The sequence below is a fragment of the Cydia fagiglandana genome, chromosome Z (genome assembly GCF_963556715.1).
Source record: "Cydia fagiglandana chromosome Z, ilCydFagi1.1, whole genome shotgun sequence".
NCBI lineage: Eukaryota > Metazoa > Arthropoda > Insecta > Lepidoptera > Tortricidae > Cydia > Cydia fagiglandana.
The window spans coordinates 1161380-1305558 of record NC_085959.1 but is presented as its reverse complement, the minus strand read 5'-3'; the positions used below and the strand labels follow the sequence as shown (position 1 = coordinate 1305558).

Below are 144179 nucleotides of genomic sequence, written 5' to 3'. Positions count from 1 at the left end.
ATGTGTGCACACGCAATCAATAGCCATGTCAACGTGTGCACACGCAACACAACAGCCATGGCAACGTGTGCACACGCAACACAACAGCCATGTCAACGTGTGCACACGCAATAATTTGTGTTATTTCAGTAGCCAGATTCTATTATCATGTAACAAGAGCGCGATTTTGAAATTAACTGACATGTCAACGTGTGCACACGCAATCAACAGCCATGTCAACGTGTAGACACGCAATCAACAGCCATGTCAATGTGTGCAAACGCAACACAACAGCCATGTCAATGTGTGCACACGCAACACAACAGCCATGGCAATGTGTGCACACGCAACACAACAGCCATGTCAACGTGTGCACACGCAATAATTTGTGTTATTTCAGTAGCCAGATTCTATTATCATGTAACAAGAGCGCGATTTTGAAATTAACTGACATGTCAACGTGTGCACACGCAATCAACAGCCATGTCAACGTGTAGACACGCAATCAACAGCCATGTCAATGTGTGCAAACGCAACACAACAGCCATGTCAATGTGTGCACACGCAACACAACAGCCATGGCAACGTGTGCACACGCAACACAACAGCCATGTCAACGTGTGCACACGCAATCAACAGCCATGTCAACGTGTAGACACGCAAACAACAGCCATGTCAATGTGTGCAAACGCAACACAACAGCCATGTCAATGTGTGCACACGCAATCAATAGCCATGTCAACGTGTGCACACGCAACACAACAGCCATGGCAACGTGTGCACACGCAATCAACAGCCATGTCAACGTGTAGACACGCAAACAACAGCCATGTCAATGTGTGCAAACGCAACACAACAGCCATGTCAATGTGTGCACACGCAATCAACAGCCATGTCAACGTGTGCACACGCAACACAACAGCCATGTCAACGTGTGCACACGCAATCAACAGCCATGTCGACGTGTAGACACGCAATCAACAGCTATGTCAATGTGTGCAAACGCAACACAACAGCCATGTCAATGTGTGCACACGCAATCAACAGCCATGTCAATGTGTGCACACGCAACACAACAGCCATGTCAACGTGAGCACACGCAATTCCTCATTATGGCCGACAGCTAAAAGCCGTCGCAGAATAATGTTTGCAGTGCCGAGTTTAGTTGAAAATTCATGAAGATTTCGCAGAAAAAAATCCAAATGTACTAAAATTCACTTTTCTCAAAACTATTAAAATTACTGTGTAATTTTTTCCCTTTTTATAAGCTTAGTAAAATAGGTCTGTATTAGGTAATATGTTTATAAAATTTAACCCAATTAACCCATCAAACTAATATGTCTGACAGAACTAATGCTTATTTAGAAATTAGATTAAGTAAAAGTTAAAAAAGACACTATATTCTCTAACCTTTATTTGATTAAGCTTAAGAAAATGATAAAATAATAATATATTAAAGTTTAAAAGTTTTAGAGATAAGTCATATTTTCTCACAGCAGTGCCTCAAGTATGGAGAGTCGAACCTGTCCGCGATAGAACGTAGGCCGCGGTTGGGGCTGGCCCGCGCCCGGCGCACCAGGGATGAGCATCGCTTGCGTATGGTCAGGCAATCCATGCGCGCCTCCGCAAACATCCCAGATGCGCTACAGAAGCGGGGCAGCCCCACCAGCACCCGGAACGCGTTGTAATATTGGATCCGGACTATCCGGAGGGCTCCATACGCTCTCTGCGTATAATCCTACCATAAGCTTTTTTTTTTTATTATTATGAATGGGCTTACTCATGGCCACAGACTAGCCGAGTCGTAGACGTAAGCTGCACGTGTATAAGGATGTACAAAAGGCTCTAAACAATGTGACTTTCACTTCTCTTGTATGTTATGCTAATATGTCCCTTCGTTTTTTTTTTGGATTTTAAAATTATGTTTTAAAAACTTGTATGGAACCATAAGAGTCTAAGTGCAAAAGTTAATTAGAGATGCAACGGATAGTTGTTTGGCCGGATACCGAATACCGGATATTCGGCTTAACATCGGCCGAACTATACCTACGTTTCGGTTTTTCAGGTGCGCATTGTGCATGTGTGCATATTCTGACCTGTACCGACTCCCAAAACGCGAGGCCGAAGGCCGATCTGCGTGAATGCGGTGCCTCCAAGCGTTCTACAAAGTCAACTGTCTTGATAAGCGGAGCCGGCGGGCCGAAGGCCCGACGGCGGAGCGTCGAGGCTTGCGAAGGCCGAAGGCCGAGCTCCGCGTAGGGCCGAAGGCCCGGAGGGTCCCTTACGCATGCGCTAGCACGCGAGGCCGAAGGCCGAGCTGCGTGAATGAAGTGCTCTGAAGCGTTCTACCAAGTTAATTGTCTTGATAAGCGGAGCCGCGGAAGCTAGCGAAGGCCGAAGGCCGAGCTCCGCGTAGGGCCGAAGGCCCGAAGCGTCACACGAGAGGGGGAAGTTGGAGCTTAAACACGACCCAATAGGAAAAGTGTCTTAGACAAGCGAAACGGCGGGCCGAAGGCCGAAGGCCGTAGGCCCGACGTGAGCTTGTCAAGACACTTTTACTATTGGGTCGTGTTTAAGCTTCAACTTCCCGCTTACGCCCCGAAGCAAAACCAACCCTCCAAGTGTTTTAATAAGCGAAGCGGCGGGCCGAAGGCCCGACGCTGAGCTTCGAAACCCAGCGAAGGCCGAAGGCCGAGCTCCGCGTAGGGCCGAAGGCCCGGAGCGTCCTTTACCATTTCCCAAGCACGCGAGGCCGAAGGCCGAGCTGCGGTAATGAAGTGCTCGCATGCGCTTTTCTTTCAAGCAAAAGTACAACTTCATTACTTTTTCTCTTTGGAAAACAAAACTACAGCACAAACAACAACACCAACAACAACATTACCAAAAACAACAGCACCAACAACAACAACAATACCAACATCAAAACAACAACAAGAAGACCGCGGGGCCCTCGGGCCCCGCGCACAACGCACAAAACTAGTAAATGTAACATATATACCTATACTCGTACGTACAAGGTATTTACTCAATTTGTCACAATTCGTGTTATCTGTAGGTATTCTTACGATTTCGAGTGTCATGCTAGCACGGCCGCCATATGCACGACAAGTAAAAGTTAACGATGTTGAGTTATTACCCTCTCACTCTTACGTTTCACCCCGAGACGTGCCCCGAACACTAACATTATACAGGCTGGCTTTGTTTTGTCTGACCTTAGGTACTCCGAGGGATAAATATCACACTGTACCTACATATTTTACTATGAAGCTTATTCTTCTTCCTCGCGTTGTCCCGGCATTTTGCCACGGCTCCTGGGAGCCTGGGGTCCGCTTGGCAACTAATCCCAATAGTTGACTTAGGCACTAGTTTTTACGAAAACGACTGCCATCTGACCTTCCGACCCGGAGGGGAAACTAGGCCATATTGGGATTAGTCCGGTTTCCTCAAGATATTTCCGTCACCGAAAAGCAAATGGTAAATATTTTAATATTTCGTACATAAGTTTCGTAAACTCAGTACAAGCCGGGATATGAACGAGCGACCTCTAGATTGAAAGTCGCACGCTCTTACCGCTAATAGGCAGAGAGCGCAACTTTGGTGCCGATGACAGACGTATGACGTGAAGCTAAATACAGAGTGTTGTTATCTAGATTATAGATACTTAAACAAATAACAACTTATTAGCCTCTTTAGTTTACTGATATTGAAACTTGAGTTGAGAGTTTTTATACGGCTTGGCCACGTATAAAAACATAACTGTCTTTGTCATGTTAAAAATAAGATTGTTGGAAATGAGAACCAATTACTGTTTACTTATTTTTTTATTAGTAAAATATAACCGAAATATTATTGTTTGAAGTCGCTATGGAGTCTTTGCAGCCGTATTTGCAGAAATTTCATTTTCTGATTGTAAAATATAAAAAAATGTGACCAAAATTTAACAGCAAAAGCAAGCAATATTGAAAAACATTTGAAAACAACAAAGCATATTGAATGAGAAGGAGATCGTTTCGTATCGTTTTTTAATGTTTACATTATTTTTTGTGTAAATTACCAAGCATTTTTATAAATAAACAATTATATAGTATATATTATCATTATTAAGAATCATTGAGGTGTTACAACGTTGTTTTAAAAAAAACATCCTATATGCGACTTAACGTCATAATGACGTCATCGGCACCAAAGTTGCGCTCTCTGCTAATAGGCCACCAGTCCAGCGCTATATTTTACTATGAGGCTAACCCCGAAAAATTACTTGTTTCAGCGCAGGCTAACGCAAAATCGTAGTTTTTATATCGAGTACCTTTAAACGAGCAATTCTTGTAGGTATATTGATTTGTTTAAATATATTTCGGGGATCTCGGAAACGGCTCTAACGATTTCGATGAAATTTGACATACGGGGTTTTTCGGGGGCGAAAAATCAATCTAGCTAGGTCTTATCTCTGGGAAAACGCGCATTTTTGCTTTTTTATATGTTTTCCGAGCAAAGCTCAGTCTCCCAGATATTTCATATTTGCACGTAATCAAATAACAAACAAACATTAATTTATTTGCAAAAAAGGGTAACAATTACCTGCAGGTCTTAATGTAAGTAAACAGTAATAGCATTTATGCTATGAAAATAAAACGCTCGGAAACTTGACTAAATCGGGGGGACAAATATTTGCTTGCTTTTGCAAGCTACACTAAGCAAAAAAGACTAAATAAAAAAAAGCTAAAAGGTTAAAGTTTAGGTACTTAGTATACTGAGGTTACGCAACCACTATCGCAACCACATCGCAGGCACAACGCAGCCACAAAGTGAATACAAATGATACCTAATAAGGGTCGGTGCCCATATATGTATATATGTATATGCATACTGACCGTGAGTTTATGTGTGTTGGGTGCCGCCACGTCGGCTGCCGGCGCGGTGAGCTGCACACGCCTTGCCCACTGCCACATGCTCAGCTCAGGCTACCCTGAGAAAAAAATAATACGCAACTTTACAGGCTGCCTTTCTAGGCGTATCTGCCGTGATGAGAGACGGGCGGGGCGGGGATCCGGAGTCAACCAAATGCTATTGGTTGTCTCCAGCGGAGTGGAGAAGAGATGTGGATTGCCAACTATTCAATGCTATATCGGTTGATTCCCTTCTCTTCTCTTGTGCACTCATCTCCGCCTCAGAAGAAAGGCGGCCTTAAAGTGAAGGTATAGAGACAGGCAAAATAGAAGTTAGAAATACGAGTACATAATTATTACCTAGTTAACTTCATTTCACAAAAAAACCGGGCGAGTGCGAGTCGGACTGGCGCACGAAGGGTTCCATAAAGCAAAAAAAAACGGAAAAAACTGCAAAAAGAAAACGGTCACCCATCCAAGTACTGACCATGCCCGACGTTGCTTAACTTTTGTCAAAAATCACGTTTGCTGTATGGGAGCCCCACTTAAGTCTTTATTTTATTCTATTTTTAGATGGTTTTTAGTATTTGTTGTTATAGCGGCAACAGAAAAACATCATCTGTGAAAATTTCAACTGTCTAGCTATCACGGTTCGTGAGATACAGCCTGGTGACAGACAGACGGACAGACGGACAGACGGACAGACGGACGACCGGACGGACGGACGGACAGCGAAGTCTTAGTAATAGGGTCCAGTTTTACCCTTTGGGTACGGAACCCTAAAAATACAAACAATAAGGGTCGATACACGACACAAACGAAGCGTTTTTTTTACTATTTGTCTACGTTACTTTTCTTAAATTTGGTTTGTTGGTAAAAACTAGCCTAGACAAATCGTTTATATTTTCAGGATTTTCTACGCAGCACAGAACTTGGCACCCATATAGATCTCAATTCTTTTGTCTGCGAGTCAACCACGACACATAATTATTCTTAATATTGAACTTGGCTCTATGGCTCTCATTTCACATTAATGTTTTTCTTGGAATTATTATTACTGAATTATTTTTGAGTTTATAGACTTGGCTTTTATTTACACTTATAAAATAATGAATCAATATAATTAAATGTTGTATAAAAACTTATGAACTAAAATTATACTAAATTAATAAAAATAAAACCTAAACTACAATAAAAAATCGCCCCTCGGCAGGGTACCGTAGACGCTGGCAGCATTACCTCGCTGAATTGCAATGCTTATGCGTTGTGCGAGGAAGCTGCCAGCCCTACGGTCCCCAGTTACATCCACCAGCCTAAAATAATTAAATAAAATACATAAATCCACATAAAAACCACTCGCGTCCCCACTCCCAGTCAGGAACACTCCATACAAGTGGCTGGTGCAAAAACCCGAATTACAAAACCGAAGTGATCGCACAAGTGCTACGTGCCGTGGACATAGTTTTGTACGAAGCGCTAAGAATGTTAGGTAATCTTAATCTAAGGTTAGAGCCTACAAATTACTTAGTTCGCGTAAGTTGTTAAAAATGTTCAACGCCATTGCCCAACTCCTTGGGGGTTGAATTGAAAAAAAAAAACATTTCTTAATGCACCTCTTCAATTGAAGAACATATTTTAAGAAGATCTTACTCTTCAAGCAACACGGAAGGGAGGCGGCATCCGCACTATTTCCCCTCTGCCGAGGTACAAGATTAGCGCGTCAATCTAATCTAGCGCGGGTAATAAAACTAGTTGCACTTGGATTTTTCACTAGACCGAGTCCAGACGCGCGCGTGAACACTGCTGCACAAAAATGCCTGTTTGCTCGGTTTTTTGTTATAAAAAGAGGTCGGGGACATCAAATTTACAAAAAGAAAGTGTTACATTTCACATGTAATATTTTTTTTTACATATCATACGTTTAATTACATTTAAATACAATTATTATATTTTAGTCTCGAGTAATTGTTGGATTTATCGATTTTGCTCGCTCAGTACAAATTGCGGATCGGTCGAGCGACAAATCCGACTTCTCATCTCTCAGAATACAATGACATACTTCAACGAAAATGTGTTAGTGTGCGTGTTGTGACACTAGTCACTCGTCCGTACACAAAAAGAGATCGAGGTTTGCAAGATTTGTCTTTGACGTGTGTCATTTTCTATGTATTTGTGTCATCATTACAGATTGGATTTTGTATATAAGTGTGTGAGAAGTGCGACTGTGTGCACCTTCCCCCCGCGAAAAATGGCAGAAAGATTTGTACGGTGAGATATCGCTTGGGCCCCTTCCCTTCCGACGTGTCGGAAGCCGGTGTTGCTCGAAGATCTTACTATTTTTATGGTTATGTAACAACAATATACAGTAGAAGTAAGTATACACGATGATTTTTAATCGGTGATCAGGAACATTTTTTTCTAACTCACTAATTGATGTAGATCACGTTGAAGCCGTAATTACATTAAACAAACTTGTTTTTTTATCATAATTATAATTTTGAGATTATTAATAATTAATCTTTATCCTAAAATCCTTGTCACTCTACTAATCGGTACCTATCTATGAGTTATAGCCTCTTTACAAACTTAATGGCAATTGATAAATTTAGAGCAAACTTGTCATTGTCATAATATGCATAAACAAAGTCATAGATCCGTCAAATTTCCCGCCATATCGTAGTTACTTCATGTAGGATAACCATGTATTTAGTGGTTATTAGTTTTAATTATGTTTTAACTTTTAATTAATTAAACAATGAGATATTTGCGTGAGACCTAGCCTAATAAGTTTAATTTAGTCTGGATATTAATATTTTTCTACTCCTGATCAGCTGACCTCCGATCATCATCATCATCGTGTATATCAACTGAACAAAAAATCATTTGAAGTAAACAATTATAACTTAAAATGTGTTTCACATTTAGAGGTTATGCGTAACCTAGCCTAAAGGGGCCCACTGATTAACAGTCCGCTGGACGGTATCGACCTGTCAGTTAGAACAAAATTTTGACAGTGCCGAACGACTGACAGGCCGATACCGTCCGGCGAACTGTTAATTGTCCCCTGAAATAAGATTAGGTAAATTTATTTGGAAAGGACATGGGAAAAAGAAAGGTTTCTCAACTAAAGTAGTTATTACCTTGATAACTAGCACTCTTAACCCTACTTGCTACACATATCAAATGTGACGCTAGTATCATGTATCATCCTCGACATAGTATGTACTAGAAATGTTTTCAATAAGCAAATTTATAAGCGTTTGTTTGCGTTACTCGTAGTCTTGTAGAGTACCTAGAAGCTAAATACAGACAATAGAAACAATAGAAAAATACATACTTTACTGAGAAAATTTAACCCTTTAACCGCCAGAGTCTTATATATAATACATTACATATCCAGCTCATTTCGCCACAGTCTGATAAATAAGACAAAGATCTAATTTGGTTTTTACAGCACATTTATAACTCCCGTAACTATGCCAACCTTACTCTGCGTGGTACTATTACTCTCGGTGGCGACACGAGCACGCTCGACCAAAAATTGCTGGCGGTTAAAAGGCAATCTATATAACGGTTCTTGAGATAGACGTTGCTGACAGATATACGGACAGCGTAAGCCTTTTCTAGGTACTTACGCAACCTTAATCTATGTCCTAGCCATGTAACTAGGTACCTATACAGAGAGCGCCAGGGAACTAAATATACAGTCTCTACTCTAACTAATATATTATAGGTAAACTAGTGACTTGCCCCGGCTTCGCACGGGTTGACAAATGATACACTTAAACCTTCCTCAAGAATCCCTTTATCGATAGGTGAAAACCGCATTAAAATACTTTCAGAAGTTTCTGAGTTTATCGCGAACATACATACACAGAAACAGGAAGACGCGGCCGGGGGCTTTGTTTTAAATAAGCTGTAGTGATGTTTTTAGTCCTTTATCCGCATTTATGTTGTATACGACAGTGACCTCGGACAGTGACTGTATTATTTATGAGGAGGTCCTAAACTAATAAATACAAGAATTGTATAGGTACTAGCAATTAATAAACCTTAGAGAACCGAGTTAAATTCCACTAATTGCCAGTTAAGTGTGTAGCTGCTAGTACAGTTGGCAGCAATAATTGAACGTATATAAGTATAATGACACATTTTACCATTTTCTACAGTATTTAATTTCAGGTGTATGCCTCTCTTAAACATGTATTCTGTCCCTTTCAACACGGTTTTCTTAAACAAAGATCTACTGATTCCAACCTTATATTATTTAATGATTACCTGTCAAACAGCCTGGATAGTGGAGACCAAGTCGATGCTGTGTACACAGATTACAGTAAGGCGTTCGATCGCATCGACCATAATTTGCTATTACAAAAACTTTTATCAGTAGGTATAAGAGGTGACCTCTTTCGATGGTTCTCCTCTTATGTATTGAACAGATCTCAAGCGGTTGTCTTGAACGGATTCTCATCATCGTGGGTGGAAATCCCTTCAGGAGTGCCCCAGGGATCTCTTCTTGGACCATTATTATTCACCATCTTTATACATGATATTTCCCAATGCTTTAAACACTCAAATATTCTTTTATTTGCGGATGATATGAAAGTCTTCCGAGTAGTCAATAACACCCTTGACGCTACTTACCTTCAAGAAGATCTTTGTAGACTAGATAATTATTGCGCTATCAATAAACTAGATATAAATGTGTCCAAATGTTTCACCATCTCCTTTACTCGGAAGCGTAATGTTTTCAATTCTAACTATATGTTAAAAAATGAGGTTATTTCCAAGTGTAGTGAAATAAGAGACTTAGGTGTCGTAATGGACAATAAGTTGATCTTTGATCGGCACGTTGATTCAATAGTGAATAAAGCATTTAAGGCACTTGGTTTTATCTTAAGATCGTGCAAGAACCTCAAAAGATTAAAATCAATTAAAATTGTCTACTGTGCATTTGTAAGAAGCCATCTAGAATATGCCTCTCAGGTTTGGAACCCCTGTTATGACATCTATACTTCAAAAATTGAAAGAATCCAAAAAAAGTTTATTCGTTTTCTGAGATTTAAATTCAAAATTCCAAAACAAAGTTATAATCAGCATTGTACCAAACTTCATCTTCTACCTCTCTATATCCGGCGTAATATATCTGACGTAATCTACATTATGAAAATTGCTCAGAACTATGTAGACTGTCCTGATCTATTAGCGAAATTGATGCTCTCAGTCCCCTCACGCATACCTTGTCGCACCAAAAAAACGTTCCATATTCCCTTTGTTCGTAGTAAATACAGGAAAAACTCCTTTCTTCTAAGAGCTTCTAGGTCTTTCAATCAGCTTTGCAAACATCATGATTTCATCGATCTGTTCTGTGACAGCTTTAGTTCTATACGCAAACTAATGAGCCAAGACTTCTCCCACTGTTAACACTTATGTACCTACTTCTGTCGTTTTTTTTTTTTTTAATATATTAGTATTTCTCTCTTGTTCTTCTCGTCCACTGTGTAAGTCTATTCTCCATGTTAAGCAAAATATAATTGTAAGTAAGTATTATTTATTAAATTTGTAAGTTCGCACGCTATATACTTTATACAGTTTCTACCTGTGGAAACTTGTAATTGGCTTACTGTTTCTATGTTATTACCTGTAGCGATGCTACATAATTTCCTATACCAAACATGTACTTTCTCATACAATGTGACCTGTACAACATTAGTGTCGCATTTTGGACAAAATAACATACACCAGAGTATGACACTTATGTAAAACTGTAATGTACCTTCCTAGCTGCAGGTTGATTAACATATCCTGCCTCCTGGCTAACTGGTTTCGAAGAAACAAGTCCAAAGAGCATGCCACTCGAACGGAACTTGTCACCCAGATTGTACAGAGATTGTTGAACCAAACCTGGCTTCACGTATATCAAAATTATCCTCGTGATCCGCTTTAACTGCCCAAGTAGGTCACATCCTAATTTAATTTGTATTTTAGAATCATTTATGAAATTATATAAAAAACATAAAAAAGACTTTCGTTGGGTAGTCGTAAGCGTGACAGCCCGGTGACAGCTAAGAATATAGGCGTTTTGTTCAGGCATAAGCAAGGATATATTCCAAAGGAAACAAAGTAGAAACGTACGATAAAAATATAATTATTAGTAATTATTATTAACCACTTAAAATATTACAAGTATTAATGAGCATTGACATTTTTCGAGAATCATTTGATTTAAAAAAGATTTAAGTTGGTTTGACGTTTAATGTGTTGATGTGAATCGAAACGCGACGTGACAGGTAGGATTTTATTTCGAACTGTCACGGGCACTTCACTTGGACTTGGAATGGGAATACGCTAGGATGTAGATGGTTTCTAATTAAAGATTAAGAGGAACGGCCTCGTCTCCTTCCGCCGCCTGGTCCGGCTGGCGGGAGACCGATTTGTAAAGTGCGTATATTGCTGTGCGTGAATTGTGTGCGTGATTTACTTGGTGCGTCCGGTGTCGCCGATCGACATGAGCACGGTTGGTAATCGTGTTCCCTGGCGCGCTGTTGCGCGTCCCCGATTTTGCTGAGCGTCATGCTGACGCTGCTTCTACGCCGTAGGACGCGGCCTCGATCTGCAGGCCGTGTGTCGGATGGCTATGCTGCCGTCCGACGACTCCAAGGTGTCTTCGTGCGGGTCCTTCCCGTGAAAGTCCGAACGCCGCGGATTGTTCTCGCCTTAGCTTGTCACAGCTGGGGCTCGATGAACGCCCGCCGCTGATCTACGTCGATCTGTCTGCTACGCTAAGTTCCAGGATGAAAGCTACACCCGGTATCAGTGAGTGCACTAGACTTTCGTTTTAGGTTTTGGCCAAAACTCCGCGTTTCGCCCGTCTCGCGATCGTAGATTAAGGTTTACTATGGTGTCGCCCCATAACCGCCAACGGTTTATAAAAACAGATTGTATTTTGAGTAGCGCCCGCCCTAAAGCGGAGTGCCTTGTAATTATCTAGCGGGGTATATTAAATTGCATGTCAGATATTTGGTGTTATCTTTTCAATATCCTACCAAGTTCCCGTTAACCAGGTTAGAATAACAAGAGGACCCTTGTACTCCAATAGTCCAATGTTTTACTGCGGATCTTATCCGAGGCATTTTTCCCATTAATTATTTAAACATTTAAAATCCTTATTATTTTTTATTCACTACAACACACTTTAGAATCTAATTATTTTTTATTCACTACAATGGCGCCCGAAGAAAGCTTAAATTCAATATATAGCCTGGTTACTGTGAGCTTGGGAGAGTGATAACATAAATTTATAAAATTTTTGTCATTTAAAAAAACTTAATATTTAAAAAATTGAGTGAAATTGTTTGTTTTAAAAATACAATATTAATTAATTTGTAAGTTTACTTGTGACAGGGTAGCAAATTCATCAATTATTACAATTATTATTAGGCTACACTATGACTAGTTAGCATAGCGCTCAGCCACATATTATTTTTTTTCACCATGCTCCATTTGAGAGGTAGGTAATTTATTTTAACACTTCCTGTATAAAGTGAAGTGTTACCAATTTATTATACTTTATTACATACCCTGACACAAGCAAACCATTTTTTTCTACCGACATGCCGGACGGGGAAGGAGAGGAATTTCATGAAGTAGGAGGGGGGGGATACCTTATCTACCCATCCCTACCCATGCCTAATGCCTCATTGTTTAATACGCGACCATGGGGTGCCGCGTTAGACAACCACCCGCCCGACCCACCCATTTCAAAAGTATTAAAATATTTATTCATTTTTATTTCTCAAACCAACTCAAACTTTTCATTCCGGTGACTTAGTATGATAGACGAGACACTCTAAATTTCTTTGTTTTTGACTTATTCGGTTCTAAATAGAACTATTTTATAGAACTTAAATGTTCATATTATTTGTTTTTGTTTTTTTGAAATTTGAGGAAGTTGGTCTTAGAATCAACCTCAATTTCAGCTATCTTAGCATAGCATTTTTTAAAGTTCTGCTGAAACATGCACCATTTGTATTCGCTAAAGGTAGGGACATGTTGTTGAACGGCATGCTGCATTCCATTTGGAGTAGTATTCCTGATTCGTCACATAACCTCCGAATTTCCGACTGCTAGAGCAAACCGCTTTGTAGTTAAGGTAATCTGAAAAAAATCAGTTACCATTTAATTTCAAAGCATTGGTTCAGTGACATTATGCTCAATATTATATTTTACAAGGTGTATTTTCAAGTTAGTAACTTATTTTTTATTTGGGTGAACTCAGGTAACAACCCATTTTTTTGAGTACGCGTACCTCCTTGACTCATTTGGTCAAGATTTTTTTTTTCAAGCGTTTCCAGGGAAACCAAATTTTTTTGTGACTACACACCCTAAGGGTCCAGGGTGATGTAATTATATTGGATATAATTCACTGACTTAGACATGAAAAATAAAACTAAGTTTTTTTTTCATTTAGTGTAAGCCCGCTGGCTACACATTGGGATTTGACTTGAGTGTGAGCTACAAGTTAGCCTCCACTATTGTATTGTATAATCTGTAGATATAAATTAGCAACTAGTTCCCACATTACACTAAGGTACTAGTAATTTAATTTTGTAGTCATAGGCATGCACATAGTAGGGCATGCCATATTAAAACTTAATTCTTAGTATTCCATTATGTATATGATTACTTGTAATATACTAAATAGTAAGAATTTATAAATATAGTTGAAAATACTTAATATTTAAATTGGATTTAAATACTTTAGTGAATCTTAGAATAGGGAGTTAGTTTATTATTATTTATGTCAAATGGTGACTAGACCAGTCAATTTAGGATTACTTGAATTGAAAAAGTATTTTTTAGTTAGGTTGCAGAAACCACAGTGTAGTGGCCACGCACTGTGATTTCTAATAGAGTTAATATTTAGAAATAAAATTTACAGTCCCAGAGATGGACATAGGTAAATTAAGTTTTAATGACGGTTAGCATGCTCAGTAAATACGGTTCTAAGCTTAATGTTAAACGAATATGTATAATTAACGTCCTAACGGACTTGTTGATTAGGTATTCGGTTAATTTTTTTTTCTCCGGTTACCCCGGCTGCCTCGGTTAACCGGTGCTTAACCTCTTTGCCGAGAGAGGGGATATTGTAGCGATGCTACATAATTTCCTATACCAAACATGTACTTTCTCATACAATGTGACCTGTACAACATTAGTGTCGCATTTTGGACAAAATAACATACACCAGAGTATGACACTTATGTAAAACTGTAATGTACCTTCCTAGCTGCAGGTTGATTAACATATCCTGCCTCCTGGCTAACTGGTTTCGAAGAAACAAGTCCAAAGAGCATGCCACTCGAACGGAACTTGTCACCCAGATTGTACAGAGATTGTTGAACCAAACCTGGCTTCACGTATATCAAAATTATCCTCGTGATCCGCTTTAACTGCCCAAGTAGGTCACATCCTAATTTAATTTGTATTTTAGAATCATTTATGAAATTATATAAAAAACATAAAAAAGACTTTCGTTGGGTAGTCGTAAGCGTGACAGCCCGGTGACAGCTAAGAATATAGGCGTTTTGTTCAGGCATAAGCAAGGATATATTCCAAAGGAAACAAAGTAGAAACGTACGATAAAAATATAATTATTAGTAATTATTATTAACCACTTAAAATATTACAAGTATTAATGAGCATTGACATTTTTCGAGAATCATTTGATTTAAAAAAGATTTAAGTTGGTTTGACGTTTAATGTGTTGATGTGAATCGAAACGCGACGTGACAGGTAGGATTTTATTTCGAACTGTCACGGGCACTTCACTTGGACTTGGAATGGGAATACGCTAGGATGTAGATGGTTTCTAATTAAAGATTAAGAGGAACGGCCTCGTCTCCTTCCGCCGCCTGGTCCGGCTGGCGGGAGACCGATTTGTAAAGTGCGTATATTGCTGTGCGTGAATTGTGTGCGTGATTTACTTGGTGCGTCCGGTGTCGCCGATCGACATGAGCACGGTTGGTAATCGTGTTCCCTGGCGCGCTGTTGCGCGTCCCCGATTTTGCTGAGCGTCATGCTGACGCTGCTTCTACGCCGTAGGACGCGGCCTCGATCTGCAGGCCGTGTGTCGGATGGCTATGCTGCCGTCCGACGACTCCAAGGTGTCTTCGTGCGGGTCCTTCCCGTGAAAGTCCGAACGCCGCGGATTGTTCTCGCCTTAGCTTGTCACAGCTGGGGCTCGATGAACGCCCGCCGCTGATCTACGTCGATCTGTCTGCTACGCTAAGTTCCAGGATGAAAGCTACACCCGGTATCAGTGAGTGCACTAGACTTTCGTTTTAGGTTTTGGCCAAAACTCCGCGTTTCGCCCGTCTCGCGATCGTAGATTAAGGTTTACTATGGTGTCGCCCCATAACCGCCAACGGTTTATAAAAACAGATTGTATTTTGAGTAGCGCCCGCCCTAAAGCGGAGTGCCTTGTAATTATCTAGCGGGGTATATTAAATTGCATGTCAGATATTTGGTGTTATCTTTTCAATATCCTACCAAGTTCCCGTTAACCAGGTTAGAATAACAAGAGGACCCTTGTACTCCAATAGTCCAATGTTTTACTGCGGATCTTATCCGAGGCATTTTTCCCATTAATTATTTAAACATTTAAAATCCTTATTATTTTTTATTCACTACAATGCACCGCTACTTCTAATTATTTTTTATTCACGACATACCTAACTTGTTACTCAAGCTGTAAGTTTTCCTAATAAATAAAATAAATAAAATAAATAAAAATTAATTACACAAACGGGTCTACAGCGATGTAATTTGATTGTTTTTACCTTAAACGGGTCGCGGTAGACCCGTTTGTGTAATTAATTATGTGTGATATTCTATTCTATACCTACTAAACGCGAGAGTTCAAAGACTTTAAAGTGTTAATTTTTCTACAGTAATCCATAGGTTCATAAGCAGACATCTAATTATAATTTTAGTGATAATGTGAGTTTATTTTCAGTTTCAGGTTTTAGTGATAATTGCTTACTTAATTTTATGCAGAATTGCATATAGCACCACTCAAATATATGTAGGTACCAGTGGCGACGCGTCAAACATATCCATAGGCAAGCCGGGGCTAATTTGGTTTACATATTTCCTTTACAACACTGCCTGAACGTCCAAAGACAGGCAAGCCGGTGGGAATCGGTTTTTATGGACGCGCCGCCACTGGTAGGTTATACTAGTTGTTCAGCATTTTCCCCGAATACGAACATTGAAAAAATTGCCGATTGGGTGTATCAAATATCGAATATTCGGTCCATCTATAATTAGCTGGTTTATTGTTAGTGCACGACACCTTGCACTTTGTGACTATGCGCTGAAACTTGGCACAGTTGGTTTTTAGCTAGTCTTGAGCAGACCTGATACAAACCGGGAGCCGTCGAGAGCCACGTCTCATTTAGTGGCGGGGAGAGGGGAAGTTAGACGCTGCCGCGCTTCACTTGGACCAACATTTCTCTAAAACTATACCTATTAGGGCATGTAAGTAATATATCATTTTCGAATAAATTGAGGATGAAGAATCTAGTTTCGGAACAAAAACAATGCACTTCATACACAGCGCATCAACCCCTGATCCATGTACCCCTCGGCCCTGAACCAGCAGCCCTTCAACCACCATTACCCGACCCCTTAACTCCTAACCCTAACCCCCGATCAGTAGCCTTACCAGCTTACCAAGAGTTTGACATTGATTTATTCGCTAGCGTGTGTGTAACTTACTTTCTTTGCGTCTCGCTCTTACTGGCGTATTAGTGCGAGCGAGATGCATAAAAAGTAAGTTACGAAGACTTCAGCGTCGCTAACTTAGCGAATATGTCAATGTCAAACTCGTGGTAAGGCTACACTTGCACTACATCAAATTGGCGGTGTTCGGAAGCAATTGTTCGAGTTACTTTAGAAAACACCGAAATCACTTTACACGTGCCTTTAAAAACTGAGGAGTTCCCTCATTTCCTCATGGATTCCATCATCAGACCAGAACCAAAAATAATACGGAAACACCTTGGAGGCAACTCCTTCCAAACAAAAAAAGAATTACTCAAATCGGATCACAGGTGCCGGAGTAATCGCTGAACATACTACATTTAAAATAAGTGTTCCGTGAACAAAGTTTTGTACGGAACACTAAAAATCATCATCATAATCATCAAAACAATCATCATCATCAGGTCTACTTCATCAAAGTGGTGGTTTTCGGGAGAAAATGCTCGAGTTGCTTAAGAAAACACCCAAACCACCATGCATGTGCCTTTAAAAATTGAGGAGTTCCCTCAGTTACTTATGGATCCCATCATCAGAACAGAACCAAATTAAAATGGAACCAATTCGAAGGTAGCTCCTTTCAAACAAAAAAAGAATTACTCAAATCGGACTACGGATGTCGGAGTAATCGGTGAACGTAACATAGTAAAAAAAAAAACATAGCCACAACCGAATACAGAACCTCCTCCTTCTACCTATCTACTTCTTCTCCTTTTACCAAAAAAAATCAATGTAATCTTGATGACCCTAGGGAGAGGGGCACCATGGTCTAGAAATGCTTAGGGCATCAAAATATCTTAATCCGGCACTGGGCTGCAGAGGAAGAGGGGTGTCGGTGTTACGATGTGCCGTTCTCCCTGTCCTCTGCAGCCGAGTTGTGGTTTTGCGGCAGAACCACAGACCTGATCTGCCGCCGGGCGCCGGAGAACTTTCTGGCGCCCGTGGCTTCCATGTGATGGGTTTGGGGGGGGGGGTACGCTACAGTGCAGAACGGAGGCCGAGGAGAAAGGCGCGTCGAACCATCTGGCGCGCCTAGCGCGCATTCACGAAGGAGCCGCTTGTAGGTGGGTGCCGCCGGTGGAGTCGCGGTTGAGTACGCAAGCGTTCCTGGAACCACACCAACAGGGCGGCGAAGGCGGAATATGGGGGGTTTTTAGTGCGTATACCGTGGGCCTCATTAGACTAGACGGGAGTCCCACATAACCACACGGGTCACCGGGTTTCCGGAACGCATTTTCCCCTCCTACAAAAAAGGTAACCAAGGCTGCTGTAAGTATTTATAAATGTTGGTATCTGGTACAAAATCTAGGCATGTATTTTCATGTCACTATATGGCGTGAATCACGTCACTGTAAATATATTGAATGAATGAAAATCTCTATATTCAGGCAACTATTGGCCCAAAAATACCTTAAAACTAACATACATAATTTTTATACAATATACTTATCTTGTGAAAGAGCCCTTGAGGCCTACTAACGTGGTCTGTATGTATGTATGTTCGCGATAAACTCAAAAACTACAAAGGATTTTCATGCGGTTTTCACCTATCAATAGAGTGATTCTTAAGCAAGGTTTAGGTATAGTTTGTTAAGGTTTAGGTGCGAAGCCGAGGCGGGTTTATGGTAAATTAATGAATTTTGAATTTCGTTACTGCGGATGAGTATACTGTACGTATCATTATCTATTCCACCTATCGGTACACAGGTACAGCTGGGCGCGGGCCCATTAACCGATGAGCGATAGCGTCATACTAATTTGATTACTTTCAACTTGTTGATAGTAACCATGAACTTACCAAAAGCTCTCGCATTTTTAATTGACTTGAAAAATGAGGTTTCGTCCGTAAAGATGCCCGCTTTGTTTTTTTCAGAAACCTGTAAGTATTATAGATTAAGTATTAAGCCTCAAGTGGGATAAGAAGACGTTTGTAAGTTGCGACATAGTGCTAGTTACAAACACAATGTCGCTGTGGGGGCACGACCTTTAATTGGCGTAATTACGCGAAGTGGTACAGATGAGGCTTCCTTGATGATTAAGTGGCACTCCCACGCGCTGCTAGCCGAGAAGGCCGGGATGCGGCATTACCTACACACTTTTTTACGGTGAAGGAATTTTTCAGGACCATTTCGTACCTTTCGTACTTGTCACAGTGACAATAGTATGGAGTCCTTAGCAACTTTCATATTGATTGTCACAGTGACAAGGTACCTACGAGTCCGAAATGGTAGGTACTGATTTGGGGCTTAATCATCCGTATGGCAAACTTCTGCATCTAGAATGCGAAATTAAATTGATTGACAGAATGTTAAAATTCTCAAAAGTGATGTACATAGGGTAGGACCAAGCTAAAGGATGAGTCACGCTAGACCGGGCGGGGGCCGGGTCGGAGCTTCTGTGCTTCTGGCGCTTCATTTTCTATGGAAATCACCACGTAATCAGCGATCGACCAGCCTCGGTCCGGCCTTGGCATTAGCAATCACAAAGTGTGGCGATGTCATCATTAATGAAACATTTCAATGAAAATATGAAGTTTATAGTGACCCCCCCCCCTCCCTCTCCCACATACACACACACTTTGTTCTATTCTAGTAGGCAAAGTTAGCTTTTAATGACTCTTGGGATGGAAGTCAAGTGTTAAAATTACATTGCCAATATTGTGGTCCTTAAAAAGATACATTTTTTGCTGAATTATACAATGATTAATTCCATCATTTACAATTGCTCCGACATTGTTCGTTTTCTTAAATACCTACCTTAAATACTGATATTATGAAAAATATTGTAGGTATACACAATCTGTATAATAATTTATTAACCATAGTTATGAAACTTATGAATTATATAAGAGTTACACGCGAAACTAAAATTAAAAACATATTTTTGGAAGCTCTTAACTCGTTTCATAGGTATTTAATAAAAAATTACATTGTTTAAAAATATTTTATAGTACACCAGTTCGTAAACTCCGGGTACTCTTCAAGAACTCATGAGAAAGTTGAATTTTATCCACCAGTGTGGCAAAGTAATTTGCTGCTTGAATTGTTTCCTCGTGTTGGCTGGTCCAGTGGACTCCATTTATAATAAGCCTAAGAGAAATGATGAATAAAGAAAAAATAATAAATAATTTTCCTCGCGCTGTTGTGGTAAAAAAGATTTGGTTTCAGGCGGTGACAAAGTTTATTTAACCTTCGTGCCTTCAAACCCTCGCAAAGTGTAATATGTGTTTGTCTGGACCGAAAGAGCTTGACAAGTGTTTTAGGAAATGGACGGTGAAAACAGTTAACCGCATCCAAAATCCAAATTTCCCAACTTCAAGTAGACGACGTGTTCAGCCCCGTGCCTTTTTCATCTCACACTACTACTTATAGCCATTGAACCTTACTGCCTTCATAACAAGGTCTCCATTACCGCAGCAAGCAATCTTCGAGTCGCAGCAATGAACCTCCTATCTTTACAGCGTTTTCACATTGCCCGATTCGATATCGGATGTCGGATGAAAGTAAAATGTGTATTTCTGTATTTATTTATCCATTTAATAAATCATTATTACTAAAACACGTCATAATTGGCCTTTGCGTCTATTGCAGACGATTTATGGTGTTACACCAGAGAGACACCGTTTTAGGTGGCTGAATAGACCGATGCGAGACAGACACGGCACTGAAACACCTTGTTGTTGTTTTTGCCTTTTGTCAGAACACGATAGATCCGCAAAAAGGTGGACTTGATGCCATATGACACTCTCCTGCAGCTGTTTTCCTAACCCCATTCCTTATCGGTCGGTGCTTCCGATAAATTCAGCCATGTCGGAGCCCCCGTCAGGTGTCGGACCGATAATATTTGTTACTGGGTGTGTATGTCACGCATACTAGTCTATAGTATGCGTGACGCCCCCGCAGCCTCACTACATGGATGTACTCGTAGGATCCGACATATCCGATGAAACCATGTGAAAATGCTCTAAAAAGGTCGAGATTACTGTAGATTACTGTAACAGGGGGTCAAGTAAACTAATTTAGTCGAGGTCATATAATGAACGTCACGAGGGTAGCGGGTGATAGTTTTGACAGATTCGAATGTTTAGATAAAGGACACTTTGAAGAAACCTTAAAACCCTTCAATCGATGTCGTGGACAGATCATAGAATTGATCTATTTATGATGTGGCAATAACCTCATATCATATTATCATGAAAAAGTCAAAGTCAACCTAACCATATCAAAGTTAGAAGCGATAATTTTGAAGAGCGGACCCATGCAGATTTGATGTACCTACATAACGAGAGCGGACCACGCAGACTTGATGTACCTACATAACGAGAGCGGACCCACGCAGACTTGATGTACCTACATAACGAGAGCGGACCACGCAGACTTGATGTACCTACATGAGAGCGGACCCACGCAGACTTGATGTACCTACATAACGAGAGCGGACCCACGCAGACTTGATGTACCTACATAACGAGAGCGGACCACGCAGACTTGATGTACCTACATAACGAGAATGGACCCACGCAGACTTGATGTACCTACATAACGAGAGCGGACCACGCAGACTTGATGTATCTACATAACGAGAATGGACCCACGCAGACTTGATGTACCTACATAACGAGAGCGGACCACGCAGACTTGATGTACCTACATAACGAGAGCGGACCACGCAGACTTGCCTACATTATGAGAGCGGACCCTTGCAGACTTGATGTACCGACATAACGAGAGCGGACCACGCAGACTTGATGTATTACCTACATAACGAGAGCAGACCACGCAGACTTGATGTACCTACATAACGAGAGCGGACGACGCAGACTTGATGTACCTACATAACGAGAGCGGACCACGCAGACTTGATGTACCTACATAACGAGAGCGGACCACGCAGACTTGATGTACCTACACAACGAGAGCGGACCACGCGGACTTGATGTACCTACATAACGAGAGCGGACCACGCAGACTTGATGTATTACCTACATAACGAGAGCAGACCACGCAGACTTGATGTACCGACATAACGAGAGCGGACCACGCAGACTTGATGTATTACCTACATAACGAGAGCAGACCACGCAGACTTGATGTACCTACATAACGAGAGCGGACGACGCAGACTTGATGTACCTACATAACGAGAGCGGACCACGCAGACTTGATGTACCGACATAACGAGAGCGGACGACGCAGACTTGATGTACCTACATAACGAGAGCAGACCACGCAGACTTGATGTACCTACATAACGAGAGCGGACCACGCAGACTTGATGTACCGACATAACGAGAGCGGACCACGCAGACTTGATGTACCGACATAACGAGAGCAGACCACGCAGACTTGATGTACCTACATAACGAGAGCGGACGACGCAGACTTGATGTACCTACATAACGAGAGCGGACCACGCAGACTTGATGTATTACCTACATAACGAGAGCAGACCACGCAGACTTGATGTACCGACATAACGAGAGCGGACCACGCAGACTTGATGTATTACCTACATAACGAGAGCAGACCACGCAGACTTGATGTACCTACATAACGAGAGCGGACGACGCAGACTTGATGTACCTACATAACGAGAGCGGACCACGCAGACTTGATGTACCGACATAACGAGAGCGGACCACGCAGACTTGATGTATTACCTACATAACGAGAGCAGACCACGCAGACTTGATGTACCTACATAACGAGAGCGGACGACGCAGACTTGATGTACCTACATAACGAGAGCGGACCACGCAGACTTGATGTACCTACATAACGAGAGCGGACCACGCAGACTTGATGTACCTACACAACGAGAGCGGACCACGCGGACTTGATGTACCTACATAACGAGAGCGGACCCACGCAGACTTGATGTACCTACATAACGAGAGCGGACCACGCAGACTTGATGTACCTACATAACGAGAGCGGACCACGCAGACTTGATGTACCTACACAACGAGAGCGGACGCGGACCCACGCAGACTTGATGTACCTACATAACGAGAGCGGACCACGCAGACTTGATGTACCTACACAACGAGAGCGGACCCACGCAGACTTGATGTACCTACACAACGAGAGCGGACGACGCAGACTTGATGTACCTACACAACGAGAGCGGACCCACGCAGACTTGATGTACCTACATAACGAGAGCGGACCACGCAGACTTGATGTACCTACACAACGAGAGCGGACCCACGCAGACTTGATGTACCTACATAACGAGAGCGGACCACGCAGACTTGATGTACCTACATAACGAGAGCGGACCACGCAGACTTGATGTACCTACATAACGAGAGCGGACCACGCAGACTTGATGTACCTACATAACGAGAGCGGACCACGCAGACTTGATGTACCTACATAACGAGAGCGGACCACGCAGACTTGATGTACCTACATAACGAGAGCGGACCACGCAGACTTGATGTACAGGTTGGCCCAAAAATTCATTCATGATTTTTATTGAGGCATTTTTAGGGTTCCGTATCCAAAGGGTAAAACGGGACCCTATTACTAAGACTCTGCTGTCCGTCCGTCCGTCCGTCCGTCTGTCACCAGGCTGTATCTCACGAACCGTGATAGCTAGACAGTTGAAATTTTCACAGATGATGTATTTCTGTTGCCGCTATAACAACAAACACTAAAAACAGAATAAAATAAAGATTTAAGTGGGGCTCCCATACAACAAACGTGATTTTTGACCGAAGTTAAGCAACGTCGGGCGGGGTCAGTACTTGGATGGGTGACCGTTTTTTTTTGCCTTTGTGGTACGGAACCCTTCGTACGCGAGTCCGACTCGCATGTGCCCGGTTTTTTTGTTTCTGCTGGAACGACCGAATCGCCTTCGTAATCGCTTCATGATGCGGTGTCTGCGTAAAGTTATCTGTGGCTTCACAGTCTTTACACAGAACTGACGATTTAATCTTTGTGTACAACTTGTTAAGTTATATTAAACAAGCACTATATTTAATTAGCTGGGACGACGGCCATTTAATGGTTGTAGTCAATTGATCTGTTAGCATCAGGTAATTTTGTAGGCGTAGAGATATAAAAAGTAGGTAAGTAGTTTTCTTACTTAAAAGTTAATAAGAATAGTAAAACTATTTAATAACTTTAAAAAGCTTAAATAAATTTAGTCAAGGTCGGCTAAAATTTATTGTAAAATGGGTTTCTATCAATGTATGGAGTGTATGGGTTTCTATCAATGTATGGAGTGTATGGGTTTCTATCAATGTATGGAGTGTATGGGTTTCTATCAATGTATGGAGTGTATGGGTTTTTTCTATCAATGTATGGAGTGAGCACTGTATACTTACTTATTACTCTATGGTAGTGGTTGTAAATATGTACAGTCAAACCCACATAAAGAGGTTCTGAAGCAACGAATCAGAAAAAATAGAATTTCGTAAAAGTGTCCGATATTCAATAAATACGAGTAGGTAGCATTCTTGTATGTCTAACCTAGGGTTTGCAATCCGGATCCGAAATGTATGAAATTATCCGGATCTGGATCCGGATCCGCGGATCTTCCCATACATTTCGGATCCGTCGTGCAAACCCTTGTCTAACCTAAACATTAACGGGTTCGAGTAAATGGTTTTAGTTATTTAACATGATGTGTAGCACAGTCACCTGCAATAATATGTTACTCTTCGAAGGCCGCAAAAATATCTGACAGGGTCTTATTTGTAGAGCCATAAGAGCGTGTCACATATTTTTGCGGCCTTCAAACAGTAACATAATATATTATTGCAGGTGACTGTACATACTATATATATATGTATTTCATTTCCTCGCTTCATGCACGATTCTGAATGTATTCTTTGTTTAAATTCTGACGTGGGTCGAAAATAGATCATGGGAAAATGGAACATGTGGCCTAGATTAGATACCAGAACATTTTATCTTCATACACATACGAGCAGTCAACAACAGACCTATGAATACAGGCAAAGTGCCAAAAATATGTATACACGACCTTAATGTACAGGCAATAAAGTACTGTATACATATTTTTGACACTTTGCCTGTATTCATAGCTCTGTTGTTGACTGTACCTAGTACCTAGTGCATATTAATTCAAAGATAAACGAGTGACTAATCATCCGGCAGGCTAGGAGGCCGTGAGGCAGCCACTTACCCCACCTACAAAGCAAGGCCCAGGTTTTGAATCCTTTTTCTATTATTTACCATTTAAATATGCATTTATTATATGTATAAATAGGTACCTACGGTGTGTAAATTCAATACGGGCAATAAATCATATATAGAATTTATCCGTCCAATCAATAATTTATTTTTGTTTTAAGTAACTAGGTAACACTTACTAGTTCTGCCCTGCTTATTGTATGTGCAGTACTTGCATGAAAATCATCGTTTAAATAAAGAACTTATTCAAAGAGAACAAGGTAGACAATTGAATAACTTTTCAACCGCGATTACTGCATATGTTGTTAGCACGGCAGAGTTTACATAATTAATTTATTATGACCCCGTATTTTTTTTAATTTACCGAGCATCAATGCAAACATTAAGAGACATAAGATGACATGACATTACGGGATAGATAGGAGCTTTTAATAGTAACTGCCAACAAGCGTTGACAAATAAATATTCTTTATTGTTGTAAATATTCTTTAATGTGCACCATTAAAACGATTGTGTTTCTAAGCAAAATTTATCTAAATACAATTCTAAGCCCTCTCGCGCTCGAGAGGAGGCCTGTGCCCAGCAGTGGGACGTTTATAGGCTGAGATGATGATGATGATGATAATTCTAAGGTCCTACGCTCATCCCCGTATAAATATTCACCCGTATATATCCTCGTCTAGGACTAGCACTTCCATTTTAGGGCTCCGTGCCTCAAAAGGAAAAAACAGAACCCTTAATAGGATCACTCGTGCGTCGTGCGTCTGTTGGTCCGTCTGTGACAGCCCATGTTCTCCAAAATTACTGGACCAATTAAGTTGAAATTTGGTACACATATGTAAATTCGTGACAGAAGACCGACATCTTACGTCAATAAATGAATTTTAAACATGGAGGCCACTTTTGGGGGGTAAAAGAAAAAATAAAAAATAATGTTTTTTGAACTATATGGTGTTACATATCAAATGAAAGTGCTCATTTTGAGAATCTCAACCATCCATCAAAGTCAGAAATGTCTCCAAGACAGGTATTTATTGAAGTGAAAACTTCTTTAGCGGCGCTGAGCACTTTTTGAGGTGGGGCAAAAATTATAAACTCGATTCAGCGTAACGCGTAACGTAACGCTGACGTCATGCGTCACGGACAATCTTATTCACCAAAGAACTTTAGTCATAACGTATCATAATCAGGTCAATTATTTAAATTTTATATTTTAAGCAATAAAGCTCAATGTTCTAATCTTGTACGGGCTGAAATACGAGGATCTCACTGTTACATTCTAACGTTATATCACTCAAATATAATTCAATAAAGCTACATCTTGATGAAATTGCTAATAAAAGTGAACTCTAGTACTGGTGAATAAAACTCAAAATATCATGACATTCATGACCATTATATATTTAGATGTGAGGTCTGCAAGGTAACAATTTCTATTCGAATTTTAAACAATTAACGCTACAAATTTAAGCTCACTGGCCAGCAATATAAGAACTAAAGTTTTTCAATAGAAAGGAGGATGGGTCAATTATAGGTACATAGTGCTGCAGACATTTTGGACTAGTCATTGAGTTTTCACTTCAGTCGGCACTCCCGGAGTGCAACCCGTTGTTTTTTTGGTTTAACAAAATACTACATACGCAATAAACAACAGTACATACCTATATATATTATAGTTTTTTTTGTGTATTGTATTATGTAATAGATTTTAAGTTGTTTGCAATAAAATAGTTCAAAATAGATGTTTTCTTACTTACAATATTTTTAGGTCTCTATTTGCCCTATGGTTAACTGGTAGAGTAGAGAATGCCATACGGCATTAAGCCCACCATTTGTACGTACGTACCTATTCTGTGCAATAGGTAACGTTAAAAAACTGGAAATAAACTTTATCCGCCTAGACGACTTTATTGAAGTTGAATTTCAAAAAATCCTTTTTTTGTGGAGCTGGGTAAATTTTAAGTATATCAGGCGTACTATGATTAGCTAGCTATTATGATTTTAATACGAGGTTATGAATTTGTTTTCGATTAGTGAAGGATCTTAATTGACCTGTTAGCTATTAAAATCAGGATACGCCTGATTTCAAATTTTAAGGTCCTATTTTTACCGAGGTATATTAGAAATATCCAATCACCCACAACGTCGCCAAATATAACACAGAACCGTAAAGAAATAAAAGCAAGCGAGTGTACAGTCAGCATCTTATTACAGCCAAATAGTTACAATACAACACAACAAAAACAATTTCAATTAAAAGGGGTCGTCCAGAAATCATGTGATCGTTTAGGGGGAGGTGGGGGTAAGAAAAATATCAAGAATGATCACGATGGGGGATGGGGGTCAGGGAAGATATCACGTGTCATTTTTTTTCAAAGAGGGAAAATCAAAAACAAGGATATTACTCAAAAATTTTGGCAGATTAAAAATCTGCTCTATTTAAATGCGTATTTATTAGGGGCATCATAATTATCACGTGATCTTGTGGCAGGGGGAGGGGGTTGCGTTATAATCCCCAAATATCACCAGGACAAGGGGGTCACAACTACGCCAAATATGATCACATGATTTTGGAGGTGACGTGACATGTTTGGACGGGTTTACTAACGAATGGGCCAAAAACGTTTCCCAAAGTATCACATCCCAAACTATGTTTCCGAAATTATCATTTCCCAAAAAAATTTTTGGCAAAACAACTTATCGCAAATGTTCAGTTAGCAATAGTCTTTTTTGGCAAGTTATTGTTTAGCAAATAATTACTTGGACAAGTTTCATTTTACCAAATATTATTTGGTCAAATGTATCATTAAGCATAACTTACATGTCCCAAAATATTGCATGGTATACAATTTACATACCAATAGAGAGCTTACGAGGCTGCAGAAAATGTAACGTCAAAAAAAAAACCTTCTCACTGCCAAAAATATGTAGTAAACGATCACTAAAATTAAAACTCCATTTTTATGTAAAATGATAACCAAATTTGTGACATCTTGCTATTCTATTAAAGCAAATAACCACCAAAGTAATAATTGTAACCCAAAAATAGTAAATAACCACCAATATTTAAACCACATTTTAGTTTAAAATGTCATGCAAATTTTTTACATCTCGTTATTCTATTAAATTAATTAATCCACTTCTATGACCCTTTTCTGGTACATAGTATTTCGTTTCTGTAAGGATCGCAGTTCTTACCTAACCTTTCTAATAGCACTTTTCTAATAGCATTTCGATTCTGTGAGGGTCACAGTTCTAACCTAACCTAACCCACTTTTCTGATAGCGGTTCCGTTTTGTGAGAATCGCAATTCAAACCTAACCCAACCCACCCAAATTACGTAGAATTTAACGTACCTATATTAACATAACAAAAAGTACAAATTTAAATAGTGATGCCTATTTGTCAAATTTGCGAAGTGACAATTTTGACCAAACATCTTTTTGGAATATAATATTAGACAATAAAAAACGTTTGCTAAATAAGTTTTTGTCCTAATAACATTTGACAAAGTAAAATCATGCCAAATGATAATTTGACCAAATAAATTATATGCGAAGTGTGACTTTGCTAAAGGATCCTTTGGGAAATGAAACTATTGCGACAAGTTTGTTGGGAAGTGAGAGTGAAATGTATTTGGCCCAAACGAAAGTACACCGTTTGGACGACCCCAAATAGGCACAACGGGCAACGGTTGTCGATCTGCGGAAAATGCCCAGCAAAAGTAACTAAGCCCCAAACTACTCTAGCCTCACTACTCAGCCTTCTGCTTCATATCCAACCGTACTTACCAGGGCCGGGTCGGCATGCAGTTCGACGGTGTGGTGACACTTTTATGACTAGGCTTGGAACCGACTTCAAACATAACTTCATACAGGCTAGCGCATTTAAAAGGAATATTTTATTTTAGGTATCCTTTTCAAAGCTGGTTTTTCTTTTCTTTATAAATCTATTAGGGAATAGAAGATAGGTATTTTATTTTTGGCACATTGTGTGTTGTGAGAGATATAGCCGATATAGGTATCTAACTATCTATCATGTACCTATCAGTCGATATCCGCGCGTCTCCTCTCGTCTCCACTCATCTCAGCCTCAGTGGAAAAGCAGAACGATACTCGTATACCTATGTGTATGTGGATATGTATATACAGGGTGATTCAGGAGACGTGAGCAGGACTAACACTGCGCATTTAGCCAATTATAAGCAACTGTTTCGTATCAGTATTAGTGAAGTTAACGTTAATTTTCTAGTCGTGTTGAAAAAAAAAAGTTATTAATTTATTTACGACATGCATGGTCATCCTACTAATATTAGAATACTAAACTACCGATATTCTGTGTCAAATTGAATGTCATCACAGTCTGGTTACTTTTGAAAACTCGTATCTCACTCAAGTTTGACAGTTTATTTTCTTCATAATCATAATGCTGTCATTACGGTTAAAGAGGTTTTATGTTTATTAATTAGGTCTCGTAGGGTGACCATGATTGTAGAGTGAAAGTGAAAATAGGAAAAAGTGTGGTTGTTTCACCTAAATACGAGGGTGATCGATCAATTATCAGTTACTGAGTGTGCAGGATTAGTTCTGCTCATGTCTCATGAATCACCCTGTATATAGTCATGTCATGTATGTCAACTCAAAACTACGCCACCGATACCGGTGAAGATTCATTTGAAGCGTGACATATGCAATGAATAATATTGAATACATTTCAAACATTTCGCTTTTTTTATAACGGAAGCAAACGAGCATTCGAATCGCCAGTTGGTAAGCAATTACCATGGCCCATGGGTAACTGCAACACCAGAGGGAATGCAAGTGCGTTGCCGGCTCTTAGAGTAGGTATAGGTACTGTACAGAGTTGTTATGCCAACTGTACGGTATAATGGCGGGCAGAGTGGCTGCCAGCGCGCTCGCTGCGCTCATTCCTCACCCGAGCTTGCTTTGCATGCGAAAATAACTTCGTGATATATACATTTTCTAGATTCTACTTACAAGAAAAAAACATTATATACCTCAGAAGAGCCTCAGAACGTCATTTCTGAACCGATTTGAAAAATATATATTTTGTTTGAATGTCCCAAATTGAAGCCGTTTTTGTCATAATCGTTATCATGGCAAATGTCGGCTTCTTAGCTTTGTCAGAGGTGTTCATATAAAGGACGACTCACGCTAATAGGCCGGGCCGAAGCCGAAGCATGCCATTTTCTGTCATGTGTGGTCCTTTCCATTGAAAATGACGTGCCGGAAGATCCGGCCCGGCCCCGCCCCGGTCTAGTGTGAGTCAACCTTAAAGACGTACCCGATACTTTTCCGGAATGCCCCATAAACTGCATTGTTTTCTCTTTGGTCTCAAATTATATTCAATACCAAAGTTTATCTAACTTGGTTCAGCCGTTTAAGCGTGAAGAGATAATTAACAGACAGACATACTTTCGCAGTTTATATTAGGTATAATAATTATCATTAAGTAGGGATTACATTCCCAGCCCATTTGAGCGCTTACGATAAAAACTCATAAAACGTATCTGATGTACTAATAAAGTAGTATTACTGAATCGCAATTAAAAAGGGATTGAGATAGCTGTCAATCCATATTGATTTTGACGTAAGTGTATGGAAATCTGTTATTTCTAATCCCTTTCTGATCGCGGCATGATAATAACAACCGCCTACAATCATAATTAAATACATAAGTATTTTGGTATGAAATTAGGAAAAAAATATGTAGGATGCTCTAATGTATTGTATTAGTTTTAAGCAATACTGTAAGCGTCCTGAATAAATTTATTTTCTTTCTTTCTTCTTTCTTTCTTTCTAATGCTTTTGAATTTTCATAGTTATTAGCTTCATAGCCATGTGGTAAATATTATTTGATTTGACTGTACAAGTGTACATAGTAGGTAGGTAGGTACTTTAAATCGAAAAAAAGTGGGACCATGATAATAATGGCAATGTCATCATCACCGAGAAAAGTCTGCAGCGATTTTGATAGTCCACGTAGTGCAAGTATTATTTTAAACGTCAAACTTTTATGATGCTATTATTCTTTTAACTCTATCACATTTCTAAGATAATACATATGACGACTAATGACACCTCGTCACACCAAATCGGTGCAAACTTAGCTTAGGTGGACTCCAGTAAATATTTCACTGTCCCAATTTTTAGGATTTCGTAGTCATCTAGAAACTCTTGATTATAGTTTCGCCATGTATGTCTGTCCGAATCTTTGCCCCGTGATCGTTAGTGCTAGAAAGCCATTTTTAGGGTTCCGTACCTCAAAAGGAAAAAACGGTACCCTTATAGGATCACTCGTGCGTCTTTCTGTCCGTCCGTCTGTCCGTCTTTCACAGCCGATTTTCTCCGGAACTACTGGACCAATTAAGTTGAAATTTGGTACACATATGTAAGATTGTGACCCGAATACGAACATCTAACGTAAACAAATGAATTTTAAACATGGGGGCCACTTTTGGGGGGTAAATGAGAAAATTAAAAATTAAAGTTTTTCAAACTATATCATGTTACATATCAAATGAAAGAGCTTATTGTAAGGATCTCAAATTTCTCAAATATCAAAAAAAAATGGTCATGGGTCTAAAATTAGGAAAAAAATACATCAAATAGGTCTATAACTATAGATGACAGGAAAACCTATTAGAAATGTACAATCAAGCGTGAGCCGGACTTAAGTACTTAGTTTTTGATCCGACCCCTACGGATTTTTTAAAGAGATTGTTAATCTTACCGGTATTTTCTGAAAAGCCAGAAATTTGTCCGGTTTAGACGCTATCTGTTTACATAGATAGAACCAAATTGTTACGTCACAATCACGAATCTCTCTTCGTGAGTCTAAAAAAACCTCATAAACCAGTAACTTCACAAACGATAAGTCGTTGGATTCGTTTGACTTTAGGAGAATGCGGCATAGATATCACAACGTTTACCGCACATAGTACGCGACATGCAGCGACCTCTAAAGCGCATAGTCTGGGAGTAAACTTGGATATAATAAGAAAAACCGCTGGATGGAGCGGGTCTTCAGTTATATTCGGTAAATTTTATAACAGATGTATTAAAGAGACCGATAATTCAACATTTTCCTAATGTATTATAGTTAATTGGGTTAATACTTTGGTAACCATTCAATGTTTACAGACAATTTGTTTTGGTTAAAATATTAAATTTATTTTCACCTCAGCAGCTCGAACAAGGGTACTTTGCTTCTTAAAAACAGTGAGCAAAATGCGATTTTGCTCACTGAGTGAGACAAAATGTCATTCAAGTGACCTTTATAGTCAAATGTCATTTCAACATGCGGGGTCTAATACAAGTTCGATATACTTGGGTTCTATTATCTCTGTCCCTCTAGGTATGTTCTCACTGCTTAGGGTGAAATATTTTGTGTACTACACGAGATCAAAGTTATTTACATCTCGTGCGCTTTTGAATCCCTTACTACGCTCAAGATTCTAAATTAGATTATTATAGAATCTTTCGCTTGCACGGGACCCCAAATAAGCACTCGAAGAAATATCAAACTTTGATCTCTTGTTGTACAAATAACTATTGTTCATTATTAACTTGGTTTATTTATTTTATTCGATATTTCACTATTTCTCTCAAGGTCTAGTCTTCTTTATTTCTAATCTAGAAGACGAAGCAAAGAGGATAAATATAGATTAAACGAACTTACCAATCTTACCATAAGTGAAGTTCTATCATAATTATCCGAGTTTCTTCGTCGAATAGATTAGAATCCCGCCCTCCCTTTTATACTTGACCCTATTGTGAAATATCTTCATTAAATAAACATAAATAGTGATAGGTATTAACTACCTATATGCATACAAAGACGTATGCACATAGGTATATTAAAATCTCTTGTATCTCTGAACTAAATGATGGTAATGTCAGATGTCAATACGTTTTTAAATTTTTTACTTTTTCTATTGTCTCAACTTCAGTATTACAGGCCAAGCATTACGTGAAAAGACTTTTAGTAGTGCCTACGTCAAATCATGGGATTAGTTGTCAAGCGGACCCCAGGCTCTCATAAACCGTGGCGAAATGCCGGGATAATGCGAGGAAGAAGAAGTTCATATTTTCGTAAATATGTGCTCCGAAAGAAAAAAAATGTGCCCCCCCCCCCCACTAACTATTTAACCACGGGTCCAAAAAATAAGAAAAAAACAACGGGTTGCAATCCGGGAGTGCCGACAGAAGTGAAAACTCAATGACAAGTCCAAAATGTCTGTAGCACTATGTATCAATTGACCCATCCTCCTTTCTATTGAAAAACTTTAGTTCCGAAATTGCTCACTGGTCAGCAATTAAATTTGTAGCTTTAATTGTTTAAAATTAGAATAGAAATTGTAAAGTTACCTTGCAGACCTTGCATCTAAATATCATGAGTCATGATATTTTGAGTTTTATTCACCAGTACTAGAGTTCACTTTTATTAGCTTAAAGATGTAGCTTTATTGAATTATATTTGAGTGATATAAAGTTAGAATGTAACTGTGAGATCCTCGTATTTCAGCCCGTACAAGATTAGAACATTGAGCTTTATTGCTTAATATAAAAGTCCAGTTTTAAATAATTGACCTGATTATGATACGTTATGACTAAAGTTCTTTAGTGAATAGCATTGTCCGTGACACATGACGTCAGCGTTACGCTGAATTGAGTTTATAATTTTTTCCCCACTTCAAAAAGTGCTCAGCGCCGTTAAAGAAGTTTTCACTTCAAAAATCGTGAAACTAAAGCTTAATAAATACTTCCAATGAAACTATAGCGAACATGATCGGTCCAGCCGTTTATAAGTTATTGCAATAAACCTTCTTTTCTCAGAAAAAAGACGTAAGTACAAAGTGCTGCAAAGGTACTCCCTTATGATAGGTACTTACCTACTAATAGCCCCCGTTTGGCCTATTTGGACAGAATGGTAACTACGAAACCCTACACTGAGCATGGCCCGACATGCTCTTGGCCGATTTTATTTAGTTTTAATGTAATACATACACACATAATGTAGGTAGCTACTTAAAAAGTGTAGACATGAGTATATGGTTATAATTTAAACTCGATACCTCCACGTATTCACGAGATAAAGGGTCTTGACAGACTGATGGACGGACGGATAACAAAGTGACCCTATAATGTTCTATAATCTTCTGTTTTTGCTTTTTGAGGTACGGAACCCTAAAAAAGTTAACAATGTAAAACATACTAACTTATTTAATTAAGTTTTACTAACCTACTTGTTACTTTTTTTTATACCGGGTGTGGCCTGTAATATGAGCAAAAAATTAAACTGTAGGCTGTACTCCTCATACTGACCAACATTTGTTCAGCGACTGTTAAAAATAACTTGTGGTTTGATTTTTAATACACTTTAAAGTTTATTCTAAGACGCAATGTATTGCGAATTTCGTTATGTTTAAGGCGTGACAAGCAAAGTCAATCACAATGATATGGCGTGGCGATGGCGTCCATTGAAGATAATATTTATTTTGTATGAAAAATAGAGAGTCAAAATACTTTAAAATTTTTAAAAGTTGTAGAACAAAAGTGTCACCGTTTGAGGAGTACAATCTATGTTTTAATTATTTGCTCATGTTACGGGGCCACACCCGGTATATTATAGGACATTTTTTTTACACAAATTGACTAAGCCCAAGCCCTTGTGTTGTGGGTACTCAGACAACGATATATTATTATGTAATATATAAATACTTAAATACATAGAAAACAACCATGACTCAGGAACAATTATCTGTATCATCATACAAATATATGCCCTTACCAGGATTCGAACCCGGGACCATCGGCTTCATAGGCAGTAGGGTTACTACCCACTAGGCCAGACTGGTCGTCGTTATGCCGACTTACTACAAAACTCACTTCAAATAAAAACTCACCTCAAATTGAATCATGAGAGCGGCAATAAAACAAAAGGTCGGTGCGTTCGGAAACCGATGTAACACACACGAGCGCGAGACGCGGCGAGAGGGTGCCCACTGGCTGGACACGCGGCGGCCCAGATCACTAGCCGCGTGTGCTAGATGTAACACACACGAGCGCGGGACACGGCGAGGGGGTGCCCACTGGCTGGACACGCGGCGGCCCAGATCACTAGCCGCGTGTGCTAGATGTAACACACACGAGCGCGGGACACGGCGAGGGGGTGCCCACTGGCTGGACACGCGGCGGCCCAGATCACTAGCCGCGTGTGCTAGATGTAACACACACGAGCGCGGGACACGGCGAGAGGGTGCCCACTGGCTGGACACGCGGCGGCCCAGATCACTAGCCGCGTGTGCTAGATGTAACACACACGAGCGCGGGACACGGCGAGGGGATGCCCACTGGCTGGACACGCGGCGGCCCAGATCACTAGCCGCGTGTGCTAGATGTAACACACACGAGCGCGGGACACGGCGAGAGGGTGCCCACTGGCTGGACACGCGGCGGCCCAGATCACTAGCCGCGTGTGCTAGATGTAACACACACGAGCGCGGGACACGGCGAGGGGGTGCCCACTGGCTGGACACGCGGCGGCCCAGATCACTAGCCGCGTGTGCTAGATGTAACACACACGAGCGCGGGACACGGCGAGGGGGTGCCCACTGGCTGGACACGCGGCGGCCCAGATCACTAGCCGCGTGTGCTAGATGTAACACACACGAGCGCGGGACACGGCGAGGGGGTGCCCACTGGCTGGACACGCGGCGGCCCAGATCACTAGCCGCGTGTGCTAGATGTAACACACACGAGCGCGGGACACGGCGAGGGGGTGCCCACTGGCTGGACACGCGGCGGCCCAGATCACTAGCCGCGTGTGCTAGATGTAACACACACGAGCGCGGGACACGGCGAGGGGGTGCCCACTGGCTGGACACGCGGCGGCCCAGATCACTAGCCGCGTGTGCTAGATGTAACACACACGAGCGCGGGACACGGCGAGGGGGTGCCCACTGGCTGGACACGCGGCGGCCCAGATCACTAGCCGCGTGTACTAGATGTAACACACACGAGCGCGGGACACGGCGAGAGGGTGCCCACTGGCTGGACACGCGGCGGCCCAGATCACTAGCCGCGTGTGCTAGATGTAACACACACGAGCGCGGGACACGGCGAGGGGGTGCCCACTGGCTGGACACGCGGCGGCCCAGATCACTAGCCGCGTGTGCTAGATGTAACACACACGAGCGCGGGACACGGCGAGGGGGTGCCCACTGGCTGGACACGCGGCGGCCCAGATCACTAGCCGCGTGTACTAGATGTAACACACACGAGCGCGGGACACGGCGAGAGGGTGCCCACTGGCTGGACACGCGGCGGCCCAGATCACTAGCCGCGTGTGCTAGATGTAACACACACGAGCGCGGGACACGGCGAGGGGGTGCCCACTGGCTGGACACGCGGCGGCCCAGATCACTAGCCGCGTGTGCTAGATGTAACACACACGAGCGCGGGACACGGCGAGGGGGTGCCCACTGGCTGGACACGCGGCGGCCCAGATCACTAGCCGCGTGTACTAGATGTAACACACACGAGCGCGGGACACGGCGAGAGGGTGCCCACTGGCTGGACACGCGGCGGCCCAGATCACTAGCCGCGTGTGCTAGATGTAACACACACGAGTGCGGGACACGGCGAGGGGGTGCCCATGCACTGGCTGGACACGCGGCGGCCCAGATCACTAGCCGCGTGTACTAGATGTAACACACACGAGTGCGGGACACGGCGAGAGGGTGCCCACTGGCTGGACACGCGGCGGCCCAGATCACTAGCCGCGTGTGCTAGATGTAACACACACGAGCGCGGGACACGGCGAGAGGGTGCCCACTGGCTGGACACGCGGCGGCCCAGATCACTAGCCGCGTGTGTTAGATGTAACACACACGAGCGCGGGTCACGGCGAGGGGGTGCCCACTGGCTGGACACGCGGCGGCCCAGATCACTAGCCGCGTGTGCTAGGTGTAACACACACGAGCGCGGGACACGGCGAGGGGGTGCCCACTGGCTGGACACGCGGCGGCCCAGATCACTAGCCGCGTGTACTAGATGTAACACACACGAGTGCGGGACACGGCGAGGGGGTGCCCATGCACTGGCTGGACACGCGGCGGCCCAGATCACTAGCCGCTTGTACTAGATGCAGCATCACACCCTTACAGATTTCCTTGACAACCTGCCTGGCCTAGTGACCTTGCCTATGAAGCCGGGCCCCGGGTTCAAATCTTGGTAAAGAGGCCCATTGAGTAACAGTCCGCCGGACGATATCGGCCTGACAGAACAAAATTTTGACAGTTCCGCACAACGGCCATGCCGATTCCGTCCGGCGGACTGTTAATCATGGGTGTTTTCTATGTATTCAATAATTTATAAATGTTATATAATATATATCGTTGTCTGATTGGATCCACAACACAAGCCTCATTGAGCTTATTGCGGGACTTAGTTTGTGTAATAATTTATTAACGCTAATAATGTCCTACATGTAATATTTATTGTTTATTTATTTTCATTTTTCTATTTCTTAGCAGCGGTATGATTAATTTATGTATTTATTTAACCTTGCCTGTGTCAACGTACGTGGCTACGTGCGAAGGGCATGCGGGGGGAGGTAAGTAAAGCGATGGCAGCACACTCATACGTAGTGATGAAAATTGGAACTAACAAAGGATTACTTGTTTTGGCTCCTTCGGCGTTGGCCCAGCGCCGGCCACTCCACGGGACGCATTTATGCGTAAGAGGGAGCAAATGACCCAACTAGCAAAATCACGCTAACAACAGTCTCTAGACTACAATTTTGTCGCTCTTATATTGATTTTATATCATCGTATAAGCCCGGGTTTGGGCACAAAGCATAAGCGTATTTATTTTAATATCGTTCTAATATCAGTCTAATTGAATGTTGTTTGCATTCACAGTAATCTTTTTCAAAACTATATTAAGCTGCTTTAGGCTAATATCGCTTTTACGTAAGTATCTTGTAAGCCTACATAGGCTTATATTGGTCGAACGTAAGTATCTTGTAAGCCTACATAGGCTTATATTGGTCGAACGTAAGTATCTTGTAAGCCTACATAGGCTTATATTGGTCGAACGTTAGAATCTTGTAAGCCTAAACAAGCTTATTTTGGTTTGAAACATTCTATTTGTGAAGTATAAATATACGGGTGAAATTAACTGCAACGTGACAAAAACATATTAGTGTAAGTGTTTATCAAACTTTTTATGAATTATGTTTAAATATAATAACGTGCTGTTTATCATCGTCTGTTTATGTTTCAGGGTAAGTATTCACATGGGAAAATATTATTTATTGTAAAGTAGACCCTGTTTTACACTTCAAACTTTATGCGCCTACTCAAATATGGTATTTGAATATTTTTATAATTATTTTATTTCTTTATTTTGTATTGATAGTCAGCCATTGATGTAGGTGCATTTTTCAAGCGCACTATTAGAGTATTTTAAGCATTCTGAATACAAATGATGTGGCCATGTTGAATTACTTATACTAACAATAGTGTTCCCAAAAACGATTTAAGATCAAACCATCTGATATTGATCTTCTCTATTGTGATATAAGTGTCTTGATCTTATATCACTCTAATATCTTACTAAAGTGCTGCTGTTGATCTTATTATAGCTTTAGTAAGATCAGAAAAGTACGTACTTACAGTGTTCTTATGCGATGTTAATATTAGTCTTACATTCTTACAATAGCATTTAGAAATCTAATATAAAATCAAATGAACTAAGAGAATGAGGATATAAGACCAGGTACTCTCAAGTTCAATGAGACTTCGTAAATGTTGTTGTAAGAGCAAGAGGCTTATAATAGTATTATGCTATGTTGATATTAGTCTTACATTCTTATAATAGCATTTAGAAAGTCTAATATAAGATCAAATGAACTAAGAGAATGTGGATCTAAGACCAGGTACTCTCAAGTTCAATGAGACTTCGTAAATGTTGTTGTAAGAGCAAGAGGCTTATAATAGTATTATGCTATGTTGATATTAGTCTTACATTCTTATAATAGCATTTATAAAGTCTAATATAAGATCAAATGAACTTAGAGAATGTGGATATAAGACCACGTACTCTCAAGTTCAATGAGACTTCGTAAATGTTGTTGTAAGAGCAAGAGGCTTATAATAGTATTATGCCATGTTGATATTAGTCTTACATTCTTATAATAGCATTTAGAAAGTCTATTATAAGATCAAATGAACTTAGAGAATGTGGATATAAGACCAGGTACTCTCAAGTTCAATGAGACTTAGTAAATGTTATTGTAAGAGCGAGAGGCTTATAATGGTATTATAAAATGCTCTTATATACATATATAAGACTAGGTAATAAGACTAAACTTACTAAAGTGCGTATTAGCTTGTCTAAGACTAATATAAGAGCGATGACAAGTTCAAAACAAAAATAAGAGCGCTATAAGCTCACTACTCTTATAAAGTGCGCAATCTGAGACTTTTTTGCTAGTTGGGGATATTGCTATCTCATTCTAACGCATGGTTGTGTCCCTTGGAGTGGCCGGCGCTGGGCCATCGTGTAGAGGAGCCATTATGTGGCTCGAAATGTAACTTTAATTTACGATTACTCCAGAGATATTCATTTAAATTGTATGGTGTCCCTTAGACCATTGTAATCTGTATGAAATGCTTAATATAACTAACGTGTTTAATTTGATAATGATTTGATATTTATACTGTATCTGTGTAAATAGCTTTGCAAATGCCACATATTATGTGATCTTTTACTTGAAGTTAAGAATGGGTATAGTAGATAAGCTGTTATATCCTTTAAAGATAGATATTATACACCATCGCCGATTAAAGCTCCTAGCCACCGTGATATTTTCCGACATCATTAGCAAACACATCATTCATTTTTCAACTAAGTAATTTAAACAAAACCTTAAGGGGCTACCCAAAGGTTTTCATCTATTTTTGACAAGTTTTGAATCGTATCTTCTTTTTTTGCACTACAGATAGAATTATAAGACAAACGGTTATCGGTTCTTCAATCTTTTATCTCGAAATTTTTTTTTGAAAAAAAATAATACTTATTTTTTTATGATTTTTTTAAACATTGTCTAAAAAACACTTATTTCGTATCTAGTTTGCAGTGAAGGATCTTACATGTACGAAGTCTACATATTTGGGTTCGTCTTTGAAGTCTCGAAAATCGTGTCCAAGGTTTTAATTTTAAACTAATTAACACAAAAGTTATGGCCATAAAACCAGTTTTTTAGCCTAAAATTATTCAACTTTGATGCCAAATATCTCGAAGACAATGAACTTTAAAGTAAATATAGGATACTAGGCGAGCCCGCGGCTCCGCTCGCGTAAATGAAATAAAGAGTTTGTCTTATGTTTAGTTAAATATCGACATTAAATATTATGTATTCAACCCTGCCAGGGTTCATAACTCTGTGATAGGGACTTCTTATTTGTAACCGTTATTTGGATAACTTAATTCGCATATTTCTCAATAAATAATGTCATTTGAAAAAAGGCAAGATTGTATTTATTTAAATTATTATTTATTTTTATGAGCTTATATCAGTCCAGTCAGCAAAAACGTTCATTAGATTAATTTCCGCCTTAAGATGAATGTGGACGACCACCGCCCATAAATCGCCTTTTCATACAAACGTAGGTAGTCCCCATTTTCCTTTCCGGATATTAATAATACTTACTACGCTACGGTGACGCAACGACCCAAAAAGAGTCCTGGCCTCTGACACCAGATCACGCCATGTTTCTCGGTCTTGCAATAGCTCTCGCCAGTCGCTATGGCCGAGGTTGAGCAGGTCTTGAGCAACGACATCGTTTCTGCGGTACCTAGGACGTCCAATCGGGTGTCTCTCATTTCGTTGTCCCAAGTACGCTCTCTTCACGGCACGATCCTCTCCCATTCTCTCTGTGTCCGAGCCACGGAAGCTCAGCCGCTTTGGTCTCTCCAATACCCAAATATATCGCCAAATATATCGGAACACATCCTTATTTCTATGGCAACAAAGTTATATTACGATATATTTGGCTACTTTAGCCATCACTATCTATTTCATACTGACTGTACATTTGCTTTATGAATGTGTAGTCGCCATTAGATACATATCGTAGCCACCAAGGTCGCTCAAAAATATCTGAACATACACTTTAATTACATTATACATAATTTACATGGTTCAGATATTTGTGAATACCTCATCCGCTGCGATATATCTTATGGTGACTTTCAGCAAGAAGAAAAATCTTACCTGGTCGAGTCGTATCGTATTACGCGAGAAAACAGTCCCCGAATTGATTATATCTATCTCTAAAGTCATCCCTTGAACTGATGGACTTCATATTAACGTATCAACTTTTTATTTTTTGGGCTTTCTCGGCAGCCCGTTCCCCGGACGAATGGCAATGGTTGCCGCAGCCGTAAAAGTCAATCTGAATAATATAACTCGAAAAGAAATTTAAAACAACGAAATGCAAATTATTAGTAATATATTAATACAAATATGAAAAGTCATAAATATGACAGAAGTCACTCGTATGGAGGCATACATATACCAAGGTTGACATTGACAGCACTTTTTATTTTACTTCGAGTAAAAAAAGCCGAAATCACTGCATACCAACATAACAAACATAATTTTGGTTATTTGAAGTTCGAAACGAAACCAACCGAGAGTTTCCGAAAATGGCCGATAGTCGTAAAATGAAGAATGTTATGAAAATTTCTTTTGCTTATTGTAAATTAAATACGCATCGAAAGCGATAGTTTTTATGCTCTAGTTATATTCTATTATTTAGATAATAGATTAGAACAGTTTTTTCTTATCATGATGATGATGATGATGCATTCCTGTTATCCCTCATTAGGGACATAGGGCTCGCAGAAGAATCCTCCATTTGTCACGATCTTGGGCGGCTTCTTCCAGCTCTTTCCAGCCGAGTCCAGTTGAGCCAGCCTCTTTCTCAACTGATCGCCTCCATGTAGTTTTCTTATCATACGTGCGTCTTATTCGTGAAACGTGTCAAAAACTTTTTTAGAAATTTGTAAGGCGCCATCTCTCTTCTTCCCTCGTTTTTTATCCCGTTCTGGTTTTTCGATTTTATATAAGTATATGATGATGATGATGATTATATTGCTTAAAGCCGATGCTGTTAATATGATAAGCTACAAAAAACATTAGAAAACTAAGGGATTCAGATCGAAGGTCATTGACGTGGGGAGCCCCTTAAAACAAGCTATACCTTTAAAAAAAACGTGTGCGTACGTACTGGGACCCCATAGTTCATTTCATTTCAACGCTAAATTTTTAAACATTGTTAGCAACTATTGCTGCTGACTGTACGGAACACGTGGTAATTTGTGGTAAAGCATCTCTGGCCCCTGTTTCACCAACGTGACAGGTGCGACAATTCGACAAGTCGCATTATTGCTGACGTCACAGGCATCCATGGGCTATGGTTATCGCTTACCATCGAGCGGGCCGTATACCTGTTTGCCACCATCATTGTATTATTTTAAAAAACATTATTATATCGGCAAAAAACAGGTATTTCTCTTGCGATGTTTATGATGATAATGATGACAATTGTCACAAGATTTCAAAGAACTTTCGGTAATTCTTGAGAGCAAATGAGTTCTGTGTCGGAATTTCGTGACAATTGTCGTATTTCTTGTGACAATTGTCATTAGCTTCGCAAAATAAATACTTATTAACTGGCGATATAGTGGAGTTTTTTTTAGTTAACATGTTGGTGACAAACAACCGCACCGCCCGTCTAATAGTAAGCGGTTACTGTAGCCTATGGAGGCCTGTGACGTCAGTAACAGTGATGTCGACAAATGTCGCACCTGTCACGTTGGTGAAATAGGGCCAGGTCATAATATATGCGTATCTGGTAATTTGCGGAAAAGTATCAGTACGGTTACCATCAGTTTGTCACTGACATAAACGCCGTCGAGAACGTAATTTACTGTCTATACATCCCGTTTGCACTAATATGCGAGTGCGAGCGAGAGGTATAGAAAGTAAATTACGTTCTCGACGGCGTTTATGTCAGTGACAAACTGATGGTAACCGTACTGGTCATCCGCGTATAAGGTACTCGTCATTTGCGTTTCTAGCACTATGCGTCTGAATGACGTGAACAAGAGATTTCCTTTGGCAGGATTGTTCCTTACGCTACGTCTTACGTAGGCGAACAACGCGCGAACGCGGCGCGGCGCGCCGCCTGACATTCGCGTGCAAATCGCGCCGCACCGCGTTCGCAACGAGATCGCTTACGTAGGACACTTCTATGGGCATCAAAGGATTGATTTCGCCGCGCCGCGCCGCGCCGCGTTCGCGCGTTGTTCGCCTACGTAAGACGTAGCGTTAGGACCCTAGGATGGATATAACACATTCGCTGCGTTACGGGAAGCATTTAGCCGTATTTGACTTTCCGCCGGTGCGGCAACTATCTGCGCTTGTCTTACCCCCGGTGCGGCGTGGTTTTTCTGTTAGAGTGTGAGTAAGAAAAAGATGAGTATACTCCCGATATTCTTACTTCAAGTATATTCTATGAAAAAATGTACGGGAAGTATTTTTGCGTAACACACTAACAGGTATTTTTTTTCTTTAGCGCGGCACGGGTACTATTTGCCGTACTCCATCACCCCGTACGGGGCTGTCCATAAATTACGTCATCGATTTTTGACGATTTTTGACCCCCCCCCCCCCTATAATCATCCAAAAATCATGCTTCAAATGACCCCATTTCCTCCTACTTCATTCTACCGTCATCCGATGTCCAGACCCCCCCCCCCCCCCCTAATTTGAAATGACGTAATTTATGAATAGCCCCTACCGCACCGAAAGGCGGGTAGGCAGCGCTCAGATTGGTCATGCTGCGCATTGTTCACGTTTCCGCGTCGATACGACATTTTGTTAATGCGAAAATTCAAGATGTTATAATCTTCTATTGTCTGTCTATATTGAAAATTACCTACTCTAAATGTCCGACCCCTTTTTATAATTATATGAGGATGAATAATATTTAGTTTGAACACGTACAGACACAATGGCTATAATAAATATTTTATTTATTTATTTACGAGTATTTATTTATACTTTTTTGCAGAAAAGAAATAACTTGTGTACAAAAGGCGAACTTAATGCCACGAGGCATTCTCTACCAGTCAACCTCAGAATATTTTGTCGATTATAAAAGTCGTTATCGATACATTATAGTATCTCATCACTAGTATATACGGCCTTTGCGGCAAGGGAATATTTTCGTAAAATTAAGGGTTTAGAAAAACGCCTGTATCTTAAGGAATTTTATACAGATCCGAAGGCGACGGCAGCTGTATATACACAAAGATATAGTCTATTGATCAGAATGACTTTTAGTTTAAATCGATAACATTCCAGGTCTGTAGGGACCTTTAAAGTCAGGATATGGTACGGGAAAATGTAGGTCGTGCCGCAAATTTGGTTTTCTCAATTCGGGAAGTATATGACTCGTAACGCACCGGCAGTAAGTTTGAGTTTTGCGCTACTGCACCGAATGTGTTAAGAAGTAGAGCCACCGAGATTTTTGATCTAAATTTTAGGGGAATCTCTCAACTTGATCTTGATATCTATATCATTTAAGCTAGTAGGCCAAGTTTGGTATCGTTTTCGTATATCTATCACGGTTCACGGTTCGTGAGATACAGCCTGGTGACAGACGGACGGACGGACGGACGGGCGGACGGACGGACAGCGAAGTCTTAGTAATAGGGTCCCGTTTTACCCTTTGGGTACGGAACCCTAAAAACAAACCCCCCCACCCCTCCTTTTTTTATTTAAGGGCGTCCTTTTCAAAATTTATATAGCCTTTGTCACTACCGCAATTCTGACGAATTCAACCACACCTCACATGTCAAAAACCGTCCAGCCGTTTGGGCTGTAGGGCGTGTCAAGTAAATAGACATATAGGTATACATAGTAGTAAAACGTTACCCTCCTTCTATATACGTTATCTTTAATACGTTTCCAGTAACAAAATAGTATCAAATAGTACATATTTTTATACACGGTGTAACATGAGTAAACCGAATAATTTTAATAGAGTATTCCTGGTCATATTTAGAGACAAAAATGTCCTATAAACTTTTTTGAAATTCGCCTAGTTTCAGAGATATTATTAATAAAATAAAAAAAACAAGTTTTTATTGTTACATAGTATAAAAGGCCATTTTGATGGTGATGTTGCTGCTATGGGACGTAGTCTAAATATCCTTATTGATAGATGTCAAAAAGTGACAAGTAACACTTTGCAAAAAGTAGGTTCTACGAAAAAAAAATGTAACAATCAATTTTAAGTGACAAGTTTACCAATAACATTTATTATTTATGTGCAAATACATTCAAAAAATTGAAAAAAAAAAAAACAAAAAATAATTCTTTTATGTCGATGGTTAAAATTATTCGGTTTACTCATGTTACACCGTGTGTACCCGACTGCATCAGAAGGAGATATATCCGAGACGACATGAGCGAAAACTAACCTAAAGCCTGTGCTAAAAGTAAGTAAGTAGGTACTTACTACATACGTGGATTTTTTTTTTAAATACGTGGATTTTTTTTAATAAAAAACAATAAACATTGACTATGCCATTCAGTTTCCATTAAACGAATATGGCTAGTTAACCATACTCCGAAGATAACGGAGTTTTAAAAAAACATCAATAATCTATTCTGATCAAGCCAAACTCCCAGGTGGGAGAGTAGTTGACTGTGGTGTAGGTTGTAGGGTAGGGCAGACGTTTATGACTGATGTGAGTGATGGGCTTTTACTGAAATTGTTGCGCAACTAAGCCCTAGGATTTATCCAGTCTAGATAAGATAGCCTTTCCTAGATTACCTAGTATTCATCCGCTACTAGATACTTTAATGCATACACAGACTTTGTTTTATAGGTATCTCATGGTTTTTTTCAAGTTTTTTGTTTTTACCATGAGCCGGTGACCCTACTTACCAAGCTAGAGGCCCGGGTTCGAATCCCGTGATTTCTTTGTGTGCTGAGCACGGATACAGGGTGGCCCAATAACATAAGTACGTTGACAAATATTTTTATTGCGGCATATAGGGTCATTGCGCCAGTTCACCGTCCAGTGCCTGTTTCCGTCCACTTGGTGTAGTTGCCACAAATAATTGTGTATTATTTAATATATAATATACCTGGGTCAATTTTCAAATAGGCATTTTTTGCTGTCCCACGGCTAAAACTCGAAGTCCATAGGACTAAAAGACTGGGTATGTATGTATATTAGTCGAGGGTGGAAGCCCTAAACCACGGCGTTGCATGAACAAGAGATTTCCTTTGGCAGGATTGGTTCTTAGGACCCAAGGTCATCCTTGGATTATATTTAAGTAATGGAGCCACCGAGATTTTTGATGTAAATTTTTAGGGGGGGGGGGCTCTCAACTTTATCTTGATATCTGTATCATTTAAGCTACTAGGTCAAGTTTGGTATCGTTTCCGTATAAATCGGGGGTGCCGAATTCATTTCTGATATCATAATGACACCATTCCGAAGTAAAAACACATCAATTATGAAACAAATACTTTTTTTTATTCCTCTTCAGTTTAGTTTTAATTTATTTATTTCAGTTTATTTAGTTTTAATTTTGCTTGCAGGCGGCGAGTATAGGTAAAATTTTATACCTAAATGTGACTTTTGCGAAGGAGTACATTTTCTGTACGTTAGTACTATTAGTTATTCTGTGGTTTGACCATCAGCATCACTGTTCGATGCTGACTGTATGCTTCGTTTAGCTCGAGGCTAGGTGATCTGCGGACGGTTGTCCCCAAATATATATATTTCTTCTAAATCGATATGTTGCGAACTCGGAGTGTTGCGAACGGTTTAGGGGTTAGGGGTCCCATTTCAACGGTCTTCTGTTTTCTATGTTATGCTTGTTAACGCGGTTATTAGGCGTTAACTATATTCTTGTCATTTGTAGAATTATGAAAACTAGTTATATTATATTCGTCGAGTGACAAGCAAAAGTCACTAAGTAATATCAAAAAATTAAAGTAACAATGCACTTTATTACACTTTTAACACGGTTTATTGTCCAATAATTTCAATGATGTTAGTTAGTGACTTTTGCTTGTCACCCGACGTATTAACAAATTAGCAATATTTTATTGTAATTTTACGTTAAGATGTTGACATTAATTGTATGGTTTTTCATGTGATTGACATATTCAAATGTATTTTGAAATGTATTCAAATGTATTTCAAAATGTATCAAATTTTTTTTTTTTTTCAAAATTAGAATCTGCGTTGCATCATATTTTCTTCTGGCGGCGCTAATGCATAAAGGTTGGATCATTGACAATGCTATTCTGATTGTTTTAACAATAAGTAATCACTAATCAGTTACAGTATAGTACGTCGATTCCTCACTCTGCGGCCCTGACCACCGGCAGCTTGGGCCCTGCCCCGCTGCCGGCGGCACCCTAGGTTAGGTTTTTTATAATGTGTTTATAATTTTTTAATTGTTTTGTGAGTGTTTTTATATTTTACTTTTATATTCATATTATAATTAACCTAACTTAAGAAGAAAAATACTTAAATAAAGAGTAATCACTAATCAGTTATACAATTTATGTTTTTAGATCATTCTACTAACCAGAATGTTGCTTCCCTAACGGTGGTACCGAAGCCTAGGGCTAGCCTAGCCCAAGGTAAAATACCGGACAATGATAATAATTTAAACAATAAGTAACTCTCTGAAAAACTTACTTGAAATAAATTATTTATTTATTTCTTCTCCCCCCCTTGTTCCTCGCGTTATCCCGGCATTTTGCCACGGCTCATGAGAGCCTGGGGTCCGCTTGACAACTAATCCCATGATTTGACGTAGGCACTAGTTTTTACGAAAGCGCCTGCCATCTGACCTTCCAAGAGGGGAAACTAGGCCTTATTGGGATTAGTCCGGTTTCCTCACGATGTTTTCCTTCACCGAAAAGCGAAATGATTTATTTATTTATTATTATTTATACTTAATTTGACTTTAGGGGACGTAAAACGAGTTATTTCTCCGAAAACAACATAAACTGATACTATACGATATTACCTACTTAGTAATTACTTGATAAATCTGACAAGAAGAGGTCACATCGTTCCAGTCTACCGAATAAATCCGCAGGCCATATCATAATACTAACGTAATCGAATTATGATTTATATCAAGGATAATTTATGGAGCTACGGTAATTTAGTTCTCTTTAGTTGAAACAGGTCCTCTACCGGTCAGTGGCATTAAATAGTGAGAGCCAAAGTGGCCAAGTATATACACCTTTTGTTACCATAGAAATAAGGATGTAAGTACCTACTCCGATATTTTGCCCACAAATTTCAAGTAAAAATTACAATCGTTTAATAAAACGTAATTACTTTCAAATTATTCTGATTTGGCTTTAACACAAACAACAATAATTGAACAGTGAAACGAAATTTTGTCAAATTGTTTTTGGGCCATCCTGTTTTGTAGGGATAAAGGTGGCCACTGACGAGCCTTCCAACAGTCCAAATAGCGTGGCTGCAATCCAAAATCGGTCCGTGAATGTCAAAAACGTACAATGTTTAATATTAGGATGCCGGCCATTTGGATGAATCCATTGTAACGGCATCCATTTGTAAGGCTCGTCAGTGGCCTGCTTAAGATGCTCGGTTTTTTATCATCTGTCACGTTCTAACAGGAACGTATTAAGTGCGAAAGAGAAGCATGACATGACAAGAGGTAAATGCGATTATGATACCGCCGCAGACCTGGATAAATGAAAATAATAAATAAGTTTACCTACCATGATGAGATCATGAGAAAAACAAGTAAAAAATACCGCCCAAACTAGCCACAAACAAACCACACAGAAAACAGGAAAATCACTAGCTTGATTGTTTAGAAAGAAACACTGCTCGCGGCGATTGGTAAACGAATCGGCTGGCTTTCCTAATTCAATCATTATGTAAGTATGTTTACCGACGCCATGGCTAGAGGACACGGCGTCCAGCTGCGCCAGAAATATCTTAAACGGCGGGATCAACTACGCACAATATAACCTAGCAGCTGAAATAGGTCAGTTTGCATACGCTGAAAACAACTAGCCGAACTGATTAAGTTATTCATTAAATGACTGAACTTAGCTCTTTTTAAGGCGCAGTAAGACTACCTGAAACGATATGATTATGATTAGGTACTTAGATGTGAATAACTAGATGACAACCAAATTTTATGATCGCTTTTCAATATTAGTTACCAACTTATTATTTTAGACGCCAACTTATCACTTCAAGTTTCCTATAAATTATTTGGGTGGCTTGATTTTGCTGCCAGTTTTTTAATAATATGATGCTTATATTTGAGGCTAATATAAATTTATTGATGCTAAAATATTAATGCACAGCCAAATTATATTATTATATGCCCAATGAAAGTTCCTGTTTAACATTTTAGTTGCCCGGTTAATAGTAATAGTACCGATTTTGCTGTTGTGATTGGCCGGTGCGGTGGAACACAAATTTAGTTCCCAAGTCCCAATTTTAACTAAACATAGGAAGTTAACATGATATTTCAAAGCAATCATTTCTTTCAGTGATTAAGAATAACAAAAGACAACCCACGGCAAGCAGTTAAGGCACTGGTCCCACCGCGAGCTAGTAAGCTATGAGCTATCGGCTATAAACACGAACAAAAGATAAGCACTCCCGTGTAAATAAAAGAGACACGGCGATATTTATAGCTCAACGCTGGGCGAGTAACTATAAATATCGCCGTGTCTCTTTTATTTACACGGGAGTGCTTATCTTTTGTTCGTGTTTATAGCCGATAGCTCATAGCTTACTAGCTCGCGGTGGGACCAGTGCCTAATTTCAATGATTTTATGTTTAGTACAGTCATTATAGATTTTGACCCGTGAATAATTAGTTCTTGGATTTTTTTTTCGTAGGTCCCTCGGGGGGGTCACTGGGAGTGTTAATTCAAATAGTAGACTGAATCAGGCTCCTGCGTATATTGGAAAAATGTTTTTTTCCAAAAAACGGTTTTTCTTGAATAACTCGGACATTTTTGATTTTACAGCAAAACTGTGAGGACAAAAATTGTAGGAATTTTGATTCTCTACTAGTTAGTCCAGTCATTATATCTAAAAGACCCTACCCGTGAATAATCAGTTCTTGGATTTTTTTTCGTAGGTCCCTCGGGGAGGTCACTGGGAGTGTAAATTAAAAAAGTAGACTGAATCAGGCTCCTGTGTATATTCGATAAACGGTTTTTCTTGAATAACTCGGCCATTTTTGAATTCACAGTAAAATCGTTAGGACAAAAATTGTTCAGAATTTGATTCTCTACAACTTTGTTTCTCTTCATTTATGCCGTAAAGCGTGTAACATAGGTGATAATGATAATATTTTTAATTTGTCGCGTTTTTAGGTTTAATTTCTAAAATATCGATTTTGGGGGAAAAAAGGTGGGAACCAAAATTGGGTAGGTAAACTTTTTTGAAGATAGGCAAAGTATATTTTTTTCCGATAGTATTCATTATAGCGATCACGGAAATGCAGCTCTTTTATTTTTATTTAATTTTATTGATTAAATATATTTTTTTAAATGATTGATATGACGTTTGTGAGGTGAAATGGCAGATCCGAGTAATTCCTTTGCGCGTAGTAAATGGGACGAGATAGAAAAAAAAACGATGTCAACTGTCAGTGTCACTTAGCTGTCATTCCCGAAAAATAACGGACAAGCCTCATTTTCTGTCACCTTGCGAATTGCTATTAATGTTATCATTGAGATTTTCGACGACCTCAGCACGACCTAGAGATGTCCGCCGATGGCAAAATCATCGGCGGCGGCGTCTGAAGGTTTTTTGATCGGTGGCGGCGGCGTGATCGGCGTGAAATCGGCGTGGCATAATTTTTGATACTGCATGAGAACGTGGCTGTAGAAACTCTACATTAAAGCCTTCTGAGTATTTACTAGGCTATCCAAAGTATATTATGTGTGTTTTCTAAATTATTACCGAAAATTATACCCCGACATGTCACTTGGCAACCATTTATTACCAATACCAACCTAACGGTTACCAACGGTTTGTTATGTTTAAATATTTTTACTCACTTTTTAAGCGAAATACAAATAAAACACAAAAAAAAGTTGCCTTCAATCTATATTGACTTTTCCCAGCCGCTGTCGCCTCACCTAGGAATTGTTACGTTATTATAATGATGAATACTTTACATTTGTCTGAACTGAAGTTTAACAGAAATGTATAAGATGTCGTCGTTTTCGAAAGTAAACGTCTCTGGCAGGTTGATTCGCTACACAAAATGTCTTTGGAGTGTCCCGTTTTATATAATATTAAGGTCTACTTTGTTTTATTTACTGCTAGCTTAGTGATGATATTTAGTGATTTAAGTTCCTATAAGCAGGTTTAATTGTTTAGGTATAGCTTATTACGAAACTTTAACCTGACTTTTATAATTTTGATTGAAATATATATTCCTAAGTAAAAGAAGCTGATAATCACCACAAAATGACTAAGAATTGATCGTGTGTATTTTTGAATATATGAAATATTGATCCCTGCGAAAAGTGTACTGAATTTTTTATGTTCAAAATTTTGTGTAGATTATTAACGTCTAACAAGTATTATAATGTTTTAATCATTTATTTACATACAATATATATACAGTGGTACAACTAAACGAAATTATAACTAGCTTAAATCTAAAATAGGCCCCTGAGGCATTGTACCAAGGATGCTGGCGGCATTTCCCCGCTGTATCGCAATACTGATACGTTGTGCGAGGTAGCCGCCAGCTCTTCGGTCACCAGTTGCGTCAACCAGACGCTTCGCGATTTCTGCGAACAACTTATGCGCGCTGGGACCCCATGGACCTAGAGTTTCAACTCCAAATGGTACAAAATGGTACTCTCTACCGAGGCTCTTATATTTGTTACGTTTTAGAATTTCGGCGCTTTCCGCCGCCCCGCCCGCTTTTACAGTAGTCCGTATAATTAAATTTCCCGCGTTAAAATCTCTTTCAATATAGATCTAAAAGAAAAATTGTACTGAATTTTTCTTGTAGGCAATTTTATGCAGAATACTTACTTATGTAATAGAACATGTTTTGCTATGCGCCACCGTTTAAGAGTTATTTACGAAAAACGAAAAAAGGGACCTTTAATGTCAAATATCTCACTTCCGGTCAAGATTTCGATCAAGCAACCGTTGCCAAAAAGTAATATGGTTTGCCAGTCGAAATCGATTTAATGAAAAATATGACCAGTCTATTCTAGCTGGTTTGTTACTGCACACCGTTGTATGGGGACCTTGCACTTTGAGACTATGCGCTGAAACTTGGCACAGTTGATTGTTAACTAGTCTTGAGCAGAAACAGACCGGGAGCCGTTGACACCTCTCATTAAGTGGGGGGGGGGGGGGGGGGGGGGGTAGGGGGGAACTTCGACGCTGCCGCGCTGCACTTGGAGCAATATTTCTCTAAAACTATACCTATTAGGGCATGTAATACAGTGTGGAAGTCTAATACGGGCGAATCTCTTAACGGTGGTTAGTATAGGACAAAGTAAAGGTAATTAAATAACCTTTACTTAAAGTTGCAACAGTAATTTTGTCCATACAAAATAATTCAGCCCGCAATTTAATGCAAACACACTCACGTTAAGGTGGATGTCTAGGGATGGGATGCCGATTATCAGCCAAAAGATGGCGTCACTGTGCACGAATTGTGGATTTTCACTATTTCTCCCAAAATACAAAGTTTCATAAGATGTGTTGATATGTGCGAAAACTATAAAAAATACTACATCCAAATCGAGACATGTTCAACTCAACATTGTCTCATTTCGTTATTACCGGAATCCAACTGCAAAATATTGCAATTTCTTGCATTCACGCACACTTACATACCTAAAGTCAGTGTCAAATGTCAGTAGATTTGGAATGTTACAATAAAGTATCCTAGAGGGCGCAGTGCAGCGCATGAAATTTTATTTTTTGTAAAAACAATTTAGAATTTAAATTCTTATTTGTGACATTGACAAGTAACTTGGAACCAACTGGAATTTTGAAACGTAAATTGTCATGTGCTTGTGGCACCCACAACATCTGTTTTGAATAAATTTAAGCTAGTTACAATGATTCTGGGTTCAAATCACGACGGTGCTTATTTTTTTTGTTTTTTATTTTTATTTTATGAAAAGTTTTATAATTTATATATTGTTATTCTTATTATCAATTGAAAATGACGCAAATTATATTAGGTACCTAAAATTAAAAAAACGCTTTTAACGTTACCTTAGTAGTAACGTAACACTACTAAGCTGGCGTGTGAGTCACATTGTTGGGGAAGAAATGAGAAACAGAAAAAATCAAAATATATCGTTCTTTAAACACAATAAAATATTGTGATTATGATGGGATGTGAACTCGTTCATTTAGGTATACCTTATATATTGTTGTACATAATTATAATTATGTTTCCTTACGTTTATACAGCAGTCAGCCTTACTTTCTGTACCTATCGTAAATATCGTAGTCATTGTTGGTCAGTCCTAAAAACTATACCTAACTATAGTTCGTTTTTTTAAGCATTAGAAAGAACTACAAAGAAGGTAAGCGATCTTGACATGTCTTTTAATAGAAAAACGTTTTTAAAAAATCGGTAACTATTACTTATGAAAGCAGAAGATTATAAATGATCGTATTAGATTCATAATTGTTACATATTTGCCGTAACTTATTTTTAAAATGTGTTTTTCAATTAAAAGACGCATCAAGATTGTTTACCTTATTTCTAAAGCTAAAAAAAACGAACTATAAAGTAAGTAAGTATACCTTTACCTACATTTTATTGAAATTATACATAGTTACCATTTTACATAAACACCTAATGTTCTATCTAGATAGGTTTTTAGAAAATGCAATGCTAAAGGATATTGAGAGCATTTCCACGCTGGATGACTATATGGTCAGCCTTTCCACCTTTTCTAATATATATATACCTATTAAAACTAATTTAGAGTTAAAATAAATACTATACATTATATTATTATTTAGAAAAACAGTACTTAACCGTTTTAGTTAAGTTTTTAAAATGTACCTCCAACTTTTCCGTCCCCGTTGTCTAAGAGAACTAAGAGCCCGACCCGACAACCACGGAGACTACGCCATCGGAACGTTGGAACTCGGAGGTAAATTTTAAAAACTTAATTATACGCGATTAGGTAAGTCCCGTTTGATAATGATTAAAAATCGTAAAATAATCATGTGATAAAAAATAAGGTCATAAAAAGCCAAAAAAATGAAATAAAATAAATACAAAAAGAAATGAGTCTTTGTTCGTGGTTTGAACCCTGTCATGCTGTTCAACTTATTAGACTTATACTCATTAGCTAAAAGCCACTAGACCATTTGACCATAGTAGACCCGGGCGAAATATGCCTTCTTATTTAAGTAAGTAACCCATTACTGTCAAAAATATCAAGTTTGAATTGATTTGAAATATAATTTTTCATTGTCGAATTATTGACATCCAAACGTTGCGAGCATGTTGCCCTTTTGTTGTTTATTTATGAATTTATGACGATTCTTCTAATACTTATGTTGCAAATTGATTAAATTATCGAGAGAAAAATGCTAATGCAAAGAAAACAAGAAATATCCGTTTCATTTCGCATGCTATGAAAGACGGTCATTGTTGTTGTAAAAGGTGTGCAGGAAATGATAGGGTAGACCGGGGGCAATAGTACCATTTTTTGGATAATGGTTCCTAGTTCAGAATGTATAGGAGTTGAACCAAAACTGTACGTACCTACATATGAAATAGTAGGTTATTGATTTACGTATTTTTGAGGGTAATTGTTGTTAACGGTAAGAATATGGTAGAAAATCCCGTTTTTGGTCAATGATTCCTTGTGTTACAATTAGGGCTTGCAATATCGGATGGTCTCCAATTCCGGAACTGATTTTCGATATTGGATTCGAATTCCGGAATTCCGGAACTGGTTCCGGAATTAGGGGTTATCGTATTTTACTTATTTTTTTTTGTAAAATCCAACAAAAAATGTGAAATTCTGATACTTTACGTTTATTAAAGTTAATATTGTGCGTGCGTTATGACAAGTCACACCGCTTGCTTGAGGTGTTTTTTTTTTCCAATTCATAAATAAATGTACGTTTACGTGTCTGATGAGCGAATGCTCTTTAAGGAACCTTAAACTAACATATCTCATAGTAAGATAATCGCTACTCACAATTATGACAAGTGTAACTCAATTCCTGGCCCCTATTTCACCAAGCCGACAGTGACATATGTCGAGTGTCAATTGCCAAGTGACAGGTGACAAGTGACAATTTAGTAGACTGTTTTTGTATAGAAATGCTTATAAACTTGACACGCCTTTAGTTACAATTGTCAATCTTTCATTTAATGACAATGATTTGATGAATCAAGAGTAGTTTTTATAAGTCGACATGTTTGTCAATTTGTCGGTAATTCTTGACATGAAATCGGAGCTGTGTCAGGCTTAGGTGACAATTGTAGTGTTTTCGTTGTTAGCAAACCCCGTTATTGGCAAACGTTGGCAAAACAAACTTTGTACCCTAAATTCGCCTTTAGGGTACAAATAAAAATCGCTTTTAAATTCTTCTTAACAAGCATGAAATCATAATAACACTATAAATAGTAATTGTTGCCTACGAAGGCGTTTAGTACTTCAACATTTAGGATTTGGAATAAGTTTCAGTATAGTTTTGATTGAGTTGGGGACAGGTAGCGAAATTAGAAACCTGGACCATCAAAACCGAAACCCGTCGCAGGATAGATGCGTTCGAGATGTGGTGCTGGCGGAGAATGCTCCGGATCTCATGGACTGAACGCCGTACAAATGCATCAATTCTCGACGAACTTAACATTACAACGAGGCTCTCCACTGTTTGCTCCCAACGTGTACTTGGTTTCTTCGGCCATCTGAGCAGGGCAGGGCCAGATAGCCTGGAAAAGCTCCTTATTACTGGCCGTATGGCAAGGAAGCGTAGGGGTGGACGTATGGCCACGCGTTGGGCGGACAGAATAACGTCAGAGACAAACGCCACATTGCAGGCTAGCATGCACTGGGCCCAAGACAGAGTGGCTTGGAGAGCGCTGGTGAAAAGTGTCCACATTCGTCACGTCCCTCAGCCATGAGGATACGACAAGGAAGAAGAGAGCGAAATTAGGTATGTTTAGGTAAATAGGTAGGTATTGTTTTTTTTATAATTTACTTGGGCGAAGTTGGGCACTAACGGTAAAGTTAGGGTTTTGGTTAGAAAATGAATCTACGCGAAAGTAACAGAGGTGACATTCTTATACAAGGGAATACATAAAGTAGGTAAGAATAGATTTCTACTTTGACGTCACTGCACTTGCATTTGCAGAAAAAATAACTTAAAAGTAACAAAAAAATAATGCTTTCACGCCTTGTCAACAAATAATGTAGGTACGCTGCATTAGGTGGGATTGGGATCTCAATTAATGAATGAATGAATGAATGAATGAATAATATTTATTTCAGGACTAGTCCCAAATTATGTTAGTAACAAGTTTGGTACATACTTAAATTTAGTGTTAGTGCAAAACAACATAAATAAAATTTATAATTTATAATCTATAATTTATAATAATCTACCTACGTGGAGCGCGATACATGGAGCTGTGTCCATCTCCGCATCAGCGCGGAATCCCAGCGCATTAATATCATGTTAGTGATGACAACACGGTACACAGAAAGCAATTAACGATATCTTGTCAAGAATTGACAAATATATCGACTAGTAAAAATTACCCTTGTTTCACAAAATAATTGTCATTAAATTTAAGATGGACAATTGTACCAAAATACCTGTCATGTTTATATGAAATTCTATACAAAACAATCTACAAAATTGTCACCTGTCACTTGTCAATTGTCACTCGACATATGTCACTGACAAATGTCGGTGTGGTAAAACAGAGGTCTGTCATTTTTTGACAATTGCCATACCTGTCGTAGTTGGTGAAATAGGGCCCTGGTCAGTACACTCTTCATGAGCCCACAATTGACAATTATCACATTGCACCCATGTTTCATTGGATCTGCTTATACTATAAGGCTCACCACAGACTAGGCAATAGTATTCTTCTACAGAATCCTCCTTGTCGTTGAATATTTTTTCCTTTTCCGGTCCCTTTCCCCTTGTCTATTACCTTGCCTTTTCCCTTCCCTTTTGCTTTTTCCGTCTCATATTTTTCCTTTATTTTTGGTTTCTCCTAATGCTTTTTTAATATTTTTGGTAACGTTGTTAAGGAGTCGTTTGTACCGCGGTGTCAATTGTAACGGTACAATTGTCCCCGGCTCACATAGTTACTAATGCCCCCGAGTACCCAAAATTACATAAAGTACTTATATTTCAATTCCTTTACCTAACTCATCCCCATACTGTCCCACAAAAGAAACTTTGATAACTAACTAATCATAATCTAATACCAATCTAACTCTAGGATTATTTGGTTTTGAATAATATGACAAAATATTTCTCGTAAATACTTACTTTGATCACTCGAAAACAAAAATGGTCTCCGCGCACCTCCGTTCCGCGTCGCAGCGAGCGGCCGACTAGTGTAGTGTAGTAAACGAAGCAAGTTGTTGTATGGAGACCCATGCATTAATTTCTCAGTCGATGAAATTTTGCTTGGTTATTGTATAGTATGAGCCGAAACTAACATATAAATATCCAAAAAAAAACCACTCCTAAGTTAGGTATTTATACGTAAAAATACAAATCTGTTTATATATTGAACCGAGTAATTCCTCCGTCCAAAATTATTTTACCAAATAAGTTATTTGTATCAGTATCTGATACTAGAAAAAAATCTACAACTTTTGTCAAACATGAGAATATTTTTTTTACGATAATTCCTTTTTTGGCGCTCATTTTCATCGGAAAATTGCTCTGCCATTTTTTCCTTCTTATATGATCTTAGAATATAATTTGGCGTAGTGGGTAAGAAAATCCAAAAAAAATGCATACCCAAGTTTATGTATTTTAGAACTATAAAAAACTGAGAGTGGAAAATTTCTCAGCCTGATTTCTTTTTTAATATATACTAAGTAGTCACGTATATACTTAAATCCAAAATATCCAAAAGAACTGTCATCCCTTGTACACCCCGCTCCTATACACTGCTCCCGATATGTTTAGTTTTGAATACGCTCGTTATTTTTTTGGATGTTTTTATAGTTGAATGGAAAGAAAACTGTGAACTTAATTCAATAAATAAAATGGATAGAGAAATTTTCCACAGCGAGTAAAAAGGCAATTTCTGAAAAAAAGTATAGTTACATGGTAAATTTTTTAGATTTTCAATTTGTATGTATAAATCGGCAATAAAATGGCATTCCAGTGAAAAAATTAGACTGAGCAATTTTCCGGTCCAAGCCACGCCAAAAAAATATATTTTGTTAATATTGGTATTTCTGCGGGGATTTTTTTTTGATATTTCATATATTGTTGCAATACGTTACATGAACATGTCCGGAGAAGAAAGTTTAAACGGAGCAATTTTCCTTAAAAAGATATTAACGATTTAAGACTTTAGGTATTTACTTAAATACTATTATTATTGTTCTTTGGAAATTTATACAATACTTTTTATTTATTGATACTTTATCATACTGTAAAGCTTTTTCTGGCTGAGGAATTACTGCGGGGTCCACTACCTTTATTTACTACACTAAGTGAGCGGGTCCAGACAAGTATTGGGCTTTATCGTATATACCCACATATTCATATTTCGTTGTAATTGTGAAGATAATAACGATGGTACTATTGCCCCGTGGTACTATTGCACCCGGTTTACCCTACGTTTCTGCACTAGAGCAGTTTAGGTTCCAATTCCAAGTACGATTTTATTATTCTTTTTACAATAAGGAATTGAAATTTGGGTATAAATGGATGTATAACAATTTCCATTCTGATATTTGACTCCCCATTCCATAAATAACGATATTACTTTTGGCCAAATTGTTAATTGAAAGTACCTACTCTCAAAAATACCTAGTATAAAAATGTATTTAAAAAACACATGCATTTTACTTTCCTTATATGCGAAATGAAAAGTAGAGTGTTTTAACTCGGGTGAAAGGCAACATTTTTGAAAAAAATTTCAACAAGAAATGATCACTTGGTTAATAATCTACTAATGTTATTGTTATGCACAAGTAGAACATATAGAATCTTGTTTATTTACAAGAAGATGACATTTTTTTCCACATACCTATATATTTTTGAGAAAAATATAGCTAGGTATTTTAGTTTAAAAATCATTGTTACAATAAATATAGGCTTTTCCAGCGAACATTTATATTTCTGCCGAACCGAAAGCAGAATTCACAAGGCTTTTCGGTGGACGACCGTTACGCGAATGATTGTTTGGACTGACCTTTCTATTAAATGTATAGTTATATAAATGTATTTTATTGTGTAATAATCATAATTATTAAGTTATATTAAATCTGGGAATGAAATTATATCAGAAAGGAGACTCTTAAATGAGTATACTCGTAACATGCTTTGTGCATTAAATATATCTCCCTCTATTGAGTGAAAATAAAACAAAATACACAGGTAATCTGTGTTGCGGTTTTAAAGTGCCATCTGTTACACCTTTGATAAATTAAAAATGATTGCTTGTCAAATGAAGTCGCCATGTTAGAATTACACCTACACTATAAGCATCACTCACACAAACAAGCAATGGGGCAAATTTTTACCAATATTCAAAGGCTTTTTTCTTAATAATTTTAATCAAAATCTAGTATTTTTTTACGTTCTGCGAAGACAGAAATATATATACTACCCAAACATTACATATACAAGTGAAGAAACCCTATATAATAGGAGCTAGGGTGCCAAGAAAGTTGTATGAAAATCGAGCAAGGAGAACCACCTTAAACGCTCGTTGACAGCTACTTTCAAAAACTCCTATTGCGTATGTAATGTCATTAACTGTCATGAGTGGGTAAATAATAAATAAGTATGATGATTTTTATCTGACGCAATTACTACCTAGTTTAAAATTTAATTACATCAAAAAATCTTATTAAAGCAATCATTGATTTTAATAACGACCCATTGAAATTACAACTGAAATGTACTGAAGTTCCTGAAATACTTACCTAAAGAAAACCAACTAAAAGAGAAAACTAAAAAACACAATTTACAAAAATACAAATTCTGAGAAACCGGAGTTTAGTTTTGCCCCCTCCACCCTTCCAGTTACGGGAAATCCTTCGCGAGCTCGCTGTATCGCGTTTACAATAATTACTCGAGCGTTTCTTGGTACAACCCGATGAGGGAATCGCTCTCTGTACACACTAACGCTCGATGACCATTTTGTAGTGTTTCACCGTAAATTAAAATCATGTCCATTAATTCAAAGCAGTAAAAGTTGTTAAACGAGGCATTTTTATAACATATGATTACTTTTTAATCGAAAGACTGACATTGTCAAATCAGAGTTGAGATAAAATAAGAAACTTGCAATTCCACCAAAGAGTTTGCCACGTTTTCACACAATGTACCAAGTTTTGTGGTGTTTAAACGGTTTAGTTAATTCTCGAAATAATTTTGGTAATAACTGTACAACTATAAGCCGGGCCGTATGCTTATTTTCCGCCATCCTGGTATAAAAAATCAGGCAAATTAAATACGAAATGAATGTCCACAATAATCACTTATGAGATACTGATATTACATGAATTTTCAAAAAAGGTGTGCTATCTAAGGTGCTTGTCCAAAACAGACAGCGGATCAGGCTCTGGAACCTTCTCAGAAGACCTGAACATGTCAATCACCACTCCGCTAGGAGCCCATAACTCGGTATTCCAGGCTGAGTGCATGGGCATTATTAACGCGGCGGCTGCCATCACTGCAAGGAAGGTAGTAGGATCCTCCATCCGCATACTCTCCGACAGTAGAGCAGTCTTAATGGCCCTAAAAAGCCATATAATCACATCCAAACTTATACACGAATGCCACGAACGACTAATGGAGGTATGTCAGAACAATAAGATCACCTTACAATGGATCAAAGGACACAGTGGATCCCGAGGCAACGACGCCGCGGACGAGCTCGCCAGACAAGGATCGGGTGCGGGGGCTATTGGCCCGGAACCGATCCTCCCGATACCGTTTAGTAAGGTACGCTCAATGCTGCTGGCACGTACAGGGAAACTACACACAGAACACTGGCTGAACCAAGCTGGATGCAGACAGGCCAAGCAAGCCATGCCTAGCATGAACGGTAAGCTCACAAGGACGCTCCTTCAACTAGGAAAGGTTCGACTGAGTATGGTAACCAGTGTCATAACAGGTCATGGACTTTTTAACAAACATCTTTTTATAACAGGTGTCACAGACAGTCCCCTATGCCGTGGGTGCATGGAGAAAGAAGAAACAGCCTCTCACGTGGTGCTGGAGTGCAGCGGATTGGCCCCATACAGGGCAAAACATCTCGGATCCCCGAGAGACCTCCCCGAGGTCCTACTCAACATCAAAGGTTTGATAGGATTCCTCGAGGAGCTGGGCTGGCAAGACTAGCCCACCCCCTATCACGCAAAATAGGCGCAAGACGTCGAGTTGCGGAAAATCGCCCGTACTACAATACAATACAAGGTGCTTGTCTATTGCTCAGATTAGAAATAATCACGTCAAGTGCTGTCATCGTGACTGATTAAAATGAAGTCAGTTTCTTGTTGATAAACATGATAAATAAATAAGATTTAATATCTTTTAACACGCCTAGTAGTACTTTTATCTACCAAAATAACTACAAAACATTAAACGCAGTGTAATGCTAACATGTATTGTGAATATTCCTCCAGATATGTAAGTTTGTAAATGCTATTGTTGTATTGCTAATGAACATTTGACTTTTCGGTACCGCAACCATGTTTACAGTACATTGCTGCTGAGAAATTTTAAAAAAATTAATTATGGGGTCGTAATGAACTGCAACTTAAAAAAACCTTTTACTTCATGATTACACTAATGAATACTATGTCCGATTTAATTTATCGCCCGTATAAGTCTTCCACACTGTATATCATTTTCGGATAAATTATTTATTATTATTTATTAAATAAAGGATGAGGAATCTAATTTTGGAACAAAAACAATGCACTTTCTAACAAAAAAAAACATAAAGTAGAAAAGACTAAAAAATGTATTTTTGATTTTTTCATAATTACCAATTTTTTTTTAAAGTGTAGCAGGAATTTGAAAACAAACAAGACCGAAGTGATCCCATGAACAATGTGATGAATGTTTTGTACGGAACACTAAAAATACAGTCGTAAAACTACACTTATTACGTTTAAGAAAATATATAGTTTATTATACAAAACTGTTGATAAATGCAGAGTGATCTCAATACAAAATATTATGAATGTGGGAAAGTTATTTATAGTTTGTTCTACAATCGTTTATTTTTCTTGTTTTTCGTAAATAACTCGTAAAAGATAGCCCACAGCAAAAAAATATCTGTTACGTAAATAATCTGTTTCAGATTTCTTATAAAATAAGTGCTACTTTTTTTCGCTACCATCAATATAAAAAAAAATATTGAAGGGAGAAAATAAATACTTAGGTCCCCTTTTTTAGTAATTCGTAAATAACTCGTAAACGATGGCCAAGAGCAAAAAATGTTTTATTACATGAATAATTTACATAAAATTTCCTACAAAAAAGGTTATTCAAACTTTTTCGCTAGGGTCAATATTTAAAAAGAGGACCTTAGAATTTATTTTTATTTCTCTTTAATATCTTTTTTAATATTGACCCTAGCAATTTTATGTAAATTATTCATGTAATAAAAAAAATTGTGCTATTGGCCATCGTTTACGAGTCATTTAATACGAATAACTAAAAAAGGGGCCTTACAATTTATTTTCTCCCTTCAATTTTTTAAAAATATTCATCCTAGCGAAAAAAAGTAGCACTTATTTTATAAGAAATCTGAAACAGATTATTTAAGTAAAAGATATTTTTTTGCTGCGGGCTACCGGTTACGAGTTAGTTATGAAAAACTAAAAACAATAAACGACTGTAGAACAAGTTATAAGTAACTTTCCCACCTTAATAATATTTAGTATTGAGATCACTCTGACCCACGCTTAATATTATTTTTTATCTCCCATTATCAATGGTTTTGTATAATAAACTATATATTTTCTTAAACGTAATAAGTGTAGCTTTACGACTGTATTTTGTGTTTTCAGATTCCTACTAAACTCTAAAGAAAATTTGGTAATTATGAAAAATTCATAAATACTTTTTTTAGTCTTTTATACTTTATGCTTTTTTTTTTGTTAGAAAGTGCATTGTTTTTGTTCCAAAACTAGATTCCTCATTCTTAATTTATCCGAAAATGATATATCACATGCCCTAATCTATTAGGGCATCTAATCTATTTTATAGGTATAGTTTTAGAGATATGTTGCTCCAAGTGAAGCGCGGCGGCGTCAAACTTCCCCCCTCCCTCCCACTAAATCAGACGTGGTTCTCGATGTCTACCGGTCTATTTCTGCTCAAGACCAGCTAAGAATCAACTGTGCCAAGTTTCAGCGCATAGTCACAAAGTGCAAGGTGTCGTGCACTAACAAACCAGGTATTCATGTCTACAAAATATTGACTCCTTGGGCTCATTTTACTCAGAATCATTTGTACATTCACGCCTCATACATGAAAATAATGTGTCCCTTTTCAGATTTCCTTTCCAGATCGTCACATTTTTGTATGAATATTTTTTTTGTATGAACGTGACGCAAAGGAAAAATATTTTTTCATACAAAATATGACAATCTGGAGAGGAAATCTTGGGACAATTTTTTTCATGTATGAGGCGTAAATGTACAAATGATTCTGAGTAAAATGAGCCCAAGAAGTCAATATTTTGAAGACATGAATGAAATGTAAAAAATTTTTTTCGAAAACGCTCAACTGACAGTTCGTAAACCTTATTACATTGCATAAGATCCACCGATGGACAGAGAGTGTTAAGTATACTGTTTTTACTTTAGGTTTTAGTTACGATTATAAAACAAACATATCCACATCACATTCGAAAGTATCTCTTTATTGTGTCACTATTTAATAATTGTCAACATTAATTACGTTTTCTGTTGGAAGTGATTACGAGATTTACGAGTGTTTACTATCGCAGCAAACGGGGGGACAGGGCAACTCGCATAGAGACGAACCTGAGGAAAAATGTTAAATTATAGAGGTTAAAAACTGTAGTAAATATCATAATTTTATTATATAGGAATGAAAATGTGATCAAGGCGTCGCTATCTGGCGCGGGCGCGTGCGGCGGATTTTACCTACAATTACACTAGCCTAAGCAAATTAAGCCGAATTTGGGCAAGCTGCGGAAATAATTCGTGTAGTTTTCAAAATTGGTACAGGTATACCTTGTGGTGTCCAGATAAACATACTAAAGCCTGACAACAGTTTATTTAACTCTGAGATAGTGTCGCTGCAAACAGCTTACGTATGGCAATAATGTGCGTACGTCATGTATAGTCGGGGTAGTGGGCATTGGCTTCATGTTAATACTCGTATAATGTCAAAACATTTCTTACAGAGAATTCGGTTCTTTCAATTTACCTATTCATAACAAGCTATATATTCAATATTTATATATTCTTCGTTTTCTGACTCTGATGAAGTCTGATTTTCATCAGATGTCGTGTCGCTTTCCTACCTCGATTATAAAACGTTCAGTCTCCAATTCGATTATAGGATTTTTACCGTCGATCTACATAAAGCTTATATGAAATATTAAAGTTTAAACCAAACAACTAACCAGTTCAATAAAACCGCACTATAAAATGTCAATACCGGTCATGTCAACAACCAACTTTAAAACATTGTTTATTGGAATGCTATGTAATCCTTCGTCTTTTTAAGCTATAAGTATTTGATTGCATTCACTACAATTTTTTTCGCATCTTTGGTAATTTATTTTGGCATTTTTGTAATAAAACCGTTTATATTTGAATATATTAGTAGATAATTTCCGTTTGTTTACATCGGTGACATTCGATGACATCCAACGTTCGTTGTCAAAGAGTACTTGTTGCCAGTAAAAGAAATAAGTACCATAATACAGTAAAATTATACATTTTGCGTTTGCGTCAAATCCGGTAGTTCTGATTTTTTGCAGGCTTGTTTATGATGTTGGCCCAATGAATAATCCAAGTTTGTGACCTCGAGCGCCGAACGCAACTTTGTCAAAAATCGAATAAACCGCAATTTTTTTTAGATTTAGGCGATTATAACCCTAAAGTACTAGTTTTTGATAGAAACTTCCTAGGGCGTTTTTAAAGTAGACTAAAATTGCTACAATAAGACACTAGAATTGTCTCTGTACACCTAATATTTTCCGAGATAAAGCCTTTCAAAATTGTATAATTTTACATCAGTTCTTAGCTATAATATAAGGGTTAGGTAGGTAATTTCTATGGAATTCATCACCGGCACGTTCTACAAAATATTTATTTTCCATAAAAAAATGTATGAGTGCCTATTTTTTAAAAATATTTAAAAATATAAAAATTTAAATATAAAATTTTGAAAGGCTTTATCTCGGAAAATATTAGATGTACAGAGACAATTCTAGTGTCTTATTGTAGCAAATTTAGTCTACTTTAAAAACGCCCCAGGAAGTTACTACCAAAAACTAGTACTTTAGGGTTACAATCGCCAAAATCTAAAAAAAATTGCGGTTTATTAGATTTTTGAGAAAGTTGCGTTCGGCGTTCGAAGTCACAAACTTGGATTATTCATTAGGCCAACATCATAAACAAGTCTGCCAAAAATCAGAACTACCGGATTTGACGCAAAAGAGCCAGGTTACAAAATTCGACAAATTGACTGGATTACCATTGAAAATCCGCAAAATGGCGAGGGTCAAATAAACTGTTGTCAGGCTTTAAAAGTCCTTCAGGGTAGGGGTGTGCTGGGGTCTATTTTTTATCACTTATTTAACTTTAACAGCCTGTAGCTCCTAAACTATTGATCGCAGAGTAAAAATGACCATAACCAAATTTGTAGTAAATTTTATGTTTAAACTTTTGTCCGAAGTAATTATAATGCTATTCGTACAGATTTTCAAGATATTAGCAAAAATATGAAAAAAGGTACCTTCAACTCCCCTCTACACCCCTAGCACACCCCCTACCCTCGAGGACTTTTACGTAGGTCACTCGATAAGTTTTGAGATACAGAAAAACTATTCAAGATATTAGCACTATTTATATTAAATTTTTTCAAATTACTCTCTATTTTTCTATATTCAAAGTTCTTTATTCTTAATTCACTGTAGTCATGTTCATAATACATAAGCAGAGAGCACAACTTTGGTGCCGATGACGTCATTATGACGTTAAGTCACATATAGGATGTTTTTTTAAAACAACATTGTAACACCTCAATGATTCTTAATAATGATAATATATATATATAATTCTTTATTTATAAAAATGCTTGGTAATTTACACAAAAAATTATGTAAACATTAAAAAACGATACGAAACGATCTCCTTCTCGTTCAATATGCTTTGTTGTTTTCAAATGTTTCTCTATATTGCTTTTGCTGTTAAATTTTGGTCACATTTTTTACAATCAGAAAAGGAAATTTCTGCAAATACGGCTGCAAAGACTCCATAGCAACTTCAAACAATAATATTTCGGTTATATTTTACTAATAAAAAAATAAGTAAACAGTAACTGGTTGTCATTTCCAACAATCTTGTTTTTAACATGACAAAGACAGTTAGTTATATGTTTATACGTGGCCAGTACGTATAAAAACTCTCAAGTTTCAATATCAGTAAACTAAAGAGGCTAATAAATTGTTATTTGTTTAAGTATCTATAATCTACATAACAACACTCTGTATTTAGCTTAACGTCATACGTCTGTCATCGGCATCAAAGTTGCGCTCTCTGTACATAAGGTGTTACAAGTATATAAAATGGTAGGTACATGACTCCCTGTAAGGGCACACAATATTATTGTCCTTAAAACTAGAAACATAATATATATGTACACATTAACTTACCTTATTTTATATTAGGTAAGTATCCCGTACCTTAACAGTGCGAGTTAAATTTATTTATTTATTATTCATTTATTATACTGGCAAATTAATAAGTTTCATTTAATTATAGCATGTATCATAGTATCATAAACGTCAACATATCATTTTATTAAAAGTTTCATTCTATTCATGTCAGTTATCATAATTATATTACGTTAATGTCAGCATAGGAATTATAATAAGATTATAATTTCGCAATGTAAATTATAGGATTGAGTATACAAAATTAAACTACATTTACAATATTATTATCTTCTTTATTTATTTTTCTTCTTAAGTTAGGTTAATTATAATATGGATATAAAAGTAAAATATAAAAACACTTACAAACAATAAAAAAAAAATTATAAACACATTATAAAAAACCTAACCTAGGGTGCCGCCGGCAGCGGGGCAGGGCCCAAGCTGCCGGTGGTCAGGGCCGCAGAGTGAGGAATCGACGTACTATACGCGCCGTGTCCAAAATTACCGCCTTCTGCATCTGACCCTTGATCCAACCACCTAGCGAGAGTCTCTCTAGGTGTTGGTCGAGACTCTTCGCTATGAGACCGTTCGCTGACACGACTATAGGAACAATGATCGTCGAGTCAACATCCCACATGGCGGTTATCTCGTGAGCTAAGTCTAGGTACTTGCTGGACTTGTCCTTCTCGGCCTTCACGAGATTCTCATCATGGGGGATGGTGACGTCGACGAGCACGGCCCGGCGCTGCGATCGATCTATCAGCACGATGTCAGGCTTATTGGCTATAATATTATTATTATTAAGATCTCAGTAGGTAGGTACATAAGGCGAGTTACCTATAATTATAATAGTGACCGATCGTTTACAAATTCATCTATTGAGTAGTATGCTTTGTCAATCAGCATTTTCTTTAATGTGGTTTTAAATTTATTGTCATTGGGTTCTTGCATAATATGATCGGGTAGTTTGTTAGTTATTGTGATACATTGATAGAATGGGCCCTTCTTGCACATGGCTAACTTCGTGTTTGGTATGACTAGCTTGTTTTTAGATCTATTCCTACTGTTGCAGACTTGGCTTCTGGTTTTGAATAGTTCAGAATGCTTCCTGACAAAACGTGCTGCTTCTAAGATGTAAATACAGGGCAAGGTAAGTAATTTAAGTTGTATGAAGTGCGGACGGCAACTGTTTGGTACTTGGGTATTAGTCAAGATACGGACACATCGCTTTTGCATGATAAACAAATCATAGGTATCTGTGCTGGGGAACCACAAGACCACACCATAGCGGAGCCACGCGTAGGCATATGCGAAATATGCTGTTATTGAAGATTCAAGGTCTGTATTTCTTTTAAGAATACTGTTCCATTCATCTAAACCAACTTTGAAAACATTTTTGCCAGTCTTGATCCGATAGGGCAGAAATCGCAACTTCATCAGTTTGTTAGAGCAAACGCGGGATCTAACGACAACAGACCTACCTCACTCCAAGATATTGATGTAGGATTATATTAACGCTCCCCGAATTGACCGCTAGGATCTTCTCTATGTCCTTGTATGTTATTCTAGACCGGGAGATAGTGACACATTTTACTGGGTCATTTGTACCAGTACGGCGGTTCGTCAGGGGTCAAATGATTGAATTGTTTTTTTTAAATTAATGTGTTCGCCTCAGTATGGCGGGCTGTAAGTCACACCGGAGTAGTATGGCATTACGCTACCGCCTACTTCTTTTTTATGGACTATCGGAAAATACGAAGATTTTTGTGGAACAAATCGTTCGACACTCGTATTTTATCCGACACGTTCGACTAACGCCCACGCGATTGGGCCGCCGGTACCAGAGCTATGACCATCATTTTTCTTTCCTTCATTACGTACTTAGACCCCTGACGACCCGCCATACTGGTACAAATGACTCAGTAAAATGTGTCACTGTCTCCCGGCCTATCGTGGATCTTCTCGCACCAACATTTCAGTAGTCCACACGTTTTCTGCAGGTACTGCTGTTTGCGGGCGACCACTTCGGTGATCATCTTCGAGGCTGGTTCTACCCCTTTTAAATTCGTTGAACCATCTAAAAACTGTTGCCCGTGAAGGAGCAGAATCTCCTAACGCTGACTGCAATAGTTGCAAACACAATTGTTCAGATAAACCAAATTTAAAATCATAAAATATCATAGCACGCAAATGTTCGCGGTTAAGCTCCATCGTTTCAAAGAAAAAACGCGGGAACAGTTTTGGAAAAATGACTGTAATATATTCATTCATTTTTTAAATTGGAGCGAATCGGCAACTTGTGTTCTATTAAAAAAAAAAATGCTTTTTAAAAACGTATAATTCAGGTGCGTTCCATTTTCGAATTTCGAGCATCTCAAAACTTATCGCGTGACCTACGTAAGTATGTTTATCTGTACACCACAAGGTATACCTGTACCAATTTTCAAAACTACACGAATTATTTCCGCACATTTTTCTAATTTGCTTAGGCTACGGCTACACCCGCGCGCGTGCGCCCGCTCCGTGCGTGCACCCGAATTACGTGGCGGACGCCCTTAAACATATTATAGACAGGTATTTTAACTAACCGTCCCACACCGTGACGGCCTGCCTGGTGGTGGAGTACGGGTAGTACTGGCGTGTGGTGCCCGTCATGTTCTCCTCGGCTACTAACTAACTAACTAACTAACCGTCCCACACCGCGACGGCCTGCCTGGTGGTGGAGTACGGGTAGTACTGGCGTGTGGTGCCCGTCATGTTCTCCTCGGCTACTAACTAACTAACTAACCGTCCCACACCGTGACGGCCTGCCTGGTGGTGGAGTACGGGTAGTACTGGCGTGTGGTGCCCGTCATGTTCTCCTCGGCTACTAACTAACTAACTAACCGTCCCACACCGCGACGGCCTGCCTGGTGGTGGAGTACGGGTAGTACTGGCGTGTGGTGCCCGTCATGTTCACCTCGGCTACTAACTAACTAACTAACTAACCGTCCCACACCGCGACGGCCTGCCTGGTGGTGGAGTACGGGTAGTACTGGCGTGTGGTGCCCGTCATGTTCTCCTCGGCTACTAACTAACTAACTAACCGTCCCACACCGCGACGGCCTGCCTGGTGGTGGAGTACGGGTAGTACTGGCGTGTGGTGCCCGTCATGTTCACCTCGGCTACTAACTAACTAACTAACCGTCCCACACCGCGACGGCCTGCCTGGTGGTGGAGTACGGGTAGTACTGGCGTGTGGTGCCCGTCATGTTCTCCTCGGCTACTAACTAACTAACTAACCGTCCCACACCGTGACGGCCTGCCTGGTGGTGGAGTACGGGTAGTACTGGCGTGTGGTGCCCGTCATGTTCTCCTCGGCTACTAACTAACTAACTAACCGTCCCACACCGCGACGGCCTGCCTGGTGGTGGAGTACGGGTAGTACTGGCGTGTGGTGCCCGTCATGTTCACCTCGGCTACTAACTAACTAACTAACTAACCGTCCCACACCGCGACGGCCTGCCTGGTGGTGGAGTACGGGTAGTACTGGCGTGTGGTGCCCGTCATGTTCTCCTCGGCTACTAACTAACTAACTAACCGTCCTACACCGTGACGGCCTGCCTGGTGGTGGAGTACGGGTAGTACTGGCGTGTGGTGCCCGTCATGTTCTCCTCGGCTACCAACTAACTAATTAACTAACCGTCCCACACCGTGACGGCCTGCCTGGTGGTGGAGTACGGGTAGTACTGGCGTGTGGTGCCCGTCATGTTCTCCTCGGCTACTAACTAACTAACTAACTAACTAACTAACCGTCCCACACCGTGACGGCCTGCCTGGTGTTGGAGTACGGGTAGTACTGGCGTGTGGTGCCCGTCATGTTCACCTCGGCTACTAACTAACTAACTAACTAACCGTCCCACACCGCGACGGCCTGCCTGGTGGTGGAGTACGGGTAGTACTGGCGTGTGGTGCCCGTCATGTTCACCTCGGCTACTAACTAACTAACTAACTAACTAACCGTCCCACACCGTGACGGCCTGCCTGGTGGTGGAGTACGGGTAGTACTGGCGTGTGGTGCCCGTCATGTTCTCCTCGGCTACTAACTAACTAACTAACCGTCCCACACCGCGACGGCCTGCCTGGTGGTGGAGTACGGGTAGTACTGGCGTGTGGTGCCCGTCATGTTCTCCTCGGCTACTAACTAACTAACTAACCGTCCCACACCGTGACGGCCTGCCTGGTGGTGGAGTACGGGTAGTACTGGCGTGTGGTGCCCGTCATGTTCTCCTCGGCTACTAACTAACTAACTAACCGTCCCACACCGCGACGGCCTGCCTGGTGGTGGAGTACGGGTAGTACTGGCGTGTGGTGCCCGTCATGTTCTCCTCGGCTACTAACTAACTAACTAACTAACCGTCCCACACCGCGACGGCCTGCCTGGTGGTGGAGTACGGGTAGTACTGGCGTGTGGTGCCCGTCATGTTCTCCTCGGCTACTAACTAACTAACCGTCCCACACCGCGACGGCCTGCCTGGTGGTGGAGTACGGGTAGTACTGGCGTGTGGTGCCCGTCATGTTCTCCTCGGCTACTAACTAACTAACCGTCCCACACCGTGACGGCCTGCCTGGTGGTGGAGTACGGGTAGTACTGGCGTGTGGTGCCCGTCATGTTCTCCTCGGCTACTAACTAACTAACTAACTAACCGTCCCACACCGCGACGGCCTGCCTGGTGGTGGAGTACGGGTAGTACTGGCGTGTGGTGCCCGTCATGTTCTCCTCGGGAGGCAGGAGCCACCGGTTGTGGCAGTCCGATTGCCGCATACAGCACTTGATGAGGTTGCAGCACGGCACCTGGTCCGTCATGTAGTGGAGCCACCCAAACCATTCTGGGGTCACCTTGGGAAAATTACGGGTTAGACCAATTTTATTAGTAGAAAAGGCACATTTCAAAAAATCCATTTTTTATACTTCTAAGTAGGTATATCCTTTTAAGTGCGGATTTTTATGTTATTTCCACTCAGGATCGCGAGGCCTTTCGACCTTAATAGGAAAAAAATATTGATCAAGTGCGAGTCGGACTCGCGTTTCAAGGGTTCCGTACAACACACAATTTTCAACAATTTTTTTTGTACGTGTAACGTGACGTGAGAGAAACGTCTTGAAAAACCCGAATGAGTCAATCAAGTTTTCAACACATGTAATATGAAGTTTTCTGGCGTGGTGGCTTATCCCATCAAAAACATAAATGTAAAAAAGGAGAGCCAAGTTCAATACAAAAATTATGCTTGGCTGTGGGGTTCGCCGCAAAAAGAATGGAAATCTAAATAAGTGCCAAGTTCTATGCAGAATCCAAATATGTATTTATAGGAACAAAATAACATTATAAACAAGTATTAAACTCTATTTATTTGCTTTATTGGATACCTATAACAATTGCTGTTATTTAAAAAAAATGCGAGATCTTAAAGCAGGTAAGATTTGACTTGGCCAGTTTTCATTACATCAGTCATTTTATAAAGTTATTCAACATATATATTTTGTAATTCTGATAAAAACTGGCCAAGCCAAATCTAACCTACTTTAAGATCTCACATTTTTTTTAAATAACAGCAATTGTTATAGGTATCCAATAAAGCAAAGAAATAGAGTTTAATACTTGTTTATAATGTTATTTTGTTCCTATAAATACATATTTGGATTCTGCATAGAACTTGGCACTCATTTAGATTTCCATTCTTTTTGCGGTGAACCCCACAGCCAAGCATAATTTTTGTATTGAACTTGGCTCTCCTTTTTTTCATTTATGTTTTTGATGGGATATCAATACTTTTTGTAAAGAAAACTAGGCAGGTATTGAGATTTAATGTTTTTTCTTGTGTTTCCGCTGCCACGTAGGCCACCATCCATCCATCCATCGTAGGCCACGTCTACGCCTCGGCTAGTCTGTGGCCATGAGTAAACCCATGCATAAAAAAAAAAAAAAAAAAATATTTTTTACTTCTGTTCTTTGTATTAATTATGTGGTGCCGCGCGTCGCCAACGACACACCGTTGGCCGGTTGTTTAGCGCGTATTACAGGTTTTTTGTATGGGGACCCCCCCCCCCCTATTTTTTAACTTTTTTTATTTTTAGATTTTTTCCTACGCTTACACACAATAACCGAGCTGGATTCCAAATTTCATCCTTCTAGGTCATCTGGAAGTAGGTTAGGTTTAGGTACTTATATGTCAGTCACAATAAAAAATGGTTTTTTTGTATGGGGACCCCCCCTATTTTATGACTTTTTTTATTTTTAGATTTTTTCCTACGCTTTCACACAATAACTGAGCTGGATTCCAAATTTCATCCTTCTAGGTCATCTGGAAGTAGGTTAGGTTTAGGTACTATAAGTCTGTCAGTCAGTCTTAAAATTTACGACTTTTTGACCTTCATAATATAAAGATATTATCTTTATAACCGTTTGAGCTAGCTTCATGAAATTTGGGCTTCTAGATGTCCTTATGGATATAATTAAACACACGTAGTTTTATGTGTTTACGTTAAAGATGTTTTGAGTTATAGAAGGGTCAAAAGTGGCACCAAGTGGTTCGTGTAATATTACACTTGGCGCTGGCTAGCCAGTTCCTTTGCTTGAACTTGGCTTGACACGCTGCCGCGTGTCTAGATATCTCTGCAAATATGCAAAGTAGCTTAGATAGGAAATCAAATGCCGAACAATAGTACAAGTGTCTAAATGCGAAGACTGAAGACCGAGCTCCGCCAGGCGTGTCTCACTCCGCGATTTCGTCGCTTTGCTACAGGTAGCTAAAAGTACATCCGTTCGACCCCAATTTTGGGGTTTGCCATAAGCCGCGCGTGGCGCTGTCGCCACCTAGCGGCCATATCTGTGCTGATCGTGACAGACGCGTTTTGTTAGAGAGTGAGTCTTCTGTACCTAGTACTATTATTTATTCTGTGGCTCCGCGTAGAGCTTAAAACTCGGAGCGTCCGACGGGTCGCGCTTCCTACAACTTCCGCAAGTGTTTTAAAAGCGAAGGCCGAAGAGAGATAATACCTACAAGGTGGCCAAAAAATACGCACATTCCCGTAGCCAGGGAGGTTTTGGGATTATACCTACTGAGCAACATTTACTATGGGACGCGAAATCGCGAAATAAAATGTATCCTCCCATAGAAAACGGACCAGCCAAAACGTATGAAACAGCCAAATTTTTCTTCGCGATTTCGGGGTTGCACGTCGGCACAGGGCGGACACGCCATACATCGAAAATCATTTGCGTTTATATGTGTGCACGGCACGTCTGTACACGCGTCATTGTGTGAGTAAGTGGCTTAGGGCTGACTCGTGCGGCGCGCGGGGAAGGCGAAGCCGAGGCTTGCCGAGGCCGGCCGAAGGACACGACGAGCGGCCCGCTGCGTTGCATAATTCGACCGAAATACGTAAAAAAACAAAATATAGGTTTATGTTTTATTTCGCTCTAATTGTTGAATTGGCTTTGTCAGTTTATAGTCCTGCACGTACTTGGACTTTCAACACGCCATTATTAAATGTACCTTATTGTTTTGATGCCTATTGATTATTTTATATAACATACATAATTAATTCATAAATTCTTAAAATTAAATTAAAAATCAAACGCGAATGTCCCGCGACCAACAAGTTCTTTTTTGTGAAAAGAGTGTTAAACTAAAAATAAAACATTTACGAGGAATATCTGTGTAGAAGGTCTAGTTACCTTAGGTACTTTAAATATTAAATGTTGGCTTAACATTCACAAATTCAACGAACGGGTTTTTTAATTCATATGATATTATTATTTTTACGCTTTAGTATAGCCTTATTTACTGATACACATTTCGTCTCTTTGGAAAACTATATTATTATTCATTTCTACAATAAGTAGGTACCCGTACATCGCACAATACACCGGCATTTTGAACGTTGCGTCATCGCGTCGCGGCGTCGCTAGCCGAACTGAGCGTATGTCAGGAGTCCGTCAGAACTCAGTCGCGGGGCGAGGTAATACGAGTCGGGGCGGGGCGGTGCGTGTCCGTTCTCTATGATACTATTACTTATTCTGTGACGTCGGCAACGGGAATACACTTAGTTTATTTTTTGGCCACCCTGTATAGTGCTTTTTAAAACACGTGACAATACCTAGTAACCTAATCAATCAGTACTATAAGTATCATTGCGGCTGTGTGCCAGATACAGCCTAGTCGCATTTTTTTATCTACAGTCCAACTCACGCATGAAGCTAAAGGCACGCCTCTTCGGGACGCTTCGGGTCTTCGGCCTTATGCGGATATCAGCCTAGGGCCTTCGCAATAGCTGTCTACATCATGTTTCACTGAAAGTATTGCGGCTGTGTCCCTAAAAAAACCTAAACCGCATTTTTGTTTTTAAATCCGACTCACGCTTGACTCTAGATTTCTAATAAGTTTTCTGTCATCTTTAGGTAAAGGACTATTTTGTGTATTTTTTTCAGAATTTTAGACTTAGTAGTTTCGGAGATAGAGGGGGGGAATGGTCATTTTTTGTCTATTTTCTTGAATAACTTCTAAAACTTTTATCGTAAATTTATAAAAAAAATATATTTGAGATTCTCACAATGAGCTCTTTCGTTTGATATGTAACACGGCATAGTTTGCAAAACTTTGATTTTTAATTTTATGGTTTACCCCCCAAAAGTAGCCCCTATGTTTAAAATTCATTTGTTGACGTTACATATCCGTTTTTGGATCACAGACTTACATATGTGTACGAAATTTCAACTTAATTGGTCCAGTAGTTTCGGAGCAAATTGGCTGTGACAGACGGACGGACAGACAGACGCACGAGTGATCCTATAAGGGTTCCGTTTTTTCCTTTTGAGGTACGGAACCCTAAAAAGTATCCTAAAATGTCCATACGTTATTCGTTCCTTCCATTTCGTTACCGTCATACATAGTCTATGAAATTTGCTAACGGAATTGTTTACCTACGCTAGTATGTACATACTAGCACCCAAAAGAAAGCGGTTTTACTGACTGACAAGTTGTGTTTGCCAAGCTATATCCAAGCACTGTTGCATGGATATAGCTTAACTCGGTGAATTGAAAACGACACGTTTGTATATTGATGCAAAATGTTCACGCGTAGGGAAGTAGGTAATAACATCGGGGACTAAAGCCAAGGTGTTGTGACACGGCACTTTGTATGGTTAGCTCAGTTTAACGTTTTTAGGATTGTCTCGAATATAGGATAGTTTTGTTCTATGGCAAGGAAGTCTTTGATGTAGCAACAATATAAATGACAGGCATTCAGCCAATAAGAAACAAATTGAAGCTGATGGTGTTGCTACTTCAAATTAAATCCTAAATTTATGGAATAATATTAATAAATATTTAAATCAAAAACTCAATTTATAAATACAAAATAGGTTGAAATATGTTTAAATAATTAAATATGTTTTATTTCTTTAGTTATACTTACATACAAAATTGTTCCATGAATTTCATTAGTTACTGTTATTTTGATTGTGTCATCCCAGGGATGGTTAGGCTTGAGATCATTTCCTGGTTGGTTTTCGCCCTGGATGGGCATCTTTCATACATAGAACAGTGAAGCGAAATACATCATGCTCTGGTAGCATCGATCAGAGGCTTGGTTATGCAGTAGCCGCTGCATCCATGAGCTAGGGAGCTCATACTGTTGTTATTTTGCCACAAACAGTAAGTAGAATATGATAATATATAGATGTCCTCAGGTGTAACTCCTTGTTGAATCTCTGTTTGACCATTTCGCTTTGTTTCCAGTCTGCTGGTAAAACAATGTGGTTGGGAGGGAGTATCAGAACTGTGAGATGAGTCCACTCTAGGAATTTCCAGCTGGTGAGAAACTGAGATCATATAATGTCTCTTAGATTAGCAGAGCACATGCTTCTAGTTATTAATCTTGAAATGTTTCTTTCAGCTGACGGGGTTTCATTTTTATGTTATTACAAATGTGAATTCAGTCACATATCAGAGTATGGAAGTCTGTCCATATTCCTAAAACTTCAAGTGTGTCTGGTGAGCAGTTCGCCGTGAGGATCTCGCTCTTCTGCTGGGTGGAGAAGACGTCACCTTCTAACTGAGACCTTAGTTTTTCGGTGGCGCTCTGCAGTGTCGGGTCAGATTCCTGCTGCTGCAAAATCGGCTCCGGCACAGCGGAGGATGACACATCGGGCTTGAACTGGTGGAACATTTGTTATGAGGTTGGTGTACGCTTTCCTTCGATCCTAGAAGCAATTTTCCAAATTTAAAGTTAAAGAATTTAGTAGAATCATATGTGATGGCAAATGATAATTTAGGGACTAACAAATTTAGATAGGTCTGCTTGTAAATCATTTTTTAGAACCATTTCTGGCACGACCCAGCTCTATCGCCTGGCATATATTAATATAGGGTGCTTATGCTAGCTTGATGATTTACATGTAGAATAACTGCCGTGTTTCAATTTAGTAATAAATGATGTGTCACAAAAACTAACGTTTCATTTAATATCCTTTATTGCCCTGAATAGCTGATGGAAATAAGTTTAGCACCTGTTTGAGCTTTTGGTAAGTTTCAGTGTTTATTTAATTTAGTAACTTTAATTGTCCGTGAGTTTCCTCAGGGAGAAGCCCACAGCCGGGCTAGGAATATAAACGTGACAGTGTATGTCGCGAAAACTGTCTGTCGCCAAGCTCTTTCGTCGGTTAACTCTTGTTTGTTCGCAGTATACTTAGGTACTCCATTTACAGAAGATTGGTATAGCAGATGCAGAATTCCTTTCAGACTGTCTGAGCGACGTACGTAGGTATAGGTACAAATACAAAAGGTGTTGTCTTATGGTCTTCCCGGTATTGCTTTGACAGCATTGGTGAATTTTCCATATTCGTCACGTCGTTTAGTCATGACTAGGTATATATACCTAGGTAGGTACGACAAGAAGAAGTACCTCTGAGTCTAGCCTAGTCGGTATTAGTGACTCTGCGTACGAAGCAGGGGGTAAGAACTATTATATACCTAATCTGTGGCAGGGACTCTTGGGCACAGAATAAATCTAGACACGCGGCAGCGTGTCAAGCCAAGTTCAAGCAAAGGAACTGGCTAGCCAGCGCCGAGTGTAATATTACACGAACCACTTTTGCATAGAACTTGGCACTCATTTAGATCTCCATTCTTTTTGCGGCGAACCCCACAGCCAAGCATAATTTTTGTATTGAACTTGGCTCTCCTTTCTTACATTTATGTTTTTGGTGGGATAATAGTATACTAGGTACAGAAGACTCACTCTCTAACAAAACGTGTCTGTTACGATCAGGACAGATATGGCCGCTAGGTGGCGACAACGCCACGTGCGGCTTATGGCTAGCCACCAAAATTGGTGTGGAACGGATGTACTCTTAGCTACCTGCAGCAAAGCGACGAAATCGCGGAGTGAGCCACGCCTGCCCTGGGTTCAAATCCTGATAAGGGCTTTGTCCCTGAGCTATGGGTCAATTTCTGAACACGATTTTTTTTCTGTCCGTGATGAAAATCGCGGGTTAGCATCAAATAATACTTACCATTTTTTTTTTTACATAAAGAAGCCACACTTTCACACCGGGTTCCATATGAATTCACTGATTAATTGGTTTTTAGAGTACACTTAAAAATACCTAAAGGCTCAAATTACTACTCCCGTGCCCTGTCCGGAATCTACTTTTGAGCATAATGAAAAATCCTACGAAAAATTCTACATTAGTATCACTAATTTAGTGTCAAATACTTAAACTAGATGATATTTACTATCACTGAGCACAAACACTATTAACTTCATTGTGGTAAATAACTCGTGATCGAAGTTTAAATTTTGTCCGAGCGCGCGAGTAAAATTTCGTCGGCAAAACTCAAAGGGCTCTCACAGCCGACGTCTGTATCTGAACCGCCTCGTGTCCCGCCTCACCTGTACTGGCAGTATTCGGCTGATTCTCAAAGCAAGCGGATGTACGTCAAGCCGCGGCGTGTTCGAGCAAATCGCATAAGTATTTCGGAATCCGGGTGGGCGACAATTTTTTTCTAATTTCGATGCCCCTTATAAATTTTATTTCCCACATAGCTTTTCAAAAACAATTGTCATATTTAGGAGCCCTTTATGTATCTTTATGTAAGTGATAACATAACAGTTTGGTTAAACACGATTTAAATTTTTTGCGAATTTTTTTATTACGAATTCTAATTTCCGTGCCCTAATTCCCATAGAATATTTACCTAAAACAGCTGATTAAGTGGCACGGGAATTAGAAAGTATTACATTTATTGTCAACAAATTTTTAATTGGAGGCACTGTAAGTTAATTGGCAATGTTTACGTCATATTATTATTACATATATATATATATATATATATATATATATATATATATATATATTTATATATATTGGCGTTGAATATATATTATATGTAATAATAATATGACGTATGCACAAAAATCTATGAACGGTTTTTTAGTATAAGTACTATAGTACATACTTACAGGGTGGACCCGAATAACCCGGGCAATTTTAATACGTAAGGTAAGGTGGGGTAAGACTATCACTTGTATGGAATCCTCGTACTGTTAGTCTTGCGCCACCTTACCTTATTCATTTTTCATATTATAATATTAAAATATTATATAAACAAAACTATTTTTGGAATTATTACATATTATAATACCCGTACCTAAGGTTACATGAAACAAAATGAATCAAATTTACAATGATTTTATTTTGTAAATTTGACAGCTGACAGCGTAAGCCGGATAAAGTTTAAATATCTGGGAGACCGAGCTTTGCTCGGAAAACATATACCTACCTAAAAACTCAAAAATGCGCGTTTTCCCAGAGACACCTAGCTAGATCGATTTTTCATCCCAGAAAACGCCCATATATCATCAAATTTCATCGAAATCGTTAGAGCCGTTTCCGAGATCCCCGAAATATATACAAGAATTGCTCGTTTAATAGATTAGTTGTTATAAATTAGCTTTTCTAATAGGTACAAGAAAAAATAAATATATCCTATTCTTACTATATTATAAATGCGAAAGTATCTCTGTCTGTCTGTCTGTTATTTCGTCGCGCTTAAGCCGCTGAAACAATATCATCTTGATAATACATATTTGGCATGGAGATAGTTTGAGGCCTGAAGAAGTACAAAGGATCTGGGGGCACGGCAGTGCCGCCGCCAAGTCGAGCAAAACAAAGTGGCACGGCCGTACCATCAAATCTCAATAACATTCTTTCTAAATAACATTTAATTTGAGCATGTAGTCTAAGAATTAATACACTTTAAAATCCCTTAGTTTTGTCACTGGCACAATCACTCTCAATCAATATTATTTTAAGGTACTTCTAGCATACCCACAAGTTCCAAATTTGAAACTTAATTAGGTTTTAGCTTTTTAAGCCAATAAAAATCTAATAATACAGCAATATTAGTCACGTTCTAAAGATAACTGCATAATTAAGTTAGTAATCCTATAGAAATATATGCGATAACAACGTTACCTTTTAGTTCTTACAATTAGTAGGGAAAGTAAAGGTACACTACGATGGACGATGTGAGTATGAATAAAGATGTATTATGATATGTATATACATAGTATCAGTATGGTATGGGTATGTTTACTCGAAAAGAAGGACAGCCTACAAAAAGAGATGGGATCATGTCAATTCATGCAAAAAGATGCAAATCTCGCAACGCAGTTCTTCTACTCTACTACAAAAAAGTTTTGGGATGTAATGTTAAACCAAGTCGGTTATTTTAGTCAGTGCCGGGGGGTATTTTGTAAGCAAGTTTTTTTTAGGAAGATTATGATATTTTTGAGAAATTACTTAACCAACCTACACTTTGAAGATTTTCCCGCAGGGCAGGGACACCCCGTATACCTATCTGTAAAGTAAGGCGGGGTAAGACTAACTTAGTTTATTTTGATCGGGGCAAGACTAACAGTATGAGGATTCCATACAAGTGATAGTCTTACCCCGGTGATAGTCTTACCCCACCTTACCTCATATGTGTTCAAACAATTTTTTGGGTTATTAATTTATGAAGGCAGCATATTCGATTTCTTCAGATTAACTTACACAATAACTTCTTCTCACTGTGCCCCTATTTATTTCTTAGTATCATTTCCTATAAGACCATATACCAGATCATACACCTTGTACCTATCTACAAGCAGATACATAATGACACTTTTTAATGAATAGTTTTGTATGTAAAGGCGGACAAGTTTACGAAACTACTCAAAGTATTGTTTTGAAATATGTACATTTTACTAAGAACTCTAGAGATTAGTTGCCATTAAAATAAAGGAAAGGATTAGTCATATACGTAGTTTTTAGTGTAACATACTTTCGTAGATTTGTCGTTCGAAACTAAAATTAAAGAAGGTAAATATGTCCGATGCCACTTCAGTATGGTTGCAGTATATTATTGTAGATTAAAATATACATAAATAATAGTTTTAAGTGCCAAAATAAGTTAAGAAAACAATTCCCGTGCCGTGTTCTAATTTCCGTCCTAGTAAAATCTAATTTCCATGGACATACTAATTCCCGTGCCCTGACCAAAATTTTAAATTTAAATAACTTTTATAGTTTTATGAATATTTTTATCCCATAAGAAAATTAATATTTATTATATTTTTTATCAAATTCTCAGCATATTTTTTTTTGTGTAATGTTGGTATTTCAAAATTCCATGGAAATTAGACAAAAATGCTCGTTTGGTGAAATTGACCCCTATGAATGATTTTAGGGTTCCGTAGCCAAATAGCAAAAACGGAACCTTATAGATTCGTCATGTCTGTCTGTCTGTCTGTCTGTCCGTATGTCACAGCCACTTTTTTCCGAAACTATAAGCCCTATACTGTTGAAACTTGATAAGTAGATGTATTTTATGAACCGCATTAAGATTTTCATACAAAAAATAGAAAAAAAACAATAATTTTTTAGGGTTCCCCATACATAGAACTGAAACTCAAATTTTTTTTTTCATCAAACCCATACGTGTGGCGTATCTATGGACAGGTCTTCAAAAATGATACTGAGGTTTCTAATATCATTTTCTTCTAAACTTAATAGAATAGAGACACTTCCAAAGTGGTAAAATGTGTATCCCCCCCCCCCCCCCGCCTGTAACTTCTAAAATAAGAGAATGATAAAACTAAAAAAAATATATGATGTACATTACCACGCAAACTTCCACCGAAAATTGGTTTGAATAAGATTTGTTAAGTAGTTTTTTTTTAATACGTCTTATTAAACCGTAAACCGCAATTTTATTATGTTACTTGCTGTTACGGAACCCTTCATGGGCTAGTCCGACTCGCACTTGGCCGCTTGTTTTTGTAAGAAACTATTTATCTACACCGTGTTTTTTTTATTTCCGGTAATTTCAAGGGTGCATTCCTGAGCTTAAATCAAGTAACTTTCTCAAAGACACCGATATTCTAATTAACTCCATTTCGGAGATAATATTTATTTTTTCCTATAAGACAAGCGTGTACACTTACCTTATAGTCCTGTAGCGCTGGCTATATTTTGAGCCCTAACTTAAAGTAATATTAAAGTCAAATTTTTTTTCGCTTACGAATGCTGTTTTAAGATGTTAATCTTACATTTTGTTTTGTGTCACAGATATTATTTGCTTTTTAAGTTATTTAATAATTTGTGGTAATTATTTTTATTTTGAATTATTTTGGAGAAAAGAATATTCGAGAGAAAACATGTAACTGTGTCGCATTTAGGATAGTTTTTTTAATGTGAAAACATAGTTTGTGTCAATTACGTCCATTGCAATCGGGTACTATGTCATACTATTCAAAATTACTCAAAAAATAATTAAGGTAAAAAAAAATGCTGACGTCGCATTTAATCGTGTCAATATGTACATTACATGTTTTTGTGTCTTATTGAGGCACAGCTTCATAAGATTTTCTGATAATTTTGTTCTAACAAGCTATTACCATAACAAAAGAATATTAAGGTTACTAGAGTTCACACCTTATTAATATAAAAGGCGGGATAAATAAGAAATATGAAGTTGTGTCAGTTTCATCCACTGCATAAACAAATAATACAAAAATAATGTTCGCGTTCATACGACGCTAGCGGGTGGCTCTTAACGGGCAACGCGGGCCGTGCGCGGGGAGCGGGCGCGGCGGGCGCGGTGCGACCTTGGCGTGGCGGCGGGTAAGGGCCTCTCTCTAAAAACCACACGTTGCGTACGCAACGCATGTTTACTTCGCCTGCGTGCCAAATTAACGCAACTTATGCAAAGTTATACTACTACAAAGAGAACTTATAAATATTGTACAATGTCACCATTTAGCAAAAGAACTGTAAGTAAGTACATCTTATTGCGAGAATTAAGGTCTGTTTATATCTATGTATACACATTACGGTTACGCATCATATACTTGTGACAATGACAGGGAAAAGGTACCACTTGAGTAAAATTTGCTTATTAATACCGTGACTTGAGGTAACTTTCATTCTTTGATAAAAATATTACTTCTTGAACTTAATTTATATTAATGTTATCAATATTTTGATTTCTATATCTAATATCTAATCAAGTCTAACTTCAATATATCTTAATTATATGGACTAATAAATTTTAATATAATCATTTTTTTTTTCATTATAAATAGCACAAACCAGTCTTTCCATACTTAATGTAAATTATGCACATTATTTTATTAATGTATTTTTTGTTCTTAGCATTTTTTTTTATAATAGATGTTATTAATTATGTACACGTATTGAGGTTATTTAATGCCTGTTTATTCTGATGTTTTGAATACATTTACCTTAAATAATAATTACCAACAATTTTGATAGTTCAAGCTTCTTGGATAATAATTACCTTTGGGTTCAATTGGCGTAAAGGACATTTTGGCGAAAATGAGTTATATCCACTACCGTAGCCTCAAGGGGCTTAACTGACAAAACGCCAGGATATCTTTCCAGGAGAGCCAAAAATCAGTTTAATTTTGAGAAAAAAATCAGACCTTTTTTGTTTGTTTGAATTAACTGATGCCTGTATGTGGCTTATTCCTAACTTTTTGAGGTCTTTTAAACTGATTTCTTGAATACAATGCTTATTTACAAAAATAGCTTGTCCATTACGCCAAAAAACACGACTATTTTTAAAAAGGCGTCCCTTACGCCTCTTCTTTAATGTTTATCTTATCAGAAAAAGGGCGTAATGTACTAAAAATTAAACTGTTTTAGTACCAGTTGGCGTAAATCCAACAATTTCGTTGCAATATTCGCAACTTGCATTTAGGATACACTATATTTCTAAGTATGTACTATAATTTACATTTTTTTTTCTGAAAATTTATAGAGATGTATGTATTTACTGTCAAGTTTCCCCCATTTTTGTTATTTTGGATACTTAAACGTGGTCGTTTACAAGAAAACAATGTTTTTTTACACACTACAAAAACAATGTTTTTTTTTATTTGTTTATATTACTTCAAGTATATTAATTAAATTAAATTTGGTAGGTGAGAAGAGATCTCTGCTAAAAACAATTGAAAACCGAAGGGGAAACATGTTGGGGCACCTGATACGTCACGATACTTACATAAAGGAAGACCGAGACGTTCATATATTGACCAGGCCAAAGAGAAAATTAATTTAGTGACGTATCAGGAGCTCAAAACAGTGGCAGAGAAAAGAACGGAATGGCGAATACTCTACCGACAAGAGCTAGGCTCTTAAGAACAATGATGATGATGATTACTTCAACAGAATCACTGCTGTCCTACCATTTATACAGGGTGTCCAGTAATTAATGGACAACCTTCTAACCATCGACAGGGCACCTTAGGCTGGTCCAGAAAATGCACTTATAGGTTTAGTAAAAGTTTCGTGGTTTTCGAGATAATCGCACTTTTCTAATTTTGGTTCCTTGTTTCACTGTAATGATCGCTGAGGACATAAATGAAAAGATTTTTACCTTCTGTTTTTTGAAAAATATTCTCAAATAGGCCTGCTAACCGAACCGATAGGTAATACAGTTTTTCCATAGCCAAGGTGTATTTTTAGAAGACCTTAATCCAAAAAAATACATTGTACTCTAACATTTTTAAGAAGTCTGATCGCTTGTGGTGAAAAAAAAAACGTATGGAGAACAGAGTGGCCAACTTTCTTAAAAATAGTTTATCTAATAACCGGTGTGAAGTTAGCAGCCAAAGTTAGCAGCCGCCGATAACCCAACCAAATTAAGAAGTCAAAATTTTTAATGTAAAAAATGTCATAGAAAACCACTAAAAGAGCACCTGATACATGTAATTACAAAGTAAACAGACCGAACAAGACTACAAGTGATGAAAAACTAAAATATGTACATTTTCGTCACAGAACTCATGCTATCTGTAATATCGCCTAATAAAACGGCAAGCTAGCTCTAGAGGTTTTTAAAACCGGTTCCATGCAGCATGCAGCAAAAGCTGCTGGGATCTATAAGTGATACTCGACCATAAACTTGGAGAAAAGGGGAGACCAAGGCAAACTGAACCCAAAATATTCTAAATAGTTGCAGTATTCAAAGATTTTTACCATGAAGGACGGCAAGCAAGGGATTTTCGACCTATGTGACAGATAGCTACTGTCATAACCTACAAACGATTGTGCGTCGCAAGTTGATACTCGATCGATAAGACTAGTCAATTAACAGAAAATTATAAAATTAAGATTTTCTTACTTAAGTGGCTGCTGAGAGCTACAAGTGCTGAAACGGCAAGCAAGAGATTTTTGAAACCTGAACTATAAAGCTAGATAATCATGCTAAAGAACTGCTGAGAGCTTTAAGTGATACTCGACCGCAAACATTGTGAAAAGGGGATACCAAAGCGAAATGTACCCAAAATATTCTGAAAAGTTGCAGTTTTCAAAGATTTTTACCATGAAGGACGGCAAGCAAGGGATTTTCGACCTATGTGACAGATAGCTACTGTCATAACCTACAAACGATTGTGCGTCGCAAGTTGATACTCGATCGATAAGACTAGTCAATTAACAGAAAATTATAAAATTAAGATTTTCTTGCTTAAGTGGCTGATGAGAGCTACAAGTGCTGAAACGGCAAGCAAGAGATTTTTGAAACCTGAACTATATAGCTAGATAATCATGCTAAAGAACTGCTGAGAGCTTTAAGTGATTCTCGACCGCAAAAATTGTGAAAAGGGGATACCAAAGCGAAATGTACCCAAAATATTCTGAAAAGTTTCAGTTTTCAAAGATTTGTAGCATGAAGGACGGCAAGCAAGGGATTTTCGACCTATGTGACAGATAGCTACTGTCAGAACCTACAAACGATTGTACGTCGCAAGTTGATACTCGATCGATAAGACTAGTCAATTAACAGAAAATTATAAAATTAAGATTTTCTTACTTAAGTGGCTGCTGAGAGCTACAAGTGCTGAAACGGCCAGCAAGAGATTTTTGAAACCTGAACTATACAGCTAGATAATCATGCTAAATAACTGCTGAGAGCTTTAAGTGATACTCGACCGCAAACATTGTGAAAAGGGGATACCAAAGCGAAATGTACCCAAAATATTCTGAAAAGTTGCAGTTTTCAAAGATTTTTACCATGAAGGACGGCAAGCAAGGGATTTTCGACCTATGTGACAGATAGCTACTGTCATAACCTACAAACGATTGTGCATCGCAAATTGATACTCGATCGATAAGACTAGTAAATTTACAGAAATTTATAAAATTAAGATTTTCTTACTTAAGTGGCTGATGAGAGCTACAAGTGCTGAAACGGCCAGCAAGAGATTTTTGAAACCTGAACTATACAGCTAGATAATCACGCTAAAGAACTGCTGAGAGCTTTAAGTGATACTCGACCGTAAACATTGTGAAAAGGGGATACCAAAGCGAAATGTACCCAAAATATTCTGAAAAGTGGTAGTTTTCAAAGATTTTTACCATGAAGGACGGCAAGCAAGGGATTTTCGACCTATGTGACAGATAGCTACTGTCATAACCTACAAACGATTGTGCGTCGCAAGTTGATACTCGATCGATAAGACTAGTCAATTAACAGAAAATTATAAAATTAAGATTTTCTTGCTTAAGTGGCTGATGAGAGCTACAAGTGCTGAAACGGCAAGCAAGAGATTTTTGAAACCTGAACTATATAGCTAGATAATCATGCTAAAGAACTGCTGAGAGCTTTAAGTGATACTCGATCGCAAACATTGTGAAAAGGGGATACCAAAGCGAAATGTACCCAAAATATTCTGAAAAGTTGCAGTTTTCAAAGATTTTTACCATGAAGGACGGCAAGCAAGGGATTTTCGACCTATGTGACAGATAGCTACTGACATAACCTACAAATGATTGTGCGTCGCAAGTTGATACTCGATCGATAAGACTAGTCAATTAACAGAAAATTATAAAATTAAGATTTTCCTACTTAAGTAAGAAGACCGTCAAAATAACTCTATTTAGGGCATTTTGTCAGTCTTTTTATACGTGCAGCCTGTGGGTCAAGTGTACGCAGAGATCTCTCAATGCCTTACGCATTCAGTATAATAACGGGTTCAGAATGTTGTTGGGGTTGCCTCGATTTTGCAGTGCGTCGGGGATGTTTGCCGAAGCGCGCGTGGATGGCTTCCAAGCCATAATGCGCAAGAGAGTGGCCTCCCTGATGCGCCGTGTTAGGGAAAGCCCCAGCAGCCTTCTGAACACTGTTATAGACAATTTACAGTGTCCAATAGTGCGCAAATGGAACTCTATGCACATGGACCATAGAGGTGCTGTTGGGCAAACTTAGTTAAGTATTTTAAGAAGTAGTTTAATTTAATTTAATTTAATTTATTGTATTAGGTATTTATATATGTAATGTAATTATTAAAATGTATGGATCTGGTTATCCGAAATAAAAATATATTAAATATTAAATTATTAAGTGGCTGATGAGAGCTACAAGTGCTGAAATGGCAAGCAAGAGATTTTTGAAACCTGAACTATACAGCTAGATAATCATGCTAAAGAACTGCTGAGAGCTTTAGGTGATACGCACCCGTAAACTTTGTGAAAAGGGCGGAAAAAAGCGAATAGTACCCTACATATTCTGAAAAGTTGCAGTTCACTTAAAGCTCTCAGCAGTTCTTTAGCATGATTATCTAGCTGTATAGTTCAGGTTTCAAAAATCTCCTGCTGGCCGTTTCAGCACTTGTAGCTCTCATCAGCCACTTAAGTAGGAAAATCTTAATTTTATAATTTTCTGTTAATTGACTAGTCTTATCGATCGAGTATCAACTTGCGACGCACAATCGTTTGTAGGTTATGACAGTAGCTATCTGTCACATAGGTCGAAAATCCCTTGCCTGCCGTCCTTCATGCTACAAATCTTTGAAAACTGGAACTTTTCAGAATATTTTGGGTACATTTGCTTTGGTATCCCCTTTTCACAATGTTTGCGGTCGAGTATCACTTAAAGCTCTCAGCAGTTCTTTAGCATGATTATCTAGCTGTATAGTTCAGGTTTCAAAAATCTCTTGCTGGCCGTTTCAGCACTTGTAGCTCTCAGCAGCCACTTAAGTAAGAAAATCTTAATTTTATAATTTTCTGTTAATTGACTAGTCTTATCGATCGAGTATCAACTTGCGACGCACAATCGTTTGTAGGTTATGACAGTAGCTATCTGTCACATAGGTCGAAAATCCCTTGCTTGCCGTCCTTCATGGTAAAAATCTTTGAAAACTGCAACTTTTCAGAATATTTTGGGTACATTTCGCTTTGGTATCCCCTTTTCACAATGTTTGCGGTCGAGTATCACTTAAAGCTCTCAGCAGTTATTTAGCATGATTATCTAGCTGTATAGTTCAGGTTTCAAAAATCTCTTGCTGGCCGTTTCAGCACTTGTAGCTCTCAGCAGCTACTTAAGTAAGAAAATCTTAATTTTATAATTTTCTGTTAATTGACTAGTCTTATCGATCGAGTATCAACTTGCGACGCACAATCGTTTGTAGGTTATGACAGTAGCTATCTGTCACATAGGTCGAAAATCCCTTGCTTGCCGTCCTTCATGCTACAAATCTTTGAAAACTGCAACTTTTCAGAATATTTTGGGTACATTTCGCTTTGGTATCCCCTTTTCACAATGTTTGCGGTCGAGTATCACTTATAGCTCTCAGCAGTTCCTTAGCGTGATTATCTAGCTGTATAGTTCAGGTTTCAAAAATCTCTTGCTGGCCGTTTCAGCACTTGTAGCTCTCATCAGCCACTTAAGTAAGAAAATCTTAATTTTATAATTTTCTGTTAATTGACTAGTCTTATCGATCGAGTATCAACTTGCGACGTTCAATCGTTTGTAGGTTATGACAGTAGCTATCTGTCACATAGGTCGAAAATCCCTTGCTTGCCGTCCTTCATGGTAAAAATCTTTGAAAACTACCACTTTTCAGAATATTTTGGGTACATTTCGCTTTGGTATCCCCTTTTCACAATGTTTGCGGTCGAGTATCACTTAAAGCTCTCAGCAGTTATTTAGCATGATTATCTAGCTGTATAGTTCAGGTTTCAAAAATCTCTTGCTGGCCGTTTCAGCACTTGTAGCTCTCAGCAGCTACTTAAGTAAGAAAATCTTAATTTTATAATTTTCTGTAAATTTACTAGTCTTATCGATCGAGTATCAATTTGCAATGCACAATCATTTGTAGGTTATGACAGTAGCTATCTGTCACATAGGTCGAAAATCCCTTGCTTGCCGTCCTTCATGGTAAAAATCTTTGAAAACTGCAACTTTTCAGAATATTTTGGGTACATTTCGCTTTGGTATCCCCTTTTCACAATGTTTACGGTCGAGTATCACTTAAAGCTCTCAGCAGTTCTTTAGCGTGATTATCTAGCTGTATAGTTCAGGTTTCAAAAATCTCTTGCTGGCCGTTTCAGCACTTGTAGCTCTCATCAGCCACTTAAGTAAGAAAATCTTAATTTTATAAATTTCTGTAAATTTACTAGGCTTATCGATCGAGTATCAATTTGCGATGCACAATCATTTGAAGGTTATGACAGTAGCTATCTGTCACATAGGTCGAAAATCCCTTGCTTGCCGTCCTTCATGGTAAAAATCTTTGAAAACTGAAACTTTTCAGAATATTTTGGGTACATTTCGCTTTGGTATCCCCTTTTCACAATGTTTGCGGTCGAGTATCACTTAAAGCTCTCAGCAGTTATTTAGCATGATTATCTAGCTGTATAGTTCAGGTTTCAAAAATCTCTTGCTGGCCGTTTCAGCACTTGTAGCTCTCAGCAGCTACTTAAGTAAGAAAATCTTAATTTTATAATTTTCTGTTAATTGACTAGTCTTATCGATCGAGTATCAACTTGCGACGCACAATCGTTTGTAGGTTATGACAGTAGCTATCTGTCACATAGGTCGAAAATCCCTTGCTTGCCGTCCTTCATGCTACAAATCTTTGAAAACTGCAACTTTTCAGAATATTTTGGGTACATTTCGCTTTGGTATCCCCTTTTCACAATGTTTGCGGTCGAGTATCACTTATAGCTCTCAGCAGTTCCTTAGCGTGATTATCTAGCTGTATAGTTCAGGTTTCAAAAATCTCTTGCTGGCCGTTTCAGCACTTGTAGCTCTCATCAGCCACTTAAGTAAGAAAATCTTAATTTTATAATTTTCTGTTAATTGACTAGTCTTATCGATCGAGTATCAACTTGCGACGCACAATCGTTTGTAGGTTATGACAGTAGCTATCTGTCACATAGGTCGAAAATCCCTTGCTTGCCGTCCTTCATGGTAAAAATCTTTGAAAACTGCAACTTTTCAGAATATTTTGGGTACATTTCGCTTTGGTATCCCCTTTTCACAATGTTTGCGGTCGAGTATCACTTAAAGCTCTCAGCAGTTATTTAGCATGATTATCTAGCTGTATAGTTCAGGTTTCAAAAATCTCTTGCTGGCCGTTTCAGCACTTGTAGCTCTCAGCAGCCACTTAAGTAAGAAAATCTTAATTTTATAATTTTCTGTTAATTGACTAGTCTTATCGATCGAGTATCAACTTGCGACGCACAATCGTTTGTAGGTTATGACAGTAGCTATCTGTCACATAGGTCGAAAATCCCTTGCTTGCCGTCCTTCATGCTACAAATCTTTGAAAACTGCAACTTTTCAGAATATTTTGGGTACATTTCGCTTTGGTATCCCCTTTTCACAATGTTTGCGGTCGAGTATCACTTATAGCTCTCAGCAGTTCCTTAGCGTGATTATCTAGCTGTATAGTTCAGGTTTCAAAAATCTCTTGCTGGCCGTTTCAGCACTTGTAGCTCTCATCAGCCACTTAAGTAAGAAAATCTTAATTTTATAATTTTCTGTTAATTGACTAGTCTTATCGATCGAGTATCAACTTGCGACGCACAATCGTTTGTAGGTTATGACAGTAGCTATCTGTCACATAGGTCGAAAATCCCTTGCTTGCCGTCCTTCATGGTAAAAATCTTTGAAAACTGCAACTTTTCAGAATATTTTGGGTACATTTCGCTTTGGTATCCCCTTTTCACAATGTTTGCGGTCGAGTATCACTTAAAGCTCTCAGCAGTTATTTAGCATGATTATCTAGCTGTATAGTTCAGGTTTCAAAAATCTCTTGCTGGCCGTTTCAGCACTTGTAGCTCTCAGCAGCCACTTAAGTAAGAAAATCTTAATTTTATAATTTTCTGTTAATTGACTAGTCTTATCGATCGAGTATCAACTTGCGACGCACAATCGTTTGTAGGTTATGACAGTAGCTATCTGTCACATAGGTCGAAAATCCCTTGCTTGCCGTCCTTCATGCTACAAATCTTTGAAAACTGCAACTTTTGAGAATATTTTGGGTACATTTCGCTTTGGTATCCCCTTTTCACAATGTTTGCGGTCGAGTATCACTTAAAGCTCTCAGCAGTTCTTTAGCATGATTATCTAACTGTATAGTTCAGGTTTCAAAAATCTCCTGCTGGCCGTTTCAGCACTTGTAGCTCTCATCAGCCACTTAAGTAAGAAAATCTTAATTTTATAATTTTCTGTTAATTGACTAGTCTTATCGATCGAGTATCAACTTGCGACGCACAATCGTTTGTAGATTATGACAGTAGCTATCTGTCACATAGGTCGAAAATCCCTTGCTTGCCGTCCTTCATGCTACAAATCTTTGAAAACTGCAACTTTTGAGAATATTTTGGGTACATTTCGCTTTGGTATCCCCTTTTCACAATGTTTGCGGTCGAGTATCACTTAAAGCTCTCAGCAGTTCTTTAGCATGATTATCTAACTGTATAGTTCAGGTTTCAAAAATCTCCTGCTGGCCGTTTCAGCACTTGTAGCTCTCATCAGCCACTTAAGTAAGAAAATCTTAATTTTATAATTTTCTGTTAATTGACTAGTCTTATCGATCGAGTATCAACTTGCGACGCACAATCGTTTGTAGATTATGACAGTAGCTATCTGTCACATAGGTCGAAAATCCCTTGCTTGCCGTCCTTCATGCTACAAATCTTTGAAAACTGCAACTTTTCAGAATATTTTGGGTACATTTCGCTTTGGTATCCCCTTTTCACAATGTTTGCGGTCGAGTATCACTTAAAGCTCTCAGCAGTTATTTAGCATGATTATCTAGCTGTATAGTTCAGGTTTCAAAAATCTCTTGCTGGCCGTTTCAGCACTTGTAGCTCTCATCAGCCACTTAAGTAAGAAAATCTTAATTTTATAATTTTCTGTTAATTGACTAGTCTTATCGATCGAGTATCAACTTGCGACGCACAATCGTTTGTAGGTTATGACAGTAGCTATCTGTCACATAGGTCGAAAATCCCTTGCTTGCCGTCCTTCATGGTAAAAATCTTTGAAAACTACCACTTTTCAGAATATTTTGGGTACATTTCGCTTTGGTATCCCCTTTTCACAATGTTTGCGGTCGAGTATCACTTAAAGCTCTCAGCAGTTCTTTAGCATGATTATCTAGCTATATAGTTCAGGTTTCAAAAATCTCTTGCTTGCCGTTTCAGCACTTGTAGCTCTCATCAGCCACTTAAGTAAGAAAATCTTAATTTTATAATTTTCTGTTAATTGACTAGTCTTATCGATCGAGTATCAACTTGCGACGTTCAATCGTTTGTAGGTTATGACAGTAGCTATCTGTCACATAGGTCGAAAATCCCTTGCTTGCCGTCCTTCATGCTACAAATCTTTGAAAACTACCACTTTTCAGAATATTTTGGGTACATTTCGCTTTGGTATCCCCTTTTCACAATGTTTGCGGTCGAGTATCACTTAAAGCTCTCAGCAGTTATTTAGCATGATTATCTAGCTGTATAGTTCAGGTTTCAAAAATCTCTTGCTGGCCGTTTCAGCACTTGTAGCTCTCAGCAGCCACTTAAGTAAGAAAATCTTAATTTTATAATTTTCTGTTAATTGACTAGTCTTATCGATCGAGTATCAACTTGCGACGCACAATCGTTTGTAGGTTATGACAGTAGCTATCTGTCACATAGGTCGAAAATCCCTTGCTTGCCGTCCTTCATGCTACAAATCTTTGAAAACTGCAACTTTTCAGAATATTTTGGGTACATTTCGCTTTGGTATCCCCTTTTCACAATGTTTGCGGTCGAGTATCACTTATAGCTCTCAGCAGTTCCTTAGCGTGATTATCTAGCTGTATAGTTCAGGTTTCAAAAATCTCTTGCTGGCCGTTTCAGCACTTGTAGCTCTCATCAGCCACTTAAGTAAGAAAATCTTAATTTTATAATTTTCTGTTAATTGACTAGTCTTATCGATCGAGTATCAACTTGCGACGTTCAATCGTTTGTAGGTTATGACAGTAGCTATCTGTCACATAGGTCGAAAATCCCTTGCTTGCCGTCCTTCATGGTAAAAATCTTTGAAAACTACCACTTTTCAGAATATTTTGGGTACATTTCGCTTTGGTATCCCCTTTTCACAATGTTTGCGGTCGAGTATCACTTAAAGCTCTCAGCAGTTCTTTAGCATGATTATCTAGCTATATAGTTCAGGTTTCAAAAATCTCTTGCTTGCCGTTTCAGCACTTGTAGCTCTCATCAGCCACTTAAGTAAGAAAATCTTAATTTTATAATTTTCTGTTAATTGACTAGTCTTATCGATCGAGTATCAACTTGCGACGTTCAATCGTTTGTAGGTTATGACAGTAGCTATCTGTCACATAGGTCGAAAATCCCTTGCTTGCCGTCCTTCATGCTACAAATCTTTGAAAACTACCACTTTTCAGAATATTTTGGGTACATTTCGCTTTGGTATCCCCTTTTCACAATGTTTGCGGTCAAGTATTACTTAAAGCTCTCAGCAGTTCTTTAGCATGATTATCTAGCTGTATAGTTCAGGTTTCAAAAATCTCCTGCTGGCCGTTTCAGCACTTGTAGCTCTCATCAGCCACTTAAGTAAGAAAATCTTAATTTTATAATTTTCTGTTAATTGACTAGTCTTATCGATCGAGTATCAACTTGCGACGTTCAATCGTTTGTAGGTTATGACAGTAGCTATCTGTCACATAGGTCGAAAATCCCTTGCTTGCCGTCCTTCATGGTAAAAATCTTTGAAAACTACCACTTTTCAGAATATTTTGGGTACATTTCGCTTTGGTATCCCCTTTTCACAATGTTTGCGGTCGAGTATCACTTAAAGCTCTCAGCAGTTCTTTAGCATGATTATCTAGCTGTATAGTTCAGGTTTCAAAAATCTCTTGCTGGCCGTTTCAGCACTTGTAGCTCTCATCAGCCACTTAAGTAAGAAAATCTTAATTTTATAATTTTCTGTTAATTGACTAGTCTTATCGATCGAGTATCAACTTGCGACGCACAATCATTTGTAGGTTATGTCAGTAGCTATCTGTCACATAGGTCGAAAATCCCTTGCTTGCCGTCCTTCATGCTACAAATCTTTGAAAACTGCAACTTTTCAGAATATTTTGGGTACATTTCGCTTTGGTATCCCCTTTTCACAATGTTTGCGGTCGAGTATCACTTATAGCTCTCAGCAGTTCCTTAGCGTGATTATCTAGCTGTATAGTTCAGGTTTCAAAAATCTCTTGCTGGCCGTTTCAGCACTTGTAGCTCTCATCAGCCACTTAAGTAAGAAAATCTTAATTTTATAATTTTCTGTTAATTGACTAGTCTTATCGATCGAGTATCAACTTGCGACGCACAATCGTTTGTAGGTTATGACAGTAGCTATCTGTCACATAGGTCGAAAATCCCTTGCTTGCCGTCCTTCATGGTAAAAATCTTTGAAAACTGCAACTTTTCAGAATATTTTGGGTACATTTCGCTTTGGTATCCCCTTTTCACAATGTTTGCGGTCGAGTATCACTTAAAGCTCTCAGCAGTTATTTAGCATGATTATCTAGCTGTATAGTTCAGGTTTCAAAAATCTCTTGCTGGCCGTTTCAGCACTTGTAGCTCTCAGCAGCCACTTAAGTAAGAAAATCTTAATTTTATAATTTTCTGTTAATTGACTAGTCTTATCGATCGAGTATCAACTTGCGACGCACAATCGTTTGTAGGTTATGACAGTAGCTATCTGTCACATAGGTCGAAAATCCCTTGCTTGCCGTCCTTCATGCTACAAATCTTTGAAAACTGCAACTTTTCAGAATATTTTGGGTACATTTCGCTTTGGTATCCCCTTTTCACAATGTTTGCGGTCGAGTATCACTTAAAGCTCTCAGCAGTTCCTTAGCGTGATTATCTAGCTATATAGTTCAGGTTTCAAAAATCTCTTGCTGGCCGTTTCAGCACTTGTAGCTCTCATCAGCCACTTAAGTAAGAAAATCTTAATTTTATAATTTTCTGTTAATTGACTAGTCTTATCGATCGAGTATCAACTTGCGACGCACAATCGTTTGTAGGTTATGACAGTAGCTATCTGTCACATAGGTCGAAAATCCCTTGCTTGCCGTCCTTCATGGTAAAAATCTATGAAAACTACCACTTTTCAGAATATTTTGGTTACATTTCGCTTTGGTATCCCCTTTTCACAATGTTTGCGGTCGAGTATCACTTAAAGCTCTCAGCAGTTCTTTAGCATGATTATCTAGCTGTATAGTTCAGGTTTCAAAAATCTCCTGCTGGCCGTTTCAGCACTTGTAGCTCTCAGCAGCCACTTAAGTAAGAAAATCTTAATTTTATAATTTTCTGTTAATTGACTAGTCTTATCGATCGAGTATCAACTTGCGACGCACAATCGTTTGTAGGTTATGACAGTAGCTATCTGTCACATAGGTCGAAAATCCCTTGCTTGCCGTCCTTCATGCTACAAATCTTTGAAAACTGCAACTTTTCAGAATATTTTGGGTACATTTCGCTTTGGTATCCCCTTTTCACAATGTTTGCGGTCGAGTATCACTTAACGCTCTCAGCAGTTCTTTAGCATGATTATCTAGCTGTATAGTTCAGGTTTCAAAAATCTCCTGCTGGCCGTTTCAGCACTTGTAGCTCTCATCAGCCACTTAAGTAAGAAAATCTTAATTTTATAATTTTCTGTTAATTGACTAGTCTTATCGATCGAGTATCAACTTGCGACGCACAATCGTTTGTAGATTATGACAGTAGCTATCTGTCACATAGGTCGAAAATCCCTTGCTTGCCGTCCTTCATGCTACAAATCTTTGAAAACTGCAACTTTTCAGAATATTTTGGGTACATTTCGCTTTGGTATCCCCTTTTCACAATGTTTGCGGTCGAGTATCACTTAAAGCTCTCAGCAGTTATTTAGCATGATTATCTAGCTGTATAGTTCAGGTTTCAAAAATCTCTTGCTGGCCGTTTCAGCACTTGTAGCTCTCATCAGCCACTTAAGTAAGAAAATCTTAATTTTATAATTTTCTGTTAATTGACTAGTCTTATCGATCGAGTATCAACTTGCGACGCACAATCGTTTGTAGGTTATGACAGTAGCTATCTGTCACATAGGTCGAAAATCCCTTGCTTGCCGTCCTTCATGGTAAAAATCATTGAAAACTGCAACTTTTCAGAATATTTTGGGTACATTTCGCTTTGGTATCCCCTTTTCACAATGTTTGCGGTCGAGTATCACTTAAAGCTCTCAGCAGTTATTTAGCATGATTATCTAGCTGTATAGTTCAGGTTTCAAAAATCTCTTGCTGGCCGTTTCAGCACTTGTAGCTCTCAGCAGCTACTTAAGTAAGAAAATCTTAATTTTATAATTTTCTGTTAATTGACTAGTCTTATCGATCGAGTATCAACTTGCGACGCACAATCGTTTGTAGGTTATGACAGTAGCTATCTGTCACATAGGTCGAAAATCCCTTGCTTGCCGTCCTTCATGCTACAAATCTTTGAAAACTGCAACTTTTCAGAATATTTTGGGTACATTTCGCTTTGGTATCCCCTTTTCACAATGTTTGCGGTCGAGTATCACTTATAGCTCTCAGCAGTTCCTTAGCGTGATTATCTAGCTGTATAGTTCAGGTTTCAAAAATCTCTTGCTGGCCGTTTCAGCACTTGTAGCTCTCATCAGCCACTTAAGTAAGAAAATCTTAATTTTATAATTTTCTGTTAATTGACTAGTCTTATCGATCGAGTATCAACTTGCGACGTTCAATCGTTTGTAGGTTATGACAGTAGCTATCTGTCACATAGGTCGAAAATCCCTTGCTTGCCGTCCTTCATGGTAAAAATCTTTGAAAACTACCACTTTTCAGAATATTTTGGGTACATTTCGCTTTGGTATCCCCTTTTCACAATGTTTGCGGTCGAGTATCACTTAAAGCTCTCAGCAGTTCTTTAGCATGATTATCTAGCTATATAGTTCAGGTTTCAAAAATCTCTTGCTTGCCGTTTCAGCACTTGTAGCTCTCATCAGCCACTTAAGTAAGAAAATCTTAATTTTATAATTTTCTGTTAATTGACTAGTCTTATCGATCGAGTATCAACTTGCGACGTTCAATCGTTTGTAGGTTATGACAGTAGCTATCTGTCACATAGGTCGAAAATCCCTTGCTTGCCGTCCTTCATGCTACAAATCTTTGAAAACTACCACTTTTCAGAATATTTTGGGTACATTTCGCTTTGGTATCCCCTTTTCACAATGTTTGCGGTCAAGTATTACTTAAAGCTCTCAGCAGTTCTTTAGCATGATTATCTAGCTGTATAGTTCAGGTTTCAAAAATCTCCTGCTGGCCGTTTCAGCACTTGTAGCTCTCATCAGCCACTTAAGTAAGAAAATCTTAATTTTATAATTTTCTGTTAATTGACTAGTCTTATCGATCGAGTATCAACTTGCGATGTTCAATCGTTTGTAGGTTATGACAGTAGCTATCTGTCACATAGGTCGAAAATCCCTTGCTTGCCGTCCTTCATGGTAAAAATCTTTGAAAACTACCACTTTTCAGAATATTGGTATGTATGTATTTACTTTATTGTACATAGAAATATAAACACGAGAAACACAGTTACAGAGTCAATTAAATACAACAAAGGCGAACTTATCCCTGAATGGGATCTCTTCCAGTTAACCTTTGAGGAAATGAGTAGAACAGAAGTATAGAAATATTTTGGGTACATTTCGCTTTGGTATCCCCTTTTCACAATGTTTGCGGTCGAGTATCACTTAAAGCTCTCAGCAGTTCTTTAGCATGATTATCTAGCTATATAGTTCAGGTTTCAAAAATCTCTTGCTTGCCGTTTCAGCACTTGTAGCTCTCATCAGCCACTTAAGTAAGAAAATCTTAATTTTATAATTTTCTGTTAATTGACTAGTCTTATCGATCGAGTATCAACTTGCGACGTTCAATCGTTTGTAGGTTATGACAGTAGCTATCTGTCACATCGGTCGAAAATCCCTTGCTTGCCGTGCTTCATGGTAAAAATCTTTGAAAACTACCACTTTTCAGAATATTTTGGGTACATTTCGCTTTGGTATCCCCTTTTCACAATGTTTGCGGTCGAGTATCACTTAAAGCTCTCAGCAGTTATTTAGCATGATTATCTAGCTGTATAGTTCAGGTTTCAAAAATCTCTTGCTGGCCGTTTCAGCACTTGTAGCTCTCAGCAGCTACTTAAGTAAGAAAATCTTAATTTTATAATTTTCTGTAAATTTACTAGTCTTATCGATCGAGTATCAATTTGCAATGCACAATCATTTGTAGGTTATGACAGTAGCTATCTGTCACATAGGTCGAAAATCCCTTGCTTGCCGTCCTTCATGGTAAAAATCTTTGAAAACTGCAACTTTTCAGAATATTTTGGGTACATTTCGCTTTGGTATCCCCTTTTCACAATGTTTACGGTCGAGTATCACTTAAAGCTCTCAGCAGTTCTTTAGCGTGATTATCTAGCTGTATAGTTCAGGTTTCAAAAATCTCTTGCTGGCCGTTTCAGCACTTGTAGCTCTCATCAGCCACTTAAGTAAGAAAATCTTAATTTTATAAATTTCTGTAAATTTACTAGGCTTATCGATCGAGTATCAATTTGCGATGCACAATCATTTGAAGGTTATGACAGTAGCTATCTGTCACATAGGTCGAAAATCCCTTGCTTGCCGTCCTTCATGGTAAAAATCTTTGAAAACTGAAACTTTTCAGAATATTTTGGGTACATTTCGCTTTGGTATCCCCTTTTCACAATGTTTGCGGTCGAGTATCACTTAAAGCTCTCAGCAGTTATTTAGCATGATTATCTAGCTGTATAGTTCAGGTTTCAAAAATCTCTTGCTGGCCGTTTCAGCACTTGTAGCTCTCAGCAGCCACTTAAGTAAGAAAATCTTAATTTTATAATTTTCTGTTAATTGACTAGTCTTATCGATCGAGTATCAACTTGCGACGCACAATCGTTTGTAGGTTATGACAGTAGCTATCTGTCACATAGGTCGAAAATCCCTTGCTTGCCGTCCTTCATGCTACAAATCTTTGAAAACTGCAACTTTTCAGAATATTTTGGGTACATTTCTCTTTGGTATCCCCTTTTCACAATGTTTGCGGTCGAGTATCACTTAAAGCTCTCAGCAGTTCTTTAGCATGATTATCTAGCTGTATAGTTCAGGTTTCAAAAATCTCTTGCTGGCCGTTTCAGCACTTGTAGCTCTCATCAGCCACTTAAGTAAGAAAATCTTAATTTTATAATTTTCTGTTAATTGACTAGTCTTATCGATCGAGTATCAACTTGCGACGCACAATCGTTTGTAGGTTATGACAGTAGCTATCTGTCACATAGGTCGAAAATCCCTTGCTTGCCGTCCTTCATGGTAAAAATCTTTGAAAACTGCAACTTTTCAGAATATTTTGGGTACATTTCGCTTTGGTATCCCCTTTTCACAATGTTTGCGGTCGAGTATCACTTAAAGCTCTCAGCAGTTATTTAGCATGATTATCTAGCTGTATAGTTCAGGTTTCAAAAATCTCTTGCTGGCCGTTTCAGCACTTGTAGCTCTCAGCAGCCACTTAAGTAAGAAAATCTTAATTTTATAATTTTCTGTTAATTGACTAGTCTTATCGATCGAGTATCAACTTGCGACGCACAATCGTTTGTAGGTTATGACAGTAGCTATCTGTCACATAGGTCGAAAATCCCTTGCTTGCCGTCCTTCATGCTACAAATCTTTGAAAACTGCAACTTTTCAGAATATTTTGGGTACATTTCGCTTTGGTATCCCCTTTTCACAATGTTTGCGGTCGAGTATCACTTAAAGCTCTCAGCAGTTCTTTAGCATGATTATCTAGCTGTATAGTTCAGGTTTCAAAAATCTCCTGCTGGCCGTTTCAGCACTTGTAGCTCTCATCAGCCACTTAAGTAAGAAAATCTTAATTTTATAATTTTCTGTTAATTGACTAGTCTTATCGATCGAGTATCAACTTGCGACGCACAATTGGGTAGGTAAAGTTTTTTGAAGATAGGCAAATTATATTTTTTTCCGATAGTATTCATTATAGCAATCACGGAAATACAGCTCTTTTATTTTTATTTCATTTTATTGATTAAATATAATTTTTTAAATGATCGATATGACGTTTGTGAGGTGGAATGGCAGATCCCAATAATTTCTTTGCGCGTCGTAAATGGTACGAGATAGAAAAAAAAACGATGTCAACTGTCAGTGTCACTTAGCTCTCATTCCCGAAAAATAACGGACTAGCCTCATGTTACCTTGCGAATTGCTATTAATGTTATCATTGAGATTTTCGACGACCTCAGCACGACCCACGGACTTCTGATTCCCCACGACATCTGCGCGTATTTGGACAAAGATTGAATTTACTTTCGATAACTTGGCACTGCATAATTATTGGACAACGTTTTCTTCCCCACCCCTACACGACGGCCCCTGCGCTGACCCTTGGACAGAGTTTTGCAAGAAAAATAAGCGAGTTCATACGAGATTGCGAGCAGATTCTACAAATTTGAAATTATTATCATAACAGTGATAAGCACAATGCCGTTGAATTAGAGGAGCAATGGCCGTACAGGAGTACGTATCCGTGAAATACATAGGTACATAAAACTATCTTCACTTGTGTTTTGATTTTTATTATTAAATTGCCATGAGCTGTTAAGTTCGTAAACAAGAAATCGGTCTAATTTTTTCTAACAATTTCAACCATCTGTTAGTTTTGTGTGGTTATCCTCATTTTATGAATGTTGTTCTTATTTTCAGGTGGATGTAAACATTCATTGGCGGTATTATACTGATGGCTAATTAGAACCATTGAGCCATGACATACTTCCTTGCAGTGTTATTCGGCTAAGCCTCGAGCATCCTGTGAATCTGAAGGATATAATTATTTCCATAAAAAAGAGCAATCGAATTAGGACCAAGATATCCCGAGAATCTAAAGACATTTTATAAAAAATGCAATAAAATGAAAATGGGAGACTCTCTTATTTTAACAATGTTACAAGATCATGACAATGTTATGGTCTATACTTATTAAAATTTTAAAACCAACATGTCTTTATCTTTGACTTGAAAATGTACAAATGATTTGGGTTAAGTTTTATGAAATGCAACTTATGCTAAAAATCTATTATTATTATATGTCAAATTATCGTGAACTCGATGTTGCTTAAGGCGTATCTAGAGTAGTCAATTTTTCGCCAATCTGATTAAATTGCCCGATCGAATCGGGACGTACGGACGCAAACGCCAATTTGGCTCGCCGAATTCAACCGCCGATAATGACCGATAAAATGAGGTGCGGACACAAGAACACCAATTTGTGAGGCTAGTATTTTCGTTATGGGGCATTTTTTCAATTTAAATGTCTCTAATATCACCATAAATCTAAAATTGGAGATTGACGCCAATTTCATTTCTGATCAAATCGACCGATTTTATCAGTCCTGTCTGGATACCGCTTTAGCACCGCGAAAGGGCGCTGCGCGGTGCGCGCGGATTGACGCATGCGCGTACCGTATGCTTAGTATCTATGGTAATATAATTTTAAAAAATATGCAAATAAAAGGCGGCAAAGTTTATTCGTTGTGCATGTGCAATACTCAATAAGTTACCGCTTGTTATTTTAATGCTCGTAATAAACAAAATGAGTTCAAGTGACGAAAACGACCTGGAATAGACGGCACACCGCCTCATTTGAAAGCAGAAGCAAACTTAATAATGAATAACTAGCTTCCTGCTAAGTCCAGGGACAAATACAACAGGACTTACGACATGCTCATGCTGTGGAAGGACACAAGAAGGACAGCCAAAACGCAAGAAACACCTACTCTGAAAGTGGTTTTTAGCGTATTTCTGTGACCAAGTGAAAACTAAAAAGCCATCTACATTTAATATAAACTAAGAATATGCGTTGTTTTTTTAATTGTATTCGCGTCACTTTACCCCTATTAAATACGCTTTACTAAATTGAATTTGTTTTATTTCCTCACATAATTTGAGAATAGTGCTTAGGTACTATGTATACCTCAATGGAAGCAAAAATGTAATATTTTTGCGAGTTGATACACTTGCTACTTGTGTATAGTGGCAAATGTATTAAACCCGCAATCAACACTAATCAATATGTAAACAGGCCCCAACGTGAAGCACATTTACCCTACAGACATACTTATCCATATTGACCATATTTGAACCTTTCAACTCTCTTCAAGGGCACGCCACACAGCGTGATCCTATATACTGTTGTAATGTTAATGCTTAAGGATAATAATTTGTGGATTTATAAAATAAAACGAAACGGAATTTACTGGATTTATATTATATTATTTTGGATTTATATTATAAGTTTCCTAAAGTACAGTCGCCATCAGATATATTGGTGCAGCTAGGGTGCTCATAAATATCTGAACACGCCTCTATTATCAGGGCGTGCGAGTTCAGATATTGTGAACACCTTGCCGAGCCCATATATAATAGCCAATAACGACCTAGTTATAAGACTATTACAATCTTAATCATTATTGTATGTATAATACAACAATCACGTTTATATAGTCCTCACAAACGTATAAGTTACCATTTTGGCCAATATATGTGACGTCCCACGGGCAAAGGTACCTTATGGCGGGTATGGAGTTATGCATACCCCAGTAATCTACAATAAATAAGCTATCGATAACACAAAAGATCAACCTTCTAAGTTGCGTAGTTACAGAGATATGATTTTTTGAAAATAATGTTGTGAAATGAGCAACTTTACGATAGAGAAGTTTTAAGTTTAGCCGCCTAAAAAACTATGTTCCTGAAGTAAGTTACATAGTTGACTACAAATAATAATACCTTATATATCTGAGATTAAAAAAATGTTGCGACTTGTTCTGTAATGTAAATAGAAACCTTTGATATCGACTGATTTATGTGTATACTAACCAATCTCTTGAAAATAAAGTTTTATTTCATTTTCAAGATTGATTGCAATGAGCTCTCAAGATTTCAATTGTATCTATTAGAAAACGACACTGAGAGACAGTTTAAGCAAAAAACAATACCAATTTAGAGGTGAAAATGTATTTTCTGACTTTTTCATATAAAATCAGAAAATTGAATATTTTTACTTTTAATGTAACACACAATCAATTTATCTGAGCACATATGAAAGAAATTCTGTCATTCAAATGAAATAAATCCTAAAACCCCAACTAAATACTATATTTAACCCCTTATGCCACTTTAAACTTACATAACAATAACAGTATTTGCTCCATACATTTACGAAAAGGTACCTTATGGAAATAAATCTAATAATACATCACTACAAAACATCAATCACATTGAAGTTTATCTTTTATGAATAGAAAATATTAATTTACATTAAACTGCCACAAATTTAATTAGTTCTTCGTCATAATAATCTTAAAAAAGACCAATAATTTGTATGTAATGAAAAGGTACCTTGTGGTTAAGTTACATGATTAGGCATGATGATGATGGAACAGTTAGGATAAACTAATAATATTTTGGGGTAAAGATGGTATAAATCGTCTATTTCTTATCAATAATATATTTTGGTTGCCATTGAAGACAAGCGGCATTGAGGTTCAATGACCTCAGATATTCCATCAGGTAATGCGTCGGGTATTGGCATTTTTCAGCAAACCAATGGCTGATTTATTGCATGCGACCAAACTAAATGAAGATATATACTAGTTAAGAAAGACTTGACGAGAGTAACTTTGGTATAATAGCAGGCTACTTGGATTTGTAATGTCGGTCGATGTACGGTTATAATATTTGCTAGGCGCCCCAACCAGAACTGAAATTATCAAATTCGTTTTGCAGAATGCTAATACAGTTCTCTACCAAACTTCTTTTCCCGTATTGACTAGTTTTTTTGGGAATTTTCAATATTTTTTCCATAAGGTACCTTTTCGACTAAACTCTGAGACGACATTACTAGGCTTATAACTAACTTATAACAAAAATAAAAACAGGTAAACAAACGTTACGCATTAAGGTTTCAGATCACACAATAAAAAAAAATTGAGCATTTTTTCACCTCTTTACAAAACATTTCATATCTCCGAAACTAGAAACCCTCATAAGGTACCTTTTCCCGTGGAACGTCACATATCTTCAAAGTTTGGCACCGAATCGCTGTTAAAGACTTTGGTGTGCTCAAAGACGCTGAATTTGGAAAGTAACGTCTGTGCTTCCTACAAGACGGTACGACGCACTTTTGCGTTCATCTCTGTAATATTCTATTTCCATTCGAACGTTTCCGGGATCGTCTCCATCTATTGTGTTGATACTGAGATCCAAAATGACTCGTGTAGCAGTCCAAGAGTCGTGGTGAAGGCGTTAATGAAAATGTTCTCCAAGAAGCAGTGCCAAGTAGTCGAAAGCAATCGTTATCATTATCAAAATATCCGTGTTGATCGTGCTAGGGACGTTAAAATTACTTATTCTAGAAATCACACCGACATCCAATTACAAGAAAACACAAATGTTTCGTCCGTGGTTTCGTCCGACCATTATTTTCCAATTATTTGCAAGTTATTTTCCAAGAATGACACTGACAGTTGACATCGATTTTTTTTCTATCTCGGCCCATTTACTGCGCGCAAAGGAATTAATTACTCGAGTCTGCCATTTCACCTCACAAACGTCATATCGATCATTTAAAAAATTATATTTAATCAATAAAATGATATAAAAATAAAAGAGCTGCATTTCCGTAATCGCTATAATGAATACTATCGGGAAAAAATATAATTTGCCTATCTTCAAAAAACTTTACCTACCCAATTGTTTGTAGGTTATGACAGTAACTATCTGTCACATAGGTCGAAAATCCCTTGCTTGCCGTCCTTCATGGTAAAAATCTTTGAAAACTGGAACTTTTCAGAATATTTTGGGTACATTTCGCTTTGGTATCCCCTTTTCACACTGTTTGCGGTAGAGTATCACATAAAGCTCTCAGCAGTTCTTTAGCATGATTATCTAGCTGTATAGTTCAGGTTTCAAAAATCCCTTGCTGGCCGTTTCAGCACTTGTAGCTCTCATCAGCCACTTAAGTAAGAAAATCTTAATTTTATAATTTTCTGTTAATTGACTAGTCTTATCGATCGAGTATCAACTTGCGACGTTCAATCCTTTGTAGGTTATGACAGTAGCTATCTGTCACATAGGTCGAAAATCCCTTGCTTGCCGTCCTTCATGCTACAAATCTTTGAAAACTGCAACTTTTCAGAATATTTTGGGTACATTTCTCTTTGGTATCCCCTTTTCACAATGTTTGCGGTCGAGTATCACTTAAAGCTCTCAGCAGTTCTTTAGCATGATTATCTAGCTGTATAGTTCAGGTTTCAAAAATCTCTTGCTGGCCGTTTCAGCACTTGTAGCTCTCATCAGCCACTTAAGTAAGAAAATCTTAATTTTATAATTTTCTGTTAATTGACTAGTCTTATCGATCGAGTATCAACTTGCGACGCACAATCATTTGTAGGTTATGTCAGTAGCTATCTGTCACATAGGTCGAAAATCCCTTGCTTGCCGTCCTTCATGCTACAAATCTTTGAAAACTGCAACTTTTCAGAATATTTTGGGTACATTTCGCTTTGGTATCCCCTTTTCACAATGTTTGCGGTCGAGTATCACTTATAGCTCTCAGCAGTTCCTTAGCGTGATTATCTAGCTGTATAGTTCAGGTTTCAAAAATCTCTTGCTGGCCGTTTCAGCACTTGTAGCTCTCATCAGCCACTTAAGTAAGAAAATCTTAATTTTATAATTTTCTGTTAATTGACTAGTTTTATCGATCGAGTATCAACTTGCGACGCACAATCGTTTGTAGGTTATGACAGTAGCTATCTGTCACATAGGTCGAAAATCCCTTGCTTGCCGTCCTTCATGGTAAAAATCTTTGAAAACTGCAACTTTTCAGAATATTTTGGGTACATTTCGCTTTGGTATCCCCTTTTCACAATGTTTGCGGTCGAGTATCACTTAAAGCTCTCAGCAGTTATTTAGCATGATTATCTAGCTGTATAGTTCAGGTTTCAAAAATCTCTTGCTGGCCGTTTCAGCACTTGTAGCTCTCAGCAGCCACTTAAGTAAGAAAATCTTAATTTTATAATTTTCTGTTAATTGACTAGTCTTATCGATCGAGTATCAACTTGCGACGCACAATCGTTTGTAGGTTATGACAGTAGCTATCTGTCACATAGGTCGAAAATCCCTTGCTTGCCGTCCTTCATGCTACAAATCTTTGAAAACTGCAACTTTTCAGAATATTTTGGGTACATTTCGCTTTGGTATCCCCTTTTCACAATGTTTGCGGTCGAGTATCACTTAAAGCTCTCAGCAGTTCCTTAGCGTGATTATCTAGCTATATAGTTCAGGTTTCAAAAATCTCTTGCTGGCCGTTTCAGCACTTGTAGCTCTCATCAGCCACTTAAGTAAGAAAATCTTAATTTTATAATTTTCTGTTAATTGACTAGTCTTATCGATCGAGTATCAACTTGCGACGCACAATCGTTTGTAGGTTATGACAGTAGCTATCTGTCACATAGGTCGAAAATCCCTTGCTTGCCGTCCTTCATGGTAAAAATCTATGAAAACTACCACTTTTCAGAATATTTTGGTTACATTTCGCTTTGGTATCCCCTTTTCACAATGTTTGCGGTCGAGTATCACTTAAAGCTCTCAGCAGTTCTTTAGCATGATTATCTAGCTGTATAGTTCAGGTTTCAAAAATCTCCTGCTGGCCGTTTCAGCACTTGTAGCTCTCATCAGCCACTTAAGTAAGAAAATCTTAATTTTATAATTTTCTGTTAATTGACTAGTCTTATCGATCGAGTATCAACTTGCGACGCACAATCGTTTGTAGATTATGACAGTAGCTATCTGTCACATAGGTCGAAAATCCCTTGCTTGCCGTCCTTCATGCTACAAATCTTTGAAAACTGCAACTTTTCAGAATATTTTGGGTACATTTCGCTTTGGTATCCCCTTTTCACAATGTTTGCGGTCGAGTATCACTTAAAGCTCTCAGCAGTTCTTTAGCATGATTATCTAGCTGTATAGTTCAGGTTTCAAAAATCTCTTGCTGGCCGTTTCAGCACTTGTAGCTCTCAGCAGCCACTTAAGTAAGAAAATCTTAATTTTATAATTTTCTGTTAATTGACTAGTCTTATCGATCGAGTATCAACTTGCGACGCACAATCGTTTGTAGGTTATGACAGTAGCTATCTGTCACATAGGTCGAAAATCCCTTGCTTGCCGTCCTTCATGGTAAAAATCTTTGAAAACTGCAACTTTTCAGAATATTTTGGGTACATTTCGCTTTGGTATCCCCTTTTCACAATGTTTGCGGTCGAGTATCACTTAAAGCTCTCAGCAGTTCTTTAGCATGATTATCTAGCTGTATAGTTCAGGTTTCAAAAATCTCTTGCTGGCCGTTTCAGCACTTGTAGCTCTCAGCAGCCACTTAAGTAAGAAAATCTTAATTTTATAATTTTCTGTTAATTGACTAGTCTTATCGATCGAGTATCAACTTGCGACGCACAATCGTTTGTAGGTTATGACAGTAGCTATCTGTCACATAGGTCGAAAATCCCTTGCTTGCCGTCCTTCATGGTAAAAATCTTTGAATACTGGAACTATTTAGAATATTTTGGGTTCAGTTTGCCTTGGTCTCCCCTTTTCTCCAAGTTTATGGTCGAGTATCACTTATAGATCCCAGCAGCTTTTGCTGCATGCTGCATGGAACCGGTTTTAAAAACCTCTAGAGCTAGCTTGCCGTTTTATTAGGCGATATTACAGATAGCATGAGTTCTGTGACGAAAATGTACATATTTTAGTTTTTCATCACTTGTGGTCTTGTTCGGTATGGTTACTTTGTAATTACATGTATCAGGTGCTCTTTTAGTGGTTTTCTATGACATTTTTTACATTAAAAATTTTGACTTCTTAATTTGGTTGGGTTATCGGCGGCTGCTAACTTTGGCTGCTAACTTCACACCGGTTATCTAATACTGATTCTAAAATGGTATCACACATGCTATTTACATTTCTACAAACAAAGATATGGCCTAGATGGTGATTAAAGTGAAGTATGGTGCTAACTATTAAAAAGACATAAAAGCGCGATTATTACTGGACACCCTATATATATTGATAAACAACAATTTGTAACAAATTAATTTTACTATAGAAAGTATTGTGTTATTTCTGTTTGTAATGTTAATTGGATTATAAATTTTACTTTTACATACTAAAGTACTATTAGGTAATAGGCACAGTAGTAGTTTTGAAATTTCGTATGTCTATTCAGTAAAACTTATTGAATATGATCGCATATTTATGACATTATATTAGAGAAAAAGGCATGCGGCCAGGCTTACGTACTTCTATGGATTTAAATGCAAACGTTATACCTAGACAGTAACTTTCATAAGGTTAATCCTGTAAATCAGGGTTTAAACAAAAAAAAAATAATATTACGTCTTAATTAATATTACCAATGACCCAGTCACAAACAAAACTAATAGTTATCAGTCTAACCTTAATTAAACGCCGTAATTATCATTTGAATATAGTCATGTTTTATTATTTTTATAAAACTGATGAAAAAGTACTAGAGATGCAAGGGATAGTTGTTTGGCCGGATACCGGATACCGGATATTCGGCCTGACCATCAGCCGAATATCCGGTATCCGGCCGCCGAATATCCGGTCAGAGGAACTATACCTACGTTTCGGTTTTTCAGGTGCGCATTCTGCAGGTTTGACCTGTTTCCTAGTAAACGTTCGCGCACACTCATTTCTAGGATCGAAATTAGTGCGCGTACAAGTCAGTGGAATGATTAAATTGTTTTAAAATAATAAATAAGTACGATTATGACCGTGTCTGTTTCTTAAATCCAATTTTATTACTCCGAAATCAAGCAATGTTACTATCCGGTATCCGGCCGGATAGTAAAATAATAGCCGGATAGGCCAATACCGGATAGTAACCGGATATCCGGTGCATCTCTAAAAAGTACCCACTAGTTCAGTTTAAATTGTCAAAATTTTTTAACCCTATAAATAAAGCAATGAGCACATGAGCAGGTAATGCAAGTACCTACTTAACAAAAAAATTTACAAGGAAAGTAGGTACAACTAGGTCATCCCACTTAAACACAAAAAAGCAACAATTATAAACCCGAAATTATACATAGTATGGGGGCGCGGGCGTATCTCTTACATCTAATCTCTCTCTCGCATAAATATACAATAGTTGTACATTTTTTGTACATTAGTTGTGGGCGTAACGTACATTTAGCACTCCAAAATATCCAATGCAAAGGGGCGTATCGTACACAAAGTTGGGAGTCAGGCCAAAATGTCTCACAACATTTTTTTGAATTGGCAGATACGGCCAAATGCTTTGGAAAACTGTGTTCAAACATTGATTTTTCATAGGGCTTAGCGGACATTTTTTTCAAGTTATCGATACGTTAAATATACTAAGTAGAAAAAAATACTGAGTATAACAGCATTTTTGCAATTTTGTCCCTTACGCCCTTTGAGCCTACGGTAGTCGTTACATACAGTTTTGTTCAGAATTCCAAGCGCTTTCGTTCTGTATAGTGAAAATTTTTATATCTCTTAAAAAGTTGCCTTTACGACCCAATTTTTGCACTATGAGCTTGCAAAAACAGCTTATCTCAAGGGGCGTATATGACCAATTATAAATTATAAATTCATAGATATTATCTTTAAGGTTACCGCTAAATATAAATATGATTGTAAATGACTTACATGTCTTTTGTCGTCCTTTAAGCCCTTCATTTGTCTTGATGATTTTTCATATCGTATCTCGTATGGTCAATATGGTCGTAAAGGACATATTTTACTATTGACAATTATTATTTTACTTGCCCATTATGACCCGCCCTAAAATGTTTTTACCATAAGTATATGAAGCGAACAAGGTTGTAAAGGACTTTTCTAATATTTGTATCGTTTACTACCACGAATTAGTTTCTAAACTCAACATTTAAAACAAATAACATGGACTTAGCGGTGTATAATAACAAATAAATATAGTCCGGTGGCCGGCTGCATGAAACAAACCTCATCAAAAAATAGAATATACCTACCCTGTAGAGGTACCTGACATTTAAAGTAGCTTCCAACGCACTTGGTCGGCCTAGGCTTAACGTGGCAGATTTTGTACAAATGGCAAAAACGTTGGACAAAAATTCATCAAAAATAACCTCATTGAAAAATAGAATGAAACTTGTATGGTAGGATACCTGACCTTGAGCACAGTAAAAATAATGTGGTCGGCCTCACCTTAGCCTGGCAGTTTTTGCAGTCTGACCAGATTTATTGGGTCACGTGAGAGCTACAATTTACCTCATCGAAAAATAGAATGAAACAAACGGATTATAATAGCTAAAATAAGCCTGTTGACGTATGTCTTGGTCGGCCTCACCTTAACCTGGCAGTTTTTGCAGTCCGACCAAATTTATAAAAAAAATTACACGCTTTATAAATCACAAAATTAGCAATACATTGCGTCTTAAAATAACCTTAAAAAGTGTACTAAATATCAAATAAAAGTTATTTTTAACAGTCGCTGATGTGACATTCTCATTCAAAAGGTAGGGACCACTTTGTCCTTTACCATAAAGACGAAATTTTATTGTATCTTTATACAAATAACCTGTCAGAGAGTCCTTATGGCAAGGATAAAGTGGTACCTTTTGATTGCGAACTCAAGAATGTTGGTCAGTATGAGGAGCCTACATTTTATTTTTAAATATACTTACAACACCTACTCCCACACTATGAAGAGACTAAATATAATAATTATGCCTCCGAATGAAATAAATACACTGTAATGGCTCCTCTACACGATGGGCCAACGCCGGCCACTCCAAGGGACGCATTTATGTGTTAGAGGGAGCAAGTAGCCGGCGTTGGCCCATCGTGTAGAGGAGCCATAATGTTCATCTAACAAGCACCCTACCCGCGTAGGTATTAGCCTTCCCCGCGTACGCCGTTCATGCAAAGTTTTATTTTGCCAAATAGTAAAAAACCGTTGTTGAAAATGACCCAAATTATTAATGGTGTCTCGATGTGGCATTATAATAATGTAGACGTAAACTTAATAACATGAATTTTTTTTTGTGGCAGATACATGATGTTTATAAGAAAAAAAAAGATTAAAAATAAAAGCGGTGGATGAATTTGACACACATTTGTTTGAATAACATATTATAATATCCTGTGAAGTACAACACTTCACTTACCGACTATAATTTTATTTTAGGCATTTTAGGTTCACTATTAGGTATTTATTAAATGTCATTATACCCGTGGATGAAAATGACACAAAATGCGTGTGTACGTCGGAAGCCACTTTGCTTTTACAGGGAAACAAAGAATTTCATCTCGAATATTCTTTTTACCGAATGCTGTTTAAAAAAAGAAATACCTAAATTTCTACCTAAGCAAATACCTAGGATGACACAAATTATGTCTTTCCCATCACGGAACAATGGTGTTCCGGACCTTTGGGAGGCGTGCGCGGAGCCGAAGCCAACACGTAGAGGCCCTTTTGACACTTTAATGAAATGTAAGGGGTACACCGAGCGGATGCTGCCCTTACCCGTGTCATGGGACGCACGCAGAGGCAGCACCCGCCAGGGTGTAAGGGCTATTGAGAGTTGATGAAATCTAAAATGAACTAGGTTATTGGGTGAAAGCGATGGACTAGTACTGAGCTATGGGGTAAAAAACCGGACGCCTGCCTAATAAAACGGTATGCAATTTTATTTCCGGCAGACGGTGACTCGCCCTCACAAGATGGGCCCCCACAAAAAAGCGACATCTAGGATGGCTCAAGGGCAACACCGGTGTTGCCCTTACAAATTATTATTATTAGGTTTAGTGTGTGGTCTGAAAACTATATGTAAAAAATAGGCAACATTAATAATCTTATAACTTCAAAAGTTATTGCTATCGGACTATTAGGGCGGGTTTACATATTGATTAGTGTTTAGAATGAGCTCATACATTTGCTCCTAAACTTAAGAACAATCTCGGTCGATCGATGTTCGAAATGACATTGATATGTCACAGATTTCAATTGTTTGGTTGAGCTAATGTAATGCCCGTGTTACAATCACGCTATATGCTACACCGCCCACCTGGGGGAGCATACACCTGCCGCGTGTGTGGCCGTGGGATCCTCTCTCGTATAGGGCTTTACAGCCACGAACGCAAGTATAGTAACCAGGATGCTGCTTGAAACATCTGACACAGATGATAAAGGCCTATTTTATATGCTACATTTAATTACATTTTAAACTTAATATTTTTTTCTAAAAAAAAAAGATTTTTTTTTAAATTAACTATGCCATTTAGTTATCTTAAACGTACTTAACAAGACCCCGAAGTTAACGGAATTCAATAAAAACACACTGTATATCTATCTAAGTAATACAATGTATAATTAATTGATTATAATATGTATATGACTAATTTATATACATCGGTAACTCGTGGCACTTAGGTAGCACTTGACAGTTTCTAACAGACTAGTGATGTGACAATGTTCTTCCTATACGAGTCAAGAAAAACAAACCACTAAAAAAAGGAATTTTAATCATTTAATATATGACATTCGTGATAAACAATTAATATTTGTTCTAAATTTTTACAAGTCAGCCTACGTCTTCTACTTGAGAAAATCCACTTTATGTAAGAAAACGATATTTCAACCTCCACTGTCGTAATGGGTAAAAAAAGCATTTTATTGTAAAGTTGTAGCGTATTTTTATTGATATTCTCTTTGATTTCAACTTTTTTATTTTGTAATAAGTTATTGATATTTTTTGTCGTAATATATCCTGGAATTTTTGATAACACTATTTTCAGCTTTTAATAAACAAGTTTACCTTTGTGATGCAGTCTCAGTAATTAAAGTGACTTTTCAATTTTAAATACGATCTCCACGAAAAGAAAACGTGTCACATCACTAATCTTTTAAGTGCTACCTAAATGCCACGAGTTACCGATGTGTCAAATCGTCCTACACCCGCAGTAAGGCCAATGAGGCTTGTGTTCTGATACCCGTGCCTTCACCTTCACCTTCTCGTACCCACTATATGACAACACAAGCCTTGTTGGCCTTACTGTGGGTGTACGATTTGTGCGAGATCGTCCCATAATAGTTATTTATTTATTTATTATTATACCTGAGAGCCGTCATACTCCCATTTGTAGTGTTCCGCGTACTCCACCCAGCGGCTGCGGCCGATCATGTACCGCTGGTTCTCGTAGTATTTGTTGCCGTTTACGTCCCAGCCCATCAGGCAGCCGTGCTGTTAAATAGCGTTATAGTTATAACTACTGTAAACCGGTTATCGATAAACCCTTTACCTATATATCAAACTCCCTAGAACGTCACACTTGTACATAGCACTTGGCATGAAAAATTAGCAAGGTCGGACTCACAGACTTAAATATACCATAGATGACGCAAATGCATCTAGTTCGCGTGTCCGAACCTTGTCCAAGCGTCGAGGTTGGCCGTCGCCATTGACATTCCACGCGCGCCAGTTGTAGCAGCCGGTAAGCCGTAAAAAATTAAAAAATGCCTCGTTGCGTGATAATTAACTGCAACAGCCCAAAAATTGCAAGCACCCCCTTGGGTGCAAGGACATATTTCCTACCACAGGTAAGTAAATTTAAAATGATATTATGCGTAAATTCATTTTAAAATAATTTATTAAGTATTCCCAGTTGTGATTCCAATAAGGCACGTATTTAATCGGTCAACTAATTAATCGAATTTGGGTAGTTTAAAATAATAGAAATGGGTACTAAAATTAATAGTTTGGCAACTAAAACGGAGCCTTAAAATATATCAATATGATATGAGTTGTATTTTAATGCCGTTACAGCTTTTGTTTATTTTTAAGCAGGTACCAAATATTTATTTGGCAACTGAATTATTATATTGGATACTATTTATGAAGCACATTTTATATAGAAAAAGGCTATCTATGAATTTAAAAATGAAATTCTTTTTAAATATTTTGTTTGGTCACTACACGGTCAACCTAACACGCTCCTCCTCGCTTCGCTCGTCGTGGCACCTATCTTTTGACTCTGGCAGAACACAGTGGTAACTATTGAAATTAGTAATTCAAAATTTAAAAACCTAATCGTATAATGGCCATTAGGTGTTTCATGATTAGGAATTTCGACTATGTGGTGTTTTGTGGATTAGGAAATTTGTCAATCTAAAGTACTAGGTATGCATATGTTTACATTTAAATTATTTAAAAAGGGAGTATTTAAAGCTTATGTACTTATATAGGTATCTTAGGTATTCCGTTTATGTACAAAATATATAAACAAAATTTTATGATCGCTTTACAATATTAGTTGCCAACTTATTATTTTAGACGCCAACCTATCAATACATGTTCCCTATAATTTTATTGGGTGGCTTGACTTTGCTGCCTTTTTTTTAAAATATGATGCTTAAATTTGAGGCTAGTATAAATTTATTGGTGCTAAAATATTAATGCACAGCCAAATTATATTATTATATGCCAAGTGAAAGTTCCTGTTTAATATTTTAGTTTCCCGGTTAATAATAAGCCGTGAATAAGCCTTCCAATAATATACCTAAGTAGCTATAGATTAACGTTACTATATTTACATTACATTGCGCGTTTGCTTTGAGCGTTTGATCTGAAGTTGTGAATTAAGAGACGTTGAATATCGAAACTAGCGATACTGTCGCGCATCGCTTCGACTTCGTGGTACAGGTCCTTTATCATTTGTCTGTCAAATTTAGCGACTAGTGTTGTTCGTTCTACCGATCGCTTCTAATAATCAATATGGGACAGATGAACGATATTAACTATTCAAAAAAACTATTAGTAGTTATGGTAAAAAAAATCATGCCCTAATTTTAGACGACACCTTTAAAAAGAAGAGTAATTTAACCACATACGATATAATCTCTGCCTATATGTTTAGTAGGGTTATAAATTAATATTGTGTTAACCCTTATCTTGACATTGTAACACCCGTGATACATGGAACTTTAAAAAATCTAGCAGGTTCACTTTATTACCTAACAAAATAATTCTGCCATCAATATGTAGAGCTACCGTCCTTTCTTACAGAAAAAAATAGTGGACACAAGTGTCATTGTAAATTAATTAGTAATAATCAACATGGCGCCACGGAAACAACAGATTTCTGTTCGCACTGGAAGTTATGCATTTATTTCTTATATTAGTATATATTTTTCCATAATCTACATTTTGATGCATTTACTATCTGTTAGTGCATAAATATTTACAATACGTTCGAATTTAAAAACATTTAATACACAGAACCTTACATGAAACTATTATGTATTATATTTGATACATTTCCAAGAACTCAGAAATGTACATATCGAAAGGATTGTATTACATTTAATACATTGCAAAGTTGTCGTCAAAATAGTTGAATTTTGATTTTTTTTTAATACTAGATGTTATTTAACTGTAAATTCGTACGCTGTAGCATAATTGCTACGCCGTATCCCGTAGCACGGAAAAATATGTGTATGCCAAAAATGGCACCAAAGTAAAAAAAAAAATTTTTTTTACTTTTAATTATTTGAGTACTGTTCATATTTTACTCAATTTTTTGCTGACGACTTCTTTGAAACTTTACGGGGTCAAATTTTCCGCCCATGTGATCAGGTATTCGTAGATATAATTTATTTTTACATGTGTAATAGTCATTTGATGCTTTAGATTGCGTTTAATTAGCAATAAATGATAATTTCTGTTGCATTACATGTTTTATTTTTATTAAAATCCACATTTTTCCTCTAAAAAGTAGGTAACTATTTTGTCGAGGGATTGGCATTGTATCAAATATGATACAATACATATGATTTTCAGAAACTGGAAAATCTTGGATTTTTTCCCTTATTTTTTATTAGTTTAGTATGCTCAATAGGTGACGAATAACTAAAAAAATAATTATATTTAAGATATTTTCAGCCTTGCCAAGATAAGGGTTAAGCCTTTATAAGGCAGAGGAAAAATATTTTTCAGCTGATTTTGAACTTTATTTCAAAGTGATAGAGTTAAATTTTTCATATTTCCTGACACCCTTATAAAGGGTTAAAAAAACTTTCATTATTTTTGTTGTCCACATGATCCAATCATAGATTTTGAAAATACCAGTTTCATTGAAGGGAAAAGTTGGGAAGAAGATCATTCGCCTTTTTTATCATTCGTCCGTCTTTATCATTCTTTTGTCAGAAAATCGATGTCATTCATGACAATCGATTTGTGATGTTTGGCGTGGTTCGCGGGGGAGCGGGGAGTGAGCGAGCGAGACCGCAGATATAAAATCTATGAGTGTGAGCAAGACAGTTGTGATCGTTGCGGGGCAGAGGGGCATCGGTGTCTTTGAATCGGTTAGGATTTCTCATCACTAAATTGCGGTGGTGACGTCACAGTAGGTGGTAAAAAGTCGATACCTTCGAGCAACACCGGCTTCCGACACGTCGGAAGGGAGGGGCCCAAGCGATATCTTACCGTACAAATCATTCTGCCATTTTTCGCGGGGGGAAGGTGCACACAGTCGCACTTCTCACACACTTACATACAAAATCCAATCAGAGGCCCTACCGCGAACCACGTTCGACGTGTTGCCTCTCTATGGCACTTGTAAATTCATACGTAAGTGTGACAGGGAGGCAACACGTCGAACGTGGTTCGCGGTAGGCCCTCTGTAATGACGACACAAATACATAGAAAATGACACACGTCAAAGACAAATCTTGCAAACCTCGATCTCTTTTTGTGTACGGACGAGTGACTAGTGTCACAACACGCACACTAACACATTTTCGTTGAAGTATGTCATTGTATTCTGAGAGATGAGAAGTCGGATTTGTCGCTCGACCGATCCGCAATTTGTACTGAGCGAGCAAAATCGATAAATCCAACAATTACTTGAGACTAAAATATAATAATTGTATTTAAATGTAATTAAACGTATGATATGTAAAAAAAAATATTACATGTGAAATGTAACACTTTCATTTTGTAAATTTGATGTCCGCGACCTCTTTTTATAACAAATAACCGAGCAAACAGGCATTTTTGTGCAGCAGTGTTCACGCGCGCGTCTGGACTCGGTCTAGTGAAAAATCCAAGTGCAACTAGTTTTATTACCCGCGCTAGATTAGATTGACGTGCTAATCTTGTACCTCGGCAGAGGGGAAATAGTGGGAATGCCGCCTCCCTTCCGTGTTGCTCGAAGGTCGACACGCTTGGTTTCAATACAAATCGTGACATTTGCTTCATCCATGGTATATGTAAGTCCCACGTTCACAAAAATATTAGATATCCATACAAACTTTCAACCCCTTTTTCACCACCTTAGGGGATGAATTTTCAAAAACGCTATAATTAGTTTTCTTTTATTTTAATAATATATCTTTTTACGAAGTTTCAAGTTCCTAGCTTAAAATAAAACTTGAACCCCATACAAACTTTCATCCCCTTTTTAACCCCCTTAGGGGTTGAATTTCTCAAAATGGCTTCTTATCTCTTGTACACTTTATAAATGTAATATAGTGTGCAAATTTCAACTTTCTACATTTTGTAGTGTAACGGTTTGCTATAAAACCTCGTTTGCGCTAAGCGTTTTGTGCTGGCCGGTTGTAAAAAAATTTAAAACATTTTGAAATAGTTTTCTGGAAGCTGTCACTTGAAGAAAATTTATGAACATTTACGACAATTTCTTGCAAATAAGATACTAAATATCTCTAAAATAATATAATTTACCTAATAGACCGGGAGATAGTGACACATTTTACTGGATCATTTGTACCAGTATGGCGGTTCGTCAGGGGTCAAAGTACGTAATGAAGGAAAGAAAAATGATGATCATATCGCTGGTGCCGGCGGCCCAATCGCGTGGGCGTTAGTCGAACGTGTCGGATAAAATACGAGTGTCGAACGATTTGTTCCACAAAAATCCTCGTATTTTCCGATAGTCCATAAAAAAGAAGTAGGCGGTAGCATAATGCCATACTTCTCCGGTGTGACTTACAGCCCGCCATACTGAGGCGAACACATTAATTAAAAAAAAACATTTCAACCATTTGTGCCAAGCTAATTTTTGCACAGGTGATCATCGTCGATCAGCCATTCATGGACATCACCATGCCATACTCTTCGGACGGTTCCAAATGGCCGCCATACCCCCGCAAGGGAGTTATTTTTTTTTGTTTTGCTAAACGATTTGTACCAGTATTGCATTTAAATTTTTGGAAAGTATTTGATAAAATGTGACCGTTATTATAATTGCCATACTTATAGCAGGGGGAAAAAGTGCTGCCATACTTGAAAAACTTATTTAATCGACACGTTTCAAAAATACGACTATGTATACGTAAAATATTTTTTTACAGCATGGCATCATTATATTCTGTTTGTTTGGATACAATTACACCTAAAAAAAGATATTCCAGATTATAACTACGGAGCGGACGACTGTGAGACTTAAGACAAGACTTAAAACAAAAAAAAAATTGACGATTTGTACCAGTATGGCATTTGGATTTTTGGAAATTATATGATGCAATGTGACCATTATTATATTTGCCATACTTCTAATAGGGGGAGAAAGGGGCACCATACTTGAAATAAAAAAAATATACTGTACACATTTGCCACCTCCTACAGGTATGGCATTATGAGATTTCCATTTATGATCACACAGAAAGTCTTGAAAAATAATTTCAAGATGGTACAAATCGTTTAGAAATTTAAAAAAAATTTACTCCCTTGCGATGGCGGCCATTTGGAACCATACGAAAAGTATGGCATGGTGATGTCCATGAATGGCTGCTCGACGATGATCACCTGTGCAAAAATTAGCTTGGCACAAATGATTGAATTGTTTTTTTTTAATTAATGTGTTCGCCTCAGTATGGCGGGCTGTAAGTCACACCGGAGAAGTATGGCATTACGCTACCGCCTACTTCTTTTTTATGGATTATCGGAAAATACGAGGAGTTTTGTGGAACAAATCGTTCGACACTCGTATTTTATCCGACACGTTCGACTAACGCCCACGCGATTGAGCCGCCGGTACCAGCGCTATGACCATCATTTTTATTTCGTTCATTACGTACTTAGACCCCTGACGAACCGCCATACTGGTACAAATGACCCAGTAAAATGTGTCACTATCTCCCGGTCTATAACTTAATCTATCTAGATCGTGCCTTATTGGTATTATGCTGTGTACAGTCAGCAGCAGAAGTCGCTATACACTCCAGGTGCTCAAAGAGAGGTAAACGTTTAAACTGTCAAAGAGTTGTTGACTGTCATTGTAGCATTTACTTGTGAGCGCTCAACGTGTCACAAATATCTTAACAGTCGCTATTTATTAATTTCTACACTTAAAACAAATCATTGATACCTTAGCTGTCAAAAAACCACTGGTATCTAAGCGGTCAACGTGTCAAATATATCTGAACAATATGGAAAAATAGACGTTTAAAGCATACATGTATGGTCGTATATTGAATGAATAATAGCTATGCAAATTTCAGGTAAAGCGTTTTGACAATCATCGAAAGCAGTACAGTCTTGTCACCACATACATCTATCTCACGTTTTGCTCTTCAGCCATTGACAGGGGCCTGTCAGTCAACTTACTGCAAACTATTTCTTTTATTTATATAATAGAATCATCAAAACGAATGAGTGACACATAGCGAAAGCTAACTGAAGCCGAATTTAGAGCCAATTGTCAAGGCACGTTGTTGTCTTGTTACTAAGGCGTTTGCTTTTCAAAGCAGAGACCGCGGGTTCAAATCTCAGGCGGACGCACCTAGAGATTACAGCTTTTTTTTTGGGTTTCATTTCTATTATTGATTTGTGGTTTTATAGGTATATTAATCTTGTGGTTTTATATTATATGTGTTTGAAGATATGTCACATGTAGCGTATATACGACTTTCTAACAGGACGTTGTAGGTTTGAACCCGCAGTGGCCGTTCCTTAAGATTACTCCTTTGCGGAATGCCATTTGATGTAAATTCCTATGGTCAACAGTTAGCATATTACGTAGGTAAGTATATGCATGGCAGTGATGGTTTTATCGCATACACATACATCTATAGAAGAGGAGGCACCGTTCTTCCGGATCATGGTTGGAACCAACAAAATAAACAGAGGAGTCATAGTTGGATATGCTTAACACCTTTATACTGCCCGTGCTCCTCACGTGGGGCCACGGCTAGCCTCTATTACATAGCCATAAGGTTTACATGTCAGATTGGGACAGTGAACGTGTTAAGTTTCAATTCTATTATTTCCTCCTTCGTTCTTTGATCGATTCGGAGCATCATATTATAGTAGTATAATATACTATATTATAGTATATTTTAGTACAATAAGCGGGCTAAATAAATATATTAACATATAATATATGCTCTACGGTTTGGAAAAACGGCCGCCTATGACAGTTAAAATTAAAAACCGATCATTCTCATAGAATCTAATACTTATTTATTGTCCAAGTTTGACACTTGACGATAAAATACTTATTTAAGAAAGGTGTCAATTCGTAGCTGCTACAGTATTTTTTAAAAAGTAAAACAGATAAAATGTTGATGCTTAGTTACCATTGAAATAACAACTGCTTAGCAACTGGTGGCACCCTGACTGCTGACGTACATGAATGGCAGTGCGTGTAGGTATTAATGACAGCAGCTTTAATTTGAGTGCTTAGTTACCACTGAATTTCTAACCGTTATTGTCATTGTGATTAAATAAGGGTGTAACTATGTGTTAAAGAAAAACTCAGAAGTTAAGATATAACTATGTGACGAACTGAAAGCCTACGTAGTAGGGTCAGTAAGGAACACAAATGTATGGAAGTGCATGCACTTTAGTCTCAGGCGATGCCGCTTGGCACGATTGTTCCTTAGGTCAAACAAAGTTGATCTGGCCCGGTAGCCAGGAGACCGTACCATGCAGACCCCCCAAGAAGGGGGGAGGGGAAGGGTCGGCTCCCCAGGTCCAATCTATGCTATATTCCTTCCTAGTCTTAGCAACTAGGGCAAGTTATATATCATTTTCGTATAAATTAGGGACGAGGAATTCATTTCTGAAATAATTATTATGCCTTTCCATACAAAAAAAATATTTTTGTACAAAACATGAAAATGTTGTCATTTTTTGTGACAATTTTGGATGTTACAATCACAGTGTGGCGATTTGCACTAAATAAAAAATTGGACGATGTAGCCCATGTATTCTTTATTCTGGAAAATATCACTTTATAGTAGGCATTCATACATTATTTTGTAATAAAAAAATAATTTATAGCGCGTGGCGGTAACAATTTCCATACAAATGGAACTATGCTCAAAATCAAAGATTAAAAATGTTTACTAAAACACTGAATTTGACATTTTAAAAGTTTAAATATAATGTTTTAATCATTTTCCATGCGTTTTTGCCCTTTTTTGGTACAAATTTGTTGTTTTTATTTTTCTTCCACACAAACTTTCTCCCCCCCATTTCCCCCGCTTAAGCGTTGATTTTATAAAATTTTATTTTATTTTAAACTTAAACCTGTCGCATTTAATTGATGTTGAAAATTTCAGCTTTATATCTTCAGGGGTTTAGATTGTATGATGTCTGGAAGTAAGCAGAGTTTTGTTAGATATTTTAATGTATGGGATATTATGAACTAAATGTCTTTAGCTCAAACACATGTAGATCCTAAACTACCGAACATTTTAACCTGAACGTTTGAACATCGATTAATTACAAAAGGAATAAGTTAGTTATAAAAACAAATTTAAAAATATATACCTTTAAGGGGGGAAATGGGGGGGGCAGAAAGTTTGTATGGAGAAAAATATAAACAACAAATTTGTACCAAAAAAAGGGCAAAAACGCATGGAAAAATTATTAAATCATAATATTTAAACTTTTAAAATGTCAAATTCAGTGTTTTAGTAAACATTTTTAATCTTTGACTTTGGGCATAGGGTAAGACCACCAGTGAATGAACACTTAAGCAATTATCCAAGTTTGAAAAATCATTGCTCAGCATTCATTAATAATTGGAATAATTAACTGCAATTAAATCAATCCTCATTTAATAAATAAGAAAGTAATTTCTGCGATTTTTAATTACTTTCATAGTTTTTGAGTTATACCAGAATTTACCAAAAACTACCCAAAAACCTAATGAATGAACATAAAAACTAGTGAATGAACACCGAAAAACCCAGTGAATGAACATTATTTAACTCTTTTTAATTAGCTTAATAATTTTTTTTTATCACAAACACCGTTTCCGTCTCTATTTTAATAGGTATAGCGATAGCGTTTATATCTTTTTATCCCTCCATATTGACTTCAAATCGATTAGAATGTAACAAAATGATGGTTACTCACCAATAACATAGAAACCCGTTACATATTAAAAGGAAAAAATTAAATCAACCATTAAAACAAGAACCAACGTGCATATTTTGATGAAAAGGGGTCATGCTCACCAAATAATGCTTAAAATAATAAACTTGTTACTGCATTGTTCGTGGTTACACTGTTCATGCATAGAATTAGTAGAAATCCAATAAATGAACAAGCCAAATTTTGTATTGTTCATACATAGGCATGACAAATCTAGTGAATGGACTATAGAAATTTGGTTTGTTCCAATACTGGCTAAATGAATCAGAATCGTTTTCTATGCAGAATCACAAAAAACAAGCTCAATACGATTGCGTTTACATATATATTTGGGAAAAAAATGAAATCTACGCGACACCAGTAAATGAACACACTGTTCATTTACTGGTTTCAGAACATTTGATGAGCCAGTAATGGAACTATAAATAATAAAGACTTAATCGCGTAATATGCCGACAAAGTGTACATAAATAGAAGGTTCAACTCTTAATCTAACCAAGTAACTAAACTTTGTACTGGTAAAGATTAAATAAACACTTCATATGCTGCTCCAAACGTACACTGTTCTTATCTGAGATCTAATATTTCCATACAAAACTTCAAATCCAGAAACACGTAAACTTCAAACGCCAGTCACATCCTAACTGGTCGAAAATAAATTTATTATGGGTTGTCATTGCATAGGAAATAGAGTTGTTAATAAGAAAAAAAATAAGACAAGTGGAAGAAATTGCTATATTTCTTATTTTAGACAAAAAACGTGATTTTGTTCATTCACTGGAGGGTTTACCCTAGTTCCATTTGTATGGAAATCGTTAACGCCACGTGCTATAAATATTTTTTTTTTTACAAAAAAATGTATGAATGCCTACTATAAAGTGATATTTTCCAGAATAAAGAATACATGGGCTACATCGTCCAATTTTTTATTTAGTGCAAATCGCCACACTGTGATTGTAACATCCAAAATTGTCACAAAAAATTACATAACATTTTCATGTTTTGTACAAAAATATTTTTTTTTGTATGGAAAGGCATAATAATTATTTCAAAAATGAATTCCTCGTCCCTAATTTATACGAAAATGATATATAACTTGCCCTAGTTGCTAAGACTAGGAAGGAATATAGCATAGATTGGACCTGGGGAGCCGACTCTTTCACCCCCCCTTTTTGGGGGGTCTGCATGGTACGATCTCCTGTCTACCGGGCCAGATCAACTTTGTTTGACCTAAGGAACAATCATGCCAAGCGGCATCGCCTGAGACTAAAGTGCATGCTAAATGACCTTACTGACCCTACTATACGCTAAAATGACAACTTAGATGTCCTTATTTTTGTGACGATTGAAGTGTATATGTTTTCTTGGACACTTTGCCCGCTCAGGTATATCTGCTGCTGACTGTACATTGCCCCGGATGTTGTGAATATTTCATTTAAGTTACTACTAGGAATAATTTTACGTTGTATTATTTTATACTGTTAACTAATCTGTTATTTTCTGACTGCTTCATCCGTGAACACTAAAATAATGCTGAAAGGTTAACTTTCCTGATATTTCTTTCCTTGTGGGCCAGATGTAGCAGTCATTATTGAGTGCATGTTCTAATATGCCCAATATTACTAGGGATCAAGTCTGGGGTTGAAATTGCCTGCACCCTGCCTGAAAACCCTCTATCCTGCACTACCCCGGGTTGCGCTATGCGCAAGCTCTGCTATCTGGAAGGTTTCCGTTCCGAGCTGAGGATCCTGAACCACAGCGGGAAGCCATCCTAGTCTACTCTACACCTACGATGTAGAGCCTCAGGAAAGTGCCTCCTTTTAAGGACTTGTTTCTATATTTGTTTCTGTGTCAGCTCAGTTTTAAGGACTCACGACCCTAACTAACTTGTTATTAATTTTAATTAATATTAAATATTTTTTTCTAAATTAAACTTTCATTTCTAACCTATGTATCTCTACCTACATGTGACGCTAAACGTCACAGTAGTTTCGGCTCTACGTTGATGAATCAGTCAGTCAGGACACTTGAATTTATATATACACGGTGCGGTGTAACATGATGAAACCGAATAATTTTAACCACGCATTTCTGAGGTCAAAAGAAGTAAAAAATGTAATATGAGCTTAGGTCAATTTCAGCAAAAAAAAAATTTTGTTTTGTTTTTTCATTTTTTTGAATGTATTTGTACATAAAAAATAAATGTTTTTGGTAAACTTGTCACTTAAAATTGAACTTACATTTTTTTTTCGTAAAACCAACTTTTTGCAAAGTGTTACTTGTCACTTTTTGACATCTATTAATAAGGATATTTAGACTACATCCCATAGCAGCAACATCACCATCAAAAAGGCCTTTTACACTATGTAACAATAAAAAGTAGTATTTTATTTAATTAATAATATCTCTGAAACTAGGCGAATTTCAAAAAAGTTTATAGGACATTTTTGTCTCTAAATATGATCAGGAATATGCTGTTAAAATTATTCGGTTTACTCATGTTACACCGTGTATAGATAGATTACTTTACCTATCTTTTAATAATATCCCCAAATACAAAGATTTAAGTCTGTGATCGGACTCTAATTTTTATTAGTTTAGAGTAAAATTGAGTCTAATTATTTTTATTATAAGTATTCCATGAAAACATTTTGAACTGTTAGATTTCTAAATTGTTCTGCCATAGGCAGGCAATATAGGCATGTTGTATGGTTCAGTTCAGCCTTAGACCCAGAGTACACCAGGCGGTCTAGCATAAGTTGCGTTCTCGCGAGCGAGTCCATACTTGAAGTCGCGCTTGATGGATGGAGTCAAAAATCCAACGTTATTATGGAATAATATTAACATCAATACTCGTAAATTGCTCTGATAATTAGATTAAGATTAATTACGATTCATAAGAGCTTGTTGCTAGGCCTACATGAATAGAGTATATTTTGAATTTGAATTTGAGTCGCGCGCGAGATCGAAACTCATGCTAGACCGCCTGATGCGTGTACGTAGATGTACACGTGCGCGTGTGGTACAACATGTTGGACCCGTTCACGCACTCGTCACGCAAGCGGCGTGCCGTGTCTCATGGTCTGTATATTACACGTGCGCGTGTGGTACAACATGTGGGACCCGTTCACGCACTCGTCACGCAAGCGGCGTGCCGTGTCTCATGGTCTGTATATTACACGTGCGCGTGTGGTACAACATGTGGGGCCCGTTCACGCACTCGTCACGCAAGCGGCGTGCCGTGTCTCATGGTCTGTATATTACACGTGCGCGTGTGGTACAACATGTGGGACCCGTTCACGCACTCGTCACGCAAGCGGCGTGCCGTGTCTCATGGTCTGTATATTACACGTGCGCGTGTGGTACAACATGTGGGGCCCGTTCACGCACTCGTCACGCAAGCGGCGTGCCGTGTCTCATGGTCTGTATATTACACGTGCGCGTGTGGTACAACATGTGGGACCCGTTCACGCACTCGTCACGCAAGCGGCGTGCCGTGTCTCATGGTCTGTATATTACACGTGCGCGTGTGGTACAACATGTGGGGCCCGTTCACGCACTCGTCACGCAAGCGGCGTGCCGTGTCTCCAGTGCCCTATCCCACAAAACTTTACAAGTGTACAAATCGACAAAATTGTTAAATTGTAAACAAAAAAATGTACCACAATAATTACAAATATGTATTCATTACAAGTCTGCAGTATACAAATATGTCATTTTTGCTAAAGCGTATCACAAAGAATAAAGGTATGTCACGACAGCTACATAATTGTAGAATTGTTGATTTGTAAATATACAAGCGAAAAATTGAAATGTTACAACTAAAGCCTAACAAGTTCCTTTTTAGCCCTCGCCACGTTGCGGATTTTCGATGGAACTAATTTATTTTAATGGCAATTATTTTCTTTGACATCCGACATTGAAAGTCATTGAATGTCACCGATGTAAACAAATCGAAAATGATTGTAAATATTTCAGGATAATAATAGATTTTGCAATCAAAATGCCCAAAAAAATTCACACCGATGCTAAACAAATAATTTTAAATACATTAATATACTTGCGACAGAAAAAGGATACGGGATTCAGTAGCATTCCATTAAACAATGTTGTGAAATTATTTGTTGACATGACGGGTACTGATTTTCATAGTGAGTTTGTAATAAACTGGTTAGTTTTGTACTAAATATGAATATTAATTATTAAATTATTATTTTTCTCATTTAAGGCGTCTTTAGTGCTATAATCAAAAATATTTATTATAAGAATGAGCCATTACCACCACGAGTGACTGAATCTGGTAAATATATATACGGAGGTCGAATATTTAGAATCAAATTATGGCGGATAGGTAAATTATTCATACTTAATTATCAACTAAACATGCTCTTTCGATTGGGTTTCGATTGGGAAACATACTTCTACAACTCACATGTACATAATTGTATACCTCACTCGCTCTTGCACGATGCCAATACACACTGTCCCGACTATTCATGACGTACACGTATTGTTGCTATATGTAAGCTGTTTGTAGCGACATTATATCAGGGCTAAAAAAGAACTTGTCAGGCTATACAAATATGTAACAATTTATTTTGCTTCTTTAATGTTGAAGGTAGTTTCACTTTATACGCAATACGCAAGAATTATATCAATTATATTTATACAGGGTGATTCAGGAGACGTGAGCAGGACTAAGACTGCGCCTTTTGTAAATTATAAGCAACTGTTTCGTATCAGTATTAGTGAGATTAACGTTAATTTTCTACTCGTGTTGAAAAAAAAATTAATAAATTTATTTACGACACGCATGGTCACCCTACAATTAGAATACTAAACTACTGATATTCTGTGTCAAATTGATTGTCATCACTGTCATCACGGTCTGGTTACTTTTGAAAACTCGTATCTCACTCAAGTTTGACAGTTTATTTCTTCGTAATCAAATGCTGTCATTACGGTTAAAGAGGTTTTATGGTTATTAATTGGGTCTTGCAGGGTAACCATGATTGTAGAAAATTAAATTTGCCCTCACCAAAAAGTTAAAAAATAGGAAAAATTGTGGTTATTTCACCTAAATACGACGGTGATCGGTCAATTGTCAGTTACTGAGTGTGCAGGATTAGTCCTGCTCACGTCTCATGAATCACCCTGTATAGTGATCTTGATCTATCTACGAGCATTTACATACCAACTGACATTACAATGGATTTGCAAGCTAAACTGACCATTATATTATAAACCTCATAAATGAAAACAAAAACTTTAGTAAATTTAGTGATAAATTGACGCACACTATGTAAAACAAATGGAAGGAAAAAGCGTAAAATTTAAATGATTTAGGAATAATGGAGAAAGATTGGAAATACTTAAGGGACACTATGTGGCAAAATTGGAAAAGGCGTACGAAGATAAGCTCAATTTAAGTATACGTATTTTTTTGTCCAGTATATAGTAGTATACCCTATAATGGGCGTGGAACCAGTAATGGGACAAAAAACCACAATTCCTCTAAAATAAGTATCTAAAAGTAGTTTATAAACACTGGATATATTTTTATCATAAACAAGAGTCCTAGAGCTGTTTATGTTTAATTTTTTATTAAATTCGGTTATCTTTTAAGAAATTGGCGTCAACCCAAAAGTTGTCGTGTCACTGAAAAAAAATACCACTACGAATTCTTAACAACTTCGCTAAGAGAAGTGAGTTAATTTATTAAATTTTAATTAATTAATACTTGATGAAAACTAGAATGTGTTTTGTTAATTGCATTTATCATGAGATAAGGTATACAACACACTACGTTGTGACTCCACAGATGTAAAAAAATAGTGGTATTTCGCCCAATCCCATTATAGGAGCTGTAAAACTGCATACCTCCTATGATGGGACAATTGACATAATGATGCTTGCCATGCCATAATATCATGTTTTTAAACAATACAGAAGTAAAATGTAGTTACAAAGTATGTCAACCAGGAGGTATTTTCGGACTTCGGATAAATAATAATTTTCCAAACTTTTATTTAACTTGCCCTGTTAGTTAGTGTAGGGCAAATCTTGGTAGCTGAATTTGATCCATTTTTCGATTTCCGAGTCAGTTGAAATTTTGTGTAAGTATGTAATTAAGTAAGCAAATCCGGATGATAATGCAATATTATGATAACATGGACCTGATCTGATGATGGAGACAGGAGGTGGCCATGGGAACTTTATCGTAATAAACCCTAACTAATTTTGTTTGGGTCTATTAGAATTGTCTCGATGGATCTAATACAATAATAATTGCCTGTGGAAAGAAAAATACATTCAGCAATAAAAGCTTATACCAAAAATGATTTTTTTGCCATAACTTATTCCCCATTTCAATATTTTATAACTAATTAGATCAATGTCCATTATAGGGGGCCCATTACTGGATCCACGTCCATTACCGGGGGCCCATTACTGGAGCTTTGGTGTCCATGACTGGAGAAAAAAAACATAGTTTTAATTTGTTAAGTATGTGGAAACTCCTTGCAGTATCTTTGATACAACATGCCAAAAACATGAAAGACGGATAGGACTTTCATCTTTTAACACGCTAAGCGGTAGATCATATACATTTATAAGGGAAATATCATAAATACTCCAAATTTCCTCTTAAATGTCCCATGACTGGTGCTGTTACTATATATGAGTATTTCGTAAATTAAATTAAAGCTAAGTAAAATTGGGATTATATATGAAATTCATGACACCTAGGATCACTATCACTGCTACTTGAACTAAATATTTCGTGGTAGGTATATATACAAAGGGTTGGAATCGCTAAATATGATAAAGATACTACTGCAATTACTAGTATTCGTATAGTAGCAATTGTAGCAAGAGGGTGCGACACACGTTTAGAGAATTGTTAACTTGTAGGTACAATTCTACATATATGTATAATTATTACTACAATTTAATGTAGCACAAAACAATTGTCAGCTACAAATTTGTACATTTTCCGGAAAAGATATGTAGCGTATGTAAAGTTTTGTGATACAACAAATTGTAGACTTGTGATACAATTTACATATTTGTAAGAATTTTCCACTACAAATTTGTTACTTGTGGTATGCACATTTGTATTATTACAAACTTGTAACTTGACACTTGTAAAATTGTAATTGTAAGTTTTGTGGGATAGGCCAATGGTCTGTATATTACACGTGCGCGTGTGGTACAACATGTGGGACCCGTTCACGCACTCGTCACGCAAGCGGCGTGCCGTGTCTCATGGTCTGTATATTACACGTGCGCGTGTGGTACAACATGTGGGACCCGTTCACGCACTCGTCACGCAAGCGGCGTGCCGAGTCTCATGGTCTGTATATTACACGTGCGCGTGTGGTACAACATGTGGGACCCGTTCACGCACTCGTCACGCAAGCGGCGTGCCGAGTCTCATGGTCTGTATATTACACGTGCGCGTGTGGTACAACATGTGGGACCCGTTCACGCACTCGTCACGCAAGCGGCGTGCCGTGTCTCATGGTCTGTATATTACACGTGCGCGTGTGGTACAACATGTGGGACCCGTTCACGCACTCGTCACGCAAGCGGCGTGCCGTGTCTCATGGTCTGTATATTACACGTGCGCGTGTGGTACAACATGTGGGACCCGTTCACGCACTCGTCACGCAAGCGGCGTGCCGAGTCTCATGGTCTGTATATTACACGTGCGCGTGTGGTACAACATGTGGGACCCGTTCACGCACTCGTCACGCAAGCGGCGTGCCGTGTCTCATGGTCTGTATATTACACGTGCGCGTGTGGTACAACATGTTGGACCCGTTCACGCACTCGTCACGCAAGCGGCGTGCCGTGTCTCATGGTCTGTATATTACACGTGCGCGTGTGGTACAACATGTGGGACCCGTTCACGCACTAGTCACGCAAGCGGCGTGCCGTGTCTCATGGTCTGTATATTACACGTGCGCGTGTGGTACAACATGTGGGACCCGTTCACGCACTCGTCACGCAAGCGGCGTGCCGCGTCTCATGGTCTGTATATTACAATACAACGCGCACGCGCACGTACTCATCTTCGCACACGCATAGTAGGGTCAGTAAGGACATTTAGCATGCACTTTAGTCTTAGGCGATGCCGCTTGGCACGATTGTTCCTTAGGTCAAACAAAGTTGATCTGGCCCGGTAGACAGGATATCGTACCATGCAGACCCCCCAAAAAGGGGGGGTGAAAGGGTCGGCTCCCCAGGTCCAATATATGCTATATTCCTTCCTAGTCTTAGCAACTAGGTCAAGTTATATATCATTTTCGTATAAATTAGGGACGAGGAATTCATTTTTGAAAGAATTATTATGCCTTTCCATACAAAAAAATGAATTTCGTATAAAACATGAAAATGTTATGTAATTTTTTGTGACAATTTTGGATGGTACAATCACAGTGTGACGATTTGCACTAAATAAAAAATTGGACGATGTAGCCCATGTATTCTTTATTCTGGAAAATATCACTTTAAAGTAGGCATACATACATTTTTTTGTAGTAAAAAAATAATTTATAGCGCGTGGCGGTAACGATTTCCATACAAATGGAACTATGCCCAAAGTCAAAGATTAAAAATGTTTACTAAAACACAGAATTTGGCATTTTAAAAGGTTAAGTATAATGTTTGAATAATTTTTCCATGCGTTTTTGCCCTTTTTTGGTACAAATTTGTTGTTTTTATTTTTCTTCCATACAAACTTTCTCCCCTGATTTCCCCCCTTAAGGGTAGATATTTTTAAATTTGTTTTTATAACTAACTTATACCTTTTGTAATTAATCGATGTTCAAACTTTCAGGTTAAAATGTTCAGTAGTTTGGGATCTACATGTGTTTGAGCTAAAGACATTTTATTTCATAATATTCCATACATTATAATATCTAACAAAACTCTGCTTACTTCCAGACATCATACAATCTAAACCCCTGAAGATATAAAGCTAAAATTTTCAACATCAATTAAATGCAACAGGTTTAAGTTTAAAATAAAATAAAATCGACGCTTAAGGGGGGAAAATAGGGGGGAGAAAGTTTGTATGGAAGAAAAATACTAACAACAAATTTGTACCAAAAAAGGGCAAAAACGCATGGAAAAATTATTCAAACATTATACTTTAAAATGTCAAATTCAGTGTGTTAGTAAACATTTTTAATCTTTGATTTTGGGCATAGTTCCATTTGTATGGAAATCGTTACCGCCACGCGCTATAATTTATTTTTTTATTACATCAAAATGTATGAATGCCTATTTTAAAGTGATATTTTCCAAAATAAAGAATACATGGGCTACATCGTCCAATTTTTTATCTAGTGCAAATCGCTACACTGTGATTGTAACATCCAAAATTCTTACAAATAATTACATAACATTTTCATGTTTTGTACAAAAATAATTTTTTTTGTATGGAAAGGCATAATAATTATATCAAAAATGAATTCCTCGTCCCTAATTTATACGAAAATGAAATATAACTTGCCCTAGTTGCTAAGACTAGGAAGGAATCATCATCATATATATAAAATTGAAAAACCAGAACGGGATAAAAAACGAGGGAAGAAGCGAGAGGGCGCCTTACAAATTTCTAAAAAAGTTTTTGACACGTTTCTCGAATACGACGCACGTATGATAAGAAAAAATTGTTCAAATAAATTATCTACGTATGAGAATAGGACTAGAGCATAAAAACTATCGCTTCCGATGCGTATTTAATTTACAATAAGGAAAATAAATTTTCATAACAATCTTCATTTTACGACATCGTCCATTTCTCGGCAACTCTCGGTTGCTTTCGTTTGGCGGTGCTACAGATTAGACCAAAAAATCCGTAAGTTAAAGTAAACTAAATTATGTTTGTCATGTTGGTATACAGGTATTTCTGAGTTTTATTACACGAAGTAAAATAAAAAGTGCTGTCAACCTCAACCTTAGTCTATAGAACCCATACGAGTGATTTATGTCATATATGACTTATCATTCTTATCAATCAAAGTAATTACTATATTATTGTTATCAATTTGTATTTTGTTGTTTTAAATTTATTTTTGAGTTATATTATTCAGATTGACTTTCACGGCTTCGGCAAACATTGCCATTCGTCCGGGGAACGGGCTAAGAATAGGGCAGATATTATTGAGCGACCTGATAAAAATAAGCAAATATACAGTCAGCAGTCAGCCAAATATCGTAATATAATTTTGTTGCCATAGAAATAAGGATGTGGTGGATGGGAAATATTGAGAGACAAAAGCGGCTAAATTCAGTGGTGGCTCGGACACTTAGAGAGAATGGGCGAGGATCGTGCCGTGAAGAGAGCACAGGTACTTGGGACAACAAAATGGGAGACGCCCGAGTGGACGTCCTAGGTACCGCTGAAACGACGTAGTTGCTCGAGACCTGCTCAACCTCGGCCATGGCGACTGGCGAGAGCTATCGCAAGACCGAGAGGACTAGACTATCTATGTTTGTATGAAAAGGCGATTTAAGGGCGGTGGTCGTCCATATTCGTCTTAAGGCGAAAATTAATCTAATGAACGTTTTTGCAACTAGGCTTATAAGAACAAATAATAATTTTATCTTGAAACTAGTTTTAAATAAATACGTGTAGATGAAAAAATACAATCTTGCCTTTTATCAAATCACATCATTTTTTGACAAATTTGCGAATTGAGTTATCCAAATAACGGCTACAAATAAGAAATCCCTATCACAGTTTTAAACCATGGCAGGGTTGAATACATAATAATGTCGGTATTCAACTAAACATAAGACGAACTCTTTATTTCATTTACGCGAGCGGAGCTGCGGGCCCGTCTAGTATAGCATAGATTGGACCTGGGAGCGGACCCTTTCACCCCCCCCTTTTTGGGGGGTCTGCATGGTACGATCTCCTGGCTACCGGGCCAGATCAATTCAAAATATTTGTTTGACCTAAGGAACAATCGTGCCAGAGACTAAAGAGCATGCACTTCCATACATTTGTGTTCCTTACTAACCCTACTACGCACACGTACCCGGTTTCTTAGGGAGATCATTTATTTATAATCAGTTTTATAATATACTCACTTACCTTAAAAGTATCAAATCTCCACAACTTATACAGAGTGTTTTTAAACCCGCCATTCGCGCGGACGGTGGCGAAAAAGTGCTTCAATTTGCTGATCTGATGATATTCAGACAGTGACATCTTTTACTTTAAACGAATTGTTTGTAACAAGATTATATTCCTTTGGGTTTTGTTTTGAGATTTGTGAAGGCTGTGTGACATTGATTGAAAAAAATATATTGACAGGAGTATGACGTATTCTGCTGCTCTACTATTATAAAGTTTTATTTAGGTTTTATATTTGAATATTATTATTTCCTCCTTGGTGGGGAAGGTTCTACGAAAGATTGATAGGATTCCTAAAACAAATCCTTCGTCGAATCTTAGGAAGGGCATCGATCTCTCTTAGGGAGCTGGAAACGGTACTCAGTGAGTGTGAAGCGGTCATAAACAGCAGGCCTCTCACATATGTACATAGGTGGTCAGAAGCACTCAACGTCAGGCAACAATGTTGCCAAGATTTACGTGAACATTTGAGTAAACGTTTCAGGGACGAGTACCTACATAAGTTCACTCATACAAAAGCGTGAGCGGAATGGACCTGTACAACTTCAGCCTGGAGACGTCCTGGAGAGGTGGAGACTGAAGACAAGCGTGTGTCATGGCCACTGGCCATAATTGAAGAGGTTTACCCTGGTGCTGATGGCGTCAGTAGAGTGGTTCGAGTTAGAACTGCAGCCGGAACAAAGGTGACCTTGTCAACGCATTTTTCCACTGGAGTTACACTCGCTGGATAGACTCCTCGTCTTTTAGGCACTGGTCCCACCGAGAGCTAGTAAGCTATGAGCTATTGGCTATAAACACGAACAAAAGATAAGCACTCCCGTGTAAATAAAAGAGACACGGCGATATTTATAGTTACTCGCCCAGCGGTGAGCTATAAATATCGCCGTGTCTCTTTTATTTACACGGGAGTGCTTATCTTTTGTTCGTGTTTATAGCCGATAGCTCATAGCTTACTAGCTCGCGGTGGGACCAGTGCCTTAGGCTAGTTGATACTGACTCTACTGGACAGATACAAAATGAGAACAATGAAAGTAACGAGGTACGACCGACGCGAGCTGGAAGGTTACCACAACACCTTTTTGACTATGTTTTAGGATTAATGGCTTAACTTTCCGGTTCTTCCTGCTCGGGAATGTGACGTATTCTGCTGCTCTAACTATTGTGAACAGCTCGGTTTATTTAGGTTTTATATTTGAGAATTATTTATTTTCTTTTGGAGCCTTGTCACTGTAAATAATTGAATACATTACCATATAAGAATCTGAAAAACATCCTCATCATACCTACACCTATTATTATTGTACATTTTATCTGTAAATATATACATATAGTGCTTTGTTTAACGGTGGTTTCTGTGATTAACGTGACCATCATAGTTTCGAAATGCCGCTAGGGTAGACCGAGGCGATTCGGATCACTGGGGAAATCGGATCAAAATAAGCATTTCTGTAAAATTTGAAAGATCGCGGTTAGTTAGTCAATCAGAGTCCCGCGTTCGCTCTGTTCCTAAAGCATTGTCGCCACAGTTACTGCCATTGGAAAAGACTCACGCGTCGGTCACGGTGACACTTCCCGATGAGTCGCTCGTATAGGTGTATTGTGATTTTACCGCCGATGTAAAAAATGTGCAAATACAGTCCGTGATAAAATTAAACGCAAAAGGTTTGTAATTGTTGTTACATATTGTTAATGGCGCATAGTGTTACCTGATTTGATTTTGTTTTGATTGTATTTAAAGGTATATTTCCGTTACACGAAAATAATTCAAACATATGATATGGGGTTATTCGGATCATCTGATTGGGGGCTATTAGGATCACATTATAAAACAAGGTTTTTGGACGTTTTTTTGGGCTTATTTTATGTTCGCATGTTTAAGATGGTGCGTACGTATAAAAAGAAGAGGTACCAGGGGGAATGGTCGGGAAAAAATATGACTACAGCTGCTAATAAGGTTTTAACGAAACCGCTGTCCCTACGTAGAGTCTTTTGTTACCAACAACTTATTTTCTCATATGGGGTGAATCGGATGTGTGATTTTTCATGTTTTGGTTTGCAAAAGTTTACAGTTTTTGTTTATTTTCATTTAAGTTATTTGATTTTGTTGCTAAATGGCCATTAGCATGTTTTGGATTTATTGTTAAAATATATAGTAGCATATAGGAGTGATAGTATGTGCGCTTTCTGTGGCGTGATAAAAAATTGAACTAGAAAGGAGGAATAAAAATAATGCTGAAATGCAACATTAAAGATACCAATGATAGTTGATCTCAATTATTTGACCTTTGTGATTCTTGATCATATGATTAACATTGTTAACCATTATTAATTAAGATTTTATGAGTTTTTTTTTTAAATAAGGCGAATCGGATTTTTTAACAGGTTTTGTATTTTATTTTTCATAAATCATATTCAAGTTTGATTCTATGTCTGACCCTTGGATTCTGTTCATTAATAAATAATTTATCCATCTGAATATTAATAAAAACAGTATCACCTTAAAACCTGTATTTATTGACCGTCAAGCAAAAAATGACCCGATTAGCCTCGGTCTACCCTATATGACGCCACAGCTATCCTAGCAAAAAATGACCCGATTCGCCTCGGTCTACCCTATATGACGCCACATCTATCCTAGCAAAACTGCTGATACAATTTTCTAAACAATATATACATTTTTACAGAATTTTAATTTAAATAATTAAATTTTAAATAATCTAAATAGAACTCCTTCACTATGAACAATCTTCCTATAACCCACGTCTAACCATCCAGGAATCAAGGGTTTGAATTTAATAAAACATACAATTGTATAATAAATCCATATGTTTAATACCAACTTACTCAATTTACAGCTCACAGCCTTATCCCAAACCAAGCCACAGGTGAAACAAACTATGCCGCTTTCAACTTTGGCACATAATTGTTACATAGTATATATGTATTGTTAATACTTATAAATTATACATATATGTACACCTTAATCTTTTCGACGCCGTGTCAAACACAAAAGCTGTCACTCGGACGCCACGGCACCGAAGTGTCAAAACTGAAATTGAACTATATGCATATGCACGTAGGTCTATGTTGCTCTGTGACCAATTAATCAGTCTTCGGCGTTGAACCTACGGTGCGGTTATACGTCATTGGCGTCCAAAAGGTTAATCTGGTGCAATAGGGTGAAAAAGTGTATACCTACAAATTTTATGGAAAAGCGAATGAAACGTAGTGTACAACATAAACTTATGGTATACAAAATGTGTAGGGGTACATTTTACATTATGGAAATTGATGTAACCTCCCTTTACACAACACAATGTAATTTGGTGAAACCTCCCTTTACACAACACAATGTAATTTGGTGAAACCTCCCTTAACAACACAATGTAATTTGGTGAAACCTCCCTTTGCACAACACAATGTAATTTGATGAAACCTTCCTTTACACAACACAATGTAATTTGATGAAACCTCCCTTTACACAACACAATGTAATTTGATGAAACCTCCCTTTACACAACACAGTGTAATTTGGTGAAACCTCCCTTTACACAACAAAATGTAATTTTTGTGCAAAACGTCATACGTCGTACATAGTTAAGTTAGGTAGGTAGTTTTTATTTTCGATAAATTTATTGTGTAACGAAATATATTCATATACATAAATGAATCACTAAATTTCGTTAACTACACGAAGAATTTTTTTTGGAATAGAATAGAATTCTTTATTGCGAAACCATGGTACATTTAATTTAAACTTTACACGTATTTAGATGCAAAAGACTAATCATGTACAAAAAAAATCCCGATTCGTCACACAAAACGCTTCTATGCTTTGCAGTCGAGTCCTCAGAGTGATTGAATATCTCAGGGCGTCCGCGTCGCGTGGGCGAGTGCACGGGGCGGGTGGCATGCGCCGGCCCCGCCACCCCGGGCGCCTCGGGCGCCAGCTAGCAACGCTCATTATATTTCTCGTTAACCCGCTCACCCGCTCCGTGCAACCCCGCCAGCTAGCGGACGCCCTAAAATTGCTGGGGTGATGCAACATCTGGGCCGTGTTGCATAATATTATAGTTTATTATATTGCATAATATAATAAACTACAACGAATATTACAAGCGGAACTCCTTTTCTAATTTCACTTATTAGAAAAGGAGATCCGCTTGTAATATTAGTTGTAGTTAAATAAATATAAAACATTAAATTACCTTAAAAATAATAATACAAACTGTCTCTAAACTATATAAACATAATTTTGGAGAAAAAAAACCGACTTTCCGTGGGGCCCGGTGAAAGATTATGGTAGACGGTGCACTATGTAGAAAAGGAGGTAAAACCAGTACTTTCTAGTAGCATTTCGTTTCTGTAAGGGTCGTAGTTCTAGCCTAACCTAACCCGCTTCTCTGATAGCAGTTCGCTTCTGTGAGGATCGCAGTTCGAACCTAATCAAACCCACTTTTCTAGTAGCATTTCGTTTCTGTAAGACTCGCAGTTCTAACCAAACCTAACCCACTTTTGTTCGGTTCTGTGAGGATCGCAGTTCAAATCTAACCTAACCCACTTAACAGCGCATGCGGTGCGGTGTACGGGGGTTTGGCATCATCATACTTTATACCTACATTTTATGGTAGGTAAGGTAATCAGCGGTTTAAGTATTAAGTTTGGGTATCATAGTGGTTTTCCGGGTCAAGGTCCGAGTCTCTGAGTCCGAGTCCGGGTCCGAGTCTCGGTCCGAGTCCGGGTCCGATGAGAATCTCGTGAAGGCCGAGAAGGACAAGTCCAGCAAGTACCTAGACATAGCTCACGAGATAACCGCCATGTGGGATGTTGACTCGACGATCATTGTTCCTATAGTCGTGTCAGCGAACGGTCTCATAGCGAAGAGTCTCGACCAACACCTAGAGAGACTCTCGCTGGGTGGTTGGATCAAGGGTCAGATGCAGAAGGCGGTAATTTTGGACACGGCGCGTATAGTACGTCGATTCCTCACTCTGCGGCCCTGACCACCGGCAGCTTGGGCCCTGCCCCGCTGCCGGCGGCACCCTAGGTTAGGTTTTTTATAATGTGTTTATATGTATTTTTTATTGTTTTGTAAGTGTTTTTATATTTTACTTTTATATTCATATTATAATTAACCTAACTTAAGAAGAAAAATGAATAAAGAGAATAATAATAAAAATAACGGCGGCCCTGACCACCGGCAGCTTGGGCCCTGCCCCGCTGCCGGCGGCACCCTAGGTTATTTTATAATGTGTTTATATGCATTTTTTATTGATTTGTAGGGTGACGGCACCAGTAATGGACACGGCACCAATTATGGACATTTTTTACGTTGATCGAATTTATTAAGCAACTGTCCCAACATTTTTCAACTGGCAACACTAAAGCATAACCAATAGACGTTTGAGCTGTCATTTTGACACATGTCACCAAAATCAGCCGTTTTGTTCTAAGATGGCTGCGAAGTAAAATCTCGTTGCGGGCGGTGGTCATAAAAATCCGTTATTGTTGTTGAAATCGTTAAGGAGGTGAGTACATATTTGTGCATGGTGTTATATTGTGTTATGTTGTAATGAGATTTAATGTTATTTTTACTGAATAATACTATATTGCAAGTAAATTGAGCTAAGTTGAATATGTCCAATCACAGCAATAAGTTTTTTGTGGGGTTTGTTCATTACTGGATTCGATATTTTATGAAATTCAGTAATGGACAAGTGTCCAAGCTTAAGCTTTTTATTACTTTTTTTGTTTATTGTGTTAAATTATTTAATTCATTGCACTAAACATTTGAGTTGGGTTGATTTTGTGATTGCTCTTTATTTTCCAATAATGGACGACGTCCATAACTGGGTATTTTTAGTTGTCCATAATTGGGCTCTTTGTTTTGTCTTAGATGGATGGATAAATGTGGTCGGACTGCAAAAACTGCCAGGCTAAGGCGAGGCCGACCAAGCCATACGTCAACAGGTTTATTTTGCTATTATAATCCGTTTTTTATTCATCCTATTCTTCGATGAGGCAAATAATAGCTGTCACGTGGTACCACAAATTTGGTCGGACTGCAAAAACTGCCAGGCTAAGGTGAGGCCGACCAAACCATACGTCAACAGGTTTATTTTAGCTATTATAATCCGTTTTTTTATCCTATTTTTCGACAAGGTAAATTATAGCTGTCACGTGGTACCACAAATTTGGTTGGACTGCAAAAACTCGTAGCCTGGCAGCAAAAACTGCCAATTCTATTTCTTGATGAGGTAAATTGTAGCTCTCACGTGGTACCACAAATTTGATCGACCCAATCGCCAATCGGCCGGCCAATACAGGATTTGGCCGACCATTTTTTTTTACTGTCCTCAAAGGCAGCTATCGTACCATACAAGTTTCATACGATTTTTCGATAGGTCTTTTTCATGTTTTTTATTTTTATAAATTTGGTCGGACTGCAAAAGCTACCAGGTTAAGGTGAGGCCGACCAAGACATACGTCAACAATTCTATTTTGCTATGAGGTAAATTGTAGGAGTCATGTGGTCCAATAAATCTGGTCGGACTGCAAAAACTGCCAGGCTAAGGTGAGGCCGATCACTTTTTTTTACTGTCCCCAAGGTCAGGTATCCTACCATACAAGTTTCATTCCATTTTTCGATGAGGTATTTTTTTGATGTTTTTTTGTCCAACGTTTTTGCCATTTGTACAAAATCTGCCAGGTTAAACCTAGGCCGACCAAGTGCGTTGGAAGGTACTAAATGTCAGGTACCTCTACAGGGTAGGTATATTCTATTTTTTGATCAGGTTTGTTTCATGCAGCCGGCAACCGGACTAAAACTCTTATAGTATAACTTAGAAATCTAAATGAAAGTTCAAATAGCGTTAATAAAAGTTGATTTGTGACATCATTTGTTTCATTTATGTGTTCAATACAAAAGTGTCCATTAATGGATGTTCATAATTGGGTCCATGTCCATGACTGGGTGTCCATTACTGAATTTTTGACGTCCATCAATGGTGATTTCGTAAATTTCAATTTATATATTTTTTATTAATTATGTATTAAACATACAGAATTTTTGGTTTTGTTTAAATGTTCCTCATGTATTTAAGTGCCGAAAAAAAAATCACCATTTTTGTATCGTCAAAAAACATCCCATTTTTAAACGAAATTCTAATTTAGTGCGCTTAACATGTCCATGATTGGTGCCGTCACATGTTTTTACATTTTACTTTGATATATATGATTATAAATAACCTAACTTAAGACAAAAAATAAATAAAGAATAATAAAAAAAAATCATACAACCGAATTGATAACCTCTTCCTTTGGGATTTGGAAGTCGGTTAAAAATAAGCAGCCTATAAATAGAAAACCTCCCCCAAGTCACTGCCGATGGGCAGTGTGCCCAGAAGGCTGCCCGCATTGCCACGGTGTATGGCATCTATTGGCTCCTCTACACAATGGGCCAACGCCGGCCACTCTAAGGGACGCATTTTTGCGTTAGAGGGAGCAAGTGATATTGCTATCTCATTCTACCGCATGGCTGCGCCCCTTGGAGTGGCCGGCGTTGGCACATCGTGTAGAGGAGCCATATAAGGCGCTCAGCCAAGGCCCTGTATACTCGGCGCGCGCTTGGCCCCCACGGCCCCAGCGTTTCGACCCCAAACGCCTCTAAAATATAACTACTGCCAAGGGTGGCATATTTGCGGCGTTTGAGGTCTTCTGCTATGGACGCGGCATGACCAGCATCTCTGCCAGTGCCCGGAAGGCGGGACGGCGCGAGGGAGTCAACGCATGTAGCGACTGTAGCGTCCCAGACTACCTAGGTAGAGGCCAAGTAGTTTATTATGCAACACGGCCCTGATCTTACAAACACGCTGCAAAATATAAATATGATAGTTAAGTCTATAATTACCGATACTTAACCTATAGTTAGTTAATTTTTTTAGCATTAGAAAAAAGGTAATCAATCTTGATGTGTCTTTTAATTGAAAAACACGTTTTAAAAATAAATGAAAGCAAATATGTAACAATAATTATGAATCTAATACGATGATTTATATTCTTCTGCTTTCATAAATAATAGTTACTGATTTTTAAAAACCGTTTCTCAATTAAAAGACATGTCATGCTCGTTTAGGTAGGTACCTTCTTTCCAATGCTAAAAGAAACAAACTACATATTAATCATCGTTAGTCCTCCCGGAGTGTTGGTGGAATACTTGGTCGCAACATTCCTATTTATGTGAATATAGTTTGCCTATTAAGTACATACCAAAAAGTTGAATTATATCAAAATAATGATTTTTCCTTACAGAGTGTTCCTTAATCTACTTTAAGTGTAGTTTAAATGTAAAACTTAAATTACAAATTGGCATAATGTTACAAAAAAAGAACCTTAAATGTATTATAAATGTAACAGATGAAAAAAAATTTAACAGATGAAGTTGAACCGCATGAAAAACAAATCAACAACATTATCTGATTGGTATTAACATTAAGGGTCGGTTGCACCAAACTGTTCGTATCGTTAAATTTTTAGTAATTTTTAGTAAAGCGCCGGGGCGCGCCGGCTGACGTGCGTTGATCAGTCTGTCAAATGTGGTTGGTGCAACTGGCCCTAAGTCACATTATTATTACTAGTAGTTCGCCCCGAACTGAGAACTCGCGGCTAACCAATAATTATATACCTTGCACCTACTTAGGTAGTCGTATAGTGCGACATAAAATAATGGAAAATAAATGACGGCGCCACTTTCTACGTACATAACTGACATATTTTTGACGTAAAATGCTTACACATGGCAACAATTTAGTATGGACATTTTTGAGTTCCATTTTATTTTATTACTATTTTATGTCGCACTATATGCGGCAAGGGATCAAAGATCGCGTGGATTTATTGCAAGGTCTGTGGAGCCCTTAACTTTACTGATAGATCTAGTATGTATAATATAGTTGGTCAAGCAGATCTTGTCAGTAGAAAAAGGCGGCCAATTTGAAAAACGTAGGCGCAAAGAGATATCGTCTCTAGAAAATTTGAATTTCGTGCCTTTTATACTGACACGATTTGCTTGACCATCTATATATAGGACAAGGAGGGACCTCTCGTCTCAATTTTGAAGCGCCATCTGTAATTCTTAACCAGAAACATCAACTTCAATATCAGGGGAGAAGGGGTATAAATAGCGTCTAAGTATGTTGCGAACGTGAAAAACTTCCACTTTGAAGAAAGGCTTCAGGATATTTATTAATACACGAAACAGATTAGGTACTTTTAACTTGACTGTTGATGTAAATAAAGTACCTACGAGTATCATACACGGCTGGAATAACACACAATTGACCACGAAACCCATAACACGCAGCAGGTTGTGAATCTACCCGCCATGTTTTTTTCTGAATTTTCTGATATATGGTTCTCAGCAACTGTGACGGCGAATGAAAACTTTGTTT

The 144179-nt window shown here is 38.1% G+C and overlaps 1 protein-coding gene across 1 annotated transcript; it reads right to left on the bottom strand.

The window, feature by feature from the left end:
* Nucleotides 1-64172: 64172 nt before the first annotated feature.
* LOC134678972 (probable NADH dehydrogenase [ubiquinone] 1 alpha subcomplex subunit 12) lies at nt 64173-134874 on the bottom strand. Its single transcript, XM_063537731.1, has 4 exons — nt 134689-134874; nt 114294-114419; nt 71803-71995; nt 64173-64246 (listed from the first exon to the last, which is right to left on the bottom strand). Exons 1-4 carry the CDS (start codon nt 134803-134805, stop codon nt 64188-64190), a joined length of 495 nt encoding a protein of 164 aa, XP_063393801.1. The 5' UTR covers nt 134806-134874; the 3' UTR covers nt 64173-64187.
* Nucleotides 134875-144179: the final 9305 nt, after the last annotated feature.

What these genes read in the sequence shown, in the direction of transcription:
- LOC134678972 (XM_063537731.1), bottom strand. Translation starts at nt 134,805, where the DNA reads ATGTCACTGTCTGAATATCATCAGATCAGCAAATTGAAGCACTTTTTC. An exon ending in GGAGATTTGATACTTTTAAG is followed by an intron (nt 114,420 to 134,688) that starts GTAAGTGAGTAT and finishes GCTATTTAACAG; the next exon opens with CACGGCTGCCTGATGGGCTG. An exon ending in GGGAGTATGACGGCTCTCAG is followed by an intron (nt 71,996 to 114,293) that starts GTATAATAATAA and finishes AATTTTCCCAAG; the next exon opens with GTGACCCCAGAATGGTTTGG.